Below are 144,179 nucleotides of genomic sequence, written 5' to 3'. Positions count from 1 at the left end.
TTACACATAGGGATTAACCACACTGCAATAACAAGGCTGAGTTTTCAGAGTTGATTTGGTAGGAATCTCAATTCGCATTTCTGGGAAAAAATAGACATTAAGTTTTTCAATAGCAGAGAAGTCTTAAAAAATATATTTGGAATAATATTGACTTGCAATACATCCATCCCATTTTCCTCCCCTCTGTTGCGAAGAGTTTTATAAAGATATTTATTTCTCCATCCCAGGAGCACTTCATTTAATGCTTTTATCATGAGCGTTTGCCTCTCCCAAGTGTTGTCTGTAGCATGACAACCAGGAAAGCTGAAAAAGGTCTTTCCAAACATTTCACTGCTACTCTTTCCCTCAGCTCACCCCTCCACACCAAGCTGAGCATTGCTGCACTTTTAAGAGCCCCTCTTCCTAGCTCTGGAGAGCATCAGACTCACGTGAAGTCTTGCAGAATAACTCTTGCAGGCTTAAACGGAACTTCAACATTCTTGTGTTGCACCACTTTCCAGTTGAGAATATTCTCAACATCTTCCTTCTTCACTAGGAACTCATCACAGTTACGAATTGCTGCTTCCAAGAGGACTCGAATAGAAAAGGGCAGGCGTGCTGCATGGGTAAGAGGCAAGAAACAAATTCAGTTTTTAACTTAGGGTATATGTCAGCAAGTGCAGAATTCCATACCTGGGGCAGACAGGTCCTCGAGTGCTGTCCTTGTATTCTCACAAGGCTTTATCACAAACTATCAGACAGCCTTGTCCAGTCCAGCTAACTGACCTGTTCCATTCATTTCTTCGAGCAGATTTATTATCTCGGTCCCTGTGAGACAGCAGACGTCTTTGCTGAAGGAACTCTTTTCCACAGCTCTTCCACCCTGCACAGCAATATTACTCTGAAAACACACTGTGCTCACCTTGTTTCCTCTCACTCTTGCCACTGAACACAGACATACAAATGCACTAGAAAACCATAATTTTCTACCTGACATGTTGGAAAGTATAGCTTCAGTGGTCTAGGCAGTCTCTTCTCCTCCAGGATCGGAGAATGAAACAGAACAGCAGTAAGATTGTGCATCTGCTAATATTCTTTTACTTCAAGACAGAAATACTTATAGAAGATGACACAAAATATTATTAGAGTAGTACTGACAACTTTATTACAAGCAATGGGTGCGAAGAAAAAAATAAAAGTTCCTCTATACTTCCTCCCCTGGTCCACTGTAATAATACCTGTTTCATTTCCTCTCAGAATATTTACAGTCAAGAATCTCTTGAGAAGTTTTTCCCAACCTTCTATACAGGGCTGCCAAGACACGAAAGTTGACTTAATCACAACAAGACCTGATTCCTGCTATCATAAAATAAACCCAAGTATTATTCAGGGGACAGTTATTCAGAACAATTTTGGGGTTTTCTGGTTAATTTTTATTGATTTTGGTGGTGGTTTCAGGTTTTCTTTAATATTCTCCCCCACACACACACCCTCCCCACCCCATTCTTCTGTTGCCAAGTTATTCCCTTTTTCTGCTGGATAGTGAGAATTGCATCCTTTTTTCTTTAAAGAATCTGGAGTTTATCACTCTTGGAATCCTGGAATGGATCAACTGGTAATACCATACATGTATTTATCTATTTCTTAAGACTCGTCTCTACTTTTCACACACGAAGTCTGGCATTAATTGATTTCACTGTCTGAGCCTGCAACAGATACGTGTTGCTGATGCTCAGAGAAAAAGTTCCTCCTCTTCCTTCCTGAATTCTTCTTAATCATCTGTTTCTTTTCCGAAAGAGGAAAAATATCTAACATAGATAGCTCTAAGTTATAGGTACTCGCTTTGTAAGTCAGTGGCATGGACTATAACATTTTTACCAGTGCCACATGGAGGATTCCCAAGTACATTCAGGAAGTGTCAGATGAACTACATAAAAAGCCTCCTCAGAAAGTATTTTCTAGCCGCCACTCTTCCTGGGTCATTCAGCCATATCAGTGTTAGGTTCTTTCCAGCCTGTCACAGTAGCACAGCGGCATATGAGAAAACTTGTGCTCTCAGTTTTGCCTAGTCATTCTCAACCACTCAAGAAAAACAAGACTGGTGTGTGCACAGCATGTTGAGAAAACAATACTGTGATCTTGCCAGTATTTCTGTAGTTCTAAATTTCCAGAATTAAGTTTTGCTAAAATTTTGTTTTCAAGGACCTTCTTATGAATTAATAGTTTTGTCTAGAGACCAAATATCATCCAATGCTGCAAAGTCTCTTCAGATTCTGTTCATTAGTGGTAATAAAATGCTTTCCTGATGTTGTCAACATACCATATCTTGCATCTTCCAATTTGCTCAGATTAAAGAACTTCTTCAGAGGTTGTTTAGGGTCCAGTGGCTCCACAATACGTACAAAAGGGTTGCTCATGGTTATGCAAAACCCTTAGTGTCCCTAAAACACAAAAGAAAAAATATCAAAGCCATTTTCACGACATCTGTCCCGCATGCAAAGCACACACCCCATAGTCCCACAATGTATCTGTCCCACATAGAAGGCCTGTACCAGGCAAAAAGGTACTGCACAGTCTGTGTTAGTCATGCCCTTTCCCCTACAAATCTACTTGTAACACATTATCAGAAATAAAAGGTCTTCAGGAAGATAAGAGCACTGTGAAAAATACAGATAAACCACGTGGTTTAAAAAGGAACTTCAACATCCGCGCTATTCTCTTCTTTATGCTGCTGTGATCCACGAACCACCATGTGACAATGTGGTCCCATTTCTTAAGTGGCATTGGTCTAAAGTTAAACAGACAGGCTTTTGCATTCAAAATTTAAAACAATTTACCTAAAACACAAAACTCCATAGTTTTACTTGAGCCAGAAAGTGCTACAGACTAAGATTACAAACCCTGACTATCAGAGACACAAGGAACCCTTCTGATTTCAGGAAGATTCATTAGGGTCACCACCAAAAAAAAAAAAGAAATATTAAAGTAGACTCTATTGTAAGCATCATTTTAGTTTGAGATCTTTTCTTTTTTTGTGGCTACCCTAATGGTTTACTGCAGAGAGTATTCCACTGGGACCTAGGACTTTCAGTGTTCACTTATATGAGTTAAGGTGCCCTGAGATATTCCAAGTATCAAGGACAACTAGCATAGAGGGGTCCAAATTCACTCTAGAAACATCTCAGTCCCAGGAAGTGTTAATTGCATGCAAACTGCCTAATGGAACAGTTCCTAGGACCTGAACTCTGCTCTTTTGTGAGCACTGGCTTAGGCCAACACATTCCAAGGAGCAAGCTAAAGATTTAACAGTAAGGGCAGTTCTCTTCCAGTGCCTGGCAGCATTCCCAGTCACGATTAAAATTTTTTTAGAAGAGAGAGAATCACAGGTCTGATTCCCAGATCTGCTGTTTTCCCACAGCACTGTTCCTGTCTTCACTGAAGTAACATTATATTCCCTTACCCCAGTTTTTCAAACAAAAAAAAGACCCAAAACCAACAAGGTATGAGACACGCATCCTTTGACAGATGTTGGAGACTGGTACAAAGGGATGCACAAAGTCCAGCATTTGTTAAAAACAGTTAATGCAAGGCCAAAGAGTGAATTAATTTATCTCACATGTCAGTTTCATTGGCTGTTCAGGGGATACTATGTGCAATACATTTGTGGGGGATTTTTAAAGTGTTCCAGCACAAATCTTATTTCATGTATTTTGAAGACAATAACCAAGTCAGAAGTTAGATTGAGATGAAGAGATAGCAAAAATGGTGACAAAGGAAGGCCAAAGGTATAAATCAGCAACATACTGTAAAAGAAAGGAAAAATTCCAGAATTCTGTCAAACAAAACAATGGAAGTTTCTTGTGAAAAAGTAGAATGCCCAGGGAAGGCAGAAAGGTAAGCAAATGATCAGGCTGCAAACATCACCCCCAAAACATATCACCTCTCACATTCCCATCTACAAGTTATTTTCTTAGATTCCCCTTCCCAGCTTTGCAGATAGCCATTCTGCACACAAGCCCAACAAGTTTTAGGTGTCGTCTTCTTTAACAACATTAACTACTCAGCTATTCCTCTTCTAAGCAAACTCTGTGCTTCTACGACTGAGCATGATCAAAATAAACTACTTCCTTCCTCTCCTTGGCAGCTATGCTCCTGATGAGCTTTATTTTCTGCCTTCCAAGCTGAGAACTTTATTTTATGCATATCCACTTCTCATGGGAAAGTGTAAGGGTAGCTGAGGATAGAAAATGCTGGGATATTCCCTGACACATAAAGCAGGAGATCATTACTTTGATAGGACCATAACAAGTCCACTGTACTCAGTTCACATATTCTCATATAAGTATAAATCACAGCTGTAACATTTCCCACCCAAGTCAGTGTCTTGGCAAACCACAGCAGCAATTCAGGATGCTATAACACATTATCTACTTGTTACCATTTCTTTGCCAGCCATCACCCTCTTCCCTGAACACAGGTTTTTTTAGTTCACGGTATGAGATACTTCAGTACGGACCTGCTTTCATCAGTGAGTTACACAAATATGCCAAACCCTGGGGTGACCAAAGCCTAAACACCTGCCTGGTCACACTGATATGACCAAGCCTGTTAGAACCTTGTAACCATTTAGAAATCCGCTGGCAAAGAGGTCAAGTATTTAGAAAAAATGCCAACTTGCATCACTGCGGTGGCAAATTTCACAGAGCCAGAGAAGCCTCTGTCATACCAACTATTTCCAGACAGTAAATTATAAACCAAGTGGTCACAGCACAGAGCTCAAGCTAACGATCTGTCGCAAAGATGCGAGTGAGCAATACTCGGCAGATTGAGTACACTGATTTTTTTTTTTAACTAATCACTGCAATAGATACAGATTAACTCATGATTGCAGCACAGAGTATTTATTGAAGTCTTGCAGGCAGCGAAATGTAAATATGCAGGCAGGCCAGCAGGCAGGGAAGCACACATCTGTCAGCCCGGGGCTGGCACAGGGCCACGTGCATTGACCATGGCCACTGCCATGCCACCATGCTAATCGCCCAGCACACCTACCAAAGAAACCACTCGATCTTTGAGCTAAAAACCTCAAAGCCGCTTGCCTGGAGGTCTTATCTGAAATGGGATTCCACACAGTGGCCCTCAAAAAGAGAGAAGTATACATTAGGAGGTTTCTAATGATAACGGCCACACACACAAGCTGTGGTCATCCTGGCCTTGGAAAATAGCAGCAACTCTAATCCAAACTATTCCCCCTCTGCAATGATCCAGACACACGTTCTTTGGTGTTTGTGCAATCCTGGACACAGCCCTAGGACTCCAGGGGTTTCAGCTGACTGAAATCTATGAAAATGGTTCAACTGGGGAGATTAGAAAAAAGAAACAACAAAACAGCAGAATCTCATTACTGGAACCTTCTCGGAGGGTTGCATGTCTTGTACTTGTTATGAAGTATACCAGACAAACAATAGCTTTATTTTAGCCCTTCCTGTGCCTACTAATACAGTTCTGTGAACACTGATAATTTGACTCATACCAGTGCTAATTGTCTTTAAACTATCTACACTTTTAAACTATCCATACTGTTCTCCACTCACCGTGTCACACCAATGCAGCTGCTTAGCACTGTGCCACCCAGCTCCATCTCTTAGCAGGGCATGCCTCCGGTTCACTCGCAGGCTGCCCACCAGCTCATCACAGGAAGTCTGACTGCTGGCTTTGCTCTCCCCCAGCTCCACTTCTCTCTCCCCCAGAGAAGCAAAAGTGCAGAAGGATTCTAACCACGAATACCAAGAGGGGCAAACTTATTTGGAGGAGGTCGTAACTTTCCAAATATAAAAAAAAAAGGGAAGCTGGTTTTTGTGCACGCGTTTGCCCTTCAGAGCAGAGAACGAAGCCTTGGCTGTAACAGCTGTTCCATACTGACTCTATCCCTAGATGTGACACAGGAGGCTTCAAATTCCTGTAGCAACAGAAGTTTTACATTGTGATATTCTTAACAAAGCATCTGCACTAGCAAAATCTGAGTACAACAACATTCCTCACTTCATCTGTACTGAGTGGGTGAGCGAACCCAGCTTTTACCGTGAAAGCTTAGATGTTTACTAGCAACAGGAGATCAGTGCAAAAATGCCTACTGGCTGTCCTCCATGTGTGGATCTGTGGCGGCCTGAAGACCACACCGTCTGATGATCATTACATAGGAAGCACGCACAAGCCCAGGGGGACAGAAGAAAAAGGTGTCTGTACCCTCCTCTTTCCTGGTCTTCTCTTATAAGTTAATCGACTAAATCAAACATACTCAGAGCACATTAAAGTCTCATGCGGATCTCCACAACAAGGATTGAAGCATGTAACTTAAAAAAACCACTTAAAAAACCCTTTTTTAAAAAAAAAAAAAGCACCACACCAACATTCATGGGAGATTTAAACATGGTGTTGATTTCAAATCTTAAGTTGATGTAACTTTTCTTGAGTATCCAACATAAACACAGTACTCGCATCACAACATCTCCTCTTGGAAAATGACTCAGTTCGATAATTGAGGTATTATTTAAAGCATGTTTTTGATTCACTTTGTGCCCTGGACTCTACTTCAGAACCCTTTAAAAGCAGCAGTGTGACTTGGAACAACTTCAACAAGTCGAAATTTTACTGAAATGAATGGAATTGAGAAAACATCTTGATATATCCTGTAGTTTTGCACTTGCAGAAATTATCTCATGCAGACCATAGAGAGGAAAAAGGTGTGCTGTTTAGCCTCCCACTGTACCTCTGAGAGAATCCAAAGACACCAGAGCTGTTCTAGACATCACTTTAATACATTATTCTGCTCTCTTCAGAGCTGCAGGAGAGCCTGAAGGCGAAAACGAGTACAGCTAATTAGGCTAAAAGCAATCATTTCTTTAACACAACTAAAAAAAATTATTTTTTAAAAACATAACTGCTCTTATCTTCATCTGTTGTACCAGATCAATACCAGCTACAATATTGTTTTGGGGTTTTTTAGAGATTTCAGGGGAGCCCACTCATCTCTCACCATCCAGAATAACTGAAAACATTATCACATGGAGTACTTTTCTGCTAAAATACATGCCAATAGTAAATCATGCTCTTTCTGTAGCACATACGTGTTGACAAAAGCCTCCTGATTAGTAACAAACACATTTATTACAGAAGTGCCTGAGGACAAACCAAGGACACAGATTTATTTTGTTTGACCTGAAGAATAGAAAAAAAAGGAAAAAAAGAGCCTCTGGATGAGACCACTTCTGTCTAAGCTTCAGGCCATAAACGAGGAACAGAACAGGCACAGTCATTCAGTGTTTTAGTACCGGCATATTAATCACACTCAGGGAAAGGGAACATCCCTCCACCACTGCCTTTTCTAATTAATCTTTGGTTTCTTAATTGTTGTCTTTCAAATTATGTGAGGGTGACTACATTATTAACAGGAAGAGTTTATTTTAAGCCTCTGCTCATAAAACTAAACACCTAATAGCTTGACTAAACCAGATTTCAAGTACTAAAAGCTCTTTTTCCTGGAGAGTGGCTAAAATCTTAGCCACCCCAGGGAAGCACACATTCAGCACAGGAGCAGTTTCATTTGAATGCTCTACCAGATCCTAGAAATGCTAGAAAAGGTTACACTCAGCCAAAGCAAAGATGGTATTTTATCAGCCATCAAGAAAAAGGGGAAGGCTCAGACTTGCCGGTACTTGCAGAAAATCTGTGAAGAAACTTGCAACTGAAAACGGGGAAAAGTAGAGGTGAGCTGGCAGGACTGCTATGATAAAAGCCCTCGCCTAGTGTTAAGCCAGAGGACATCAGGAACACTCATGGCCTTGCTTGGCAAATACAGCATTTTCCACCCATGCTGAATCTGATCTTACCACCTTCCATTGCGATTACCATTCCTCCTCCTGCTCCCTCAAGTTATTTCCCTTAGTTTCGTTCACTCAACTGATTGACATCGTGTGTGTGTATCCATACTTTGCTACCAAGTATGTGACAAGCACCTCTAAATAGCAAAAGCAAGTAACTAAAAAGAAAATATAAGGGAAGCTGAAGCAGAGCAGCAGGCTACTGAGTTGCAAATCCATGAAGACAATACTGAGCCTGCATATACTGATATTACTAAAATTACATATAGCTGAATGGCACTTAAACTGAGGGCTATTGCCCAGCTCCCCAACAGAAAACGAGTGTCTGCAACTTACATAGCTCTTGTCATGGTTTCACATTCTACTCCACAATGGGCTTTAATTAAAAATGTTGATGACTACTTCCAGTTTACCTAAGTTATAGATCGCTTAGCTATGAACAAAGATCTCTTAGTAGGTCCAGCATGTAGGAATGTCTGTCCTATTGGAATCGCAGCATGCTCTATTTATAAGCAAGGAAGGAAAATACCCATATTAAGCATGTTGCCAAAAGTCTGCATTTTTGATATGGAAAGACAACATCTCCCATCTTTGTCAGGTGCCCGCAGCAGTAAAACTTTGGTAAGTAAATCCATCCATAATTTAAGTCAGTTTAGGAAAGAAACTAATACAGGTATTTGTGTGGTAGAAAAAAAATTTAGTTTAAATATCCAAGTTGCCTAATAAAAATATTTTTGTTACCCTGGGAAAGACACCACCACCACAACAAAAACACACATACACACGTACAAAAAACTGGCAAGAAAAACCAAACAAAAAACCCCCACAAATGCCCCCAGCATTTGGATAGAGTTCAACACCACTACTAGAACAAGAAGAGTCTTGTTTTTTAATGTATCTAGCTATAATTACTTTTGGATGCACATAGAACAGACGAGTACAACTACTGTTGCAATAAACACAGGTCTCTTGTTTTAAGAGAAGCTCTTACCATTTAACACTTACTCTACCTGTGACAGATAAGGCCGCTGTATGAGAAATACACAGTGCTGCATTGCTGTAAACAGTCAGTGACAAGACTTCAGAGCTAACAGAGATTTGAGAAAGAATCTTCATGTTTCTTTGCTACACAGAGAGGTCCATCATTACATACAGAACCTTAAAGAGAAGTCCACTAACGATTTGATGACTGAGCAACTATTATGCTGGTATAAGCTATGCCACTATTGCACACTGGAAGAAAATGCACTAATACATAAAGGAGGGTTTTTTTAAACACTCTCTAAACAAAGTTTCAGGAAGCACCTTTCAACCTTAATGCTCAAGAGGAACTCTGTACTGAACACAAACAGGACTCTGGATTTCATACTTTACTGCTTTCTCCTAATTCCTAAAACCTTGACCACAATGTTAAAATATTTATTTATTCAGAGCTATAATGTGCTATACTTCCAGTGCACTGGACAGGTTACAATTATTCCTATAACCTATATATTTCACAGGCTGTCGTAAGCTTTCTGACCATTTCACTTTGTTAGCTGTGCTGTATTGCACATAAGGGAATTGAAGATGTAGTTCAGAGATCAAGCTTGTGAAATCAAACCTTCAGGTCTTAAAGTACCTCCAGCTCTAAGTGAGCTGCAAGTTTAGATGCATGCCCAGTTCCAACATGGATATTAAACTCCCGCAAGTCATCCCTCTGGAAAGCCAAATGCCACCTTCTCCCTCACTTCAGCACAGTTAGTTCACTTATTGCTTAAGGCACAGTCAAAGCACTTCTGTCGTATACATCTCACCAGCTTTTGGTGCGCCAGGCAAGCACACGTATCTAGTACCCTCAGCCAGCCTCTGGAATGCAATCTATCCTTACAGCTAACAAAATCCAGATCCTAATTAAGCAGGCATAAGTGTTAAGGGAATGCTGTGTCAGCAGACTCACCATTAAGTGTCCTACTTAAAAAGTAGACACTAATTTTCTTTTTGGTGCAGGAAAATGAGCAGTGTTATGCCTGAGAATACAGGGAAGTTTATTTGGAGGCTACAGAATGCTGAAAAATGAAGCCCTGGATATTTTTCCCCCCTGAAAAAGCAACTCTGAACTTTAACCTACTTCCTACCTCCATACAAACTTGCTGCTCATTTCCCCTATGTTAACAGTCTTAGACTGTTCATTAATGAATATGCACCACCGACCAATTTTAACAAAGAACCAGCTTTTGGTGCTAGGAAAAAAAAAAAAAAATTAAAAAAAATAATCCAGTGTAGCACACAGAAACACATTCCAACTGATAAGTTAATACGGAAGCACTGCAAGAAGTATGAAATACAGAGAGTGCCATCAGTGTGTACAAAGGTTTGGTCTGAAACTTGCTTTCAATTTCACTAGGCAGGATTAAGAGACATCTCAGCATTGGTCTGTTGGTTTCAAAAGGCTCATATGAAGGGGCTAAGGAATGCTGCAGAGGTGCAGGGGAAAGGGAAACAAAATGGGAGTATTGTGAATCAGCCCACTCACGCCATTACCCCAGCACCAGCTCTGTAAACTGATATTTCTGCACCCCCAAAATTCCTTTTGTGCAACTTGCCACCTGAACCGTTTCAAAGCTACCACAGATATGTAGGTGGAAGGAGTCCTTTCAGGATGAAGAATTGATGAGAGGATTACTACTGTTGTGAAATAAATCTGGCATTGTGGGGAAAGAGTCCTAACTTTTCATGCCATTTCAAGACAAATCCTGAATTTGTGGTCTGGAAACAATGAAAGATAATTTTCTCACAACAAAAATTGCTGCCTGCAACCTCAGCAGCTATTAAACTATTTGTGTAGATGAATCCAGCTTTCAAATGCCCCTGGCTTCAATCTTCGAGGAGAACATGTGTGTATCTGATAAGATTTCATCAATTCCAACTAGCTGTTACCAGAGTTTACTAGCCAAGCTCCCTGGGGAGGCAAACTAAGTATCCACAGAACATTTTTAATTCAACTGACTTTTTCAGAACAGTTTGCCACAAAAAGGCTGGGGAAGTGGGTGGGCCGGAGGGGAACCCAACAAAAAACCCAATCAAAACTAAACACCTTCTTTCACAAGCATCTAGAGTCCTGACCCTAGAATTATGGGATATCCCAATTCCTGTGAGGATGTGCCAAATACCTAGAGGAAATCTTCTGAACTAACCACTCCATGAGACAGTACTGAAGGCAAGAAACCTGAAAAATTCTTACCTCCTACTCACACAAACAGGGCAGACTGAAAATGAAGACTCCTCTCTGCCTTCTCTCTGTTTCAAAAGAAGGAAAGGGACCACACTTCAACTCCTGTCCTTCCAGTGATCTTAAATGGATCATTACTCCAAGTAGGGAGAAAATTTCCAGCTATTAGATAGTGAAATTCTACAGTGAGAGTCTACATTGGAAAACACCAGTGAAAGAGATTTGCTGCTACTCTTACTATTTAAATATTAATACTATTTCTTCTGTGGTTTTCTACAATTATTGTTTCAGCTCTTCCACCATTACTGTAAAAACTTCATTGAATAATATCAAAATGGGAGTGTATTATCCTCTGGCTAAAGGAAACCAGACCAAATTACAAATGTGATATGACAAAAAATGCAGTTTGGAAGCCCTACAGTCTTCAGTTCAGCAGTAGTCTGCGCAACATACTCTGCAAGGCACTGCTAAGGGATCAAACTCCCTCATACACCAAAAACCTCTACAGGAATTTCCTCTAGAAATCCAGGATGAGTAGAGTATTGACAATTTTCCAAATAGCTCCTCACACACACCACAGATCCTGGAGGGCACAAGAGTCAGCTGCACTTCCTACTCTATGCTCATTAAATTCCTCTTACTTTCTTTGAAGAAGTAACAATCCCCAGAAGTTTATTAGGACATTCTGATGCAGTACAATTGCTTTTAAGCAGAGCAATACTAAATAAACATTCCAGTGTTAATATTTCTCTAGGGTGGTCTTCCTTTACTTCGGTATAGTGGATTGATAATGAGCCAGTCTGAACAATAGCAACAGCACTCAGTGCTCAGAGATACTAATTCAATTCCAGTTGTTTGGAGAGAGAATCCTCTGTTTTAGACCAAGTTTCCTGCTGATACTAAAGAATAGTGAATTCCAGACCTCTCTGTCTTTTCCCCCCTCCCTCACACCTATGCTAGCTTTAGAGGTGGAAACCAAATATCAAAGTACAACTTCCAGTTAAAAAATAAGAGGGAACTGTGGTGGTGTTATGAAACACAGCGATGTGCTGAATAGACACACAGAGACTAATCTGAACTCATACCTAATCCAGATTCTGAAATCACAGCCCTCAGCCAGGTGGCTACAAGGCAAATACCTGTGCTACAACCTCCATGACTGTTACCGTGACGGAGCACGTGCACCTGCCATCCGTGCCGTGAATGCAACACAGAGGATTTTGTCACGCAAAACAAAGAAAAATATTAAAACCTGTCACTTCACCTTAATATAGGCTTTACCTTCTAATGCTTTTCTTCCATCCCTTCTCTGTCTTACCTACTCACGTTATGGTTTTATTGGGTTTTTTTGCAACACAGCAGGGTCACTGTGTGCTTGATATGTGCACTGTGCGCTACCCTCTGCTAGTTAGATATTACTGAAATACCAATAGACAAGGCTGGAGCTGTTTTCCAGGAGGAGAACTAATGGAAAAGCTCAGACAAGGATAGGGCAGCACAACTTCTCCTCCATTCTCGCTCTTCTCCTCGAGCTGAAGCTATTCTCCCTTCTCAGCGCTTCAGAAGCCGAGCCCTGTAACTGCTGTCAGGGGGTCCAACGCCGGCCCTCGCAGCCACCCGGCTTGGGCCACCCAGGGCCCACCCGGCCGCTCCGCTCCCTGCCCCCTTGCAGCCCCGAAGCTGTCACCGAGCCGCCCGCAGGGCCGCTTTGCGACAGCTGACTTCCTCCCGCCGCACCGAGCAGCTCCGATGGCCCCTCCCAGCCCCCCACCCCGGGAGCCGGGCCGCGCCGCCGGGCCGACCAGGCCTGGCCTTCCTTGCCGCCGATCCCCGCGCTCCGCCCGGGCCCGCACCCGCCTCCGCTCTCCCCCGCGGGGCGCCCCTCAGCCCCCCAGCTTCCCCCGCAGCCGGCAGGGCCCGGCGCCGCCGAGGCGAGGCGAGGGGCGGGAAGCGTCTTCAAGGCTCCCAAGCCGCCGCCACCGGGAAGGGGGGAAGCAGGGCGGCCAAGGCCCGCACTCACCGGGGAGCGAGGAGGAGGAACGGACAGCCGCCGCTGGCCGTCAGGAGCCGCCGGGCGCAGGGAGGGAAGGGGCGGGGGCGCGCTAGCTCCGCCCCGCCGCCCTCAAGGCCGGCCGCGGCGGCATGGCGGCCCGTAGCGGGGAGGCGGGAAGGGAGGGCAGGGCAGGCGGCCGGCGGGCCGGCCAGCGGGGGCGAGGAGGGGGCCGAGCTTCCCTTTCCTGCCCACAGGCCTGGCCGGGGCTCGCCCCTCCCGGATATTTCCCCGGGGGGAGGAGGGGGAAGGGGTGGAACGAGCCGAGGGATCGCTGGGCTGTATGTGGAGAGGTGGCCCCCGAGGGCAGGGGGTGGCCAGGGTGGCGACCACCGGCGCCGAGGCCAGATCGGTTCAGGCCTCTGCAGTGGGCTGGGCTGTGGCAGGGACAGGCACTGTAAAATGGCAGCGGGGCGTGGGCCGTGGACTGGTTTGCACATGCCGTGGGTGCTCCGTGGGTTCCCCACCTGCACGCTCACTTGGGCTTCCAAGGGGTTCACAGAGTCCCATCACTGGGGCCAAAGGGGTCTCACTGGGGACACTGCCCAGGTGCTGGGGACACCACCTGACTGGTGGGGACACAGCTTCCTCATGGCAGGGGGACGGGAGACAGACCTCGGGTCGCCTCTCAGGGCCCCGGAGGAGAGAGCCCCCTGGCCTGGCTGTCAGCGAAAACAGCTTGTTACTTATAAACTGGTCAAGATCAATATCATGACGCCAATAGTGAAGAACGATGTCAGAGTACAGGGTGTCCTAATTAATATCACCCCCACAGCTGAGTGCTGTGGGGTGTTTTTCAGTGCCCAGCGTGCCCGTGATAGAACAGTGTACGGCTTGGGCCTGAATAAAGTGAATTAAAAAGCATCTAATCTTAAGAAAAACGTCAGATAAATAGGAAGGGAGTCACGTGGAAAGAGCATAGACGTGTCCTACAAGTCTGGAGAAGGTCTTGGAGAGCAGTGGCTAGGAGATTTGCTACCACTGAGAGTCGGAGTTGGAAGAAAAGGCGATGTTTTTTCCTCCGAAAAAAAGCTCAGGCTAAGAGCAAACATTGCTGCTTGCTGGCTTTGCTGCAGAGGAGCGGGTCTCAGAGCAGCAAGCTGATGCAGAGAGTGAAAATGGAAGTGCTTTGCTCTGCGCGGAAAGAAGGATGAAACCTAGAAGATGCCCAAGATGGCTCTTCTGGTTCTTTGGGTATGGGATTCCTGCTCACCAGCCTGTGCTGGCAGATCCTCCTGCCTACACACTGTCCAGCTGTATCTTGCAGAGCAGGGAAAATCAGTGGCAGGATCTCAGGGTCTAGCAAACAAGGTATGTTGTGTAGGGTGGTTTGGTTTTTTTTTAGCTAAATACTGAAATCCTGAGTTTGGCGCACCTGTTACTGATTTCACTGGTACAGTTAAGACTTCCAGGGCCCTGCTGTAGTTAAACCTACTATTCTCTGGCTTGATAACTCTAAATGTCCTGTCATCTACAAAATACAGTACTTTTGAGTTATTGTTCAAAATCTTTCCCAGGTTGGCCTGTTTTCTGTTCAGCATAAATATCTCATGGAATATTTCACATGCACTAAGTTCTCTTTGTAGAATTGAATGAGTTTTTAGAACATATGATTTGCTTTAACAAATGGTTAATGTGGACATGAAACTGGACATTCATTAACAATATTTTTCAAACATTCGGCCAGAGAGGTTCACAAGACTGAGTTTGTTAGAATAAAGTAATACTTGTAGTCTGCCAGAGGAAGGAGAAGTCCCATGTTTTCTTCAGGACAGCACAAAATAGTAGATGACTCCGGTGGTTATCAGAAGCCCAAGAATTTCTAAAACCTCTTACTGCTTTACTTAGAGGTTTAGATGTTTCATTAATTGATAGAATTTTTTATTTTTGTATATGTTTAGTTACTGGTAATAAAAGCATTTCAGTATGTTCCTCTTGGTGAGATAAAGTTCTGCAGTAACTCTTGGGGTCACTTCCTTTAATAAAAAGGACTGTGATTTTTTTTTTTTCTGTTGTTTCTAACAGAACAGACTTCCAAGGCCCATGTGCCTCACTGAGTTCTGAACCGTGAATAAATCCTTCATACCTAGATACCAAAGCAATTGCTGCAAAATCTGGTTGACCTAAAATCTCTTGGGCAAGGAGCAAAGAGTAGTGAAATAGCAGGTCAGCAACAGAAATGGGAAATCGGACTTCTCCCAGCGAGTATTTGCAAGGTTTGTATTTTCTGTTCTGTGTGGAGGGGAGGCCCCAGAGGTTGGGGGGTGGGAGGGAAGATTTCTTACCACAGCAAGAGAGGGAGCAGTGCTGCAGGGCTGCTGGTTATATGGAAGGACACAGAGACCACGATGGGATTGAAAGACGGGCTCTTCATTCAAGGGTTTATGGTAATGCTGGCTGAAGGTTATCCCAGGCTGGTGCTTGCAGCAGGAGTATTTGAGGCTGTCATTCTTCTCAGCGAGGCCAAATTTACAATGATGTGGCTATTTAGTAGATGATTAAAAGTTTGTGGGTTTGTCTCTCTCCCAGTACTGCTGGGAGGTGAGCACTACATTAGATCCATTTTTTGTAAGGAAGATGTTTATTGAAATGGGTTCTTGGTTTTAATATCAGATTGCAAGGGCTTCCAATAGTTTTATTGGGCAATCATGCATTGTGCTGAATCATGGTTAAAGGAAATGACTTTCAGTTCTTGCACTAAGGATGGACACAAATAGGAGTAACAATGCCTTTCATGTTGCAGTCATGAGCATCCCAGTGCTTGTGATTTCCTGTTTTTTAGGGTTTTTCATTAAATTATTTCACAGCAGATGAGGAACTGTGTGACAGTCCTTTCTCCTTTCTGTTTTACTGGGAAATCCATTTACAAGAGGCTTGGCCTAACCTCAGATTCCTTCTAGAGTGTTCTTTGAGGTTATTCACCAAGCAGTGTCCTGGAAGTCCAGGGAGTGCATCGTGTCTCTTCAATCCCTAGCTGACTTCATTGTCGTGCCTCTATAAACATGTTCCACTCATTCTGATCCTACCAAGAAGTTACAAATACTTGGGGTTCCCAAGGGGCAGCTTTCAGCTCATTACAGCCATTAAAGCCTTAACGTTCAGCAGTTAGTAGACTTCTGTGTTGTGGTAATCCTCCATGCAGTCTTAGCTGGTCACTGGGGTTGCAGCAATCGCTGGATTGCTGCAATCGGTCTCAAACTGGGCTAGGACTGGGATGAGGGGGAGGCAATAAGCTAGAGCTGTCGGCCCAGAGGACCCAGAGCTGTTTGCCCTTTGAAGTAGCCATCCCAAAGAAGCATCCCTCAGTAGCACAACCTGCATGCATCCTCCTGCTTTTCCTAGCTATCTGCAGTATAATGAAATCGTGTAACGAGGTTTGCGCTGGAACGCTGTTTCCCCACAAGCAGCACCTTAGGGTACATCATATAACATACTATGTTCTGCAAAGCATGATATGAGTTAATATTTTCAAATGAAGTCAGCACTCAGTAAAAGTGTTTCACTCCAGGAAGCCATCTGTGAACGAGTTTGGGAAGGTGGTAGCTTGCAGGTCGTGGCCTACAGCTCGTCCTGGGTACAGGAAAATAAATTTGTTTGGCAGCTCACAAAGGAGTTCATGCTCACATTTCATCACTGGTCATATACACCCAGCTGTTTTAAGCTGTTAGAATTGTCACTGTGCAACAATAGTACAAGTCTGAAAAAAGAGAACATAGCATCTCTCAGAAGACTGGTTAGAAATACCAAAGTGGGTTCTGGTTATTTAAATGAGCGAGGGACTGCTGCTTCTGTATCTTTAATGAGATGATTGTGCATCCTCTGAAAGAAATTCTGCGGTCAGCATATTTTAAGAACTATATTATAAGTTGCTTCTGGTCTTAGCACTGATTTACTTAAATGCCTTTCTGTGAACGAGTCTTCAACTCAGGTAATTGCAGTAGTACTTCTTGAACTTCATAGTTTAGCCTCAGTGTCAAATCAGAGCTTTAAGGTCTGCCATCTGCTGGTTAGGTGGGGTTTAGTGGAGGCTCGGTGTCATTCGCTGCCAGTAAGAGGGCATTCATTGACTTGGGAGTTCAGATCCTGGTTTTGCTCCCGAGTCGAAACTCACAGAGGTGTACTGTCAAGGAACCACAGAGTTCTCTTGCAGAAGAAAAGCACTTCTTTGACTCCGCCACATGAACTGAAGAAAAAGGAGTTGAGAATGGGATTATTTACCCAAAATCAAAGCATAAATTGAGACTGAGACAAGTAAAACTGCTGTCACTTGACTGTCAGTGCTGCGCCTTCAACACCAGAACTACATAACGCTTTTGCAGAATTTCTTCAGAAGTGGGTAATCTCTGATCAGCTTATATAGCTGTTGTACTGAGCATCAGAAAGAAAAACTGTGCACCACAGAAGGAAGGGGGCGGGGGGTGGGCACACAGTTCCTATCCCTATTGAGAGTAATGATGTAACTTGCAGCAAATGCAGACGTCTTTGCTGGCCACCGGTGTATTTCCCTGCACAGCTGGAACAGTGTAGAGGACTTTAACCTGGACTAGATTCTTGGGCACGCTCACCCTAAACCAACCCATATTCAAAATATTGTTTAAATTGTTGGAGTATACGCAGCATACAGCACCCTTGCTCGCAGGATGGATCTCTGCTGTTCATAGTTTGCATCACAGTTGCACTAACACTCCCTGCTGAGCTCAGGACTCTGACAGAAAATGTTATTCATCGGATACAGCTGAATGGGGATGAAGCAAGGTGTGAACTAGTATGTGGGTTCAGTTACAGTTCACTCACACAGCTAAGATTTACGTGCATCTGGAGCAACAGTGTGTGCCAGTAGCGACCTTGAGAGCAGGGGAGGGTGAGAAACATAAGTTACACATCCTGAAGCTCATCCTGACCAAAACAGAATACAGTCTGGGAACTGAAACTTGTCCTGTTAGCAGAGTACCTGTTATTGTGATAAGCTCAGTAGAAGGTAGAAAATATTTTTGTAAGTCCATGATTGGATATTACGAGGGGAGTGGGTTTGTGTCTTAGTGTATATAAGTTTCTCAGTGTAGCAATAAAGATGGTTGAATTTGGATTCGCTTACTGCATGACCTACGAGTCCGTGATTTCTTCATACGCCACAAATGGCTCCCGAACAGGGTTAAAGATTCAACATGACGGTGATCAAGGATCGGTGGCGTACCCCTGTGAGCCGGACGGAAGACGTTGATCACCAAGGAGCTCCTATATACTCATCGCTGCACGATATAAGGTTAGCACAGCGAGAGGCTGGGGAAGGTATTATTATAATGGGGCAGTCTGCGACAAAAGTGCAGCAGATACATAAAGCACTTTTAATGAAAATCTTTAAGGAACAAGGATTAAAGTTACAGCCTCTTAAGCTTGTACAGCTTTTAGTATGGATTCGGGATCATTGTCCGTGGTATCCCCCCAACGGGTCTTATGATCCTTCTGACTGGCAGAAAGTGGGAGAATGCTTGCAAGTGTGAGTAATTATTGATCATGATGTTAATCCTGATAATATCGTAACGTGGCGTGTCATATATAAGCCATTAAGAACATTCCTCCCTACCGATAAAGTGTTTGCTAACTCAGACTTTCCGCCTCCGCCGGCTGATTTATTAACTTTAGAGGATACAGCTCTGGCTAGTTCAGACCCTGACACTGAGCCTGTCTGTGATTCAGCTCAGCAGCCGTAATTGCCAGTAGCTGCTACAGTAGAAGCAGCCGACGACTTAGACTCACAGATACCTGAAGATCCCTTCGATCCAAGTCCTATTGACTCTGACAAGAGCCTGATTTGTACCTGTCTTTAACTCCGGTTAAAGCTATGGTGGCTTCTGCACCAACCGTGGAACAGATCTTACAAAATACTAAACGAATGACTGTTAGTCGTGCCTCCGTTACACGTCCACCGCCTTATGCTCCTTCTCTAGACATGCCTCCTGATGATTCTCACAATAAGGCAAGAAGGGAGTTCGTGGAAGAGTGTAGAAAAAGGGCTTTGCAAGAGGGTGATGTTGAAATGCTTCAAGCTGTGCTGGTTATCTATAGACCCCAGCAGCTTCCTCACTATGAGACACTGACATATGAAGTTATCAAAGAGTTACGAAAATCCATTAAGGAAAATGGTTTACAATCCTCCTTTACTATTAATTTGCTGGAAGCGATATTGGAGTCGTATGTTATGGTTCCTGCAGATTGGAAAATGGTGTTAAAGTTGATGTTAACGGCAGGGCAATATTCCATTTGGTTAACAGAATATCGTGAGTTGGTTGCTGCCCAAGCATTAGAAAATTTGACAGCTGAGCATCCTATTGGGAATGATCACTTGATGGGAGAAGGGCAATATGTGACTTCAGCAGCGCAAGTTCAAATGAATAGATTAGCTTTCCAACAAGCATCTACGCTCGCCTTACGGGCTTTAAAGTGAGTTCCTGATGGTAAACGTACAGAACTGTCATTTGCGAGTATCCGACGGGGAGCACAAGAGCCTTACACAGAATTCATAGACCGCTTGCAAACAGCTATTTCTCAACAGATTGAACTTCCAGCAGCTGCTGAACTTTTATTAATACCATTAGCAGTGGAAAATGCTAACACTGAATGCCACAGGGCTTTAGACCCTATACGTGGCAAGGCCACCACTTTGAATGAACTTATTAAAGCGTGTCAGCATATAGGAACAGAAGAGCACAGGGCTGAGATGTTAGCAACGGCATTGGCTCAACAACTAACTGTGGCTCGTGCTGCTATTAAATGTTTTTCGTGTGGGCAGGATGGACACATGAGAAAGGATTGCCCAAAACGAAGGGGAGAAAGGGATAAGACTCCAAATGAATTATGTCCTCAGTGCCAGAAAGGATATCATTGGAGCAATCAATGTCACTCTAAATATGATAAAAATTATTTCCCTTACCTGCTCCACAGTCGGGAAACGCCAGGAGGGGCGTGCGGTCCGGTGCCCTATGCAATCCCAACAGGGCCCAAGGGCAGATGCTGCAATTAGCACCACAGCAGGGGAACGGACAAGCAATGAGGCATCATCCCGCGCCATGCCACCCCCAGAAGTGCCAGGCTGGACGTGGTAACTGCCGCCACAACAAACGTAAATGATACTTCTGTGCGCCTGATATCAACGGGACTGCAAGGGCCGCTGCCTTTTAAAGAACATGCTTTGTTACTGGGCCGGTCTCCTACTACAAAGATGGGTTTGTTTGTTTTACCTGGGATTATTGATAGTGACTATCGGGGAGAAATTAAAATCATGGTATGGACTCTGAATCCTCCCTGTACCATACCAGCAGGTGAACGCATTGCTCAATTAATACCTCTCCCTAGTTTGTCTCCCTTAACAGACGACACTGCTGCATCGGCACAGATCTGTGGAGCTGGAGGTTTCGGGAGTACAGGATCCCCACAGATTTATTGGACTCAGCAGATCACAACTCAACAACCTTTTCTTACTTGTCGACTTAATGGTAAAGATTTTTCAGGGTTGGTAGATACTGGAGCAGATATTTCTATCATCCGTAAGTCTGACTGGCCGTCTGAATGGCCTGTTGTGGACACAGCTGCTTTAATTACTGGAGTCGGAGGAACTCAGCTTCCTCAACAATCACTACAATTCCTGCTGGTTGAAGGACCGGATGGGAAAATAGCTAAATTGAAACCATACATTCTACCAGTACCCTGTACATTATGGGGCCGTGACTTGATGTTACAATGGGGTTTGCTTTTAACGACACATTTTTGACTGGGGTCGCTGATGTCCAGCTGTGGCTCAAACTTACGTGGTTAACCAATTCCCCTGTTTGAGTTGATCAGTGGCCCCTCAGAGGTGAGCGGTTGGAGTGAGCGCGAGAGCTGGTTGCAGAACAATTGCAGTTAGGACATATTGTCCCTTCTACAAGCCCATGGAATACTCCAATTTTTGTAATACCTAAGAAATCAGGCAAATGGCGATTATTGCAAGATTTAAGGGCAATTAATGCTGTTATAGCTCCAATGGGTGCACTGCAATGGGGACTGCCGAATCCTGCAATGATACCGCAATCTTGGAATCTTCTTGTCATTGATTTAAAGGATTGTTTCTTTACAATTTTTCTGCATCCTGATGATTGTCCACATTTTGCCTTTTCCGTACCTTCTATTAACAATGAAGGGCCTATGGAGAGATATCATTGGGTAGTGCTTCCTCAGGGCATGAAAAATAGTCCAACTATTTGTCAATTTGTTGTTTATTCTGCTTTGAAACCAGTGAAAACACAATTTCCTACTCTGTTGTTTTATCATTACATGGATGATATTTTAATCGCTGTGCCTGATGAGTTTCAGTTACAATCTGCATTTGCTGAGGTGAAATTGGCCATGGAACGCTACGGACTTCGGATTGCACCTGAGAAGGTACAGTCTATACCACCTTGGAAATATCTGGGTTGGCAAATCTTAGATAAAACCATTATTCCACAACCCATATGAATTGTCAATACAGTAACTACATTGAATGAGTTACAAAAATTATTGGGAACCATTAATTGGCTACGACCTTTATTGGGGATTTCTACAGAATTATTATCTCCCCTGTTTGACCTTTTGAAAGGCGATTTTGATTTGTCATCCCCAAGATCGATTACCGGGGAAGCTTCAGAAGCATTGCAGATTGTGGCAGAAAGGGTTAATACAGCCTTTGCATCCAGGTATGATTTAAATTTACCTGTTCGTCTATTTTTAATCCCTAATCCTTTCCAGCCATATGCGCTTATTGGCCAATGGGATGAAAAGGAACAACAGCTATTTGTACTAGAATGGATTTTCCTTCCTCATTCATTTTCAAAAACTGTAACTACTTTGCTTGAGATGTTTGTGAGATTAATTTCTACAGGTTGACTGCGATGCCAGCAACTTCGAGGAACTGATCTGGATTTCATTCATATGTACATCACGAAGGAAGATTTTACAGTAATGCTTCGTGAGAGTTTATCTCTACAGGCAGCCTTTGCGGACTACCTTGGCAAAATACTTTATACTCTGCCAAAGCACCGTCTGCTTAACTCCCTAAAAGATGTTCCTCTACAGCCTCTTTTTTTACAGCAATCTTCACCAATCCCTAATGCCCAAATGGCATTCATTGACGGCTCTGGAAGAATGGGCAAAGCTGCTGTTGTCTGGCAAGAGGCCACACGTGGGTGGCAACACTCTGTTGTTTTTCAGTCAGGTTCTACTCAATTGGTTGAGCTTGCAGCTGCCATCCACGCATTCAGTTTATTTGCTGATGAACCTCTTAATGTTGTCACTGACTCTGCCTATGTCTTTGGTATTATACGAAGATTAGAAAAATCCTTTTTAAAGGAAGTTGCAAATCAGGACCTGTTTCATCTCCTCTCCAGGTTGTATATATTGATTTCACGGAGAGCTCATTCTTATTTTGTGTCTCATTTACGTTCTCACACTACATTGCCTGGGCCTATGGTTGAAGGCAATGCTGTTGCCGATTCTTTTACTATGACTGTTGTGGTACCTAAGAAACTTCAACAGGCTCAACTCTCCCATGAATTTTATCATCATAATGCCAAGGCACTCTCCAAGGATTTCCAGCTTACACTGCAGCAGGCATGAGAAATTGTCTCTGCCTGTCCAGATTGCCAGCGTCTCCTGCCACTCCCTACACAGAGTGGATCTAATCCTCGTGGATTGCAGCCCAATGAACTATGGCAAACTGATGTTACTCATATTTCTGCGTTTGGAGTTTTTCGCTTTGTACATGTTACTGGTGACACCTTTTCTGGGTTTATTGTTGCTTCTGCACACAGGGGCGAAAAGGCTAAAGATGTCTGTCGCCATTGGCTTTGTGCAATTGCTGTTTTAGGTATTCCACAGAAAATTAAGACTGATAACGGGCCAGGCTATGTTGCCAGACAGATGAAAACCTTTTTAGCCGAGTGGGGTATCCTGCACATTACAGGTATTCCCCATTCTCCGACTGGTCAAGCAATTATAGAGCGTTCTCATCTTACTCTGAAAAATATGCTTCATAAACAAAAAAGGGGGAATTCCCTGGGTATCACACCTCAGGAACAATTAGATAAAGCCACTTATGTTCTAAATTTTTTGAATCTTACATGTGCTGACAATTTGACTGCTAATCGACGGTGATGTGGTTTGCCGGATCAGACAAATATGAAGCCTACTGTATTTTATAAAGACTTACAATCAGGACAATGGATGGGTCCAGTACCCTTGTTGTCATGGGGACGTGGTTATGGTTGTGTTTCTTTATCCACAGGACCATACTGGTTACCTGTGAAAAATATCAAGCCTGCCAAAACTATATAGAAAGACGCAGAATCTGTTGAAGACGTCTCTCAAGGCGAAGATAAAGAGGAAGATTCTAATCTTCCTCAGGTTTAATCATGTCGCATGTGTCTCGCATTATCATATGTATGTTATGTAGCTCAGTAACTAGAGTTTATGTCTATTGGGCGCATGTTTTAGACCTGCCTGTGTTTAGGCCTCTCACATGGTAGGATCTAGTGTCACCTTTAAGTAATAATGACACGAGATGGATGAGAGGAGTTTGATTACCACCATCTTGCAACGATGTTAACAATTCCTTTGAGACTAGCCAGATATTTTATAGTGACTTACATGTGTGTCACATGGGCCAATGTTACTAGCCCCGAGAATCAATTTCCTTATATAAATTTTACTACTCAGTTACATCTTATTGGATTAAAACTAAATGGCAAAACTAATTACACTATGGTCACTCTGCCAAGTCCAAGTAATACTGATGAGCAAGGTACTATCCCATATTTGTCTTCTTTTCTAGCATGCAACCTGCGAAATTGCAAGATCTACAACAATTGGCTTGGAGACCGTGTGTGAGGTTGTATCCTCAAAGACAAAATTTCTCACTTCGGTTTGTTATTGACTGGGGTCTGCATGACACCTTTTGGAATCAAAAATACAATTGTTTAGCATTATCTTTTAGTGAGGATAATGCAAGCCTAATTTGGCATGATGGGAAATGGCAGGACCTTTGATTCTAAGGACAATCATTCTAGCATTAAAACAGATCTATGGAGATTAGTTTTGCCAGATTTAACACGAACTGTACATGAGTTGTATATGCAGAAAAATATTACCTTAATCAATCTGATGGGTTTTGCATTGTGCTAACATAACTGTGTATACTACTCACCCATATGTATTCGCATTAGCTTGTAATCTTAATGTAACCTTTAATGATAGTTTGTATTCATTAGAAGCACAATTCTTTAAGAATTGTATTACATATGTTAATTTAGCATTAGGAAATTATATGACTATTGTTCTTTTAGAAGATGACCAGAAGTATGGATACTTGTTAATTTTACACGTGAATGGGAAGAGCAAGATGGTATAGGTTATTTAGTTAGACTTCTTAAGGATGAAGTTGAAAATACCAAAAAGAGGGTTAAGTGCTTTCTTGAGTGATTAACTTTTGCTATAGTACGTGATTACAGGCCTTTGAAGATGCTTTGCTCTTTTTGTTTAATTTTCTTTCTTTTTGGATTCCTAGATTCAGTTGTTAATTAGACGTGTGGTGTTCAGTGCCAGGTTGTCATGACCCTCGCTTTGATTTCTATTCTAACTAATAAAGGAGGGGGAGATGTGGGTTCAGTTAAAGTTCACTCACACAGCTAAGATTTACGTGCATCTGGAGCAACAGCGTGTGCCAGTAGTGACCTTGAGAGCAGGGGAGGATGAGAAACATAAGTTACACATCCTGAAGCTCATCCTGACAAAAACAGAATACAGTCTGGGAACCGAAACTTGTCCTGTTAGCAGAGTACCTGTTATTGTGATAAGCTCAGTAGAAGGTAGAAAATATTTTTGTAAGTCCATGATTGGATATTACGAGGGGAGTGGGTTTGTGTCTTAGTGTATATAAGTTTCTCAGTGTAGAAATAAAGATGGTTGAATTTGGATTCGCTTACTGCATGAGCTACGAGTCCGTGATTTCTTCATACGCCACACTAGTGCAGAAATTTGGTAGGAGAAGCAAACTCTGTAACCCAATCTAAGCTACCTGTTTTTACTTTGCAGTTGTAGCAGCCTGCGGAACTCGCACACGGCCACTAACCCCTACCTGAGAGGCATCCATCCGTTTCCTACTACGTGCTCGCTGTCATGCATTTGGTGATGGGTAAATGTACAGCCTTGAGTGTCATTCAGCACAGCACTGTCCTTCCCGTTCCCTGTACTGAGTCGTAATTATTTGTAGTTGCCCTGATGCCCAGAATTTGGTCTACCCACTTTCCCTAATCCAGTGAGTTCTCTCACTTCTAAGAAGTAAGGTGATGGTGAATAGCTTTTTCGTAGCTCACAGTTTAGCAGTTACTCCACTTAAATGAGATTTCTTAGAACAATAGGAAGGAGGAACAATAGGAAGGAGAAACAATAACACTGTCTTTGCTTTAATTTACATTTTTGCTGCAATGTGGGAACAAATTGACCTTCAAAATTCTGGACTTGATGTGTACATGCAGGCAAATTCTGCACTAGGACTAACTGGCATTTAAGAACAGCTTACAAGAGCTGCATAATTGTGCAGATTTAGCCAAAGTGATGTGCTGCTTTCACAAGTGAATAAAAGCATACAAATGTGAAAAATCCTGTGCCTTTTCCTCTTAAGGAACAGTGGTTTTCAAGTATTGGTTAATCCCAAAGTCAGGGAGAAGAGGAAACCTTTGTGACCTACCTAAATTTTTTGTATGGATTAAATATCACTGCTGCAGTGTTCTGAATCAACTGGGATGGAAGTTTTAAAGGTGTTGTTGGTAGAAATTATATAAAGGTAGTTTGACGTAAAGTATGAAGGTCTTACATAGAACATAAGGGTGATGTCAGAACAGTTGTGGTCATTTGCAGTCCAATTAAGATAATTTTGAAGTCAATTGCAATAAGATTGTTTAGAAAAATAAACATTATGTAATTATTCCACAAATGAAGATTGTGAGAACAAGTCATAAGGAATGCTTTGAGAATAAAAACAGATTAGAAAAAGAGGAAACTGGGCCAAAAAGAAAATGTGTTGAAATTCAAGATAGGCACTGTTAGTAAAATGAGTAGGGAACTATTCATAGAGTAAATAATACTATTATCATAAAAATATGGGTTAACTTCTGGATAGATTCTGCAAGGGTTAATATACTAGCCATAGATGATGGAAAAGACTCAGAGTAATTCATTCAGCAAATATTGAGCTACTTTTGCACTGGCTAAAAACTCAAAAGTTTGGAGTTTGACTTGATTGGAGCCACACTGCTGTAGCTGCTCAGCTTTCGGTGGAGCCGTTCTGACTTTACCAGGCAAGGCATACTGTCACATTTCACTTTTATAGACAGTGCAAACAGCACTTTGGCCCTGCAGTGAGGGACTTAATCTGCAAAATAATGTGCAAACTCTCGGAGGAGTACAGCGCCTGGGCTCTAAATCAGGAGGCAAAGTGCTGTTTTTCTCACTGCTTCCGCACACTAGCAGTGGTCAAACAGCACAGGACTTCACTAAGTAGAAAGGACGCTGTTCTTCTTCCTCTGTCCCTAGCTGCTAGTTTCTGAAGGGCAAAAAACATCTGGACATGTCTTACTATCTTAGTGAAGACTCTGCATTAACGTATGTCCTCTGCAGTCCCTGTGGATAATAATTGTACTTAAATGGAGCAGTTAAAGTCTTGCTCTGATAAGAAATAAAAGCTACTACATTACTAATAAAAGTTACAAGAACAGCAGCAGGGAATATTTTATTTTCCTTAGGTGTCATTCATCTATGTGCATATTTAATCCACCTGCTGAGATTAACTTAACTTCAGTGCTTATTTATGCCTTATTTGAAAAATACCTTTTTTTACCCTTGGACAACTCATGCAGTCATAGTAGAAAGTTGTGTCAAACTGTTTCTTACAGAACTGAGAGAAAAGCAGAGCCAGGTTCAGTGCAAAAGCTAAGAGCTGAGGATTGCTATTCTTCTCTGCTTCCTACTTATATAGATACAGAAGAGGAGGAGGAGCACAAGGAAGCATCTGGAAATAAATCTTACTAATCTCTCTAAAGAATGGGGGGGGAGGTGGTAGAAAAACTTGTTTTCAACCTGAAAGGTATCATTTTCCAGTCTCTCTTTCTCTCCTGTTATTTCCAATTTCCATATTAATGTCAGAAGAACATCTGATGTAAGTTCTAATAAGTTCTCCAAAGTGTGAAGATGGGAACATTCTTCTGTCACTTTGAAATTAACTGTTTGACACCCGTATCAGAAGGAAACACTTAATCATAGCTGTGAAGAACAGGTGGCACATTACAGAAGGCAATAGAGAATGTGCTCCTTGAGAAGAGGTCTGCATTTTATACTGCCCATACATGCTTGTTTTGTTCAAAGAGCATTAAAGACACAGAGAAAAGCAGTAGAAATTCCTCTGCTGCACCCTAATGGTAGGCTATGTTTGTCCATAACATTGCACTTATCTTTATGCCTGAACATGACTGACTAACTGTTCTTAAATACTTTTCAATGAAAACTTGAATGCTGTCTACTTTTCTCCAAAAAGCTTGTACTACTACTTTGCTTTTCGATTTCTCAATTTTCCTGCTGAAAGTTAGCATTCTGAATAAAAACGTTAGTCACAAGTCAAGAATCTTCCACTGATTTTCTTCCGAGGCTTCCTGACCAGACCAGGTCACTTACGTTATGGCACAGTCAGGCTGGATGTTCCTCTGACGTATTTTCCTGCCTCTGAGGGCAGAGGATAATGCATCATGAAGGATATACCCTGACCCCTAGCAAAAGTGAGAGCACGGAGCTAAGTTACATCTCACACCCAGCACTGCAATACTATTTCTGTTTGGAAAATTGTCTCTTTTGCCCCTTTGCAAGTGGTCCAGACCTTTGCATACAACTAAGATCTACCCACTGAACATAGCAGCTGAGGATAACAGAGTGAAGAAGACAGAGTTTGGTGTTTCTTTTTATCCTGTTCCTTGGCACAACATTTAGATGCCACAAGAGTGGGTAATCCTCTACTACTGCTCTGTGTGCAGATAGTACCTCCATTGTTGATATGCCTTTCAGTGAACAGACGGCCTCATTCACCATAGACCTTAATCAAAAGCTGTGGTTGTGCCAAGAGCAATCTACCCAATGGGACTTACTATGAAATGTTAATTTGAATGTTACCAGACTCTCAATGCTTCATTTGCATCAGTGAAATCCCATTCACCTTTTTTTTAATGCAGTATCTTAACTGACCACAGCCACTGAAAATCTATTTACTAAATGCTGATGAGATATTTCAGTCATGTTCCCCATTCAAGCAGTACCTGAACAGCCAGTTTTAATTCTGTGGTGCTTTCAATGTATACCAAGGCTAAGAACATCCACCTCCTAAAAAGCATTTGTATTGGCCTGATGCAGCTCTTGTCATTCTGTCTTTTAGAATATTTTGTAAATGTGTTATTTGGAGGGTGTTGACTCAAAAGGGCTATTCCACACTGAATTCCCATCTGGATGATCTTTTTGCACCCTAAAAATTACACTGGCAGTGCTTAGTTTAGTCCATTTGCAAAGAAAACTTTTTGAACCAGGCTGCAGAACCCTGGTTCTGGAGAAAGTGTTCACATGAAAATTAATCGAGGAGTATCTGCTGTGCTCTGCTGTGCTTTAACATTGCACCTTGTTATTTTACATTCTCTTTCCTCTGGCTACACCCCAGGCAAATGGCAAGCCATCCTAAAATCCCACCCTGAAGTCTGCCTTCTCAACCTGAACGTAGTGCTAACACACCAGAAGGAAGAGTTGAAGGCTGTTTTTTTCCATATGAAAATAAATTAGGATTATATTGCCAGACCTCATCAACTATTTGATGTGTCTTTAGTCTTTGAAGCTCTTGTTAATGAATAATTGCGATGATGCCTTCAATAATTCGTTGGTAAATTCAACCTCTTAAGCTTTCAGAAGCATATGTCTTTATATTCCAGTGTTCTGAGGGGGCATCTGGGAGAAGAGGAAGATGTAATATGCTGATTTAAAAAAAAAAAAGAAGACGACAAGACAGTGATTGTACTTCTTTAGTGAAGAATGGAGTGTAGCATGAGTGCTCTGGAATGCAATCATTTAAAAAAGGTTAGGAAAAAACCAGGACTTAATTTTCAAGAGAAACATTTTTCTCTTGTGTGTAGGTTAAACCTGTCTGTAGATACTCTTTATTTAGATTAAAGTAACTAAGCATACAGAGCAACCTAACAGTTACTGATGTTAGTAGGGCCTGATTTCCAACAAATCACAAATGCCTGCAAGTGCACTGTCTGGGGACTGAAGTATTTTTGAGGCTGAGTCCAACTTACAGGTATACTCAAGCAGAAGCGATTCTCTCATCAGCTGAGCAGTGCTCATGGGAGGGGAAGAGGCTGACATGAAGCCTGGGAGTCCACCACAGCCAGAGGTCTTGCCAGGAGCAGCACCTTGGGCCAATGTAGTGGTATCTGAGGAAATTCCTGGGCTGAAAGGCAATGCCTCTGTGTTGGTGGTCTCCCAGGGAAAGCCAAGCTGGACTCCAGTGCTTAGACTTTTATGATTCCAGTGGTCTGTAGTGAGAAACTGCAGGGTTCATGGCTTTTCTGTCCCATAACCGTCCTTGTGATGAATGACCCCTGTGGGTGGGTCCCTAGGATGGGGCTGTGTGGATGAGCTCTTGCCTTCTCTTCCAGGCCCGTTGCACCTTTGCTGCTGGAGGGGCTGGTGCCTCTCCCCACGCTGCGATGCCCAGGGGCAGGATCCCTGTTAACTTAGCTGTGGACTGCGTTTTGGTGTTGGGTGCTCCTTTCCTCAGGCCTGGGAATTTAAGGACATCAGCCTCTTCAGGGGTAAGTGCCACTGCCTGGCCCTCCAGGATGTCATGCTGTTGCCCGAGCCATTGGCTGCCCCGCACACCTTGAAAGTTTCTGTTTTACATCCATGACCGCCTTCTAGTCTGTTCCAGTTGTGTCAGAGAGCACACAAACAGGTGTTCAATTGTTATACTTGCAGCATGGATTGGAAAAGTCACACTGTTCCCAAAATCTGGAACTGAGTTACACACTGTAAAGTTTTGCCTGGATGACAAGGCGATGGAGCAGGTCAGCAGCCCTGCTGGGAGGAAGCAAAGGACTGCTTTAACACCAAAGTTATATCTGACTTTGAGGTTGCCCTGCTCTGAGCTCCAGAGACCCCTCCTATCCTGCATTATTCAATGAAATAAACACCTACAAAAACAGTTCTTGCAGCATTCACAGTGTGTATCTTTCCGTGAACCAACCCTGGACTGCGCTCAGCAGAGCCCGTTTTACTTACAGACTTACTCTGTTAATGGAGTAGAAGAATGAAATTTAATGGTAACCAGAGGGAGCAAGGAGGGACTTTGCACTTAGCAGACCAGTTTTTTTATTGTTCACAGATAAAGATAGGCTTCTGGTCCTGCTCATGTTTTGCACATGATGGATCACAACTGCTCCAGGTCAGTGGTTTCCTGGTCGGGGGGTGTTTGAGCCTGTTCAGCTGGACCAGAGGAGAGCAGTGATCAGGCTTCTGGCCTTCAGCAAAGCAGTAGCACAGCAGGGGACACTGAGAGGGCACAGAAATACTGCACTCCTGCATATACACCAAAAGCAGTGTTGACTGTGAGTCCACCACTTTCCTCTAGAGGTATCCGTAGCCCCCCAGGTCTGTTGAGCTCTCCTGTACAGCAGCAGGCTGCACTGCTGTGATCTCCCTTTGAGCAGGGACGCTTCTCAAGGTTACTCTTTGAGGGTGAGAGAGCCCTTACCGAGTATCTGGTATCTATAACAAGGTAAGTGACATTTTAGATTAGGCCTAAAAGTATATTGTATGCTAGCGACATTTATATATCCAGCTATAGCTTAATTATTAGAAACGTAGTAAGTAGTAGAGTGTTTGACCACTGACTGACCACCATTTAAATCATCTTTTAAATAATCTTTTAAATCATTGTCACTTGATTTAAATCATTGACAAATCATTTAAATCATTGTCATCATCAAACCATTGTTTAATGACCATTTAATTATTGCTCGATCCCCATTTGATTACTAATTGTCATTCAATCATTGATTAATTATTATTTGATCATTGCTTAATCATCAATAAAACCCTTTTATTTAATCCCAAAATGATGTCTTATCTCAATAATTCACCCACGACAGCTGTGTTAAAGGTGGGACAGCTAAAGCCTATGCTTGACTTTGTAGCAGGTTGGGAGCTGGTGGCTTCTGGTAGCCGGAGAATGGCTCCTTCTGCTCATGCAGTTGTGAACTGAGGGCACTCAGGTGGAACACCATGAGAACAGGAAAGGCATCTGAGCTTGAAACATGTCCTCATGAGGACAGGATGAGTGATGGTGGCTGGAGGCTCTACTTCTGCTGACCAGACTTACTGTCTCAGGAGGTTTGCTGCTTGCCAGGACGATAGATCTGGGATGCTTTTATCCAGCCCTGGTACCATCACCCCCTGTCATCCATGTGGACGCCAGAGACATTGCCAAAGGAGAGTCTCACATGTGACCACATTGCTCTGGAGTCTGGGATGAAGGGCATGGGACTGCAGGTGGTGTTTACTTATGCTCTTGCTGGTGCAGGGGTGGATCGTCCTGTGGGCCGACAGGCTCAATCAGACATAAAGAGAAATATGGTTTTATTAAATGGTGTCTGATACAGGATTAGACTGTACAAACAATCAGCAATCTGTTTTTCTGTACATGGATGTTGCTGCCTATTTTGCCGTTCAGAATGCACTGAGTTAGCTACTCCACTCATAAGAATTGCTTATGTGTTCCCTAGGTCCAGGAAAAAAACCCCATGATTAAATAAACTAACAATCCTTTACAATAAATACACTAAACCTTAGCTGGTTTTTGGTTTGGTTTGGTTTCTGTTGGTTTTGCTGTTTTTTTTCCCCCCAGATAAGAGATTCCTTAACTCTGGGAAAATTCCTTACGTTCTGTGTGAGTGAGTTACTTGTACTAAAATGCAAGAACTGGAAATAAGCTATTAAATGTTAAAAATCAGGATATTCGGAGCAAAAATGGCTTGCCTGTCATATCATGGTATGTGCTAGCTGACTGGACATAAAGCTAGTTATTAACTAATACTTTTTTTGTAGTGTAAGTATGAGAAGTTGCATTTCTCTTTTGCTTTCTGTTGCAGGCCATAGAGTGCACAAGTGTGATCTAATATTTTCCTTGTCTCTTCAGGTGTGAGACTTTTGCAAAGAAAATGGTATCCCATTTAAATGAACATCAAGATTTCCTTTTGGTTCAGCCATCACCAACTTAAATTCTGGAGAGGTGAAAAAGCTGCAAATCTGAGGGGTCACTTATCCCACCCTCTGCTCAAAGCAGGGTCACCTAGAGCAGGTGACTCAGGGGCTGTGCCCAGTTGGGTTTTGAGTATTTCCAAGGATGGAGAGTCCACAACCTCTCTGGACAGCCTGTTCCAGTGTTTGACCACGCTTACAGTAAAAAAGGCTTTTTCTTAAATGTAAATGGATTTTGCTCTATTTCAGTTTGTGCCCATTGCCTCTCATCATTTCACGGGGCACCTCTGAGAACCCTGTGCTTTCCACCCTCTGCTTTCCACTCTCTAATCCCAAATTTATATACCCTTATGAAATCCTCCCTGTGCCTGGATCTGACTTGATTATTTACTGTCAGGTTTTTGCAGCTTGCTTATAAATAAATTGCTTCATGAAAGAGATGAGTAACTGGATTTCATCGTACTGAGTGTCAAGAAAGCACTGGTACAATTTACTGTATTACTTAAAGGATAAAAATATGATGTGATACTGACAGCACATAAAACTCATTTAATCCTGTACATAAACTGGGGGTAATGTACCAGAGCTTGCACTTCTCAGTTGTATCAAAGGCTTTCTATCTGTCACAGCATGTTCTCTCCCTGGATATAAGAGTACAAGAATGTTACAAAAGGTTAAGAAGATCCAAGGTGTAAAGTTTCCTGGATTTATAAAATACACCTCTACTAAGGCAGGGAACTTGTAAAATGAGGATTTTCCAGTATTGCCTGCCCTAGAGTTGTATCACTTGAGTTTAATGAGGCTATAGCATACCAAGTACTGCAAAATATTTATTTGAGTTTAAAACTTAGTAAATTATCTTTTCAGAGGCGTTACATTTTGACCCTTTTTACTAATCTTGTCAAAACATAGAAAATGGATGCTTTTAGAATTTTTCCTGTTTTCATCATGTAGCTCTTCTTTATTAGGGAAAAAAAAAAAAAGTGTATTTAAGAAGTGGTAGTTGTTCCTGTTGGTTCCATCTTTCAGTTATCAGTAGAGCAACAATTCCTGCGTAAACAAAAAAATCTTCATATTACTGCAGCTTGAAGATTATGCAGAACTTTTCAAACAGTCCACTGAGACATGATGGATGTCTCATCATTTTACATATACATATATATGTATGTAAAGACTGGAAGAGCCACCGAGCAGTATTTAACAAAGGCAATCCTTTGATCTCTGTCAGCTCTAGATTTTATGATTAAAGCATAAAGGTAGAAATAGCTTCTTCACCTATTCATGGGTATCTGTAGTATATGCTAGAGTATGTTTAAATAATGGCTCTGAATCGAAGGCTTGCTGGAATTCCACAAAATCTTGTAAACTGAAAATGCTCCGGGATACTCATCTGTGAGAATATATGATTTTTTAGCTTTAACCAAGATGTTCAAGGTCAGGACGGGGCTCTGAGCAACCTGATCTAGTTGAAGATGTCCCTGCTCTTTGCAGGGTGGGTTGGACTAGATGACATTTAAAGGTCCCTTCCAACCCAAACTATTCTATGATTCTATGTTTTTTCCCCAAAATATGCTTTAACTGTTGATGACACTGAAATGAGTTCCAAAACAGATCTGAATATAAAGTTGAGTAATAACTACAGTGTCTGGACGATCATCCCCCTCAGATAGCCTGACCCAGACAACCAAGCACAACTTGACCAGAATAAGCTGACAACCAAGAACACACTGCTGTTTAATACAGGTGGTAATTCTGTCCCAGCAGAACTGTTGGAGACAAATAGTACTTGCCCAACCTGACATAAATATGTTCCAGCTTCACATTACTAGAACTGCGACTGTAACTGTGACCCTGACCAGCGGTGGCCCTTTTGCATGCTTTGCTGTGATCCAGCCACCTCAAACTGCTTCTTTAGTCTGGCTGGTTTTCTGGTTTGACGTTTCTGAAACAGGTAGCTGCTTTTATTCTTTTATTCTTATTGGCAGCACAGCTTCCTGCCATTGTGAGAATGGAGACAGTTACACTAGTTGCACGTAACTCCATCCTCTTTGGCCCACGCAAACTGCTGTTTCTTCTTCAAAAAGACTTTAACTGTCACTTTTTTATAAAGATTAGTATATGCCCTCCTTATAAAGAACACCATGATAGCAAAAAAAAATAAAAATAAATCAACAACAAAAAAGGCAAACAAAAAAAAACCCACCTGGAATTGCTTCCAGCTATCTTATCATTCTTCTGGTTTTGGATGAGTATCCTGAGTGCAGGCACAAAGGCAGCCAAAACCTTGCAGTTCAGATGATCAGCTCTGAGTCAGGAATTAATATCAAATCCCTCTAGTGAGCTATTACATTTATGAATGTGACAGCTCTGATAATAATTCTTTACCTCACTCTTTCCCACTGGCAAGGACCACATTCCTGTTACCCAGAGATAAAACTCAAGGAACTCTGTCAGCTCATACCAACTGACAACACAGACAGATCTCTGAAAGAGATGGTATTTGTGTGGGTGTTGTGGTCCATTCACACTTGAGATGGCTGAATGTAACATTTTGAATCATAGTATCACGGGATAATTGAGGGTGGAAGGGACCTCAGGAGGTCACCTAGTCTAATTTTCCTGCTTAAAGCCTGGACACCCATGAGGTCACGCCATGTTGGTCATGGTTTATCCAGTCATGTCTTGAAAATTTCCAAGGACGGAGATGGCATGAGCTCTCCAGGTAACCTGCTCCTCTGCTTGGCTGCCTTTAGGGTGGAAAGGTTTCTCCTTATATCCAGTCTGAATGCCTTGTTTGAAGCTCTGCCCTTTGTCTTTTGTCCTCCCAGCACACACCACTGTAAAAAACCTTCTCTATCTCCTTGAAAACCCCTGTGTGGGTACCAGGGGGCTGCTACGAGGTCCCCATGAAGCTGTCTCTTCTTCAGGCTGAGTAAGTCCTTCTCCCTCAACCTCTCCTCACAGCGTAAGTGCTCCAGCCCCTGACCATCCTGCTGGCCCTCCACTGAACTTGCTCCAGTTTGTCAACGTGCTTCCTGTATTGGGGGCCAAAACTGGATACAATACTCTAATGAGCACTGAGGAGACAGGGATCATCCCTTCTCAGTCTACTGGCTGTGCTCCTGAAGGGCCTGGTCGTTGCTCGTATTAGCTCATCGTCAACCAAGACACCCAGGACCTTTTCCACAGCACTGCCCCCCCTGCCTGTCTGCTCATTTCTCCTGCCTGTCAAGGTCCCTCTGGATGGCAGTGTCATGACTGCTCCCCTCAGCTTGGTGTCATGTGCAAACGTGACAATACTGCTGTCATCTTCTCCATGTTGTTGATAAAGATGCTAAATGCTGCAGGTCCCAGGAGAGACCCCTGCAGCACTCCTCCCATTAGTGGCCTCCAGCAGACTTCAAGTATGACCCATTAACCGCTACTCACTAAGCCCAACTATCCAACCAGGTTTTTTACCCGTCTAGTTGTCCACTCATGCTGGACCACCACATTCCAGCTTGGACAGCTGAATATTGTGGGAGACCATGTCATAAACCTTGCTGCAGTAAAGGTTGCACTAGTCTCCCTTCCTACACAGATCTACCCATTTTGACAGGAAAGGCAATCAGGTTGATCAGCCAGCGCTGACTCTTGGCAAATCCATACTGTCTATTCCTAATTATTGTCTTCTCCTCTACGTGCCCAAAAATGTGTTCCAAGAGGCCTTGCTCTATGATCTTCCCAACAACCAATGTGAGGCTGAGTTTGTGGAAGATGGTACCTGTCATTATGGACTTTGTATTCACTGTATTCAGCGGCACATGTCTTCAAGGGGAAGGGTTCCACACTGCTTCCCTCTTCCCCATCCTCTTGTGTATTTGAGACTCCATAAAGCTCTATAGCGTTTTAGGTATGTTTCCTAAACCACATTTGTAGGAGCAATTAGAAGTGTTTCAAAGCTTTTGTATCTAACTTCTCACTTTTTCTCCAACCATAAAAAGATATACCATGCTTTCTTTAGTCTCTAAGTTATTTCTACTGTTTGTCTTTGAGCTGGTCAAATCCTTCTTGTTCTTGATCATAATATATTCATATTAACAACACAGAAGGGAGATGTAAAATAAGAACAGTAGAAACCAGAAGACACTAAGAAATTTTAGAAGGACTTCAGTGTTGGTCTACAGGACAACAGGGTGGTTTATTAAAACTTTCACCAAAATACAAATAAATCAGAACCAGGGATGAAAATCTATAGTCTTTTTCTTGTCTCTCATGGCTTAATGAAGGTACCTTGATGTTGCTTCAGACAGTTCAGTGGAGATTCTCACTTAATACAAAGCCAAGATCTAGGACCCAATCAAACAAGTGGAGACGTGGACAGGATCCACCTATATACACAAAATCCAAAGGCATAGCCTCCTTTCTTGTCCCAACCTACTCCAGCCACGATACTTTGCCTAATCATAGAATCATAGAATCATCCAGGTTGGAAGAGACCCTTGGGATCATCGAGTCCAACCATCTACCTACTCTACAAACTTCTTCCCTATATCATATCCCCCAACACCACATCTAAACGTCTCTTAAACACATCCAGGGATGGTGACTCAACCACCTCCCTGGGCAGCCCATTCCAATGCCCGACCACTCTTTCTGTGAAAAATTATTTCCTAATGTTCAGTCTAAACCTACCCTGTTGGAGCTTGAAGCCATTCCCTCTCGTTCTGTCATTAATTACCTGTGCGAAGAGACCAGCACCAACCTCTCTACAGTGTCCTTTCAAGTAGTTGTAGAGAGTGATGAGGTCTCCCCTCAGCCTCCTCTTCCTCATACTAAACAGTCCCAGCTCCTTCAACCGCTCTTCATATGATTTATTTTCCAGGCCCTTCACCAGCTTCGTTGCCCTCCTCTGCACTTGCTCCAGCACCTCGATATCTCTCTTGTATTGAGGTGCCCAAAACTGGACACAATACTCGAGGTGTGGCCTCACCAGTGCTGAGTACAGGGGCACAATCATGATGTAGTAACATTCAAAGAAACAGAGGCATTTCAGAGGCAGAGGAGCAGACTAGCAACGTGGAAACATCCCAGTGTGCAAATGCTGAAACTAGTAACAAGAAGGTGAACACAAGGGAAAAAAACCCAACAAAAACCCAAACAAAAAAACTCCCAGGTGCTATAGAGGAGAGAGACTATTAGGCAGAACCCTTTATCTTTTCTCATAAAGGCAGAGAGTGTTGAGGGCAGAAGACAAAATCTATGGCAAACCATCTTCTCCTAATGCCTTGTCAGAAAACTTCTTGAGACAGAGCTTTGTGCGCTCCAGAATCACACGAGGCTGGGGTAGCCACGCTACCCAGTTCCATGCCATGGTAAGGAGGTAAGGGGGTCCTTTCAACCCTCACAGTTATAAGTTGCAAAGTGAACCTGCTGCTCATTTGTGACGAGACCTTCTAAGGAGCAGGCCTGTCTTCCCTCCCTCCACGTTTCTTCCCGCGGCTTTGTCAGTACGGGGCCCTGAAGCGTTGCCCACCTCTCTGATGCGTCCTTACTACCTACACCGTGGTGTAGGAGCTCCTCCAACGCCCTTCCACCTGCCTCTCCACCGCTCACCTGAACCCAGGTGCGCAATTCGCCCCTGACAGGAGCGGGGACACCTCGCGACAAGCCCGGACCTCACCGGCAAGGCCTGGAGCGGGGCGGAACGGCGGCTGCCCTGAGGGAGGGCCTGCGGTGTCCCCGGGCTGGGGCGCCGCCGGCGGGGCGGCCGCGGCCTCCCCTCTGGGCGGGCTGCGCGGGGCCGGGACAGCGGCGCGGCCGGCAGGGGGCAGCGCGGCGCCGCCCGCCCAGGCCCCGCCGGGGTACCGCCCCCGCCCGCCCCCCGCCGCCGCCGCCGCCGCCGCCGCCGCCTCGGGCGGAAGCGAGGGAGAAGCGGCGGCGGGCGCCGCGCCGCGGGGAGCGGGCATGGCGGAGGGGACGCGCTCGCTGCGCGGCGGCGGCAGCAGCAGCCCGGCCTCCAGCCCGGTGCTGGGCGGGCGCGGCCGCGCCGCGGCGGCGGCGGCGGCGGGGGGGAGCAGCCCGCCGGGCCACGGCTTCCGCAGGGTGACCCTCACCAAGCCCACCTTCTGCCACTACTGCACCGACTTCATCTGGGGGCTGGCCGGCTACCAGTGCGAGGGTAAGGGCGGACGGGGGGCGGCCGGACGGGGCCGCCGGGGAGCGGGAGGGGGAGAGCCGGCCGGCCCCGCGCCGCCCTGCTGGCCCGGGGCGGGGGGCGGTGGTGTGGGACCGGCGGGGAACGACCGGGGTGGGATGGGGGGTGCCGAGATATACTACTGCTGAAAAAACATAATATAATAATTAGTGATAATACAATTCTAATACTAATTTAAAAGTCTAGTAATAAAAATAATACGTTCTCCTGAAAAAAAAAAGTCTAATGATAGTAATAATAAAAATTCAAGTGGTAATAATGATTCCTAGTCATAAAGTCTAGTGACAACAATAATACTAAAAATTCCAGTAATAATAAAAAATTCTAGAATAAAGAAGTCCAAAACCAGTGATAGTACTGAAAATTCTACTATTAATAGCAATAAATTCTAATAATCAATCCTAACAATAATAATTGCAGCAATAAATTATAACAACAGTCACAATAAAAATTCTGGTAGTAAAATTTCTAACAATAATAATAAAGAATCGGCAGTGCAGCACTGCCTGCTTCTAGAATCTTAGATGGGTAGAGGACTTTGGGTTAGAAAGGGCCCTTAAAGGTCCTCTAGTCCAAGCCCCAAGAAGACTGCAAGAACCAGTGTGGTGACAGGGGTGTTTGCCATGGTCCAGTACTGCCCTTGCCCGTCCAGGGATGGATCCAGTGCAGAGCCATCCCGGGGGTGCCGTTATCTATTGAAATGCCCGATGGCATGGAGGAGCCCCAACCTGTGCAGAATTTGAACCTTCTAAACCTGGGCTGATGCCAAGGAGAGGAGAAGGAATGTCCGGGTCTCCTTGCCGGTCCCCACGGCAGCTGAGATTCCTGGAGGTGACAAAATGATGGCTTGTTCTGATGCAGAGAAACCAAATGGTGTCAGAGAGAAAAGAGGAGTTCTCCGTGTCCTGTTTTAAGAAAAAAACCCAAACCAAACCAACACCTTCATGTCTTCTTGAGACTGCGCAGCCCAACCGGCTTGGGTTGCATCTCCAGGACCGCATCTGCAGGAGTCGGGTGGTAAAGGGCCTCATTGTTCGGGTGGTATCAAACAGGGCCGTGGGTGTAGAGCCAGCACCCTGCAGCTCTTGAAATAGCTCCTGCCTTTTGTCATTGTCCTGGGTGAGGAGGGTGTGGGATTAAGTTGGGTGGAAGTCAAGTTCCTGTGTGGTGCAAAAAAAAGTCTTTTGAGAACCGTTTTATATTTGCTTACTTAAAACTTTGCTGAGAGGTGTGTCATTCTGTCTGCTGAATGGAAAGTCACTGCCTACCCTAACAGCGAAAAAGCCCCAAATTTGAGTGAAAATTTTGTAAGCTGTGAAAATGCACAAAGCTAGTCTTTTATACTTAATTTTATTATGTAACTGCCTTAAAAGAAAAGGCCAATTATTGGCATCACAAAAGTGGACATTCCAGTGCCGGTTTTGTTACTTGAAGAGCTGAGCGGTTTTGGTATGTTAACAGGTAAGAAAACGTGAAAGGTTTTTGTCCAGGGTGTCTCACTTTTTTTCCCATTCACGTGCTACGTACATAAAGGTAGTGCGTAGCTGTAACTTGAATTTAGGGTCTTTTCCTAGTTTGAAAACTGCACTGACAGTTTGTAGTCTGGAATTGTTTTTCCCCTTTCCCCAGGCTTTTCAGGCTGAATTTTGGGTAAGACTAGTTAACACCACTGTCTAATGACCCCGTGCTAATGAGGCACTTTCAAACTGCACTGTTAAGATACCTCTTTTAAACTTACATCTGAAACCTTCCCCCCAAACAAGTTGTGTGTGAGAGGGGTAAGGAGGGAGAGAAAAATACTATTTAGTCTTCAATAGCTGAAACATTTCCTGCTTGGAGTGTGGGGGGAAAACCTTGCAGTGTCGCCTGGCACATCAGTCTCCTCTGGGTGAAGAATTGATTTTTTTGGTTCATTTGTCTGTTTTCCACCAGCTATGCTTGGTGTCATATCTGTCTTTTCCAGCAACTTACTGCTAAACAACAAATGTCACAAATACCTGTTGGGTCATTTGCTGGTGGTGGCTGCTGTTTCCAGCCATGCTTACACCCTTGGACCTTCTTGAATGTCTTGGCAGCTCATTCTGAGTTATTTAATAAATGCTAGTATGATTTCTTGAATGATAATTTAAGTAAATTCCGCTTAATGATTACCTCCTTGCCACATTTGCATTTAACTAATGGAGTTTGATCATTGTTCTTTAGAAAGTAATAAAAGGGTGATCTCTAGGAGTGCCAGGATGATTAAAAATAAAAAAAATAACCCATGCAGCTTTTAGTGAAGGAAGTGTTTGCAGCAGACACGAAAAACTTGGTAGCTAATGGCTATCTCCTTTTTCTTCTCCCCAGAGAGACTAGGATTGTGGGTGTAATTGCAGCTGAGCTGATGTTGTCCTTGTTTGGACTCCTTCAGATAAACCACCTACGGGCTTCAAAATGAAGCCGTTGAGTGTCCCTTTTCTAGGTGAATTTGCAGTGGTTTCAGTCCCGATCTGTGGGTTCAAGGTGGTCAGTCTCCTGATGCTGTTTGTGTTGACGTTCCCTGGAGCTGGTCTGATCAAAACAGAAAGTTTCCAGACTTTGAAGGGAACTGAGGAGCATGCTGATGGTTAAGACTCCGTCAGTTAAAGAAAGGAGGTAGGAAAAGAAAAAAGTTCTTGCCTGTCATTATTGGGAGTGGTGGTGTGGCCTAAATGACCCAGATTTGAGTTTTAATTGTGATTGTGCTTTTGACCCCTGGAAAATGGCATCTTCTAAAAGTGAATGATCAGTCTATGGAGCGTGTCAGTAAACTTACATCAACTACTCGGCAGACAGCCATTACATGGCTGTGTAGCAAAAACGCAAGAAGGTACAACAGATTCTTACCACATTTCTGCCAGTGCAGCCCGAGGTGAGTGGTCCTTCCCTTTTCTTCTTGTGGACTGAACAATGCGTAGCAGAGACATACTGATGCTCTCCGTACAAGGCACAAAGTGTCCTGCATCTAATCCCTCTGTTTTAAAGTAAAATACTGCCTCCCTCCCCAGTTCAGGGCCAGTGCTGATGCTGCCAGCACTTTGTACGGGACGGGAGGTACTCCTGGGGGGAATTGCAGCTCTTTTGCTAGATTGGCAAGGTATTCTGGAAATTTTACAGGAAAGGCAGTTTTTTGCAAATTTGTTTTCCGTAAACCCTTGGTAAAAGACTTTATTTTTCTTGCCACTTTACTCTTTGTAGCTGTCACTTCCTTTGATAACTGTGTGTGTGTAAGAATAAGTGATGTTTGGATTGTAACATGAACAATTACTCTCTTATATTGCTCTTGCTTTCCAAAGCCAAGTCATTTCAGTTTTGAGTGGGTTTAAATTTCCTCAGGCTTGGCAAGGAAGAGCCAGTATAAGTGACTGGGTTTCTCTGCATGTGTGTGTGCACCTTAAAAGTGCAAAATATTAAATATATGAAGTCTGCATAAGAAATAAAGAGAGCTCAGTTCTCATTGGTAGTGCAGAGAGGAACCAATGTCATACACTAAAAAGATAGCTAGCAGATATTTTAATTTGGAGTTTGGAATTTATTTTAGCCCTCAATAAATATATTTTCTTTTCACAGTGCTTTTTCTTCCTCCATAAAAGGCTTAAAAATGTAAGAAGAATTGTAAATCTGTACATTTTAGGGGCTACAAATACTTCCAGTGTTATAAATTTTTCTAACGTGAACTCAGTTTAGTTTATTTTAGCCAAAGGTAAAAGTAATAAGCAAGTTGGTTAGCAAATGTAACAGAATTGTTTAGCCATTTTTAGCTGAGATATATATATTTCATTAGAACACTTACTGGAAGCTATTGTCAGGAACTTTTTGGTGTGTTTTGTGTCTGCTTCTACTAGGGAAATGTCATTTGAGCAGGTAGGGTACTTGTTTTAATATGGAAGCACTAAGTGAAATAATACTTTGGGAGATAGCATCCTTGTTTTCTGTTTTTGTATTTGGGGGTGGGGAGTGTTTTTGTTTGGTTTTTAGACTTTGTATTCTAAGGAGAACCTCCAAACTTATTCCAAGATGCAGAAATCCTTGTTTCTTCTAACCTGGTTTAGATGTTGGCTGACAATACTGCAACCTTTCCAGAATAAAATGCAAATGGTGAATTGGAGTGGCGTTTATGCCATTAACCTCTGTCTCAGAAGGACAGCCATAAAGCTGCTGTGATTTGTACAGGCATGTCCCAGGCATGGGCAAGCCACCTTGTGCCTGGCTGGTGTAGGAGACAGCAGCAGTCTGGGGATACGCATTCTGGACACGTTTTGAATGGAGTCTCCTCCGTTTAAAGACTGTTTTAAGTAACTGGGGTCATGTAGGGAAGGTGTGTTTTAGTTTAAAGCTAGGAGTTAGACCAACAGGGAGTTTGTAGGGGTATGGAAATAGTAGTAGGGCATAAAGGGATGAGGGGCAATCCCCTGGAGCTCTCATCCTTTCTGTTTAGTTGGGACAGGCAGCTGGGACATCCTTGACCCTGCTGGTTCCGTTCAGCTCAGTTTTGAAGGAAGTGAATGATGTACGAGATTCCCCAGAAGGTGATAATGCTTGCAGTTCAAAAGGAAAAGAAATTCTTCCTTCTTCTGACAAGCTTAGCTTGCTTTTGGTGCATTTTGAACTAAAAATGAAAGCTGCAAGAAGGTAACACTGCAGTAAAATCTTGCTTCTCTCCCACAATCAGTTTGAATTTTCAAGACTTGCTCACTTTGTTTTCTAGTGGGTTCCTTGTCAGTGGTGGGGCCTTTCCGTGAAACAATAAGATGTTTGATTTTGAGATGCAGCGTGAGTTTGTGGTTGAGATGATGTTGAGCGGATGTGACTTTGCTGCATTTAAAACTTAGATTGAGCCATGTGACTCTGAATCCATCTTGGGGACAAACACAAAGACTGTCAAAAAAAAAAAAAAAACACCAAAAAACACTCCACAAAAGAAACCCTGACACAGAAACTTAGTTCAGTTCTGGTCAGACTGAAATATATGTTGTGAAGAATGTTTGGAGGATTGACTGGCACACTGAAAAATGCAACTTACTTACTGGCCTGGATTTGAAGGATAATCCATTTTGTGCTGGAGAATTTATGCTCCTCTTCTGGCCTGCCTTCCTCTTACAGTGCTTTGGAGGACAGTATCACTGTCACCATCAATGATGCAGAGGAAAGGACAGGGAGCTTTGCTAGGACACACACAGCTTTTGCAGCTGGAAGCTATATTTTGTGTTGACAGTGTTATCCCAGATTTCAGTCCAGAAACTCAATTATGTAGGAAATAACTTGCCACAGAAAGTGCTAAAGCCAGTAAACCAATACCAGGCTTTGCTCAGCACTTTCATATCTCATCTGTGTTACTGCTTCAGTCTGACTCGGTGATAAATGACAAAAGCAATAAAGAAGGTGGTTCATCAATCCATCATGGTCTGGAGATGCTGCGGCTCGCTCTCTGCAGGTTTCCTTTCTAGATGATCTTTCATCTAATATTGTTTAGACTTAATATGCTCAGGTGTTCCTCAGCCATCATCTAGGCTAATATCCTCTGCTTCTTTCCATCTCGATGCAAAATTTTTCAGCCTTCCTCTGCGGACCGTAGTTCTTGCACTGCTGTGCTAAGTATCTAAAAAAGCCCTTTGTTCTTTCTTGCAGTTGTGTGGGAGATAAATGCCTGACTAGTTATTTCTTTCTGATAAACAAAGGACATTGAACTCTAAGGCTTTCACTGTAGAACATTTTCTATGCACGGTACTGAGCCATTTAATGGTGTTTTCTTTAAAACTTGGGTAGAGTTTCTGTCAGTGAAACTGTCAGTACAGAGGTGACCTCAGTACTTCATGGGTGCAGAAGTACCTGCTCTTGTACCTTGCCTGCTCTGTTTTCTGTGGTGTTTGCCTGCACGACCTGTGTGCTTCCCCCTGGTTCAAGTGTGGTTTCGTTTTGGTAACACTGCCCCTTTCTCTAGAGGTGGTAGGTGGTGTGCATTCCTTCTTTATAGATGTAGACGTTTGTATTAAAATAGGATGTAGGACATCTTACTCAGCAGCGCACATCTCTGTGTGCTATTACTCTGTCCTTCAGTTTTAGTCATCAGCATTTTTTTTTAGTAGTGATGTTACTTTTATTTCAGCACAATACCTGATACCATTAGACAGTATCCTGGGGTTTTCCATGCGGAAAAAAAAACACAACAAAACCACAACCCAACCATTAAGCAGTCATTTTGCATGGACAATTGCTTTACAACAAGGGACGTGTTATGTACAATGAGCATTTATTACCCAAGTGTAGATGTTGATCTTCAGGTGCAGCCTACTGCTTATGGTGCCCTGGAGGACGACATGCAAAGTTTTTAGTTTTCATTCTGCTCTTGGCAGTTTGTAACGGATGTTTCTGTTGATTTCCCCACATACCTCCCCACATTCCCTCACCCCTTGTTCTGAATTCCAAGTCTAGGGATGAGGAATTTTGCTGTATGTTTTCCAGTGGGTTCCCTCTGGGCAGGGTCCCTGTTGCTTGTCTGTTTTCTCTTCCTTGATTATGTGTTTTTGCTAACTCATCCCTAATATTGCTTTTCTGCTTACTGCCCCATAGAAACCTGGTTCTCTTCCTGATTTTAGAGCTCTTCTCTAAGGTGGCAGCTTTGAATTATCTTTGAATCAGGCTGTGCCCAGATGACCTTTGCTTTTCAGTTGTGTCGCTAGTTTCTTCCAGAGTTGTTCCTAACACTGCATTTCATCAGCTCAAACTGTCTTTCTTCTGGGCCCCTTGTTGCTCATTAGGGCCATCCTGAGCTGGCTCAGGAAAATCCCTTCAGCAAAACGGCTTTTGCAACACCTATTGAAAACAGGTGACTAATGTGCATTCATGTATTTAATTTGACTCAGTTCCAGTGGGGAAAGAACAGGATGTATGCATAGCATATAGCACTTTATAAATGGTCAAACAGTACGTGCTGATCACCACTTTTTTTTTTTTTTTTTTTTTTTTTGCCAGTCAATTTGTTTAGTAGCACCTTTCGGTTTTGAGAGAAGACTGCTAGGAAACATTCCCAAGCAGAGAGCAAAAACTAACATTTGTATATCACAATGTGATAAGGAACTAAATGGAAGTGTACTTTTTTTTCTGAATGTGCCACCACAGTATTCTTCCTTTTAAACCGTATTGTTGTCTAGTGTTTTCTCACTTGTGGAAGTTTGTTATTCACTAGAGTAGTCAACCCCTAATTTCACTTCCTGTTTTTATTTTAATATTTTTGTTTACTTGGCTCTGGAAGAATGTGGGTGTGTCCGTGTGTGTATATATATTCATACGTGTATTCACATATATAAATACATGTGAAGAACACATGTATTTTTATGTATGTTTGTTGCCTTTTATCTGTTTAAAGTTGAATATGAGTGATTTACTTGGAAGTGTGTTCAGGATTATGAGTGTAATATGCTGATATTGCTCACCTGCTTGGTTTCTTTTTAAATACCTCTTGTATGATATGAATGCTGTGCCATTTGCTATGTAAAAAGACCTAACGCAACTAAAAGTGTGAATAAAAATTGCTGTATTTCACCGCATTTTAATCCATCCCTGGAGGTTTTACATACAGAAGACTGCTAGAGACATTCTGAATACTGCGCTAAACAGATGTGCTTGGGAGAAACTGAATGATTTGAACTTCAGGTGTTAATACAGGAGCAGTGTGGTATTAGATTACAGTGGTTAGGAAATAGGACTTCCAGTTTAAGTTGAACTAACTTAACTTGACCAGTTTAAGTGCAAGAATATGTAGCAAAAGTAAAATCTCTGTTCCTTATTGCATTTCTCTCTCCTCGGCAGAATGTGTCATATTTTAATGTCTTGCTTTGTTATGATGTAATTCAGGAAATGAGTTTGTCCTTTTTCTGCATTACTTTCTCTATAGCGCATGGAGATAAGAACTGGTGCACCTTGTTAACCAGCGAGCGTAGGAGTACTCCACTAACCAGTTCCTTAAGTGTTTCAAACAAAAATACGTCCTCAGTGCTGAAATCCTTGTGTGGTTGGGAGCTTCAAAAGAAGGCAGAAGAATACAAGGAAATTGCTAAGATTCCTCTAAGCATGAGGAGGGCATGAGGGAAGGAGCTGAACATAAAGTGAAAAGGCTAGTCCTGTTTGAGTCTGTGGATGCTCTCTTTCAGAACAAAAAATGGCTTTTGTGAGATGAAATATTTTCTTCAGAATCTAGTTAGGATGCCAGAATGAGTATAAATCATCATACATACATTCCAGGATTGCTAATCCTAATCAGTTTCCCATGCAAATTTGTATGTGCTGTAGAAAGAAGCCCTTTGACTTGAAACAAAGGTGTGGGCTGAGTAGCATGACCTGGGAAAAACTGCTTTTTCACATTAAATCTCATCTCAAAACAGTGGTGGTACAGAAGACTGGAAAAACTGATTTCAAACCTCATGGACATGCACAAAATATTTAGGGAATTTTCAAGACACATCTACAAGTTGATGCACGAGTTTTGGGTGGCCACAGGTGCCGTTGGATATACTGGTGGCATAGTACCATAGTGGGCTGTGAGCAGTGTCTCTGCGCTCACTGGTGGAGAGTTGTCACTGGTGGTAATGGCAGACCTTCCAAAAATGATCACAACCCTTTTATCCTAGAAGGGGCTGGAACTGGAGGAAAATAGTGCTTACCATTATGTTTGATGCTCCGACCCTGTGTCTGGATGCTGGGGAGACTTAACTCTGCAAACAGAAGATGCTGAGTGAGAAAGCAAGTGTGTGGGCCCAAAATGAAGAGGTTTGAAAGCAGAAATGTAACCTTAAAAACAAAAATAAGTAGAAAAGGTTCCTGCTTTGGTTTCTGTGCCATTGACTTGCATGCTTGTAGTTTTTCTTATGAAGAAGTTAAATCAGTGCTGCCTATTCTCAACAGCACCTGGGACTATTAGACCTCCCCAGTCAAACTCTTTTTCAGAAACAGGCCGAAGTAGGAGGTAAAAATACCATAAAGTTAAAAAAGCCCTTTAAAACAGCAAAGTATTGTTGTGTCCGTTCTGGTTTTGACCTCTCTTATTCTGTTCCTTTTATCTTCTCTTTGCTCCAGAATAGCTCCTGTCTGGCAAATGCCTTGAGATATCTTGAGGCTGTTGTATTTTTCATTCAAGTGCTTATTCGTCATGAAGAGCAAATAGATTTAAAAAATAAATCCTCCTCCCCCTCCTTTTCCCAAGTCTGGAAAGATAATAGAGTTATAGTATACTTATTCTCTCCTTTTGCTTAGTGTAACTTTGTTGCAAATATGGTCTCATGGGAAGCTTTAAGAACCTTTCACTGTGCATTGGTATAAATTAATAGCTGATTATGTTGCATAATAAATTAAGAGGACGTGCTACAAGAACTTACCCTGCTAGTCTGATTAAAGAAAAACACACCAAACAACAACAAATCAAAATAAACAAAACCTTGAGATCATTTGGTCCCTCTTTAGGAACGATTTGTAGTTTCTTGGGGGTAGATTTTGACTTCTACTGTTTTGTAAGCAGAGCTATTGCACCTTGGAAGTTCTAGTGTACTCGTAAGTGGTGTATATAACTTGACAATGCAGGATTCTGCTCTCCAGATAGATATAAATGCTCAGCTTCTATGAATTATATATGATCTTACTTATGTGAAAGAGACTGACTGTTCTTTAAATTCAAGATAAGTATAGTCCTGAGTCTCATCAGTGACTCAAGCCTAAGTGGTGGAAGTGAATTCCTCACTCTTTCTTATCAGGAGTCTTTTAAAAATGCTTGAAATTCATAATAAATTTAAGAATGGTAACTCAAAAAACAACAAAAGAAGTAGCTCAGAGATAGCACCTTCAGTTTGCTAGCTTTTCTGGAAATAGCGCCTTGTGAGTGTTTTCTTTTTCTCTGATTCACCACTGTATGAATCATTTGCCTTTAGTTTCCTGACCTTGTCAATACCCTCGTAGCAACCATGCTGAAGAAAATACTGAATGTACTTACCCAGCTGGCACAGGACCCCGTTTCTTTGCTTTTTTGCCCATTTTGGTTTGTTTTTTTTTTTTCCCCGTCTTCTTTCTGGCTCTGGTTTTCACTCAAATCCTCCAGTTTTCTACACTTCTGTCTGTGATGAAGCTTGGAAATTAAGTCCTATAGGAATGAGAGGTTGAGGTTGCCATGGCAACTGGGGGTGTTACTGTTGGGGTTTTTTCCTTCACTTGTAGTGACAGGAAGTGTTGAGGTGGCCTAGATAATGCTGAGATGACCCAAGTTAAAAGAGGAAGAACACTTATCTTGGGGTTACATATATTAATGTCTTGGCCTAGACTGTAATTGTACTCAGTGTTTCTTTTAAAATGGTAACTGTGCTGTGGAGGTAGCTCTTGGTAGCTAAGATTAGCAGATTAGATTGCTTTTTATTCTAGTCGCTTCAGGATTTTTTATTACAATTTTTATGTTCTGTGTTCAGTTTTTAAGAGGTATGGTGGAAGAAAGCGCACCTTCTAGGGACTGCAACCCTCCCACGCTGAGCAGAGGAGGCTGGTTTTGCGTAAAAAGTTGTCTGTCTCTCCTTCTTTGGTCCATTCAAAGGCTTACGTGTGTTTTGGAGGGAGTTCTTGGGCATTTACCCCCCCCTTAGAGGACTGAGCAAAGTCATCGGGGCGCTGCGTGCATGGGATGCATGTGCAGTGTATGTTGTGTGCCCCTGGAGATACACCCCATAGGTCGGGACTACACTGTGGCTGCTCTGAATGCTGTAGTGTTGAAAACGTCTCCAGGTCTTTGAGTATGGTGAGGGATTCCAGGCAACCGTGTCAACATCACAGTTTTCTGCCAAAATGCCATCATGGCGTATTAAGTCCTACTGTGCATTAAATTCTGCTATCATCCACCCCGCTTGTTTAAGCGTAACTCAAATTCTTCCCTTTCAAAGCTGAAGACGTTCTACTGTTGTTTCCTTTTTATGAGTGGGGAGGCGTTTTGGTTTGAATACGTCTAAAATTGCAGAAGTGTTAACAGGACTGATTTTTGTAGGAGACATCTGTGTTGTCCACCTGGGCTTTCAGAAACTAGTTGTTGAAGTGTGAGGTTGACATCGTGGTGTGTGAAGTTACAGGTGCTGCGCGTGGCAACCAGAGACAGTGGTGCAGGAGGCCACGCTTGTGGGGCCGGAAACCTGCACGCTTTATGTAGGTTCCATAAACGTGGTGAAGTTTCAGTTACAAGGATGTTTGCAGTAAATGTCAAATTGTTTTAGTGGATTTTCCTTAAAATTGAGGGCTGGGTCAGACTGCCTTGTGGTTTTTGTTGTGTTATTCTGTTCTGAATACTGTAAGCTATAGCTCTTTGTTTTGACCAGTAGCTGTGAGTCAGCTGGAGACTGCTGATAAACAATTGACAAAGTTTCCCTTTGTAAAGCATCACCCTGGAAGCAGTGAATTGGAGAAGCTGTTGCAGGCAGCAGCTGTGGGGAGTTCAATACCACGTCCTCAGCATTCATGACACTGGTGTGTGCATGTTCTGCAGTAGGTGGTTCTGTGGTCCAGCTGGGTCTTCCTTGTCACTCTCCTGATTTTAACCATTACACGTTTTTTCTGCTCCTGCTGTCCCATTTCACTTACAGATGCTGCAGAGCAGAGAGCTGTAGCCACTGTTTTTGATCTGTGGTTCAGTTCGTCACATCAGCAGCAGGAGACAGAAGAGGCTCCAGCTTAAGACAGAGCCAAGGGAAAAGGCTGATGTTTAGGTGGTCTTCAAAAGGGTCATCTGTAGTGGTATGTGGTACTTGATTTTTCTTCTTACCCCTGTGGCACCTTGCTGAAATTTTGAGTTGGGTGTCATTGGGAGATGTCTCTTCTCCCTTCAAAGGTGTTAGGAGCCATAGCCTTTCACTGCAGGTGCAGTGAGGGTGATCAGAGGTTTTTCTGTCAGCTTTCTAGCTGTGTAAAGGCTGCAGACTGGAAGACCTGGCAAAAAACCGTGACTGTTATGTGGGCTGGCATCTTCTTTGTATGGGCAACCTTCGTCCTGTAGCCTGGAGTGCTTAATTGTCTGCTCGCAGATAGACAGACTTTTGTGGCTGAGAGACAGTGTCTTTTCAGGATCCCTGTCTTCAGCATGACTGAGTACCACTGCTAGCCCCCTAAGATTGGGAGCTTCTGTTTCTTCCTCGCTGGAAGGAGAGTCACAGCCATCCCAGTGGTCTGTGGCTGTTGCATGGTGGGTGCAACTTCCCGTAGTGTGTTACCATTCTAGAACCATGCAGTGGGAAGACAAATTCAGTGTGTCCTTCCAGGCTCCCTGTCAACTCCACATTGTGAGTGGGTTGCCTCTTCCTCTGGAGGATCTTTTTGGGGGAACTGTCAGGAGATGAGCTGCTGAGTTCTCTCCTGATGTTGCAGCCCTCTTGGAGATTTCTGGTTTTCCATCAGTAAACGAGTGCCTTGTCCCAGGGCACTGTCCTGTCTTTGGCCTAAACCGCAAGAAAAGAGAAGGTGTTGGTGCTCTCTGGATCTGAATGCAAGTTTGGCACTAGCCATCTTCCATCTGTCTGAAGAAGAAAAAGCTCTTAGCATTGGGGACCTGTTCCATGCTAAAATCACACACGTTTGAAATTCTGTGCCCACTTTTATTTTACAGGTGGGAAGTCTCATCTAGCTGTCTTTCAAGAGGGAGAAAGTAAAGTCTACGTAGAACTTGCCTTTCTCACAGCATTTCATGGAGTCATAGAGTAGATCTTAACAAGATTGGGTTGCTCAGAGCCCCATCCAGCCTGACCTTGAATGTTTCCAGGGATGGGGCATCTACCACCTCTCTGGGCAATCTGTTCCAGTGTTTTGTCACTGTCATCATAAAAAATACCTTGATTATATAGATTAACCTCTATGTCCATTTGTTTGTATGTTTTGATTTAGGAAACTGTTGTAAGTCTCAAGTTTGTGTGTGAGTACTTTTATTCGGGAAACTGTCTCATAAGTTTCAGGTGAACCTTGCCATTTTTGAATCTTTAACTAAGTTGCTGTGTTAATTATGGAAAATTTTGTTAAACCGCTTTGATCATTGGCTGATAAGTATTGTTAAAAATCGTACCACCTAATCCCTTGTTAATGAATCTTAAATTGATGCTACCTCAAAGTTGTGCAGGATCCTAAATTAATATTTTGCGACACAGCCACACCACTCAGCATGGTCTTACCTGCAAACTTGCTGAGGGTGCACTCAATCCCACTGTCTCCATCATTGATGAAGATATTGAACAGTACTGGTCCCAGTACGGCCCCCTGAAGGACACCATTTGTCAACCTATCTCCATCTGGACATTGTGCTGTTGACCACTACCCTTTTGATGCCACCATCCAACCAGTTTGTTTCATTGAAGCCTGTATTCAGCCAGGCCGTATCGCTGTTGGCCACACTGTACAACGTGGAAGGAGAGTGGACTGCAGCATGTTAAGTGGAGAGGGTGGACCCCTCTTTGTATAGGCGCAGATGGTAGGATGTCTACATATTCTGCTGGCTGTGGTTATGGCCTAGAGAAGCCTCTTGACCAAATGGAGATGGCTACTTTTGCTACAGTGGTATAGCTTGCTTGGTTATTTGCTTCTTGGAGTGCGAAGCCCTGATGGAACTGAGCAGGCAGTGTCTTTGTCGTCTCTCCAGCTGTAGGTGCTCTGGCTTTGCCTGCTTAGCAGGATTTAGGAAGCCAGCTCCATGTGAAGTCAGGAGATGGGAGGATGGGGAGGGTGCTTATCTGACAGGTGAAGTTCTTCTGTTAGTGCATTTGTCAGTACTGGGCCTACTATACCAGGGAAGATGGAGGAGCAAGATAGCATTTGTTGTTAGGCTTCAGAATACTTACAGCCTTACTGGTGAGAGAGAGAGGTCCTGAGGGTAGCCCAGGTGCTTTGCAAGGCTACCACCATTCCAGCAAACCTGCTATAACCAAATTGGTGCTTTTATGATTGATGGTTCAAGTGTATCATTGAACTCATTTGACTGTTCCGTTATTCAGTAGCTGGTCTTGTTTTCACTTGACTTGTTGCTATGTTATTTCCTAACAGCATATATGAAATACAAATGAATAGCAATTCAAATGTGCTGCCTTGAAATTACAGAGCTCAGATGCTACAAAAACATTTCTTTTGGGTATCTACACCTATAAATAGGGCTTGCTCTTGTGTAGACAGTTCTGGAAATACAAAGTACAACACAATCCACATTGTGCAGAGGGAGGGAACTGCATTTTTATCAGACAGGGTATGTGCTGGTATCTCCACTGAAAGCAGAGGCAGCTCTGGCTGGCTAGTTGGTAAGACCAGAGGGACCTGCAGAGAGAAAGGACCTGGCAAGTACCAGTGATCTGTAAGGATGCTCAGTAAATAATTGGAAAACCTTAGCAGGTTTCTCATTTCTTTGGGATTTTCAGGGGAAGCTGATCCACAATGTGCTCTCATTGAACTGTAAGACGAAGGCCCAAGGTCTCTCACTGCACTGAGACAGGAGGGTGTTTTTAACACCAGACTTCTTACAGCTTTCAGAGATTTGTCCGTTCCTGTCTTGCTATTGTTTGAAATGTTCTGGGAAGAGACAAAAGCTCCTAGTGACAACTTTCCTGGTGACATTTAGCAAGCATCGCACAACAGACTTCTAGACTTAAACTAGGTTGTGGTTTTGTCTGAGAGAGCACACCACTATTGCATGCAGGTCTTTGCATGTTTCTGCTGAATTGGGAAATAAGCTGGCGAGGTCCACGTACTGCATCCAGCATTCCTTTCAGTGAATAGTCACAGTATTCAGGCTGGCCTGTGGTCATGGTCCTAAACAAAAAAGCTAAATGTGTCTGTGTTGGCAAGCTGCTACAATGGAAAAGGAGCTCAAAGCTGTGTAACAAATGTAAAAGTTAAGTCCCACAAACTTCCAGTGAAAAGAGAGCATTGCTTTTTAAGTTACTCATGCAAATAGCGTCTTCTCCATCAGCTTGAAATGTCCTGTCTGCATAAGCAGCCTGATAGCAGTGTGTTTTACATAATAATTTTAAAAGATTTAAAAATTTTTTTTCTTTAAACTTTTTCTCCAATCTGTGGCTACTTAGCCTGTGGGCATTTATTTAAAGCTATTGTCTTCTAATTATCAGTGGGTCCCTTCAGTGAAGGCAAAGGCAGTCCTACTGAACAAAACAGCCTGCTTGTAGGATCAGACTACTTTAGAAGCGAGTGAAAAAGCCCTTAAAGGGCATAGGCACTGTAGGATTAAGTCTGTATTTTGGCTTATGTCATGTCAGGCACGCACTGTGGAAGAGCAGGAAGAGAGGAGGAAATAACGTACTTAGTTTTGACCAAAATAAAACTTTGTTTTGATAGTTTTGATAGACTGACTTGGCCTGAATTGTTTTGGTGCTGATATGCCCTTTAAGTCACACTGATTCATTGTTTGGAAAGTAGGGACTGTTATTGTTGTCTTGCATAGCAGCTTTGAAGCTTTGTTTTACTCCCGGGCTTTGCTTGATTTCTTGTTCGTTTTGCTCTGTCCATCTATAGGCAGTTGTCCTTCCTCCTTCCCTGTTTTAAGTACGGCACAGTAGCTGTACCCTCTGCACTGGGCATCCTTGCTGTACTTTTATTAAACTAATTTGAGCAAGCTGATTCTTCCATGTTCAACTTTTCTGTGCCCGTTTTCCTTCCCCAAGCACTCGTAACCAGCCTCTTTATAAACCAGTGCTTCTGTTTCATTACTGAGAGTCCTGGCAGAACCAAGGTGGAAGCTAAGACGTCTCTACAAATCCTGGCAAACACAATGGGAATTTGGGAAGCCTTTCCAGGTCCTGGACTAGAGCAGTTTGGTTTGGTGATCCACCAGAAGGCACAGGGCCCTGCTGTGATTCAGGGTAACCCTGGGGAAAGTGGCTGGACTGAACAAATGTTTGCATTCCCTTCCTTAGTAAGAGGGGTAATAAGAGAACATCTTGTTTTCTCTTATTCTAGCAGTAATTGCCAGTGCGTTTAAAAAGAGCCGTTTTTTTCACTTGCTGACCCCTACCTTTTCTTTTCTTTTTTCTTTTTTTTTTTTTTTTTTTTGGTGAGGGGAGACTAGGTAAGCTTTGCCACCTTACAGGTTTTTTGCTGTCAGCAAGTGCCCAAAATAAGCCTCTTTGACTTGTTAAAATAGCCAGCACCTTGCCTTGCTAAGGTACCTAGCTGCAGAAATAGTTGCAAAGAGAAAGGAAAATAAGCAGCTCTTCATGGCTGTAGTACAACAGGGCAAGAAATGCTAGGTATAATTGTAATAAGGGAGGTTTGGTTTAGACATCAAGCACCAGGCTCCTAGCTGTCAGGACTTTGGAGGACATGGAGTGGGCTGTGCGGGGAGGATGTGGGTTGTCTCTTCTAGGTGGGTTTTTGGAGCAGGTTTGGCAGACCCTTGTCAGTAGCACAGAAGGACAGAATAGCTGAGCTCTTGAGGTTCCTGCTGCCCAGTTTTCTATAAAAATTAATGTGTTAACTACATGCTTTCGCTACCTTTTGCCTCTGGGACATACTGAGATTCATGCCCAAAGCAGTAAATAAATTGTAGAACTTATTTTGATGGTGTAGGTACATGGCACAGAAGTAATACAGTGTCTAAACTATAATGTGTGAATGTTTGCAATCAGCTGAGCAGCATTGTTACTACTCTTCTATCTTTCTTCTTGGAATGAGTGTTGGTTTGCAGATCTAAGAAGAAAAGGATGGAATCCCAATGCTTTCCTCATCCTTTGGGCTCTGGAATGTCCTCATGTCTTCCTTCCCAGCAGGTGTCTTCTCAGGAGCAAATCATGCAAGACCTCTGAATTCCCACAGTCATTTGTTTTGATAAATGCTGAGAGTTTTCTGATAATTGCTGAAATTGTAGCATTCTCAGGCTTGGCATCTGGAGTAGAACATTTTGTAATTCTGAGGAGCATTCCTCAGAAGAATCTGAAGAATAGCTCTGACTTTGGGGAGAGGAAATGCCTCTAATTGGAGAATAGGTTGCAATAATGGCTTGATGTAGCATAGGCAAATTCAAATACTCCTCCTTCTTCTGGATTGTTGATGCCTTATATGAGTTGGTGACGTAAGGAACCAAGATTTGTAATAATTGTGTCTGTTTAAGAGAAATATTTATGTTGCTAGAAGTACTGATGGATATCTCTTCTAATCAGTAAACTTTACAGGAAGCCTGGGAATGTTTTTGAGGGTATAATTTACCCCTAATTCATTCTCTCATCTTGATGAAAACAAGATATATGTTGCACGATCTAATTTATAATCTGGTGTATTGACTTGAAGCAAAAGAATCTTGGCTTCTGTAAATTGTTGTGCTTTAGCAAGCTGAAAGGAGTCGTGCTGATTTACAGCATGTGAGAGTCTGACCTTAATTCTTCAGGCTACGTAGTTAGATGTACGGCTCTCTTAACGGTAATGCTCTCTACTGGAGTTAATAAAAATGAAAATTACTGGAAGTATTGAAAAGGAATTGAAAAGTTCACCCTCCTAGAGTGAATTACCCCTCGGGAGTAAATGACATGAGCTGTTATTCTTTCTGTGGTACCTGTTCCATTTAAAACACGGTCACCTTCGCTGTGAAGCCCAAGGCTTGAAGCTGCACTGCATGCCCTCAGTGCTGCTGGACTTGATGGCTCTGATTTCTCACTGACGTTGGTGATCTGTTGCGCCAGGCATGTGGTAGTATAAAAAGTGTGTGCTCTGTCACTTTCCCAAGGAGTCTACCTAACCCCAGCAGTTCCATGGAGAAACACCAGCAGAGTCGCATTCATGGTGCTTATCACCCTGGAGTTTGCAGCCATCAGGCAGGTGGTTCTTGGACCCATCTGCTAGCAATGCAGGCTCTGACCAAAGTTATCACAAGGTACATATCTGTGAACTTACCCTTTTGCCACCTGTAAGAAGCTGGACTTTTTGTGTACCCCTTCTCTTCAAACAGTTGCCCCTCTCTTGGGGCACAAATTCTGGGGCAGTGGTGGCCTGTTGCAGTCTTCCCATTGCTAAGTCCAGAAACGTGTGGTGGGAAGCGTTAAGGGGCATTGTCCTGGTTTTTCAGAGACCTGCCCACCTTCAGTTGGCAGAAAGTGTTGCTCCTTGCTGCTGCTGGGATTTGTTCAGATGGAAAAAGAAAAAATTTGATTATAGGAAGGTTTTATTTGATGTACAGAATACAGTAATGAGTTGAAGGTTGTCATGTGAAAAAGGAGGAAAGAGAATCTCGGGATGGGGGGGTTTATGATACAGAGTGGAAGTTACTATAAAGCTGAGATTAGGAGAACATAATTGTACCACCTGCATCTGGTCCAGGAAGCTATTTATAAATGTGTTTGATTTTTAAAATTAATACTTCAAATTGTTAAGCCTAAAATACATGTGAGTACAGAGACACGTTCCAGTTCAGGGTAGGAGGAGTAGAGTTGCACTGTAGATGCCTGATGAGGACTTTGGACTTTGTCCATGTTTCTCCATCTACTATGTTTCTTTTTATTTTTTAAGATAATTTTTTAATGATGGCATATTTGGATAGGGATCATCTATAACAACTGCAGACACCTGTTGTTAAAAAAAAAAAAAGCTGCCCAGTATTTAATCTGGTAGAAGCTTTTTTTTTTTTTTTTTTTTTTTTTACAATTTCCATGTGTTCAAGAAAATGTGGACAACATTCCCCTGGCCACCCAAAGGGTGGTCTAGTGTCAGAGTCAGTTGCTAGCCGTAACTACAGCCTTTTCTTGTCTTGTTTTCCTGAGCATCTTCGCAGAAGACAGATATAACTGAGGGTACCGTGCATGGAAGGTTCCCTCTGGAAGGGAAAGTTGGCATTCATGACCTGAAATGCTAAAATAAAACCACACTGGCTGCAGGCCTGGGTTTGAGAGGCAAAAAGCAATAGAGGGAAGCAATGAACTTGAACTAGGTTACAGGTGGATTCATGGCAGCGATGGCTTAGTAGTGTGTATCCTACTACTCAACTCTCTTGTTAACAGCCCACCACCCTGTCTACAAAGGCCAGTAGAGAGCTGAGAGTTCATTAGACACCAGCTGCTGAGGATTGCAGAAGAATCTTTTAAGTGAATTAATTTTAATCTACTTTTTATTGCCTGGGGTGGATGAATGCAAAGTGATGTGTATGAAGTGGGGAAAGTTGACGAGCCTTGAGTCAGCTTTTACATGTCAGGCAAGAAATGAAGTTAAAGTTGTAATGACGCGTCCAGGAAAGTATGTGCCCAGTGTGTAATTGTCAAAAAAAGGCAAATCGAATGCTAGATGTTATTAGGAAAGGAATGGGGGCGAGTGGCACAAAAGCCACCTCTGTGCCACAATATAAACTTCCAGTGCGCGTGTACTGTCTATACAATGGCTGAGCTGCTGGCAAGTCCATAGGAGGTTCATGAAGCATTAGATTGTCAAGAAAGCATTTTTGAGTGTTTTTGTTTTGTGCTGTTTGTTTGTTTGTTTTTTTAATCCCCCTTGTAATTCTTTCAGGTAATCTATGTATATTTATAGGGCTTCTTGTAGAGGATTGTAGAGAGTTTTCATTTATGTAATACTCCTACATATATCAGGCCATCCGGTCAAGTAAACTTTCTAAGACAGGGACTTCTTCCAAGTCTTACATTTAACAAAATGCCCCAGAGAATTACTGCTTTTCATTTAGTTTTATTTATGTTCACGTTAATGAGCTGAGTAAGTTCTTTAATGCATTGCACTTAAGTTCTTCCAGAAATGAAAAATTTATTGTGCACTGATAGCTGGGAAAACAATCCCGAGTTACTAGGCCATTCCTGGCTGAGCTAATGGTTTGTTGTAAAAGCAAGAATAAGCCCCTTAGTCAGCTAGGACATTCAGTAATCTGTAATCATTTTTGAAAGATTAGGAGAAACGTTGGCAGGCACTTGCTGGGAGTTACAATTTGTGCAGGTGAATAAAATGCAAGTGAGTGAGTTACGGCACTCACAGATAACCCCGAACAAAATGAAGTTGTTACTTGCCAGGTCACGCAGACAATACCGAGGAGTTGTGGTCTTGCCACTTCGTGCCAGGCTATGAAGTTTTCCCTGCGCTGTCTGCGTGACAGGCAGCTGGCCAAAACACTGTGGTGTTTCTTGCGAGTTCCTGGAGTTTGCTGTGGGTCTGCCCTGCGCCGGTGGCATGGAGAGAGTGCTCGGCTGCAGCAACCCGCTCTGTCTTCGGGTGCAGGAGCTCTCTTTTCTTGAGAATCCTCAACGTCACCCATGGCAGCAAGAAGGGTGATGGCTCCTCCTTCAGTACCAGACCACCTCCTCCAAAACCCGTGGCACCCTGCAGTGAAGACAACAGGAGTGAATTGTTGGAAGAAGGAGAGCGCATTGCTGCTGCTTGTGGTACTGCTGCAAGTTAACGGAGAAGTAAGGACCAGAGACAGAGGGTCAGGAGGCGACCGGCAGGACAGCAAATCCAGAACAACAGAGGGCTGGAGGAGGAATTGCAATTTACTTTGCAGGTGCTTCTTTTAAGCCCAAAATAAGCACTCACGGAAATGAGAGAAGGGTTCTTGGTTTAAGAATGCATATGTGAATAGGTCCACAGTAAGTCCTGTCTTAAACTGATCACACTTCCAAGAGAGAACCAAATCCATTTTGGTCTTTATGTTAACGTTCCTTGATCCTCTTTGGAGAGCAATTTGGTAGCTCTACTTTTAAAAGTGTTTAGCAACTGTAAAATTAGATTTATAAATACAATTGTTAAAAATAAAGATTAAGTAGAACAACATGTTAAAATACAAACTTACAAATAAATCTATGTTTGAAAAACTGCTAAATGTTTCCTCAAAGAGCACAGAAGTAATTTTCAACACCTTCTATGATTTTGCTTGGGACTGGGCAGTCTTTTCAAAAGTGGGAGAAGATTATGTGTTAAATTTGGTATTTCATAAGCAATTCTCACCCAGCCATCATTTGCATGGGACACTGATAGGTTTCTAGAGTCTGTATAGGACATAATCCACCTTTTTCTTCTTCCCAATTCTGGAGTCTGCTTTAAAGTCTGTCTTGAGGACAGAGACAAGAGGGTTATATGGGAAAAGTGTGGCATGTTGGAGAGTGTACATAGCCCTTGCCTTGCTAGCAAGTGTTAACACAGCTCCCGAGTTATAGCGATGCCCAGCTTTTATCTCCTGCCTTCCTAGGGAGGGCTGGAGAGAGATGTTTTCTGTTTCCTTGCAAGTCTATGTTGGAGAGCTACTAGTTGTATGTTCACTGGGTGTTGCTGTGCATACATACTGCCTTTTTCTTTATTAAATCACCAAGTCAAACTGTGATAGGGAAAGTGGCTCTGGGAAGTGAAGGTTGTAAAGCTACATCTCGTGCTCCATGTGGGCAGGGAGCAGTCCTGTGGTGCCTGATGGCCCCCTGGCTTCTTGCTGTGCGTTGGGAATATCTAATTTTTCATATGAACAAAGTCATTTTTAATTGAGTAGAGGAGGGGAGCAAGGGAAAGGTGCTAAATGCGGTTGCTGCTGTGAGCCTGACCGTATAGTTAGGTGCTCAGAGAGATGACATTAAGTCTCCCAAACCTGCAAGTGAACAGTTTTGTGAATTCTGTCAATGTCTCTTGAAGTCCCATCTGTTCATCTTCCTCAGTGTTGTATACCTTCATGCTGCTTAAACCTGGGTATAGGTGCCTTGTATTCAAGGTCTAGTTTGAAGGTTGCAGGCACTGTTTTCTTCAAATGTATGTCATGTGTTTTTTCTCTCCCTTCATCCGTGCTGTTAGGTACCTTTGGCAGTGCTTAAAATGCTTAGCTAAAGGATCCACTGAGTGCTCCAGCCTTTCAAGCCTGCTGAAACCAGCAGTTTTGTGTACAGTATCTGAAAGCTGTAATTGAAATTACTTTGTTTTGACATAGACGATCCGTAGATGTGTCTGCTGGTAGCTCATCACTGAGTTTGTATGTATGAAGAAATCCTCTTCCTAGAAGTAGAACAGCCTGTCCTCTTTCGTTTCCTTTAAAAGCCTTTCCCTCAAAATTTTGTGTTTCATCTCTTGAAAGTTCACACAGTGTCTTCTGGCTTGTTTATTCTGGTGAAAGATCACCTCTTTAAAAACATCAAATTACTCCTGGCTGTCCAGACCTCAGGCTTAATTGTGTTGCCTCTCTGGGGCTACTGATACAAACTTAGGATTCCTCCCCAGATATTGCTCATGCTTCAGTTTGGCTTGTTGCCATTTTAATTTTTTTTTTTTTCTTTCTTTGGGGAATGTGGAAGAGAAAAACAAAATGATGACTTGTAAGAGTTAGCTCACTCCCTGGGGAATTTATTGGGACAGGACAAAGACACTCAGCCAGAGTGCATCTTTCCCAGCTAGATTTGAGGCATATGACAAGCAGAGGAGGGGTGTGTGAGTACCTCCTGAAAAATGTGTGAAAATCCTTCATTGGGAAAGTTACAACCTCTGGGCACCACTGATATCCTGCTGTTTGTCTCCTGATACTCCTTAATTTGATTCTTTGCAAATGCTTCATTTTTTCCCTTGGGATTTTAGGAAATTAATTATTTTGCATGCTGTCTTTTTCTGTATGCATTTAGTCAAACATTTAAAACCTTTGTGCACCTCCCTATTTTACTCCTTGTCTGAAACTTCCATTCATCTTTCTTATTTTACTGCTTGTCTGAAGTTGTCGGTTTGAATTCTTCTGTAGTATATTTTTCTATTCCATGAGAAGTTTCCTCAGCTGAGCCATGAGATGCTGTCTTTATGCAGGATCATGTTTTGCTGCTTCTGTGACCACAAAGAGAAAATTGAGCGGTATTGTGTAGTGACTTGAGTTGTGTGAATAGATGGAGAACATCTCTCAAGGTCCATGCTCACAGAAGGAGCCTCACTTCTGTCAGCTGGTTCAGAGCTGCCTTTTCTGAATTCTCTGAGGTGTTTGCTTAGGGCTTGGGTAACTTGTGTATTGAGGTATTTTGTGTGTGCTTAAAATAAAGCTAGTAGCCACTTGGAGATACTGGTCTTGCTTGGGCTTGGTGGGCTGTATCCTCCTTCCTCCATAGTGACCACTTCCAAATGTGTTGGGCATCTGCATTTTCAGCTCTGAGGACCTGCTTAATCATCCCTTCGTGCTGTTTCCACCCCTTATCTGCTCTATGTAGTCAGGAATGCTGTCAACCTTAAAGATGCACGTAACACTTCATGGCACGCAGCAGAAGGTTTGGATCTGCTCTGTTCCCACTTTCTTTCATTGGTGCTGTAATTGTTCTGTGTGATACGGGGTTGGAAGGGACCTCTGGAGATCATCTAGTCCAACCCCCCTGCCAAAGCAGGTCCACCTAGAGCAGGTTGCACAGGAACATGTCCAGGTGGGTTTTGAATGTCTCCAGAGGCAGAGACTCCACCACCTCCCTGGGCAGCCTGTTCCAGTGCTCTGCCACCCTCAGAGTAAAGAAGATGGAACTTCTTATGTTCAAGTTTGTGTCCATTTCCTCTTGTCCTGAGACTGGACACCACTGAAAAAAGACTTGCCCCATCCTCTTGACAACTTCCCTTTAAGTATTTGTAGGTGTTGATCAGATCCCCCCCTCAGCCTTCTCTTCTCCAGACTAAAAAGACCCAAGTCCCTCAGCCTTTCATCACATGAGAGATGCTCTAGACCCCTAATCATCTTTGTGGTCCTCTGCTGTACCCTCTCCAGCAGTTCCCTGTCCTTCTTGAACTGGGGAGCCCAGAACTGGACACAGTCCTCCAGATGGGACCTCACCAGGGCAGAGTAGAGGGGGAGGATGACCTCTCTCGACCTGCTGGTCACACTCTTCCTGATGCACCCTGGGATGCCATTGGCCATCTTGGCTACAAGGGCACGTTGCTGGCTCACAGTCATCCTGTTGTCCACCAGGACTGCCACGTCTTTCTCCTCAGAGCTGCTCTCCAGCAGGTCAGCCCCCAACGCGTACTGCTGCATGGGGTTATTCCTCCCCAGGTGCAGCACCCTGCACTTGCCTTTGTTGAAGTTCATCAGGTTCCTCTCTGCCCAGCTCTACAGTCTATCCAGGTCTCGCTGTATGGTGGCACAGCCTTCTGGTGTGTCAGCCACCCCTCCCAGTTTTGTATCATCAGCAAACTTTCTTTTTCTGACTTGCAGACTAATGAAAACCAAATGTCTGCCTACTGCTCCCATTAAAATGAGCACCAGTGTGAAAGGGGTCATCCTTCTTTTTGTGCCACCCAAAGGAGAGGTTACTTTGCATGGCCTGGCAGTAGGCCGCATAGAGAAGCAGACCTGGATTTTAATGGTTGAGTCGGCATGGGAGAAAGGAATGTTGTGAAGCCAGGAGTAAATGAGCTGGAGAAGGGGGAGGAAAGGAAAATTGTCTGCGTTTGGTGGCACTAGCTCATAAAACCAGTTAACGGCAGTGGGCTGCAGATGGGAAGCTTGGAGTGCATGGGGTTTTTTTTCAGTTGCTGGGGAAACTTAGGAAGTGGTACAGCATGTTTCTGAAAAGCAGGGATGTGCAAAAACCTCCTGTGTACAGCGACAGTTGCCACTGGCAAGTGGTCTTCTGCCCGGGTACTGGGAGAGTCTGTCCTTCTACTGGAGAGGTCAGGGCCTGAGCATCAGAATTACTCGCTGCCCGTTCAGGCATGAAGCCCAAACTGGCAGAGAGTAATTCTGAAAGGAGGAGGACTCTAAAGCCATAGACGCCTGGCTTATTAGCTCCTAATTAATGCGAGGTGGTAGGAATGAAATAAAGAATCCCTTGTGCTCTTTGCACAGATTAATATAATGTAAATCCATGGTAAGAAGCTGTGGAAAATATCACCCCCGTGAGAAATGATTTTTTTCAAACACTGTCTTGCTTTGAAAGCATGCTTTGTGGAGCTCGGGTGGAATTCGAAACCTGTTGTTTCCACAGTTAAAGAAATAATTAGTTGTTCTTGACTTTTAAAGCCGCATGCAACTGGTGACCTTTAATTTTGTCTCCTTCATCCATTACACTCAGTGTGTAACAATGCTGTGTTTTCTCCCATTTATGCCTGTCACGTGCACTGGCTTGTAGAATAATTCAAACGTGTCCATCTGCTTTGGCTACATCAAAGAGCTATTTTAGACTTCAGACTGTTTAAAATCTTTTTTGAAATGTAAGAGCTCATTTTGGTGCTTTTGGAGAGAGTGGGAGGACATGACTTGCTGTAGGCCTGTAATGCATTGGGATAAACTCTCCTTCCTTTTCCATGGCCAACATCTTAGTAACAAAACGAGCTGGAGTTCATCCACTGCAAGAAGTGTGACAGTCATGTACCTTCTCAAACCTAAGGGAGGGCAAATGTGATTAAAAAGATGTGTTCCTAAGTGTATTTGACTCACTGTGATTTTTTTGTTTGTTTTTCTCAAAGTCCCATGTTTGTAGAAACTTGCTCATGGTTCTTATTTTATTTCTACAGTTTGCAACTTCATGTCTCATGAAAAGTGCCTCAAGAATGTCAAGATACCATGCTCATGTATTGCTCCCAGCCTTGTAAGGGTGAGTAAGCGCACACTGCCTTGTCTCCTTCTTGGGATAATAGCACAAATTTATCACTAATGAACATGGTGTAGTACAGTGGTGGCTTGTTAATATAGTAATGCTTAAATCAATTGTGTTAGTCATCACTAAGGGTTTTGTAGCTGCTCAAAGGCAAAGATACATTTCCTTTGAAAAGTCCCTCTATGGCCAACTGTGGATAGTCTGTCTTTGAAGAGCAGTTATTTGCATTCTTCAAATGTTACTAGATGTTCTTACTTGTGTGTCATTACCTGGAAGCCTTGCAGTAATGGAGTGGAGTGACTGATTGATATCAGTGCTCTCAGAAAACCCTACTGTGTGTCATACTGAAGAAAAACTCTGTACACCACCAAATTTTTTACAGCAATTACATTGTACTGAGAAAATACTTAAAGCTTCTCTGCCTAGCGTAGGGGCTGTGTTTGACTTCTGGTGATTGCTGCATCTTAAAAATTTGCTTGTTGGTAACAAATGAAATTTATTTATTTTCACAATTAATGAAGTACTTGCTTTCAGGTGCCCTGTGACTTTTTCTCCCACCAGACTTTGTGCTTAAGAGGTTGGTTTTAAAGGATGTGAAAGATGAATCAGCTTTAAAGAAGATAGCAGGATGCCCTGAAGTTATTAAGAAGCTAAATTGAGGAAAAACAAAGTGTAATAACCACTTGGGAAAGGATGACAGAAAAGGAAAAAAAAGGGAAGAAGCAGATGAGAAACTTATTAGAGAAATAGTAAAATACTACAAATACCTTAAGGAGGTATATGCAAAAATCAAATGAGACATGGCTGTAAAATCACAAGCATGTGCATTACAGACCTTGCTGACTAAAAGCACATTTATGGGAACACATTGTGTAGGCCAGGAAATCTGTGAAGGGAAACCAGTTCCCTTCTTTGTACCCTAAAAAGCTTTACAAGTTCCTTTACATTGTGGAAACCTATGTAGGGGGTGAGATGGGAAAGTTTAAAACAGTATATGTAACTTGACTTACAGGAATTGCATAGAGAGAAATTATCCACTTGTTTTTTCTAAATTTGCTTTGTTTAGATGATAATGCTGTTAGGCTTTGCTACATACTTCTTCCCCCCACATACTTTTCATCTTGAGAGGTATAACTCAGGTGGCAAACTGGTGTCTGATACATAGAAAGTTGCTAGGGAAATAGTTAGAAATACTGTTCTGAGAAACCACAGTAAAGGGACATGTAGATAGTGAGGAATGTTGTTACTAAGAATTAGCATCTACTACTGTTTCAGCTGGAGATCAGTCATGGTAGCATAGGGAAAGGAACGGTAAGTCAGATGATAGGAGGTATCTTTGCAGGGGCCTTTTGGGGAATGGTACAAATCAACATTCATTTAATTCAGAGTGTCAGAGCTGTAAACATTTGTGACTGCTTCTTTTGTGAATTTGCTCTACATTTAATTCATTGTTCAAAATACTATTTGTTCCTTTGCTTTTGCGTGGTAAAAATTCTGCATTTAACCTTAATAATGTTTCCACTTGCATCAGTCATGGATGTCAGTATAGTATTTTTGTTCTTTTCCCAGTCCCCATTTTCTACGTGCTCCCTAATGTGAATTTTATATAATTGTTTATTGTTTACACATAAAATCTAACTATCTTTGCCATGCAGTAGAGCTTGTTTTGTCTGAGTGGTGTTGTCAGCCCTCAGAGCTGTTTGCGGTTCAGTGTTGCTGTATTTAGCTGCAGTGAGTCTTGTGTGTTATCTGTGTTGAACGATAATGATTGTGTTTTGAAAATACTGAATTGTGCTATTATTTCTGGACAGTCTTGCCCTCCTTGACGTGGTCGTCCAAGTTGCATTAATCCTTGTCTGCTGTGCAAGTGAAGTCTGCCATATGGGAGACATCGTTGTGCGTGCAGGCTCTGTCGAAGTAAATATTGAACTTGGCATCTGCTTAAGAAACATAACAGAGCAAAAAACAAATTATAATTGTTTATAGAGTGTGTGGAAAGTTTTCTTAATCTCCCTGCTCTCCTTTCAGATTATTTATTATTTATTTATGAAAAGGTTCGACGTAGGAGGGAACACTGGTGGAATTTTTTTCCTGATAGTTCCTTCTAGTATGTCAATATTCAGTGTACTACAGGGATGAGATTTTTTTTTTTTTTTTTTAATCCCCTGGATTTCATCTAGAGAAGATGGCAATTGTTAAAGCTCATCAGAGTGTGTGTCATTTGATACTAAGTCAAACTGTCAGAGAATAATTTTTCAGCAGACATTTCATGGAAACTTCTATTCCTGAGAGTAGGGTTCACTTCCCAGGGTCAAGTAAAGACCCACAGAGTCACAAGTGTGCCATGACTGCTCCAGCCTCAGATCAGTCTTGATGAGTTCACTCTTAAGGCTGCCCTTACAATTTTTTATTTTTTTTTTCACTATTGTTAATCATTATCACCTGCATTCAGTATTCCAGACTGGATCCTGGTCACGATGGATGTTTCAAAACAAGACTTCACGGATGAGTCTTCTGAACAAGTTTGTGTTTTTATGGTTTGCAGGGAATATGATTTGTTTCACTGGTAAGGTCTCGGCAATTTTTCCAAATTCAAACCCTCTCTTCCCTACATTGCCATAAGTATTTGCCTACTCCAAGGTATGGTTAAAAAAAAACAACCAAAAAAACCCCCAAAAAACAAAACCCCAAACAAAAACAAAAAACCCCCAACAAAAACTGAAATAACAGTGAAACAAACCCTCTTTGATCGTGTGTGAAATGTGAAGTTTTATTTTCCCTTGTTAGTTTGGAATTGAAGCTGTATTACAAGTTTTTTACCCCTTAGATTTGCCGTAGAAGTGCATGTGTGTTTCCTGTATAACTGTTCTTCAAAAACTAAATGGAAATGAGCGTATATTAAAAGTGGATTTTGGGAAGTTTGGCATTTGCTCTGCTTGTTTTTCCTTGTTGTTGTTTTGTTGGTGCATTGCTGTGGTGGTTTCTAAACTTTTTCACTTCAAGAAGGGTTGATAGGCTTCTCATGAAACTTTCTTGCATGCTTTTGTTCATAAAGCCAGGTTGTCTAGAAGGGAAAAATGCTGGTTTAGGTCATCCCCTTCTCTTGAAGCTTCCTGTGCTAAAAATAAAACTTGGCTGTGTGGTACAGATCATGGGTAACCGCTGGGCTCACGGGCTGCGATAGCGAATGGGAAGGTTGTGGCGCTCACAGAGGTCTCTGCTCAGGCAAGCAGGTGTTGCCCTTGCCTGCTGACCTAAATCTCTTCCTCTGGCTGCTGGATTCCGCTGTGTGCAGGTGGTTCTTTGGGTCGGTTCCTCATGCACTGAAAGCAGAAGAGAGGAAAAAAGGATACTTGCATTAGGGTAGATCCCACTATCCCCCGTTCTGATAATCTGTTCTGTATTGGACTCTTCATACTTTCTATACACAACAGCAGCACCTCATTTTTCTGAAGGACTCGTTTTCAGCTGAAGGACTTCGGTACTGGGACACAACCTCTTCTTTGTTTACTTTCTCTCCCGACGTCTCTTCCATGCCCAAGAAGTAATGGGAAGCTCCAACAAAGTGTGAGACAAAAGACTATGAAGGTTTGGTTGCTGCTTCGCTTGCCTTGGAATAATAAATCCCCCTCCATCTCTTTCAGCTGTCAGGAATGTCTGATGGATTTTTGTGTGAGTGCCCTCGAAGAATTAGCTTTTAAGGAATGCTGTTGCAAGTGGTTCATAGACATTTTAACAAATGGGAAAAAGCTTGGCAAGCTGGGAAGGAGAATTTGATGTGGTTGGGTTGAGTGGGAGTTCTGGAGAGTATAGGGGGAAAAAAATCAGAGCTGGAAAATCATTCCTTGGTGGTAGTTAGAGGTGTTGGAGGTTTTATATCAACATGGGTTAAAAAATGCTGCAGTGAATGCTTGCTGAACTTTTACTGGTTCTCCCAGCAGACTGTCATAGAAGACAGGCTGAAATGCAATGTTTTGAATAAGCTGGTGGGCATATTATTGTTACATCTCATCTTCAAATTACTGTATATTTGGCATGCATCAATCAAGGGAGTTTTTATCCTGCCCCTTTTGTATATTTTTTGGTGATGGTGGTTCTTAGATTGGTAACATGAGCTTGACTTGCAAAATACATGCTTAATATTTTTCATCTTTTGTATTATGTATTATAAAACAGGTTTGGGAAATTTCTTTCTTCTCTCTATTCTTCTCCTTTTATTTATTTGTGACAAAGAGGCTTTTCTGGTGTGAGGGTTTTTTTTCACAGGGTGTCCTAACAATGGTTGGAATCCAATCTTTTTAGCAGGGCCTGTTGCAATAGGACAAGGGTTAATGGTTTTAAACTTAAAGAGGGTAGATTCAGACTGGAGATAAGGAAGATGTTTTTTATGATGAGGCTGGTGAAACACTGGAACAGGTTGCCCAGAGAGGCAGTAGGTGCCCCATCCCTGGTAACAGGTTGGGCAGGGCTCTGAGCAACCGGATCGAGTTGAAGATGTCCCTGCTCGTTGCAGAGGGGTTGGACTAGTTGACAGTTAAAGGTCCCTTTCAACCCAAACCATTCCATGATTTTACATGGACACTTTCTGGATAAATCATTCCATGATTTTACCTGACCGCTTTCACTGGGAAGGTCCATCTCTAGTTCTTCAACACTTGACCCATACTTGTGTTGTTCTGGCAAGGCAGTTTCTTGGAGTGTGGCAGCCACATGGCATAATTGAGAAGCCAAATGAGGTGTAAAACTGCTTGCAGGTAGTCTTGGCACTGCCCCAAAGTTTCCTCCTTTTCCTCCCCAAAGCAATCGTCCCTTTAACCCTGAGGTTAAAGGGAAGGGCTACCACCCCCTAGTTCATGAAGTCAAGGGAGTTTGTTATGCTCTGTTGAAACTTGGTGCAAGCTGCCTCGTAGCCTGTGAACTCCCAGATGAACCCTGTAGGTGTATCAATGACTCTTCAGGTTCAGAGGTGGTATGGGATGTCACTGTGTTTATTTCTTTTAATTCTTAATCTTTATCTTGATAAAGGGAGATTGACATTGCTTTCCTCTGTGGTAATAAAGGCAAGGAGTGACTGTCTTTTGCATATCGTTTTCTCTTTCCAGAACAAAAAATGCCAGTCCAAGCAACTCTTAATTGCAATGGAAAGCTCTTATACAAGTCTCATTTTCTATTAAAAACATAATATATTCCTGATTTGAAAAGGTATGGAATTCACTGTGTGGTTCCTATCACAAAGGGTCTTTGAGAGCCTGGAGGTAAGATCTCTATCCTGTCACAGAGATCTGTAGGATGGAGAAAAAAAATTCTGGATGTGGTTAAGTTGCATATGCATGTATGCATTATTCCCTGCCATTAGCCCCAGTTAAAATTTTTACAACTACATATTTGATTTTCTCGTTCTCTCCTGTCCTATGATAGATTGAGACACCATTTAACTTTGTATTTCTTATCTGATTTCAGAATTTCTATATGGAATTTTTAACACCAACTGATAATAGCAAGTGCTCAGAGGAAGAATGCCAATTTGGACACAGCTGACAAGTAATTAACAGGCATTGTCCCTAAAAGGAAAACGTAGAAATGGAGTGCATTCAAATGTATTTAAGTTGCACTTTTGCTACTAAAGCAGACAGGTTTCAAGCAAATGAGAGGGCTCTTTGTGATTACTGAGTAATAAGTAAGTAATAGAAAAGATGTCAAAACTGGGAAAAGTTGAATCACACGGTTGTTAGCTTCTCTCAGAGAGGGTGTGGTCTAGACACTTAATTAGCCGGGACGGAATAATCATGGGGTGTACTCACGTGTGATCAGCATACCTACCTCTCTAGAGCAAAGGTTTCTTTGGTGTCAGAGTCAACCTTAGGAGCATTAGATAAGGAAGAACTTCTGCACCTGAAACATCGGAATCCATAGAAGTAGTTCTTGCTTCAGGAACACCATTTTAATTTGTATCAGCAGGATTTTTGTGACTAATGTTGAGAGCAGTTTTGTGAAAGAGCCTGTGTGACTACCCTTGTGGGCATTTGAGAAGATGGTTGCTTCCAGGCTGGTTGTGCTTATCCTTAAAATGCCACAGTGTTTTCAGACTGAAAACTAGTGACCTTAAGTTAAATGCCTTTTGCTCAACCTTTGGAGGCTATTGTGTTTCTATCCTTATTTCTATATCCCCTTTCCTACTTGTAAGCTGATCGGCCCCACACTACTGTAGGTCCTTCAGCCCTGCTTTCTCAGTCTCTCCAGTGTGTTTTACAAAGTCCTGCCAAGTGCGATGTGATGGGGATGGAGATGCGTGGGCACAATAATATTTAGACACAGGCCTAAGAACAGTTTCTAGTAGGTTATTCTTTTTTAAGACTGCCAAAGACAGCAGCTGTCACTCTGGCATTTGGTATATCTGTATTTCTTTCGTTCCCCTTTGAGCTTGGAAGTCTTTGGCTCAGGATTCAGGTCAAAGACTTTCTTCTGCCTGACTTGGTAGAAAAGCAGCTGCAGCTGGGTGAAGAACAAGCTTTCCCCGAGCTGTATTTTTCTCTGCTGAGGTATCCAGAAGGTTGTGGACTAGTAAGACTTGACCTGACTTGACTTTATCTGCGAACCAGAGGGTTTGGGTGGTATCTGGGCTGCTCTGTACATAGTCATTCCAAGAGCACTTAAATTCATGATCTGCTCTTGGCCACACTCTTGATACCCTGTGGCATTTCAGGGTGACGAACAATTTTGAAAGGCACTATGGAAAGAAAACAACTCTATCCTTTCTTTTTCTTCCAAAGCGTGGAAGTTAAGAGCAGTTTATTGCTGTTCTTGATGATGCAGAACTGCTGTGCGTTTGCACAGATTGCACTAAAGGGGTTAGAATCTAAGTTCTACGTTTCTACAGGATCAAATTTTATTACAGGCTAATATGAACTTTTACAGAAATGTGTGATGTTCTGTAATGCTTCAGATTGCTTAAGAGATGGCAGGAAACAAAATAGAAACTAGGACTATCTTGTCCATGAGTGCAAAGTCATTCTGGAGCTTACACTGGAGTATTACCAATATACTTTCTGTCGACAGGCTTCTGATCAATACTGTAAGGGCAATTAGATGTTGTTTAATGCTATTACTAGCAGAAATTTTCTATATTTTTCTGCGGAAATTGATTTTAGTGGTTTCCATAAAGTCATTTAAGTAGTTGTATTGGAAAAGCAGTTTTAGACTCTCATCAATTATTAACTTTCTCTCTGCAGGCCGTGTTATATATCAGTACTTTGCTGTACTTATACAGTGGATATAAATTAAAGAACAATACACAACATTTCATATTCTGACATGTTGCCTCCCTGGCTTTCCCAGTCTGAGTTTTGATTTTATTTATTTTTTTTAATGTATTGGATGCTTGGAACTTGTTCAGCATCAGAAGAAATGTAGGGAGCTGCTGGGAGGAACATGATGTGGTTGATGAGTTTGTTATGTTGTACTTGCTCTTTTACCTTTTCTCTTTTTCCACCTTATTCCCATCCCATTTCCCAGCGGGCTCAGCAGTGGTTTTATACCTGTCACTTCTAAAGCAAGCTAGAAAGACCAGTCATAATAAACAAAGTTTCTTTGGCTTGTTTCAGAAGGAAAGAAGTTGAAGGAACCAGATTATTATTTTTTTTTCCACCCAACATTTCAATCAGCCAGTTGTTCCCTTCCCTTCTTTTTGGCAGTGACTTAAGACAATCAGAGGATTGTCACCAGGGTCCTGAAGAGCTGAAAAATATAGACTTAGTCTGCTTCCCTTGAGTCTTCTAGATAAGTAGACAGACCCTGAATGTTTGACTCTTGTCAAAGCTCTTTCTCATAATCTTTCCCAAAATAAACACTGTTTTTCACAAAACTCTAGTTTGATCCTTTAGTCTACAGTGTCCTTTTTCTTCAGGAGAACCCTTTCTGTGACAGTAACGAAAAGCCTGCATTTTTATGGAAGGTGTAAGATAAAATAGCCAAGCTCGAGACCAGGAAAGGAAGAGTTCTCTGTGTTTCAACCACGGGTTGCTGAGGGGATCGGATGCTCATCCTGGGTGTCCGTTATTCACCCTGGGAACACTGTTGCCTTGGGGACGGCTGGCTCCACCGTGCCTGGGGCTGTGGCAGGAGTGGGGTGGGCAGGTGCCTTGAAGGTGATGCTTGAAACCTGAAGACAGGTTGAGGATGCGCAGACAAGCTTTCCTGAAAAAAAATCCCACCAGGGCTTTTCAGTACTCCTCGCAGTTGCTGTGTCTGGCTGGGATTGTGCTCACCTAGCCATTCTTACCTTGGCCTGCGCTTGAACTCATTGTGTAGGATGAAATTTGGGAAAGTTGCCTGCTCCCACCAAACTGGGATTGGACATTCATTTTTGGAGTGGCTAGGGCGAGAATGCAGCTCTGGCACTTCACCTGCAGAATAGCTGAGCCAGAATAACTTCTGTGTTACTGGACAAGGAGGTTTGGTGTTTTCGTTACCCCTGAGGCAATAGATGAAAGAAGGGCAAGAAGAGTGGGCAGGGATTATGAGCCTTGAATTCATCTTGAGATAGTTTGATTAAGGTTCCTGAGGCTCTCCAGCATTTTTTTTTCCCCAAGGATATATATTCTTTTTATAAACATGCATTATATGACTAGAATACTCTGATATAAAAAAAAAATAAAATAAAATAGTGCAAGCCAACCATGATATTTGTCTCATTTAGAGCTGGAGGGCTGCAGAGAATTAAATTTCTGTTTGAGTTGATGGGAGTAGGAGACAGACCCCAAAGCATGGTTTGTTTGTATTTTTAAATCCTGAACTTGTACATAAAGTAAAAATTTGAAGCTTTTGGAGGCAAGGATGTTTTGTAATATATCATGTTGGAGCTACTGATAGGAAATCCTTCCAGTAGGCTGGCTGGCAGCCCAGTGTGATGGGGAGCCTGCAATCTGGGCAGGCAGTTTCCTGGTCAGTCGGGGACCAAGGATTCCTCCAGACAACATGGTCTGCTGGGGCAATGAGCTGGTGACTCTGCTTGACCGCTCAAGTGGTGTGCATGAGCTTGATCGTGTCTGGTAACACATGCATGTTTTGTACCTCTCTTCATCCTCCTTTACCCCCTGAAAAGATTCTAAGGAGAACTGGAGGAACCACATGCTTTGCAGTTTGGGGTTCAGTGATTTTTCTTGATTAAACATCCAGCAGCGTTCCTTTCTCCTTGTGTTGCATCTGACAAAACTTTATCTCATTTATTTCATTGTGCATGCTCGAGGTACGGGATTGTTTAGTATAACTGTCCCACACTTTCAGAGGCTGGTGCAAATCAGACGTTTATAACCAGAAGTGACTTGTGGGTCATCAAATTCTGTGTTCCCAGTATACATCAGATTTGCTGCTAGTGGTTCCCAGGAAAACCCTAATACACAAGGAAAAAAATTAAAATCCTGCTCGATATCTTTGGAAGATTGTTTACTGGGAGGAAAAGAAGCTATCGGTGACTATGTGTATCTTAAGTCATTATTTCCAACTTTTTACTGGAAATCGTTAATTTCATTTCACACCTAAATAACCATTTGTCAGCCGTTACTGTCAATACATTTTTTCTGTGATGCAAGAACCGGAAGATAAATCTGATGTATTTGTCATACCAGGAAGGGCGTGTGAAATGCATAAAACTATATACCTAAGTCACGGTAAACTTTTGTGGAAGTCATTTGATAATAAATTTTAAAGACGCAATTATGCTTCTTCCTTCTAATGTGAATGTCAATTTAACAAAGGTGTGTGTCTTGTGGAAGAATGGTCTCTAGAACAAGTATAAAGCTCAAGTATGTTCCTTATTCTTCATTTTTTGTCTTTTCTTTTGTTGTTCTTTTGGTAAGATCACTTCCAGTCTTCGTTGTTAACCACTAAACAAGAAAAATACTCTGCCTTTTTAGGATAAGTGAATACTATACTAGAAATGTATTTGCTAAAACTGTTGGTACAGCTCTTGGCAAGACGATATTGAAATGTATCGTCTTCCACCTGAAATCAACAGGAACCTCGGTGTGGATGTGCTTCAAGAACTGGGTCTCTGTACCATCCAGGCTTGGAAGCTTTGGGTGTGCGGAGGGAGACCAGTGCCTTTGTCCTGACCAACCAGTTGGTTGGGCTCTATTCGGAGAAGAGGTGAAAGGCACGTGGAGGGTGTGTCTTTAGGGTTTGTTGTATACATGTGCAAAACTATTAATCAACCTTGATTCAATGAAGGTTGATTAGGAGAGAAACTGTGATTCCAGGTAGGTTGCATGGTGCTGAACCCAAAATAAAGCTTTGGATTCATGGCACTGTGAATCATCAAGAAGCTGAGTGGCACTTAAAAATACGTACATTACATATTAAAACCCAAGAATTAAAAATAAAAAATAAAAAAATATTTAAAATAAAGTATTTTAAATATTTTTTTAAGTATGAATTCTTTTTTAAAAGGATGATTTGCCTCTACATTTTGTTCACAGGCTTAGTTAAGTCTATGTTGTATGTACCTGTCTTGCATGATAAAGCAGTTTCTGTGAATTGTAAGTGGCACTTTGAAAGTTGTGGCTGATCATGTGTTATGCATTCTTTGTTGGCAGGTTCCAGTTGCACACTGTTTTGGGCCTCCAGGACATTACAAAAGAAAGTTTTGCACTGTGTGCAGAAAGTCACTAGAGTCACCTGCCTTTCGATGTGAAGGTAACTTAAACCCTACTTGTATATCCATCTGTGTGTTATCCAGTAGCCTACACGTGGCTTACATTACGTACCTTTGAGGTTACATACGTGTACACATACACGCACATACAGACACGCTTACTGTGTTTGAGAGATTTTTGGGTTGTTTATCATCCTCTCACTGATCATGGAAACATGTACTTCAAATTAAGGAATAATAAACCAATAAATTTGAATTAACCACAGGCTTTGTCAAACGTGTGCTCTTTCATCTTTCCTCCAATTTACTTTGAGCAAGTCTGTGGTGTAAATGGTGTGCAATAACTTCAAGCCTGGGATGTATAAAGAATGAGAAGCTATTATGGCAAAAGAAACACTTCTCCTGTTGAGGTAATTTATTTCTGTTTCCAATGGAAGCTTTTGATGCAGGGAATCATCAGGTATTCATGTTTCTAAAACCTCTGCCTTTCTGCAGAAGAATGGAATATAACTTTCCTGTGTTACCGGTCTCAGCTATCTGTTGCTTGTAATGGGGATGACGTGCCTTCAACGGAAAGATATTTGAAAATATTATTTGTCAAAATAGTACTGCTCTGAGTGTTCTGACACAGATTCTCTGAAAAAACAGTAATTAAAGAAATCACCCAAACACCAGAATTTTTCGTTGAAACACATGTTGGTGTGAGTACTTGACTGATTTTGATGTGGGGCAACTCCTTAATTCTCTCTTGTCTCCCACCTTGAATGTCTAGTAGTTGTTGTACATTTGATGTTGTGAGGTTGAATAGAATTTAGTATTTTAAAGGAATATTACCTGTGAACTGTTTAAAAATAAATAAATAAATAGAGTCTCCTGAGGGAAGAACAAATTCTGTAGGGATTTGAGATGCTTTCAAAATTGTTATGCTAAATATAATGTCTTATTTAATATGGTCACCTACGTGTAGGGGAAACACTTCTCTTTGATCAGGGCATTTAGACTTATAATGGTGCAGTGGTTGTGTTTCTGCTTTTGTCTGGTGAGTTGCATAATAAATCTAAACTATGTTCTTCTGACTAGTGGGAATCTGTCACTTTATTAAGTTACTGTGTGAGTTGGATGGTTTGGTGGGATGGTCAGAGAGCTGCAGATACCACACAGTCTTTTCTGATGACCTGTCTTCATAAGCTTCAAAACTTGTGTGGCATGAGACAAACATAGAGAATTTGAAAATAATATTTTCACTAGCTATGTCCTTTTAACTCTTGAAAATACCTTTAGTGATCTATTTTAGTTAAAGCTTTCTAGGTTTTGCTTTCATGTTCTCACTTTCTTAACTCTACTGTATTAGCGTTTTACCCGTTGCAAGGGAATATTTATTTTTTTAGACGTTTCCATTTAAGTCTTCTTTAACAAGAAACACGTGAAATCCCATGTTACATTTAGGTATTACAAGTGCCCAAACATATTTTTTTTTTCTGGTTCAGTGAAGGTTCTGAATTGTGTGCCTTGCATGGATTAAACAGTTTTCTTGTTTTGTGTGACTTGTTTGCTATCCCGTTTTCTGAATACCAATAAGCCTGCAACTTGCTTCTCTGATACTTTCCCAAAATGTAGCTTTAAGAGGGCAGTTGAGGTTCATCAAGATGCACAAGATTCTTCCTTTACTCTTCAAAAATACTTCGGAATTTGCCTTAGAAGTCAGCTGTTTTAACTGTAGAGCTTTTAAATCCAGATGGAGATGTTGAACTTTTCTTCTTTTTTTTTTCTTACTTCCAATGACTTAGCTTACTTAGTAGTACAAGCCTACTGTTGGGTATGATGTTCTCTTCTGGTACTGGAATTTAAAGAACTTTTCCTGGAATCTTTGCTGTAATTGAGAGAGAAAAGAGGGTTAAGATGAAGTTACCTTTTCTAAACAAATGATTGACATAATTAGATGTACTTTTAAAATAATATAAATAACTTGTTTTGGACTCTATATCTTACAATAAGATAAATTTTCTTGAAAGGAAGCTGAAAATTTTCAGAAAAGTATTAAACTCTGTGGGTGCATGGTGGGGCATCTGTTCTCAGAAAGGAGCACGCATGTGTATTAACCCCTGGTGAGATATGTACGTACACTTCGTTGGCAAAAATTACAATATTTGGACTCCAAATTTTGCTGAAAGTTGCTTTGGATAGCTATTTTTGCTGTAGAATTCACTGGTAACAGTTGAACCTCGGCTCGTGATGGTGAGAGTTGCTCTCCCTTTTCTTTCCAGGAAGAAGGGCTGGAAAGAAAAAAAAAAAAAAAGAGGAAAGGGAGTAACCCAAACACATTTTTTTTAGTGTTGGATCCTTTACAAAAGTTTACTATTAAGCATCAAATTTGGGGGCAGCAAATTTACTCGGGAGGGAGGCAGTTAACATTTTAAAGGTTATTCTGCCAAGCTTAGGTATCTGAAATTAACCAACTTTTTTTTTTTTTGGCAACTATGAAGGAGTTTACAGCACTTTCATGACGAGCTTGAACAGAAAACTGTCATCCTGTTACGAGTTAAAAAGTTGCGTAGATTATGGAAGGGCTGTTAAAGATGAAACTTTTTTGTAAGCCTTCTGATTTGACTTGATCTTTACATGCTTCTGCTATCTGCAAGGTAGCTGTCTTAAGGGTTTAACTCCCGCGACACTCCTGCCCTTCTCATGCACATGTTTTCATACTAATTCTGAGTTGGGGGTGATATTAGAAGCAGCAGACCTGAATCAGACCAAGGGGAGAAAAACCCACAACCTTGGTTCTCTACAAAGTATAGCAGAGAGCAGTGTGTGCCTGCGTTAGCAGAAGTAACGATAAAATACCCAACACTTTTGTTAATTCCTTGAAGCTATAATTCGGTCTACAGAAACCAGATCACTCAAAGCATCTAGCTTGCCTGGTAGCCGAATTGGCAAAACTGTAAAATATTCCTGTTATATCTATAAACATGGAGAAATGTGAGCGGTGAAGGGACTGTGTCACACCTTGTATGAAAGCGGTTGACTTAGTAAGCCCTGTTAAAAGACACTTTGCTTTTGTGTGGTGGTAGGTCATGGTCTTCTGTGGGGTTAGAATAAGATGGTGTTAGTGCTGATCGCCGGTCCAGAGAGCGATTTCAAATAAGCTATTATTCTCTGTGTAATTTAATACTGTTTTCAAGATTCTTTCAGATAACGTGGCTAACGCACAGTTGCCAGCTTCCAGTCTTCAGGTTACAGTTTTCAGATTTTTGTGATGTGCTTGGAGCAATAACCTGTTTGAGCAGAACAGAAAAATATTTGAAGAATTTGACGCTTGCCTCTCTACTTTCATTTACTCAACAGAAAATCGAAAGCCTTCCCAGAGTGCTTGTATATGCAAGTCTTTAAAAAGCAGCTAGAGGAGGATCTATTTCATCCATCTCTGTCTATGAGGCTCATAGAGAACTTCCCTAATTCTTGCAGTAATGAAGTTAGGTATTGAGGTCTTTTAGTTGTAATGTTTTTTTGCGGCACAGCACTTTAGCTGGAGTTTTTTTGGGGTAGATTCTGTTTTTCTTTCACATCTGATACTTCAAGTCAGCTTTTAAATAATGAAAGTACTTTATCCAAACCCAAAATTGCCTAGAACTTTATAGGCTTCACTAAAACTTATTCCAGTTACTGTACATAACAGGTATTTTGGAAGACAATGTTAAGCTTACTTAGGAGAGTGTGCTGAAAAAATGATTATTTTCCTGGCAATGAAACGGTAATTTACCCTATGTAGACCTCGCTTGGACCGGTATTCCCTGAGTTTAGCATACCAGTGTATTCTGGTCAGGTTTGAAATTAAGTCCATTGAGTGTCTCTCTGTTAATGCTTCTAACATTCAGCTTTTTTTTTTAGATTTGGTTAAATCAAAGTAGACTTCAGGCACAATTATGTTGGAGTACGCAGCGGTTCCTGTCAAACTGTGGGACAAAGCTATAATAACCCAAACAGTTGTTACAAATTTAACTTGCTGTGTTGGAAGAAACAAAGGCAAGAGCGTGTGAAGCAAAATTAGCTCAGCCATTTCTTAGACTTGCTGCATCAGTTTAACACAAAGGATATGGAGCAACACACAGGACAACACTGATAAACTTATTTTGTTGCCTAGCTCTGCCCAACAGAAAAGAGCAGGAAGGCAAGAAAGCATGCTGCAAAGAGGTGGTGGAGGGGGAACGGGAAAGGGAGGGAGGGGGAAGCTGCAAAAACCCCGGGGGTTTCCAGCTTACAGCAGTTTTCTTGTTTTCACGCTTTTAGTTTGTGAGCTACATGTGCACACAGACTGTATCCTGTTTGCTTGCAGTGACTGCCGGCAGTGTCACCAGGACGGGCACCAGGACCACGTAAGTGCCGATGCCTCTCCAGCAGAAAGTGGTCCTGCGTTTTGGGTTTTGGGTAGAGGAGAGGGAGGGGTATGGGACTTCTCTTTTGCATGCTGCCCATTATCAAAGCACTTCTGTTGCTTCTTGGCGGGCAAAGGAAACATGTGGCTGCAGAATGTGTCGCAGATAGCGAGGTGAACTTAAATTCCGACACATTCACGATGCTTGTTGAAGCTGAAAGGTCTGGGCAATGTATACAACATCCCAGTTAAAGAGGGGAAAAAAAAATAAAATAAAGCATCTTACATAAAAATTTGAGTTGCAGAAGCTGTCCTGGAACTCTTGTTTTTTTCTATATGTTGGCTGCATTGCATCCCTGGCAAACATTATTATGCTCCTCAGGCTTCCTGAGGTCTGTCTGAGGCGGAGCTGCCCAGCTTCTCACTGTAAAATACATTCATCATACTGACCTTTCAGGATTATCTTTTTTTGTAAAAAGAATGCTGGTTTTGGTGGACTGTGAAGAAAAAGCACTAGGTGATAAATTTTTTTTATAGTTTTAAACTTCTTTAAGCTTCTTTTGGTGAAATATAAGATTGTTCAGATGCACAGTGAGAAAATACTTTCTGTCCTAGCCTGTGTTGCTGTTCCCTCAGAGCTGTTTGAATTGCTGATTTTGAAGTTAGGTTGAAGATGCTTCTGTATCTGTTTTCTGCGATGCTGAGTTGTGATGTGTTCCCCCAGGATACTTACCACCACCACTGGAGGGAGGGAAACCTTTCTTCCAGTGCTCGTTGCGAAGTTTGCAAAAAAACCTGTGGCTCTTCAGAGGTGCTCTCTGGCATGAGATGTGAATGGTGTGGCATCCTGGTATGTTGTGCTGTTGCATGTAGTTGTGGGAACCATATATATATATATATGCACATGCTTATTTAAACTTTATATCAGTATACTTTATTTGTACACTTTAGAAACATACACTTCATAAATACATGTCATTTATGCCCTTATTTATATAAATATATATATTTATGTTAGATGGAAAATGTGAATTTTTTACTCCCCCATTAGTCATTTAAATGATAAATTCTCAAAATTATAGTTAAAGTTTATGTAAATCCAATGGAATTAAAATTTATCAGGGACTAGTTATTATAGATTTCTGCTTGGAAGGCTGCAGTTACTTTTCCTGTATGAAATCGGAATTTCTTTCAAATCATATGAATTCTGCAAGGTCAAAGACTTTACCATTCTAGTATGCTTATTCCTCTTTCACTGTAGAATAGTTCTTAACCTGTGTGGTTGGTGGTTTTTTTAAGCTATCGCTATTGGTTTCTGTGTTTTTCCGTTCACATGACACATGTTTAATTCCTGTGCAATGCAATGGTACCCTTCAATAATCCTCATGAAAGCCACAGCTTTTCATGTCCTGATGCACAGTCTGCTGTGTAGATAACAATTGATCCATCCACTTAATGCTTCCTCTTTCTGAAATATGATGAAAGTGCAAAGTAGCGCCAGATGGGGTAGGATCTGAAAAGTATAAATCATTCGTTTGCTATTTCATGCAAGATGAGGTGTTCTGTGTAATAATAATTTAAAATGAAACCTGAGTATTTCAGGTATGATTTGAATAATTATTTTTTTTTAAATGTTGTGGGTTTTGTGTTTTTAATCAGATTCATAATTGCTGAGGTGGGACGAGCTGTCTTTAAGAACAGTCTAACAAATATAACAGGCCATATGGCCATGCATACAAAGATATGTGTATTCAATAATGGCATAAGATCTCGCACAAGTATCAAGGCAGAAGCCAGCCAGTTGTGTTTTGGAATAAAACTCCAAACTGTATTATCTCTGAATCTGCAAGTGGGTACAGCTGTGCAAGAGGATATTGCTATTTGCAAGCTATTCAGTATAACCTGCCTACCTTTCCCAGTAAATAGCTGTAAAGTATGGAAGATCCAGGGTTTGAGACCAAAACTTTAAATCTCTCCACACAACTGTATAAAAACCTTTAGTTTTTAATAGAGCAGGTTTGTAGTACTTGGGGAGTTTCTTCACATTAAGACTTCCCATGATTGGTTATATAAAAACCGAATCAAACAAATGAAAATCTGGGGTCAAAAATGAGTCACTCATTTCATGAAAGTGGTTTACCAAAGGTCTATATATGTCCTAGCCTGAGTTTTGCAATTCCAGTGCATGTTTTGCTATAAACAAATCTACTTTCTTTGTGTCTCACTAAGTTCTTAATTGATGCTTCTATTTATAGGCTCATGCTGCTTGCTACATAATTGTCACACCAGAATGTACTTTTGGAAGATTAAGGAATATGATTCTTCCTCCAAGCTGTGTGCAGTTATTTTCTCGCAACTTCAGCAAACTGCATTGTTTTCGAATATCAGAAAACTTGCAAACAGAATCAGGTAAAAACTTTTGACATTGAATGCAATTAATTGATGAGCTCGCTTAACCTAATGTTGTAACTAACTGAAGCATAAGATTGCTAATTTTCAATGCCTTTTTTGGCAATACTGTAACTTCTTGGTCTTTCCTGGGGCAGGATAGACATTTTTAAATGCAGACTGTGTGCAAAATGCTGAAAATTCTGTTTACTGATGGAGGGCAAGTTGAAAACCTTTCTTTAAATAGTAAGCATGCAGAAAGTGAAGACCTAAAAACCAAAATTTGCTTAGCAGATTAGTGTTATCATTGCTAAAAACACTTGCTGATACACATGCTGGTTTTTATTTGGCATATCATGTATGCAGATATTCTTATTTGCCTCTTTGATTAAGCATCTGCCCTTTTAAGATTTCTGTGCTGGAAGGAAATAATGAATTGAGCAGGGTAATGTTCTGCTGCCATCTAGAGTGTAGGTTTGTTTAACAGCTCTTTAGGAATGAGGGGTTTTTTTTAAGCCACTGAAGTACTTTCTAATTTAAATTTTGATTATTATGTTCTTGTGGTGCTTGAATACAATAGGAAAACAAATAAAAGGTAGGCAAAATATAGGTCGTGGAAGTTAAACGTTTGCAACTGCACGTTTCTCAACCTGACAAGTTGTTCTTGAACTTTCCACTTTGAACGTGCAGGTTGGGTTTTGGTGAAGGCAGTTGTTCACTAGCAGGAGTCAGGCATTCTCATGGGCAGAAGCTGTAGCAGGGGCCCTGCTGCTGCACAGACTGCATTGACCCTAAGTCTGCATAACCTGAACACACTGAAGTGACCTATGGAAGTCTGAAGGGGGAGAGGAGGCGTTACGTTGCTTTTGTTGGTTGGCCTGTTTTTTTCAGTGAGTTATTTTTCCTTTTAATGAATTTGCTTGTGAGTGGGGGAAGGTGAAGTACAGCACATACTTAAAAGTCATAGTTTTCAATGCTTTCAATGTAAGAAATACCAGAAATAAACAATCTAGATGAGCTTGGTTTTGCTGGAAGACTCATTATGAGCCTTGATTCAGGTCTAGTGTTAGAATTCTGCAAGTGTCCCAAAGGCTTAAGTGAAGATGAAGTTGTATTATTATTAACAGGAGTTAATCACAAACGTTTTAAATAGCCTCTTTGAGTGTGCCTTTTCTGATGTTAGCTGTTTGTCTTCTAAACAGTGGTGTGTTCTTTTAATATGTCAGACTTAAACTTCTTCCGTTTTTAATTTTTAAATCACCCTTAAGTAAAAATTGAACACGGAGCACCTTGAGTGAAAAAATCCAAGGTTGTAGCTGCACCCTGTATTCTCTTCCTTCATTATTTTACATAATAGAAGTGAAGGTTTTCCATTTCAGGACTTGGGCTATATGTGAAGGATATGAGTTTGTGTTAATGCATATTCAAGTTTTTTCAAAGTAATAATGCTTTTTGCATTCCTTTAATTAAAATATGTCTTGTACTTTGAATTGAGAGAATGCAATGCAGATCAGTCATTAGCTGATGGTCAGAAACAGATGCATAGGCAAGGGGAAATACTCAGTAACTTAATTTGGACCACTTACAGTGCTTTAATGTGATACGGGGGAAAAAAAAAAAACAAAAAACAAAAAAACCCAAAGGAAACCCACCATGCTTGGGAAGCCAGAATGCATTTTTGTGGTGCTCAGCCTGCACATACCCAGATAAAATACAGCAACACCCTGAAAAAATCTCTTTTTCTAACACCCGGTCTCTTTCATACCAGTTTCTGCTCCTGGTGCTCAGCTCCCTGTGGTGCGGGGGGCAGTGGCCTCTCAGGGTTGAGGGGCTGCTGACACCCAGGGGAGCAGGGGATGAGCCATGGGGATGCTCCCCTTTCCTCCTGCTGCTGGTCCCAGGCCTGCCTCTGAGCTTGGTGGCTACCCCCAGCACTTGACATCTTCCTTTTTTCATGGTTGATGGGCCACAGTTGTGGCTCAGCACAAGTCATGGAGAATAATATTTGTGATGTGGTACCTGCCTTGCAGTCTGCTGTGCGTAAGGCATTTTGTTGCGCCTTTTCTTAGCTGATGATGGGGTGTGACACATAGAATCACAGAAGGGTTAGAGTTTGAAGGGACCTTAAAGATCATTGAGTTCCAACCCCCCTGCCATGGGCAGGGACACCTCCCACTAGAGCAGGTTGCTCAAAGCCCCGTCCAGCCTGGCTTTGAACACTTCCAGGGATGGGGCATCCACAGCTTCCCTGGGCAACCTGTTCCAGCACCTCACCACCCTCACAGTAAAGAATTTCTTCCCAATATCCAATCTAAATCTCCCCTCTTTCAGTTTAAAACCATTACCCCTCATCCTATTGCTACACTTCCTGACAGAGAGTGCCTCGCCAGCTCTCCTGTAGGCTCCCTTCAGCTATTGGAAGGCTGCTATGAGGTCTCCCCGGAGCCTTCTCTTCTCCTGGCTGAACAACCCTAGCTCTCTCAGCCTGTCTTCATAGGAGAGGTGCTCCAGCTCTCTGATCATTTTTGTGGCCCTCCGCTGGACCCGTTCCAGCAGGTCCATGTCCTTCCTGTGTTGAGGACTCCAAAGCTGGACACACTTGTTTTAGCACTTAGGTCCCTGATGTTCATGTACAAGTCCTGTGTTGTCAGGCGTGGCTCCTCATTACACCATTCACATCCTGTTGAGGCTTGCTTTAAGAGCTGTTTGCCTCTCTCAGTGATCTACTGGAGACCAGCTCTCTGCAGGTCCCGGCCAAAGGCACCAAATACCGTCACTACGCAGCTCTTTCCTTCTGCCCAGATTCTTCCTTAAAGACAGAGTTGGGAATTGCCTTAAACTAATTTGCACATCATCCCGCATTGAGGGAGCTCAGTGCTGTGGCGTGGTAGACCCTCTTCTTACCTGTTCTCATAGAGCAGACCTCCATTTTCTTTCAAAAACCCACTAGATTCTGGCATGTGCTGAAAGTTACCAAGACATGTGACAGGTCCAGCAGCTCCCTAACACTCTTCAGGTTGTATTTGAAGCTCCTCTGACGACGGAGAAGCTTGAGACAGCTGCCCTGGGAGCTGCTGCTGCTTTTCCAGAGGAAAGCATAGGCTCCAGGTTGGCAGATCTCAAAGACTGCATGCACTTTAGGGATATTTCCAGGGAGCAAGGAACACTTCAGCTTAGTTGGAGGATAATTAGCACTTCTGTCCTCACTTCTGTGGAATGCGTCATGCAAGCACGCTCGTTCAGAAGTCCTCACACCGTGGCATGCATGGGTGGTGCTCATCTGTTGCTGCAGCTGATGAAGGGCATCACTTAGAAGGTTGTGAAAAGACCAGTCTGCGCTGCCAAAGAGGTGTTGGCAGTTGCCTGGATGAGTGAACTGCTGCAGCACAGATCTTCCCAAGCTGATGGTTGGGAAGCGCCAGCTACTTGTCCTAGACAGAGAAGGAGCACATCATCGTTGACCTGCTGGGGAGCATTTGTCCAGATTAGCTTTTGCCACTGAGTAAACGCTGGGCTTCATGGCCAATGTTCTGTGAACATCTCTTGTGCTAAAAGTGGCTTTGCAAAACTCTTGGGCTACAGGGGGAAGCAGTGGTGGAACAGTTATCTCCCCTTCCTCCAAGTGACTCCTATCTCTGCATATTTCGTAAGAAGAACTTCATTGGAATAATTTCAAGATGCTGTTAGTGTAGATTTGCCTACTATCCAGACTGAGGGAGAAAGAGTAATAAAGATGTCAACTTCTTCCCATCTAAACTAAAAAAGGGGAGAATGGGGAGCAACCAGGATACCTTTAATTTCTTATTGTTGTATTTACTTATTCTTTATTTAATTTGATTTTGTCTGAAGTGAAATTCAAGAAGGCGTTCAGCTACCATTTATTTCAGGGACTTTCAAGACTATATTGTCTAAATTTCTCTCCAATTTTAAACTTAATCTGTCTGTCAACTATAACAGGAAAGTATTTCAGCCCTTCTTTTATATTTTAAAACCCCCCACCCAGAAACATTACTGTTGGTCTTTCTCGTAGTCACATGAGGCGTTACCCAAATATTCAGTAAGTTGCAGGGTCTCCAGTTTAGGACTCCTGCTAAGTACCCTTCTTGACATGCTGTGATTCTGCCTCTGGGAAGGTTTTCCTGCGTTAGGATTCTGACTTCCTTGGTACCTTTTTTTGCTCTGAAGATCTGTCTTTACTGATTTTGTTTTATTTTTTTCTCTGGTTTTTTTTTTTCCTTGTGCTTTGATTTCCTACATTCTCCCTCAACTGCAAGGCATAGTTTTTATAAAGGTGTTGCCTTTTTATAAAAGGTGTTTATAGTTTTATAAAGGATGCCAATTGACTGCATCCCAGTGAAGACTGACTCTGAGTTTCAACGCGTGGGAGTATGAATACCATGATATGATCAGCATGCTGGGTTCTTACATTGCACAGTACTGCTACCCTTAGAGAAGAAAAATTTTTCATGTTTGGATTTTCACCATTCTTCCTGTGTGGACCTGAGTGTCAGGAATGAGAATGTAGTCGGGATGTTATCTTCACAGAAGCAAATGTAAATGTTAGTGGCTTTTATTTTAATATTTTCTAAGTATTTTATGTGTGATTTTACAGGCTGAGTTATCTAACGAGTTCACTCCTGGCTTTTAGTGAGAGCGTTGAGCTGCTGTCAAAGTCCTCTTCTGAAGTGCAGTAATTTCTTTGTCTTTGAGTGTCAGCAAATCTATTTTTCAGTTATGGAAGTAATTTATATAATACCCATACTTCTGACTGGAAAGCTGTTACTGCAATTCCTGCTCTGATTTGTTGGTTTAAAACTTAATGGAAACCATATATAATTTGGCCACATGCAAACAGCTTGAGAAAGGGATGAAATGCAGTAGTTGCAATGTTAAAGCTAATAGTAGAAGGACTTCAGGTATGCCTTCACTGTAGTAACATGACAATGCAGGTTTGGGGTTTTTTATGCTGTTTTTATAGTATGGATTATTATCGTAAAATAAGCAGCAGAAGAAAGCGTGCTTTTCTGACTGGATTCTTTTCTGTTAGCTTCTTTGAGGGAAACCATCCTTAAATGACAAATGCTTTATTTTTTTTTCCCCTAGTTCAAATTAACAAGAATCCTTTCTTAAAATGTTTCTGTTTTCACAGATGAAGATGATGATGTTGATGGCTCAACACAGGGATCAGCAAAAGATGTCCAAATTTCAGCAGATTCAAGTAAGCAGAGTTTTAGTAAGTGGTGAATAGTCACCCATACCAGTCTTTATTCATGTAATCTTAATTTGCTTTGCCTTATGAAAAAATATTAAATAGCTGGATCCAAACCTTACTGAAGATACCAGGTAATTTATTTATTTTTTCTTTTTTTTTTTTTTTTTTTTTTTGCTTGGATATGTTGCAGTAGAAGTATATGTATTCCTCTGCATCAGGATTGGGCTTGGCTGGTTGCTTCTTATGCAGTTAAATTCTTATGCGTGTGGAGCTTTCTGGTGTTGGAATTAGCCCAACTCCTACTTCTCAGAAGATGAAGCCAAACACAATTTAAGGTCATCCCACCTCCTATATCCATCATAGTAACTAGAAAAACATAGTACTTGCTACCTAATGTAGCTGCATGGATTGTTGTAAAAAATGAAATTTCCAATCAATAAATATGATTTTTTTTTTTGTTTAGTCTAAGGTTCTTACAAAATCAATGGCATAATTGTGCAAATGCTGTTTGGATTTTAAAGAAATCCAGCTCAGTAGACAATTAACTCAGTTATGGAAGTGATCTCAGGCATGCTTTTATTTCACTTCTTAAGATTTGACACTGATGTCTCTTTAATGACTAAGTTATGATCCACGAGCATTCTCCCTTATTATTGGAGAAGGCTGTGACTAACTGAAGTTTATCTAAGAAACTTTCACTTTTTTCAGTATTATAAGTGACATAAGTCATTGACTTTTATACTTCATAAACTAGGGCTACTTCCCTTACTCATAACTGTCAAAGAGAGCAAATTGAGGATCCAGATATTTCAACTGGATTGGTTGAAAGTACTAGTACAGGACAGTTCAGCTTTAGACAGCCTTCACAAAAGAAGGAAAAAAGATAGGAAAACTTGGGGCAGGATGCAAACTTTACTGTGTCTTTCGTTCATATAGTGTCCATCTATGGAGTGGAGGAAGCAGCAGCAGTAAACGATACATTTTCAAGGCTCATGTAAAGAAGTGTTACTTGTGTTTTAAATAGAGCAGTGGCATTAAAAGAAATTACTTCCTCTTAATACATTTTCACAAAACAGAAGTCAATGTAGAGCCCAGTTACTTTGCTATGATTTAGAAAGTTTAATAGGTAGGGAGTGATTCTAATGTCTCTAAACCCAAAGCACTCACAAAAAAAATTGCTGAGATGTTTGAAAGCTTTAGTTTAATGATGTTAGGGGTCTCCAAATCCGGTACCCCAGTAGAGGTGAAGCTGCTGCAGCATCCTGTCCCCTCTGGCTGAGCAGGATGAAGGTCTGTTAGTTGGGAGTATGTGTGTGTATACATATATGTATTCTGATACATATATATATGTATATACATATACGTGTGTGTGGCTGTGTGCATGCATGTGTGCATACATATATGCACACAGCCCCCTTCCCCTTCTAGGTCTCTTGGTGGACCCCCAGCGCCCACAATCTCTCCAGCAGTCATCCTGGACCTCATGGTCCCTCCGGTAGCCATCTCCGCCAGGTGCCTCGTTCATAGAGATGCACGCACATGTGGCTTCCAGGCCACTTAACGTTGCGTGCCAGCGAGACACACAACATCTGCCACTCTGGTTGCTGCACCATGGACATGTGGTCACAGTGACCTGCAGTCCTGCTTCAGTTGCTGCACTGACGAACCCGTATGCACACATGCAGAAGAGTGGAAACGACACCCACAAAGAAAATTAGAAATAGCATTTAATAAGAGGACAGGACAGACTGTGTTGATCAGGTGCAGGGCATGGCCAGGCAGGCACAACAACCAGCAACCTCTTTGCCTGTGACCAGCTTCTTTTGTCTCCTTATCCCTCTATTTTTCCATGCTTGTTCCTCCCCATACTGGCTTGTTCCCTCCCTTTCCCTGCCTTTGGTTCCTCCCCTAAACATCCCCTAACAGCTCTTGTACAAATCCAGAATGCTCTTCCCATGTATCTCATAGAGCCCCACACCCTCCTTAGTGGCCTCATCAGCTGCTGAGGTGACCCACAGAGTTTCTCCTGTGGACTGACAGGGTGGGTGCAACACCCAGCCCATGGGGCTGATGCCTTTGCATCAGGATAGGGCATGGCTTCTCTGATAACTTCTCTGACAAAGTTATTGGGGTTCACCTGCCAGCCGTTGTGCTTCTGTGCCTCTCTGTGTGTGTGGAGTCATAACCCACACACGGCACGGTTATAGCCTGCTGGACCTCTTCCACCAGTATCTAGATAATACCATTTGTGTAATATGGGTCAGGAGTGAGCTGCTCATTAAGTTCTGTGTGTTGACTCAGTACATCTGCCACATCTTTTGGGATGTTACCATGCTCTCCCTCAGGCGTGTCTGAATTGAATTATATTCCAGAATATTGTATCTTTTCTTAATCCCAGCTCTCCACATTTTACAGATACATATTTTTAAAAACAGTGAAAATAAGTCAGAACAAATGAAATAATACTGACTTGTAAAGACACAGTTTTCCACAGGAAAGAAGCCAGTAGAAAAGGCTGCAAGATCTGTAGATTAATAGTGGAAGAAAATTTGAATCAGTGGTGTGCATTCTCTTTTGTTTCTTTGTTATTGCTTGTTGAGTGAACTGCAAAGTTAGAAAATTTAAATCTTAGTTTTGGAAGCTAAAATACGTTAAAGCAACCATGGAATTTAGCCTACCAAGATACTGAGGCCAAAAGCGTAAAATGACCATAAAAACAACCCTACACTTTCTGAAATGATAGATTTAACAGATTTACAGAGCAGGCTTGGAAAAGGACTATAAATCCTTGTGTGTGAGAACATAAGCCAGCTTTTAAGGACTTGTCTGGGCACCGGACAGTTAACCTAAGGAGAACTGAATGTTACGGGGATGGTAGGATAAACATCAGGTGGATGCTGTCGTTAGTGTAGTGGGGAAATAGTTGAGTCCCAATGCCCGTTTTCATACTAAAATAATTCTTGGTCATTCTGGGAATATAGAAGTAATAAAACTGCTCTGTGCTGGCAGACCTCAGATAGCTGGTGGTGGAGGTAAAGAAGGGGATTAAAAGGGCTCCTTAGGGGTGCCTTTCAGGAGTGTGCATTGACTGTCCTTTCTGAGATGCGATGTTGAACTAGGTTTCAGCCAGCAGAGATTATTCTAGTTTTCCTGGAGGCAGAATTCATTGGTGTCGGCCGAGATGCAACCACAGATGTAATCTGTGAAGCTTGAGACGTCAACGGCAAACTTCTGAAAATCATTCCTATTATTTCATGGCAATATGAAAGGGAAGTGGAGGGGAAAAAATAAATTTGGTTTGTTGTATACATACAACAAATGAATCGTAGAGGAGCCATCTCAGTAATTCCTGAAATAAAAAAATGAGTTAAGAGCTCTTATTTGTGTGTCAGCTTGGAGGGGTCTGAGAACATGAAAAGACATTAGATTCTGCCCTAATTGTTTGCCAGGAATCATAAAAGCTGAAGGTACTTGATTATTGTATAGTGAGGCCTAGGCTGCTTTTATTTATTTTGAAGCTTATCCATAGATAGTAGTTGAGCTTTGTTGAGGGCATGGAGAAGCAAGTTATTTTCTCACAAAAGCTTCTGTTCAGTGGTACTTCAAGAGATACTCATTTATAGGTTGAATTGCTGTACCTGGTGTCATGCTGAAAACAGTTTTTGCCCCAAGACAGTTTGCTTCACCTGCATTTGAAGATACTTTGAAAAAGAGGATTATGCTCAACTGTGTTGAATGAACTAGTGGCTTAAGTGCTGGAAGAGGTTGTGTGCTTCCTTCTCTTGGTGTAATTGCCTGTAATACTGGAAAAAGAAAAACAAGTGTTCTGAAAAATCAGGTTACTTTTCTTTTGCTTCATTTTTCCCAATCTTCGTATCTTCTTTCCTCTCCTCCCATCAGCCCCCATCATCTGCCTTTTCTGACACTTAATGTCGCCTGTTATTGTACTTGCTTCTCACCAGGTTGTGTTTTGTGCTCTTCCCCAACTTGTCTCTCCCAGTTCCCCTCCTTCCCCAAGCACAATGTGTTGCTCCACAGTGTTGCTGCCCCTTTGGCTCAGTTCCCTTTCAGTCTGCCTGTCCCTCTCTTGTTCCCTGAATCCCTTTCTCCCTCATCCTTGGATGTCTCATATTAGTTGGTAGTCAAAATGTTGGCTGCTCTAGATGTCTGTTTCAGGGATGGCAAGCACTTCTTCCTAACTGCTTCCTGAAAAAGTAAAGAGGTTCTATGGAAAATCTCTTCAATCTGGTAGACAGCAAAATGACAATGAGCAAGCAATGTGCTCTTGTGGCCAGGAAGGCCAACGGAATCCTGGGCTGCATAGGGAAGAGTGTGGCTAGTAGGTCGAGGGAAGTCATTCTCCCCCTCTACTCTGCACTGGTGAGGCCACAACTGGAGCATTGCATCCAGTTCTGGGCTCCCCAATTCAAGAGGGATAGGGAACTACTGGAAAGAGTCCAGCGAAGGGCAACAAAGATGATTAAGGGATTGGAGCATCTCCCTTATGAAGAAAGGCTAAGAGAGCTGGGACTCTTTAGTCTGGAGAAGAGAAGGCTGAGGGGAGACCTTATTAATGCCTATAAGTATCTCAAGGGTGGGTTGAAGGAGGAGGGAGCCAGACTCTTTTCAGTGGTTCCCAGTGACAGGACGAGGGGCAACGGGCACAAGTTGGAACATAGGAGGTTCCATTCGAATATGAGAAGGAATTTCTTCACAGTGAGGGTGACAGAGCCCTGGAACAGGCTGCCCAGGGAGGTTGTGGAGTCCCCTTCTTTGGAGATTTTCAAGACCCGCCTGGATGCAGTCCTGAGTAGCATTCTCTAAGCAATCCTGCTTCGGCAGGGGAGTTGGACTAGATGATCTATATGGTCCCTTCCAACTCTAAAAAAATTCAGTGAAATTCAGTGAAGAAAGATTGAAAAAATCTCCCTGTAGTTCTGTAGCATGATTGCCAGAAGGCTATGGAGAGATATTCGCAAATGTTATTAGCTAGTGTTAATTTATTCCCTGCCTTAGAGGTCCTTATGACAAGGCTTATCAAATTAAAAATTAAACGGTAGATACTTAAGAATGACATGATGATCCATGCTTTTTGGGTTGTTTCTGTGATTATGCATTCTCTTTGCTTTAAGATCCTGCTAGTCTTCATCCTTAGGTACAGTTTCTCCATAGCAGCCCACTGGAAACGTGTAGAGGCACGTTTTGGGAGGTGTGTTGAGGGCTCAAGAGACTTTCTGGCCATGTGTGGCAACCCATTTGTCAGACAGGGATGCGTAAAGAGCAAAGGGCACGGTCCTGACCTGGGAGTCTCTGCCCCATGAGTGTCTCTCGTCACTTGCTGGCTGTGTGTGAACTCTGCTTCAGCATGTGCCCATCTTCCGCAGGAGAAAGTGCAGCCGTCAAGAGAAAACCCTCTTTGAAGCAGTTTTTAGGGGAACCTGACTGAGGAGAGGAATGAGGGCTGCAGTGCTGTCAGCAGACATCCTTTCCACAGTGTGTCCTTTCACGGCCCATTTCTTGCCAGGCAGTGTGCTGCTCATGTGCTGACTAAGGGAGATGGCTTATGGCTCACTTATGTCCACTCCCAAACCTGCTGACAGTGTGGAGGAGAATCTTCACTGTAATTCTGCAAGCAGGAACAAAATGTTTTCAGAAAGAAGAAAAGGCGACGTGTGTGGATTTGAAGGATTTTTCCTCTAAAGATACTTATGAAAATGTTCAGCCTTCATAAAAAGGGTCATTGTACTCTGCTAAAACCGCTTACAGATAGCTAAGCATGTCACATGTTCCTCTGAAATATGAATGAAATGGATTTAGAGCCCTAAAGCTAGAGGGAGAAGCAGGTGAAACCAGGTGAAGTGGTGATACATATAGCAGATGCTTGGAGAAGGGTGAAGAGGTGGCTACCAGTATGGGAGGATGGCTGTTAACACAGCTTTGTCCTTCAAAACTGTCTTGGAACTAGAGGGGTTTGAGCTGGTCACAAAAAGTAGTTCAGAGGAGTGACACACCTGCAAATGGCTTGCCTGGAGGAGGAACAGCTGGAGAAAGGAAGAACCTGGGATTCTGAAAGACTCTTCAAGACCAATAAAAGAAAAAAATGCACAATTCTTACTTGCATTATTGCTGCGGTTTAGGTTATGAATGGTAATACTGAAATACACCAAAATTTACCAGTCCACACTGTTGTAATTTGAAGTAGCAGTGACTAGAGAAGGAGAGCAGAAATCATGTGGAGGGCACAAGTTTTGTTGGGCAGAACGGTTCTTGGTAAATGGCATTGCTAGAATTTAGCCTTTTAAGAGTAAATTCCACTAAAATGCTTGGTGTAGGCCTCTAGCTTTCTTCCGTGGCAAAAGCATTCAGGACTACATAATTTTCCTATCTCTGCCACAAACCACACAGAAGTCTTTTCAGAACCTATGTCCTCCTGTCTATGGGGATTTGGAAGTCACAAGGACATGCACTTTGGACTCATCAAATGCTCTTTAGCCTTTTCCCAGGAAAACTTGGTATCTTAGCCTCTGAAATCAAGTTCTGTAGTTCGGTAGATTATGCCTGGAGTGGACCTTTTTGTAGTCGTTTTTCCCTTGAATAGCATAAGCCTGAAGAACAGCTTTTTTTCAACTCAGTATCCCATGATAAGAAAAAAAGTAATGTGTTTTTCAGGAGAAAGTCCTGATACTGTGTAGTCTGATCCAGCAGGAAAAGATAAAAGACGTTTGGCAGTAAAGTGTCAGTCTTTTAAAACAGGCAGTAACTCCTTTAAATACCAGAATTTTTATGTGCATCTGTTGCATATTAGCAAGGGTTTTTTTAATACTAAGAAGTGGTATGTAGACTTCACTTCTTTAATTAGGTCATTTTCTAATTTTTAAAAACTGGAACAAGAGGGAGAAAGAGCTTTATCTAACTTCAAAAGTGGTTATAGTTGAGCTTCTTTCCAAGGCTAGTTAGACAAACTAGGCTGGCATGAGACACCCCTTAATTTCATGTTGTGGATGTGCACTTGAATTAGTTGATAAGTGTTTTTCTGGATGACTAGTTGTGGTCCAATAAGTAGCTGTTTTTTCTTTTGTTAATGCATCTCCAGAAGCTCATGTGCAAGAAAAAACATCTTCCATCAGGCTGCAGTAAAAGTGACCCCTGTGAGGACGACAGTGACAAAGTTACACATGATTTTCCGCTGATAAATTGAGCTTGTTTGGTGTGACGGATAACCAGATTACCTTAAGGAAAGCAGGGCTGAGCATACTGTGTATTTAGCTAAGGAATGTACTTGAGTTTAGGATGTTACTACTGGTTTGTAGATCTAAACTCCTCCTTGCGATATTTTAAGAGTCAAGCCAACTTTTTGCAACATTTGGCTGGTCTTAAGTGGAGAGCTCATAAAAAAAAAAAAAAATCTCCAGTTAAAATTGCTAGCGATTCTCTCAGGCCAGCTAGTATCTAACAAGAACAGACTACAAAGGCAATTCAAATGAAAACAAGTACTAAAACTTGGATGAATGTTTTTGTTCTCAGATGGTTGTCTACCCTCTGGATTGCAAGAGAAAACAGAGATGTTGATAATGTTATGAAAGTTCATACTCAGAACATTGGCTGTGCTGTCAGTAACCAGTGTTTGCTGTGTTTTCTGAAGTTGTGTTAACCCTAAAGAAAGTCACCCAGGACACTGTGTGTCTTTTGGTTAAAATTTGGCTATGCTAAAGTCACCATGGAGATCACTCTGACAGAAATCTGTTTCTAAAAAAAATTTTCACTTTTTCTGGTATTAATCTAGCAGAGTTTAAAAGTTGAATCACTTTCTAACGTGTTATAATCTCAATGCAATGGCAGTGGAGTTTCAAGGATACTTTTAAAGTGAGAGTTGATATTTAAAAGTTTCTTATACTGTGACTGAAAAAAAAAAAATTGACAACAGACATAAACCACTAAGTTGATAGTTAGAAAAAAAGGGAAAACTGAAAAGCCAACTCCACCTGGTAAAACTACTCTTCATATAAAAAAAATACTTTAAAAGTCATAGAATGGTTAGAGTTGGAAGGGACCTTAAAGATCATCCAGTTCCAACCCCCCTGCCATGGGCAGGGACACCTCCCACTAGAGCAGGTTGCTCAAAGCCCCATCCAGCCTGGCCTTAAACACTTCCAGGGATGGGGCAGCCACAGCTTCCCTGGGCAACCTGTTCCAGTGCCTCACCACCCTCACAGTAAAGAATTCCTTTCTGGTATCTCATTTGAATCTCCCCTCTTTCAGTTTAAAACCATTACCCCTTGTCCTATCCCTGCACTCCCTGATAAAGAGTCCCTCCCCATCTCTCCTGTGGGCTCCCTTCAGATATTGGAAGGCTGCTATGAGGTCTCCCTGGAGCCTTCTGTTCTCCAGGCTGAACAACCCCAACTCTCTCAGCCTGTCTTCAGAGGTACTTTAAGGACTTTCTTTGGAAGGGTGCTCTCAGAACTGGCACTGCTTTGGGAGCTGTTCTGAAGGTGGTGGCACTCTGTCTCGGTTTTCATGTTGTTGAACTCGCCAGTAAGAAGTGCAGCCTTGAATGGTGAGGATGAAGAAGTTGTAACATAAACCGTATAGTTAGATATAAACAGTTATATCAAAAGCCAGGATAAAACTATGATTACCTGAAATACTTTTCCCACTTTTCTCCATGAATGTACCTTTGTTTTAAATGAACAGTAACAAAATAAAAATGACAAGATTTGGCCTCAAAGCTTGTGGTAAAGAATCAGTTCAGTGGGTTAAAAGCAGATTTTTACAAGTTCCGTTATTTGCTTCCTGTTCAGGTAGCTTTATGATTTGAGGGGTGTGTTATTGAAATACAACAATTGTTTTCATTCAGGTAAACAAACATTAAAGATATTTGATGGGAATGATGCAGTGAAACGCAATCAATTTCGACTGATTTCAGTTCCAAGGATTGCAAAAAATGAAGAAGTTGTGGTAAGATACTCGGTGAAGGTCAATATTCCAGTGTGATAAAGGGGTGTATGATTGTATATTGCAATAGTCAAAAGCTGATAGTTCTACAAATGTGACTCAACAACAACAAAATCTCTAAATAGACTATAATACTACAACGTAATTTGTCTTCTTTGTGTAGTGCTCTTACTTCAGAGCAGCTGAAGAAGCGGTGGCCTACATATCTATCGCATAACGGGGACCACAGCATATCACATGTTAAGCAGTCATTCTCCTTCCCTGTGTGACACTGAAGTCTGATTTTACTGATTGAGCAGTACTGGATAATCAGCTCATTAGATCTTGCTCCCCTTCTATAATATTTAGTGGTTTGATGTTTCTCTTGGACAGCCACCGCTATTGCACTTCCATTAATCGGCTTTGAATCAAAGATTGAAGCATGACATAGTTACCTCCACTCCTTGGCTGTGAAAGTAATGAATTATCCATCCCATAGTGGCCACTCCCTGGCTTTTCCAGTGCTCTATCTGGGGTGGAAGCATGACTCAGTACTAAATCAAACCTTCTGTACAGATCTTAGTTTACTGAGCTGGGCAGAGACCACCTGCTGTGCAGAAACCAAGCCCAGAGGGAGCACGGCGTGGTGCACAGTAGAATTGAGCTTGGTGAGGCCTCAGAGTCATAAAGGACTTGGCACAGGGGTCTGGAGAATTTATTATGTCAGAATTTTGACAGTTTAAACCTATGGCTCATTAAGGTTTTTACCTTGATATTGTGCTCAAAATCAACAGGAGTTTTGAAAATGGTTTGTAGTGTTCTGCTTGTCAAAGATCTTCAAGGAAAATTGTGTACAGTGCTGAAAACGCTTTTATTTAAGAGTGCTACCTGCCTTTCATGCACATTTTATCACTCTGCTTCTTAACATATTGGGGCAGATTAATACCAGTTCTCGAAAGTGACTTACTGGGCTTTATTCACTACAGCATCTGTGTGAGTAGAGGTGCTGCAGACAAGGGTCAGTGATGGATGTAAAATTCCTGTCACTGCTTGCATCTTCCAAGGACAGCCCTTACCTTTCCTCTTCACAGGTGTGTGGTTCAGGGCAGCCTTGTGGCTGAGAAGCTCAGTGATTTTCAGCATCTCCGTAGTGCAAAGTTGGGCACAATCAATCAAGTGTAGTTTTACCATTTTCCTTGTGGAGTGAATTTTGCATGCAGTGAGTGTAGCTGTATTGGTGCTGAATTTTTACACGTGATCTATGGAGTTAAAATGACTATCACTTGACAAAAATACTGTGGGCTGTGTTCAAATCCATTGATATCTCAGGCTTTGTTTTTGTATCTTCTACTAAAATTTCTTTTCAAAGCTTGGCTCTTGTTTTGGTTTTTGCCATTGCTATTTACCCACCGTTCTGCACTTAAAGCATGCGTTAAAGGTTGGTTCCATAAGTAAGATATTCGTAAATGTCTATGGCTACACAGCTATTAACGATGCCTTTTCAAGAAAACGTTAATTTATCTTGCTGTGTTGTAGGAGGCTGCTTTGAGGGCATACTACATAAACGACGACCAGCAGGAGTATGAGCTTCAGACTTTTACACAGCAGGCGCTGCTGTCTGATGATTTTATCAACAGGAACGATGCTGCAGAGGACAGCAACTTGGGCTCGGTATTCCGAGAATCCGTTCCTGAAGCTTGGATCATCAGAGCCAAACCAAAGGATGAGGAAGTGATCAGAATTTATCCTGCCTGGCTGAAGTGAGTGGTCTCCTTTATCCCAAGGTTGTCCTGTTTTGCTACATTTGTCCTCTCTAGTCTAGCCTGGTGTGTTTCAGTTATTGAAGCTGCACAAGTGTAACAGAGAATGTAGTTTCATCTTCTGTGTTTCAGGATTCTTCCATTTATTTTTCTGAATGAGTAGTATACTTATTATTCATCCCCGTGCCTGGAAATGCGCTTGTGGGTTTCTTTATGAGTGTGGGACGTACTGTGCAACTTGTTCAGTTCTATTATTGTGCGTTTGGTAAGGAAGATAAAACCTTACATTAACTGCATCTGTAAACAAATGATGACATACACACGTCACTTGAAAGATTGATGGGTTTTTTTGAAGAAATATTAAGTGGGAAGAATTCAGTGTAACTTCTAATGTGAAAATAGGAGGAAAAAATAAAGAAAAAATATGTTCCATTTACTACCACTGAGACAATATATATTTTAAGGATATTTAGCAGTGGAAACCAGACTGGCTGGTGACCTATTCATTTCTTAAGAGCAATGGGCTAAAATTTAAACATTTTTTAATTTTACTAATGCAACTACATTGCTGAATTTTATGAAGGACTTGTAGGTAGTTCTGTATATAGAAAAAAACTAATTTGCAGTGCTGGAATTGTAATGACCAGTTCCTTGAGATGAAAGTCTTTGCTTGTCTGTGGGGCTAATACTGCATCTGCCATGACCCTCATTGAAGAACTTTCTTCAATTAATAAAAATTTCTGCCTACCCCCATGGAAAATTTGCTGCTTGGGTAAGAAAAGTACACACAGGATAGGTCAAATGATTGTCTTAAAATAAGCATTTTTTTTTCTTTTTAGGGTGGGAATGGCATATGTTTCTCTACGAGTAAATAAAGATAGCACTACGCAGACTGTGATCAAAGAAGTGCTTCCATTACTTGGAAGGCAGGTAAGTGAAAGATCATAGACATGTTTATATACAGCCTGAGTGATTCTGAGGTGTGTGTTTTTCTCTTCAAAAAAATTATAATCAGTCCATTAGCTGTTAATGTGAATGTTGTTAATGTTTGGTAGGTGATCTCTTGTGGCTGGTATGATGCTCGAAACTCTCTGCAGTCTTGAAGGTAGACCTGGTTGCTCTGCACTGGAAGTTACCATCAGTCTTTCTGGGTCAAGCACATTTACTTGTGTGAACACAGTGGTTGTTGGTGTGCAGAATATTTTTTTTCTGGTTGTTTATCTCTTGATATATTTAAAATACACTTGTGTGTAACTACACTGTAACTACACAATCTTACCTTGTTGGGAAGCTGGCACTCACTGTTAGGATGGTTATGCTTGCCTCCTACTTCTTTGTGCTGCTCTGCAAAGGAAATCATAGGATATCTCAAGTTGGAAGGGACCCATAAGGATCATTGGGTCCAACTCCCTGCTTCTTGTAGGACTACCTAAAACTAAACCATATCACTAAGAGTGTTGTCCAGATGCTCCTTGAAGTCTGACCAGCTTGGTGGTGTGACCACTTCTGTGGAGAGCCTGTTCCAGTGACCAATCCATCCTCTCAGTGAAGAACCTTTTTCTACTGTACAATCTGACCTTCCCCATTTCCTCGTTGTCCCGTCACTGGTCACCAGAGAGAGGAGATCAACACCTCCCCCTCCACACCTGACTTGAGGAGGTTGTGGACTGCAAATTGGGGTCACCCCTCAGCTTTCTCTTCTTCAAGCTGAACAAACCAAGTGACCTCATCTGCTCCTCCTAAGTCTTGCCCTCGAGGCCTTTCACCGTCTTGGTTGCCCTGCCCTGGTCACACTCTAATAGTCTGATGTCCTTCTTACATTGAAGTGCCCAAAACTGCACACAGGACTCAAGGTGGGGCTGCAGCAATGCAGTGTCAAGTGGGACAGTCATCGCCCTCGAGCAGCTAGGTCTGCTGTGCTTGGTGCACCCCAGGACACAGCTGGCCCATTTGGCTGCCAGGGCACACTGTCAACTCATATGCAACTTGCCATCCTGTGTCCAGATCATCTATAAAATCATTAAAGATCACTGGCCCTAAAATAAAGCCCTGCGGAACCCCACTGGTGACTGGCCACCAGCCTGATGTAACCCCATTTACTATAACTCTTTGAGCTCGACCTGTCAGCCAACGTTGCTCACCCAATATATTATGAACTCGTCTAGCTGTGTGCTGGACAGTTTATCCAGAAGGATTCTGTGAGAGACAGTATCAAAAGCTTTGCTAAAATCCAAAACCACCACATCCACTGGCTTCCCTTGGTCAACTAGGTGGGTGCCTTTGTCATAAAGGGAAATTAAGTTGGTTAAGCAGGACTCTCCCCTTGTGAACCTGTGCTAGCTATGACCAATGACTGTGTTGTCTCAAATGTTTTTCAATAGCTCCCAGAATAACCTTCTCCATAACTGTGCCAGGCGCTGAAGTGGGACTGACAGGCTTGTAGTTGCCAGTAGTCAACTGGCAGTTGTCTTCCTTCTTACCCTTCTTGAAAAATGGGACCTCCCTTCTTGAAAAATGGGACCTCTCCAGACTCCCAGGACCATTGAAAAATAATGGAGAGAGCTCATGCAATGATACAGGCCAGTTCTTTCAGTTCTCTGGGATGAATCCCATTGGGCCCCATAGATTACACGTGCATCCAGCTGGAGCAGCAAGTCTTGAACAAGCTCAGGTTTGGCTGGAAGTTGATCATCCCCACAGTCACGGTCTTCCAGTGCAGGGCTTCAGGGTCCCAGGGCCCATCACCAGCGTTGAAGATGGAGGCGAAGGCGGCACTAAATGTCTCCACTCTGGCTACTTCCGTATTTGTGAGGTGACCAACTTCATCAAGTAACAGACCGGTGTTATCTCTAATCCTTCTTTTGCTGCTGACATATTTTAAAAAGACATTTTTGTTGTCCTTCACAGTGCTGGCCAGCTTGAACTCTAATCAAGCTTTGGCCACATGAATTTTCTCCCTACAGTGGCGAACAGCATCTCTGTAGTCCTTAAGGACTACAAGGAAGGACTCAAAGCTGAATGGCGCCCATGTTCTTTACCATCTGCATTTCTTCCCACCTCACTGGAAATGATTAGATACATCTTGTAATCTTGCAGATGCACATGTTTTCCTTGGAAGATGATCTCTTTTCAGTCTGCCTGTTTTTCTTACAGTTGGTGCCAAGATAGCCTGACTTTTAGGAAGTGTGTTAGTAGAACTTGCAGGTGTGCCACGGTGCTGGCAGTCTCGGTCAGACACACAGATGTGGAGGTGTGAAGCTACAGCATGCACATCTCATTCAGCAGTTGGGGCTTCTGCTGCTCCAGGCTTCTGCTATGCTCACAGAGGGTGACCAACGCCTTTTGTGGTTATTTACAGGGTGTATAGGAACATACAGAATCACAGAATCTTAGTGGTTGGAAGGGACCTTTGAGATCATCGAGTCCAACCACATTAAAAAAAAAAAAAAAAAAGAAAAAAAAAAACACACACACAAACCCACACAAAAACAAAACAAAAAAAAAAACCCAACAACAACAACAAAAAAAAAACCCCACACCAGAAAAAAAAAAAAAAAAAAGCACCCACCAACTAAACCCCACACCCATAATCTCACACCCAACACCCCACCACAAACCAACAATCCTGGGCACTAGAGCATGCCCTGAAGTGCCATGTCTACACGTTTCTTAAATACCTCCAGGGATGGTGACTCCACCACCTCCCTGGGCAGGCCGTTCCAGTGCTTGACCACTCTTTCAGTAAAGTAATTCTTCCTAATATGTAATCTAAACCTCCCTTGCCGCAGCTTCATACCATTTCCTCTGGTCCTGTCATTATTCCCTTGGGAGAAGAGGCCAACCCCTGCCTCTCTACAGTTTCCTTTCAGGTAGTTGTAGAGGGCAATGAGGTCCCCCCTTAGCCTCCTCTTTTCCAAACTAAACATGCCCAGTTCCCTCAGCCTCTCCTCATAGGACTTGTTCTCTAGAGCCCTCACCAGCTTGGTGGCTCTCCTCTGGACACGCTCCAGCACTTCAATGTCTTTCCTGTAGTGAGGGGCCCAAAACTGAACACAGTACTCGAGGTGAGGCCTCACCAGTGCCGAGTACAGAGGCACGATGACTTCCTTGCTCCTGCTGGCCACGCTATTCCTGATACAAGCCAGGATGCCGTTGGCCTTCTTGGCCACCTGGGCACACTGCTGGCTCATGTTAAGCCGGCTGTCCACTAACACTCCCAGGTCCTTTTCTGCCGGGCAGCTTTCCAGCCACTCAGCCCCAAGCCTGTAGCGTTGCTTGGGGTTGTTGTGACCAAAATGCAGGACCCGGCACTTGGCCTTATTATATACACGTGGCTGGCTACCTGCAGTAGGTGATGATTGTAGCTCTCTGTCTAGGTGCGCACAGCTCTGTAGTGCATGCAGCTCCTTTTGTGCCATAGGATGGTTCTAGGATTTGATTTCAGTCCTTTTCCTCAAGTGCTGTGGATCTTTTAATAAAACTTGGAAAATCTCGTCTGAGGTCTTGTCTCATCTGAAAAAAGCCACTGTCAAACGAGATAGTTGGGTACTCTGTTTGGGAAAGATCCTCACATCTTTCTGCTTGGGAGAGATCCTCACATCTCTGTTTGGGAAGCTAGTTTTATGTTACAAGAGACTTAATTTCTTCGCTCAATTGTAATTTCTCTGATATTAATATATCATTCTCTTGTGTATGAAGATGCACATACAGGAAATATCTTTTTAGTATCCAGATTTTGCCTGTGCTGAAGATCCTCTCCAAGTCGCTCTCTTCAAATTTCAGGCAAATCAAATGTAGGCAGTTGAGGCTTTTCACACCCCTGTTCATGACATGTAAAGCAATTGTCCTCTGAGTCTCTAGGCCAAAAATTAAGACACTTCCTCAGTCCTGAGTGTCAGGTTCCCAGGGTTCCAGTAATCCTAGTAAATGGTTCAACTCTTGGCTGTGCCAGCTTTTCTCGTCCAGCCGTGAGGGACTTGGCTGGTCCCTGGCAGTAGAGTTTGGAGAAGTGACTGTGGCAAGTGTGAAGAGGGTTTTGTTCCACCAGTGCCAGTGGCGTGCCCCAGGAAATGGGGACCGGTCAGCCTGCTTTTGCCAAGCCTGGTTCCTGGGCCATCTTCTTGAAGAGCAGGTCCATTCCCAGCAGGCTTTCTCTGGAAGGACACTCTGGAAATATCCTAGCTGAGCTGCTGGTCACTGAAGGGAGGTAGAGTGCTTTCAAGGTGCCCCTTCACTGTGGGGCTGCGAGGATGCCAACATAGTTGGAGGACATAGAAGCCCGACGCCAGATTTGGGAGGCTGAGTGTGCAAAATGAAGATTATTCCTTGCTCAGGAGGAGTGGGTTAGGGTGAAGAAATCAACATCGTGGTTAATTTAAAAATGTTTAATTTTCCACACTGTGTGTGTTCAGTGTATAACATAACTTCAACATGAACATCTGGAAAAATTATGTTTCATTCAGAAACTCCATTTACGTGTTCTGTCTTTCGGCAGATGGATTGCCTCCAGAATTTCAAGTTGGTGGAAGTGCTTATGGGCAGTAAGCAAGGTAAGTGAAGGAGCATTGGCCAAAGGCACATCTATAACTGATCTTCTAGCTTTTTTTTCTTTTTTCCTCCCCTTTTTAACACAGTCACGGTTAATTTTTTTACAGTAAATGCCTTCACAAATAAAACTTCACCATCACGTTGAAATACTTAATCAGAAGTGATATTGGTTCTTTTTGGTCTTGTGTGTCCTGTGGGAATGTGGTTCCCTTCTCTTTCTTCATCACTACATAAAGGTTTATTAGTGGTTCCTGATTGACAATTGCCAATTGACACTTTAGCAAAGAGGCCTGTTTTGGGAGCTGCCTTTAGCTGACATTTTCTTAACTGCAGTTATTTAGTAAAGATCAATTGTAAAGTTCAGTTGGCTCCCTTCCTTCTCTCCTCTTTCCCCCTGACACTGCCCCCAAACAAGACCAAATTCGAGTCGTGAGGTAGTCCAAGGAGTACGTGTGTGCGTTATGAAGTGCAGAAATACACAGTCCTAGCATTGCTTGACAGGCTTGTGATCCTGCAGGAGCTGAGCTGGTGATCTTCAAGTTCACATCCCCTTTGTGCTTCATTATTTGTAAGGCTGCATGGAGAGAGCTAAATAAAGCCACTGAAGTAGCCTGATGATGCCCTGGCCGCACCCCAGTAAATATCTTTTTAGTTCAAATACCAGCCTAATACTTTGCCTTCTTTCTGAACATCATCAGTAAGTTGTTTTATAAGGTTATTGTAGCCTTGTGAATGTCTTACCTTGGTTGGTTTCTGGCGCTCTGTTTTAAAGCATCATTTACAACCTTGCTTTAGCTAGAAGTTTCTACAATTGTTTTAATATCACAGAATCACAGAATATTTTTGGTTGGATGGGACCTTTGAGATCATCGAGTCCAACCAACAAAAAAAACAACAAAAAACCAAAACCACAAAAAACAAACAAAAAAAAACAACCCAAAAAAATTGCAGAACACCAAACACCAAAACCAAACCAAACGCCCACAACCACACACCACCCCACCCACAAACAGACACAAACCAACAATCTCGGGCACTAGAGCATGCCCTGAAGTGCCATGTCTACACGTTCCTTAAATACCTCCAGGGATGGTGACTCCACCACCTCCCTGGGCAGGCTGTTCCAGTGCTTGACCACTCTCTCAGTAAAGTAATTCTTCCTAATGTCTAATCTAAACCTCCCCTGCCCCAACTTTACACCATTTCCTCTGGTCCTGTTGTTATTCCCTTGGGAGAAGAGGCCAACACCCACCTCTCTACAGTTTCCTTTCAGGTAGTTGTAGAGGGCAATGAGGTCTCCCCTCAGCCTCCTCTTCTCCAAACCAAACACACCCAGTTCCCTCAGCCTCTCCTCATAGGACTTGTTCTCTAGAGCCCTCACCAGCTTGGTGGCTCTCCTCTGGATACGCTTCAGCAGCTCAATGTCCTTCCTGTAGTGAGGGGCCCAAAACTGAACACAGTACTCGAGGTGAGGCCTCACCAGGGCCGAGTATAGTGGCAATATTTTAATAAAATACTGAAGTTGGTTATTACTGTAATCGTCAGGGAATGTAGTTTTAAAGTCTCCTGTCAAACAGCTTGTTACCAAAGCACTGCTTGTCTTTTGAGTGGCTTCAAGCTGTCTCTGCCTTTTTTTAAAGGAGGGTCATGTTTAAGACCCAAGAATAAAATCAGACTGTTCAAAGCACCTACATTGTGTTTCTGTAGAATAATGAGTAGTTCAGGTCTGCGTGGTACTTTGTGTACAGCTAACAGTAACATAAAGTTGTGAGTTTTCCCTAAAATTTTTGTATTGCTTTTGTTTAATTGAGCCTGATTAAAAACTTTCAGTGTTTTCCAATGCGATTTATGTTTTTGCTGCCTCTAGTTCAGCGCATGGTCTTGGACAACCAGGAGCTGATTCTTAACAGACTCAAGGACATAAGAAAGGTAAATCTGAAAAAAGAAAAACACGATCCTTTACTATAGCAAGTAAGGAGTCCCCTTTCTTACAGAAAAATTAAGTAATCAGTTACCCCCCCCAAGCTGGCTCCTCTGTAGAGAAGCTAAGTGCTTGGACTGAAGTTTGTTTCTGTTTGTGATACTCCGTAGGCGTAGAGGACTTGATCGCTAAGTTCAGAACTATTTGGGATTTTGTTTCAGAATATCTTTTTGCCAAATGTCATGTCATTTATTTTTCTTTCTTTTGGTAGACTTCAATACGTCAGATGAATCAAACAAGATTTTACATTGTGGAAAACAGTAAATCCATTGTACGAGTAAATTTATTTGTTGGTGGCCTTCCACCTCAGCTGTCCCCTGAAGAATACACAAATATTCTCAAGGATGAATTAGCTATCAAAAGTAAGTAAATGGGTGCATTTTAAGATACATTCACTTGCACAGAATAAAATGTAGTAGCATCTATTGCTCCTTTCTATTATTTTTTTTTCTTAGCATTTTCTGACCTTCTTTGAAAAATCAGTCTGTCTTGTACTCTCACGGGTGGCTTTTTTATTAATTTTAACGTGTTCTTGGTTCCATGAGAGATGTAACAGCTCATTATTCATAGAATTATTATTACATTACTTGAGTTATATGTGACCACACCTTTATTTTTTTTTTTAGTGAAAAAGCATCACTTTTTAGAACTGAACCTTACATACCTTACACCACGCAAATTATGGCAGTGCGGTTTAATTCCCTGTACGTGAATGTTCCTCGCCTTTGTTAACCTGTGATGTTTTCTGCGTGGGCTCTCCTCCGTATTGTTCATTAGCTCTGTGCCTCATCACAGAGAAGTATGAGCAGTGTGTGCACACACATATGGACAAGTGCCCAGTTCAATGAGTTTATTTTTCTTTTTCAAAGAAGTGTAATTGATTTTTCATAATATTCTCTCAACCAGTGTGTTCTATAAACAGTGTCAGGAATGTGTCATGCTTTTTGTTTCAGGAAACAAAGCATTTTTCCCAATCTTTTATGCAACTTCAAGAGGTATTAAACTTCAAATGCCAGGAAGAATTCATAGTCACCTTTTATGAAAATCAGTTTAGCTTTTCTAACTTGCAAAGTGAACTTAGGAGAGGGGAAGTGTTAGCTGGAGGTTCTCCCTGTATTTGTATAACTTTTAATATTTATTTATATTATATTTATGTAACTTTTGAAAATATTTTAAATATTTACTCTAAATGTACCCAAGGTTTTATGTGTTTATATTTTTTCCCTTTGCAGCAAATGTAGTATCTGTGACTCATGTTTATCAAGCACAAGGTAAGCATCAAGATTTTTAGTCTGGCAGATAATATCTATTTTCAAAACTGCAGCCTAATACTAGAGGCTCTAAGCTCAGAGCGTGTTAGTCTTATTGCATAAGCAAAAAAGCCCTTCAGATAAAATGTAACACATCTTTATGAAGAGCAGTGGATTAGTATTACCTTATTTAAAAAAGTAAAAAGGTTGGCTTCAAGCCTTGTGTACCAGAAAGTGGTAATATTTCATCACAAATATCACAAAAAAGACTTTTGAACTTGCACCTCAACTGAACAGTCTAACACCACTGACCTGTTAAAAGCCCTTCAAGTCCTCTCTCTTTATTTTGACTTCTGAAATAATTTTGGTACTGCTTTTGAACTAGATGGGGTTGTTTCACAGTCAGTGTTTCCTAGCACAGTGTTCAGTAGGGGTTTGGTGGCTGGAAGTCTGAAGAAAATCAGTACACTTACCTCTGTGTTCGTCCTGTGAGCTGCTGCTTGGCTTTTGCTGTGGGAATTTCTTTTCAGCCAGGTGGGAGAAGCCATGAGGCTTCTGAGAGCCGGAGCAGCTGGTGTTAGTGCTGTGGTCAGGTGGAGAGCTGCCTTTGGTAAAACTTAAAAGCGTAGAACTTATGGACACCTAAACGTACAAGATATATCCTGGATGTTCCACGTCCTTTGACAGGCTTAACTTTCGCATGACTGCTAAATGAATCTTTCTGTAGCATGGTTTTGAAGACTGACCCGTGCTTCCTTCATGTATTTGCGGTCTCCACGGGGCTGGTTAATACTGACTTTTCATAAGGAAAACCATAAAGCTTTCAGATGTGCCCTCTCTTTTTCATATTTGTCAGTGGAGAATAGGGTTGCTTGGGATAGTCTTCTCAGGTCACAGCTTCATTTAACCAAGTTTACCTGCATGTGCTTTTTAGATGTTTCTGCTTGTATGTGATTCTTACTGTTCTTTGGATTTTTTCCCTTGCTGAGTGTTTTTATGTTTCTCCAACTTCTTGGGTCTCACTTTTGGTTGCAGCCAGGTTGTGTTACCAGCTTACATCTCATACGCTGTCCATTATGCACTTCAGTCTTTTCCTGCCCTGTTGTCCTTCTCACCAAGTATCCTACTTTAAATTAACCTGACAGTATTTTGTTTTCTTTAATTTTTCCTTTTTGTCTTCCCTTCTTCCCCAGCTTCCCCATACAGGACCTAAGCTGACATAAAGGTCTTAAATTGATTCTCAAACCAAATCTTTGCTTGTAGTAATTCTTACTGAGATATTGTCGACAAATAGAACCACTGGGTTTTTAATAATGAGATACAAAATAAAACCTGATACCTTTGTCACTTTTACATGATGAGAACAGCCTATTAGTTATGATAAAGAGTATGGAAATAGGCCATGCTTCTGAAGCCCAAATGAAGTCTTTAAATATGCATCAGTTCTGTGCTGCAGTTCTTCATGTCCTCAAACTGCTTTGCTGTAACAAAATTCTGGGATGTATTTGGGCGTATGAAGGAAGGCTTAAAAAGCAAAACAGCCCAATTTACTGGCAACCAACAACCAGAGTGTCACAGGGTAACTTTTACTGAATAATGTCCTGAGTAAACTCAGTAGGCTATTGCTGTGGTATAATGGTACTGATTTCTTAATAATAACAGAATATATGAAAAATAGGTCTCATGCCTCTTTACAGGTGCTGTTGTACTCGAAATTTCATGCTTTTCTGAAGCTGAAAGAATATATATGCTAGTTAAAGATACAACTGTCAATGACAAGCCTCTGAATGCCGTGGTGATTCCTGAAGTTATGGTAAGAGATGGGTTTGAATTAAAAATACGTCTTTAAAAGAAAAACAACTACCTTGAGACTTTTTCTGCTGCAAGTAAATGAAAATGCATTTTGTTCAAAGGAGCCATATGGGGAGTTTCTGTAAGTAGTGTGATAAAAAAAAGTTCTTGAGAGCCTGTACTTCATGTATATGATACACTTCTGTGAGTTAAGTCACTTGTACTGTTACTGTTGGGGTGTCAGGAATAACTATAACATTGCATAACTATAGAATTATAAAGGGTAGAAAAACAAATCTTTTTTTCCTCTTTATTTCTTTCAATGATCATAAAGTTAGGTCAGGTTTTAGTTTTAGCTGGCATGTATTAAAATGCTTACAATGACTTTGTTTTGGGGACTAAACCTGTTTTCTCACTAACCATGAGGTAAGGTAGTACTGCTAATGGTCACATTTACAGTATCTTAATTTCCCTCATTCTGTAGCAGAGGGAGTTTGAGCTTGTTTAAAGGCTGCACTGTGGATTTTTGTGCAAGAGGCCTTTCACAAATTCAGACCTGATTCTGATTTATTAAGTTTTATGGTTACAAATCACTTTCCCATGAATCAGTTGGTTTAATAATAGATTTCATGTCAGCAAATGAGATTCAGGGTGAAAAGAGGGAAATGGTTCACTGAAAAAAGTGATTTTTAACCAGGATGATGTAGGCTCTGGCCAAAAGAGAGCGTAGGCAGTTACTTTCTGCTGAACTGTTGTGTATCTTGCAGTTACTGTCTTCCTGGAGCTGCATTATGGCAAGTGAAGGTCTTAGTTTGACTTCTTAGAACTTCACAGAAGGTTGAAAACTTAAAAAAAAAAAAATACATAATTAGTGGGAAGTATGAAACAACTTTAGATAGGAGGGTCTCAAGTTCAATAGCCATAATTGCATACTTAGACTCCTGCTTTATTTAAAGAGTCCTGTGCTTTGTCAAGGCTTTCTGAAGATGAAATTATTTTTTTATATGAGCAGATACTTGTGTCAGTGCTTACATGAAATTGGCAAGATTAAAAACTATCCCCCCCTTCAAGAAAAGTGAGAGACTTGTTCTTATGCATCCATAGGCATTTTTTGTGAGATCCTTAGAAACCAAGGTCGCTCCTTGTCCAAACACGGTTATCAGAAACAGAAGGCAGCATGAAGATAGGACTGCTCTGGGATGCTTGGTTTTGGTGGTTTTTAGGCAAATGCGTTATGAGCCTAGATTTGGTGCATGGTGTGTGAAGTTGAACATGCTCTGCTCTGTTGATTACATGTGTCTGTTTTTTCTGACACTAGATAGGTTTGAAGTGAATTTTTTGGTGCCAGGAAAATAGGGATAATGCTCTCTGTTATCTGATGCAAGGTCTTTCAGAAAGTCCAGTACAGGGGACTGCTAGGGATGACAGGCTTGGGGAAATGTGGCTGGAAAGCTGCCTGGAAGAAAGAGACCTGGGGGTTCTAATTGACAAGCAGCTGAATATGAGCCGGCAGTGTGCCCAGGTGGCCAAGAAAGCCAATGGCATCCTGGCTTGTATTAGAAATAGCGTGACCAGCAGAAGTAGGGAGGTGATTGTGCCCCTGTACTCAGCACTGGTGAGGCCACACCTCGAGTATTGTGTCCAGTTTTGGGCACCTCAACACAAGAGAGATATCGAGGTGCTGGAGCGGGTACAGAGGAGGGCAACGAAGCTGGTGAAGGGTCTGGAGAATAAGTCGTATGAATAGCGGTTGAAGGAGCTGGGACTGTTTAGTATGAGGAAGAGGAGGCTGAGGGGAGACCTCATCACTCTCTACAGCTACTTGAAAGGACACTGTAGAGAGGTTGGTGCTGGTCTCTTCGCACAGGTAATTAATGACAGAACGAGAGGGAATGGCTTCAAGCTCCAACAGGGTGGGTTTAGACTGAACATTAGGAAAGAATTTTTCACAGAAAGAGTGGTCGGGCATTGGAATGGGCTGCCCAGGGAAGTGGTTGAGTCACCATCCCTGGATGTGTTTAAGAGACGTTTAGATGTGGTGTTGGGGGATATGATATAGGGAAGAACTTTGTAGTGTAGCGTAGATGGTTGGACTCGATGATCCCAAGGGTCTCTTCCAACCTGGATGATTCTATGATTCTATGAATTTCTAATAGGTAAGAAGGAGAAAGGGGCTGTACATGTGCACATATGTTTTGTTATCATTTCAGTGTGTATTGCTTATATTTGGTCGTCTCACTGAGATGAGCCAAGAGTTAATCTAAATAATATTTCGAATGTTGTTCATATGTTCTTTGGCCACCCAGCTTACACCGTTCACTAATTATCCAGGGTAAGCTGATGAGTGATTGTTGACCCTACTTTGGTAAGCAATTGGACTAGATGACCTCCTGAGGTATTTTCCAACCTAGATTATCCTTTTATCCTATGATACTGTTATCCTATGTTTATACTTTATATATGTGACCATTTAAATACAGCACGAGGAAATACTTAGCACAGGAACTGAGCACAATATTACAATTATGCTGTGTTTGACATTCCTCTTGTGGGTGAAATACAAAGAATTAGGGAATGAAGGGCTAATGCATATTCTCAGAAGAAGAATGGGTATTAAAACAAAGGCCACAGTGTTATGGTTAATGAATGATTTTTCCAAATTACAACTTAAATAAACTGAAACAAACAAACAAAACAAACGTTCTTAAAAGTCAGTAAAAACAGAGAAGTAAAATGGTGGTTAGCAGGTTGCTAGTCCTTCATTTTCCCGAGTGAGATCCACATACTGTGTGTCGGATACACCTTCTGTGGAGGAGACCCAGTTCTACTCTGGCATGGTCAGATCTGCCAGAAGAAATTACAGAATCACAGAATCTTAGTGGTTGGAAGGGACCTTTGAGATCATCGAGTCCAACCACATTAAAAAAAAAAAAACAAACACACAAACAAAAAAACACAACACACAAAACCAAACAAACAACAACCCCCCCCCCAAAAAAAGAAAAAAAAAAAAAAAAAAAAGCACCCACCAACTAAACCCCACACCCACAACCTCACACACAACACCCCACCACAAACCAACAATCCCAGGCACTAGAGCATGCCCTGAAGAGCCACGTCTACACGTTTCTTAAATACCTCCAGGGATGGTGACTCCACCACCTCCCTGGGCAGGCTGTTCCAGTGCTTGACCACTCTTTCAGTAAAGTAATTCTTCCTAATATCTAATCTAAACCTCCCTTGCCGCAGCTTCATACCATTTCCTCTGGTCCTGTCGTTATTCCCTTGGGAGAAGAGGCCAACACCCACCTCTCTACAGTTTCCTTTCAGGTAGTTGTAGAGGGCAATGAGGTCTCCCCTCAGCCTTCTCTTTTCCAAACTAAACATGCCCAGTTCCCTCAGCCTCTCCTCATAGGACTTGTTCTCCAGACCCCTCACCAGCTTGGTGGCTCTCCTCTGGACACGCTCCAGCAGCTCAATGTCTTTCCTGTAGTGAGGGGCCCAAAACTGAACACAGTACTCGAGGTGAGGCCTCACCAGTGCCGAGTACAGAGGCACGATGACTTCCCTGCTCCTGCTGGCCACGCTATTCCTGATACAAGCCAGGATGCCGTTGGCCTTCTTGGCTGCCTGGGCACACTGCTGGCTCATGTTAAGCCGGCTGTCCACCAATACCCCCAGGTCCTTTTCTGCCGGGCAGCTTTCCAGCCACTCTTCCCCAAGCCTGTAGCATTGCCTGGGGTTGTTGTGACCGAAATGCAGGACCTGGCACTTGGCCTTATTAAACCTCATCCCATTGGCCTTGGCCCATTGGTCCAACCTGTCCAGGTCCCTCTGTAGAGCCTGCCGACCCTCAAGCAGATCAACACTCCCACCTAGCTTGGTGTCATCCGCAAACTTACTGAGGGTGCACTCAATCCCCTTATCTAGATCATCAATGAAGATATTGAACAAGACTGGCCCCAAAACTGAGCCCTGAGGGACACCACTGATGACCGGCCGCCAACCAGATTTTGCTCCATTAATCACAACTCGCTGGGCACGGCCATCCAGCCAGTTTTTTATCCAGCGGAGGGTACACTTGTCTATGCCATGATTCTCCAGTTTCTCCAGGAGAATGCCGTGAGGGACGGTGTCGAAGGCCTTACCAAAGTCCAGGTAGACAACATCCACAGCCTTCCCCTCATCGAGAAAGCGGGTCACATGGTCATAGAAAGAGATCGAGTTGGTCAGGCAGGACCTCCCTCTCATAAACCCATGCTGGCTGGCCCTGATCCCTTGGCTGCCCTGCACGTGCCTTGAGAGCTCACTCAGGATGATCCTCTCCATGATCTTTCCCGGTACAGGCTGACAGGCCTGTAGTTTCCAGGATCCTCCTTCCGGCCCTTCTTGTAGATGGGCGTCACATTGGCCACCCTCCAGTCATCTGGCACCTCTCCTGTTGACCAGGATTGTTGATAAATAATGGAGAGAGGCTTGGTGAGCTCTCCTGCCAGCTCCCTGAGAACCTTTGGGTGAATGCCATCCGGCCCCATAGACTTATGCGTGTCCAGGTGCATAAGCAAATCATTAACTACTTCCTCCTGGATTACAGGGGAGTTGTTCTGTTCTCCATTCTTATCTTCCAGCCCAAGAAGCTGAACACCCTGGGGGTAGCTGGTCTGACTATTAAAGACAGAGGTAAAGAAGGCATTAAGTATCTCAGCCTTCTCCTCATCCTTCGTTGCAAGGTTTCCCCCCACATCCAGTAAGGGATGGACATTCTCTGTCACTCTCTTTTTGTTGATGTATTTATAAAAACTTTTTTTGTTGTCCCTTATATTAATGGCCAGGTTGAGTTCCAGCTGGGCTTTTGCCTTCCTGATTTTTTCTCTGTATGACCTAACACAATCTCTGTACTCCTCCCGAGTTGCCTGTCCCCTCTTCCAAAGGTGGTAAACCTTCCTTTTTTCTTTAAGTCCCATCAAGAGCTCTTTGTTCATCCAGGCCGGCCATTTTCCCCGCCCTTTAATTTTGCGCCTCATGGGGACAGCCTGCTCCTGGGCCTTTAGGATTTCCCTCTTGAAGAGCGTCCAGCCTTCCTGGGCTCCTTTGTCTCTCAGGACTACCTCCCACAGGACTCTCCCAACCAGGGTTCTGAACAGGTTAAAGTCTGCCCACCGGAAGTCCAAGATGGAGGTTTTGTTAATCCCCTTCCTTACCTCACTATGAATGGAAAACTTAACCATTTCATGATCACTAAGCCCAAGACTGTCTCCGACCTCCACGTCCCCAACTAGCCCTTCTTTATTTGTGAACAGTAGGTCTAGCAAGGCACCTCCCCTGGTAGGCTCACCTACCATTTGTGTCAGGAAGTTATCCTCCATACACTCGAGGAACCTCCTAGCCTGCCTGCTCTCTGCTGTGTTATATTTCCAGCAGATGTCTGGTAAGTTGAAGTCCCCAACTAGAACAAGGGCTGGCGTTTGCGAGACTGCAGCCAGCCACTTATAGAATACCTCATCAACCTGCTCATCCTGGTTGGGTGGTCTATAGCAGACTCCCAGCACAAAATCACCTTTGTTAGCCTTCCCTTTCACCCTTACCCATAAACACTCCACTTCTTCATCACTGGAGTCTATCTCTATAGAGTCAAACAACTCCCTAATGTACAGAGCCACACACCCCCCCCCTCCTTCCTTGCCTATTCCTTCTGAAGAGCTTATAGCCACTTATTGCAGCATTCCAGTCATGACCATCGTCCCACCACGTTTCCGTGATGGCAACTATGTCGTAGTTGTCCTGCCGCACCATGGCTTCCAGCTCATCCTGTTTGTTGCCCATGCTACGTGCATTAGCGTAGATGCACTTGACCTGGGCTACTGATTTCACCCCCATCTTTGGCCCTTGACACTCAGGTTCATTACCAGCGGGCCTGGTTTTATCCCCATCCCCCTTAACTTTCGGCTTAAAGCTCTGTCTGTGAGCTTTGTTAACTCTTAGCCTAGTACCCTTTTCCCCTTCTAGGAAAGGGTTTTCCCATTGTTCTCTAGCAGTAATTTCTAAACGTCTATCACCTTTCTCTGATGAAACGTCAGAGTGTGAGTCCTCACTAATGTGGCCTCCTTCAAACCGTGGCATGCTTTCCTCAGGTTTAATCTTGACAGGCCCAGTTATCTCCCCTTCCCCCCTCATATCTAGTTTAAAGACCGGTCAATGAGCCCTGCTAACTCCTGCCCCAAAATTCTTTTCCCCCTCTGGGACAGCTGTGTCTCACCTGACAATGGCATGCCAGGTGTCTCATATAGCCACCTATGTTCGAAAAACCCAAAGCCCTGCCTGTAACACCAGTCCTGGAGCCACAAGTTGATCTGTTGCCTCTTCCTATCAATTTCTTTATTCACAGTTGCCACTGGTGGGATAGAAGAGAAGACCACTTGTGTTCCTGACCCCTTGAGCTGCTGCCCTAAGGCTCTAAAATCTCTTTTAATTGATTTCAGCCTCCTCCTACCCATTTCATCACTACCCACCTGAAATACTAACAGGGGGTAATAATCAGAGGGGTTTACTAGGTCTGGGAGTTTGTTTGTCACATCCCTGACCCGAGCCCCAGGGAGGCAACAGACTTCCCTGTGTAGCGGGTCAGGGCGGTATATTGGTCCCTCTGCCCCCCTCAACAGAGAGTCACCCACAACTATGACCTTTCTCCTTTTCCTTTTGGAGCTAGTGGTGAAGTTGGGTCCGCTGTGACGTGTACTTTCTGTCTTCTCTAGTCTTGGTGTGCCATCCTCCTCTCCATCGGCCAGTTCCTCCTGCAGGACTCCATACCTGTTCTGCAGGGGTAACTGGGAAGCTGGGAGAGGTTGGGAGGGGACTCGCCTGCTTCCCCGAGCAGGGACCTGTTTCCATTCCTCCTCTTCTCTGAGATCCTCTCCTGTTGCTTGATGAGAAGAGGGGAGAGGGTCCTCCGATTTACACAGGGCCTCAACCTGTTCCCCTACTCTCAGGGAGTGCACCCACCAGTCAATTTCTCTTTCACACTCCCTGATGCTCCTCAGCCTCTCCACTTCATCCTTCAGCTGGGCCACCAGGTAGAGCAGATCATTCACCTGTTCACATCTTATACAGGTGGTGTCTCCGCTACCCTCCATTGCCAGCGCCAGGCTCCGGCACTCTCTGCACCCAGAGGCCTGCACACCCATATGTTTGCGTGGGGCCTCGCTCTGGGTACCCACAGCTTTCCCAAACATAGCCTTCCATCTGGTAGCAACCATAGCTGAGTCCCCAGGAGCGACTGACCTTACTGTGTACGCCAGTAGAAGCACTGGGCCTGGCCGGTACACACACCGGCTCTGGTTGCTCCCTCTGTGCTCTGTGGGCAGGGACTAGTCCCTGCCCTCCCTGACACCTTTTATCCCCTGGAGGTGGGATAAACCGGGGGTGGTGGCGGCTCCGCCCAGGCTCGCTCAGCAGCACCGCCCCCCCAGCTGACAGCCCCCAGGACAAGCAGGGGCCTTGTCCCGGCTTCAAAAAAAGCCCTAAAAAGAGCTTCTCGTTGGCCTTTTCCGCTACAGAACCCTTCCCCAGCGCAGTCTTACCTGCCCTGAAGCTGGTCTCTATGGCAGTTGATCCTCTTGTTATCATTACTGAAGAGTTTGAATGCAGAATCAGTTTGCACTAATTGCTTATTAGAAAGTCGGGCAATTAGTGTGATCAGGTGCATTGATCTGTTCTGCTGTTTCACGATCTCATGAATTTAATCAAAGACTTTTTCATTTTGCAATATTCAAATGAAGGAATTCATTTGAAGAATTCTTCTTTGTTGGGGTGTGACAAAAATAATACAGTTTCTTACAAAGCTGTTTGGCTGCTGTGTAGGGACTGCAGGGGCAGTTTAGTGTCATTCTTTGGCAGCCTGTCAAGGTGGGAGACATTGCAGGGCTGAATCTTTGAATTGAAAGCTCATTTACCAGAACTCCTTCTGCAGTGCTGGCAAACAAGGAGATCAGCAGAGAGTTGTGCAAGGCCTATGTCAGCACGAAGATGACAAGTTTTTGTGGCTTTTTCCCTAATGGCACTTACCAGCGTACTGCCCTCTGATGTACTGTGCTTAGCTTCCTTAAGAGTAGTAGAAAAAGATGCAGGAGTTTGCCAAATGGGTAAAACTTTCCATTTCCATTCCACTAATTCCTCACACAAATGTGTCCCGTTTAAATGAGAGTTTAATGGCCCTCTTAGCCAGAACACCTTGAAAGGTCACTTTCCACCCTTCTTCCACTGCCGCAATTGCCCCAAAAGCAAAGAAAAGGCTCGAGCTCCTGCTGTGTTGACCCAGCTGCTGCTCCGGGTGCACTGGGACACCTTGCACATCATTCCTCATGGGATACAATGGCTCCTTTCTGGCCAGGATGGGGGAAGTTTGTGCTTGGGGCATCGTGAGTCCTCGCACATGGTGGATGCTTGCAAATGTTGAATTCTACCTATCACTTGGAGGTATCTGTGGTTCCTGGAGACTGCTCACCACCCTGGAAGATGGGCCATGTTTGTCATGCCATGTCAGGCCTGTGGCACAGAACAACTTGTTCTGCTTCGTCATGAGATGTGATTACACAGTACGGTCAACAAAAAGGGGATTAGCCTGGATAATAATAAATATCTTACCCCAGCCTGAAGCCACGTTGTGCTAATCCTGACAAATTAAGCAATTCACAGTGACTGTCAGAGTGTCTAAATCACACGGCCTCCCTCGGCTGCCTCTGAGAAACGAGCAATAAATCCCTTCCTGAATGCCGGCCAACCCAAAACCCCTCTATAGATTTCACTCCTCTGGCGGAGCACTGAAGCCAGGGCTAAAGGGGGAAGGGAGTCCTCGGGCTGTGAGTCACACATCCCCTTCTGCCCAGAAACAAACTCATTCGCCCGTCCCCACTGGGGCTTTATTAAGGTATATTAAAGAATTCTGCAGCGTAAGAGTGGCCGTCCATAGTTGTAACGGAGCGTGTACTTTCCAGAAGGCAGGGCAGCAGCCTTCCTCTGCTGTGCAAACTGCCAAAGAGTTTTTAAACCCTGCTGAAAAACAATTGTTTTCTTAGAAGCTGGCCTTTATCTAGGGATTTAGTAGTGTTTCTTACATCTTTAAGCTTAATGAAGAGTGATGATGGGAAGCAAGTTAACCGTAAGTCTAAGCACTTCCTAGAATATTTCTGTTCATTCTACATAGGAGCGTTTTGTCCTAAATAGGTATAGTTAGGGATTTACAATAGAAGATGCTTGAACAAAGATGAGTTTGAGTGGTAGGACTGCTCAGGCATTCTCCACAGCTCCTTGTGTCTCAGTAGGATGCAGGGTAAATGTTTCACTTTCTTTTTTTTTTTGGTGCAATATTGACACTTGACAAATTAGGAAATTTAGATGACAGTTTTGTAGAAACTGTAAATACATATTTGCAAGAATATATATTTACTTGGGTAAGACCTCAGATGATTTCCAAAACACAGCTGTGCTTTTGAGTGCCTTGGAGCTTACCATGCTTCAAAAATCATTGTGATTCCCTGAAGTTCCTCGTGAATTATTTTAGTTACTTGGTTTTAAACCCAGTGTGTTAGAACTTGCCTGTAAAAGCAAGTAATGTAAAACATGTGTTCAACATGTCACTTCTAAATGTCCAAAACCAGTATTTTTAGAAACTGATTTCCTGAAGAGGAGAAGGTAATCAAATGCTCTTGTCCACATTCAAGGTATTTGTTTGACTTGAATGTTGGGATGGTTTCTTTTCTCTCATTCTTTTTTGAAAAAGTGTTTATTTTCTCTGAGCTGCAGAAGTGAATATTTTTTTCTTTCTGTTATCACTTTACTGCCCCTTTTTTAAAACCCCACAAATTTCCAGGTGTTGAACCAAGCCTGAGGTTTCAGATAGCCTGTGTTGTTCAGAAAGTTGAAATGACTGGAGGTGAAATTTAAGCAGCAAAAAATCTTTGAAGAGGAATAAGTGGGAAGTGGTCAGGCAGGAAGGTAGGGAAGAGTAGACTCTGGAACAGGGAGCGCAGGAAGGGAACAGTTTGCCCTGTTACCCTGTGGGACGTGGTGTTTCCTTTCAGAGCTGCTCTGCCTTTTGTTGCTTGTGGGTTTTTCAAAGGACCATTTATAATGGGATATGGCAAGGGATGGTGCAGAAACTGGTGGAGTAATGAGAAGGGCTTTGCTTCTGGAAAACCCAGAGCTCTGCTTATTGTTGTTATTAATGCCTGTGGTGGCTCGAGGAGAGGAAATCCACTTCTCTCGTTGGGATGTGTGGATCCTTGAGCTGTTGACCTTCCAGCTCGTGAAGTCCTTCCCTTTTGTGACAGTGGCATGCATTGTTTTCCTTAGACTTCCTTTGCTGGCTGCAGATATCCTTTCCACACGCTTAACAGAAATAAATCTATTACTCTTGTGTGTTGGGCATGCTTTCAGTAATTGCTTCCCCTTTTCCAATAATGCCTGAATATGGAGGCAAGAGGTGTTTTGACGCGGCAGTCATCACAGTACAGCGTGACGGTGGCTCCTCTGGAGAAAGCGGTGTGGACAGCTTCGCAGCCCCTGTCTTGCCAGCCCAGGTGTTTTGCCAGCAGTGAAACCTTTCCAGTAAAACTAAATTTTAAGGCTCTTCTGGCTCTTTGTCAGCCAAAATAGCCCATGTTTGGCTAATTTTTTTTTAGAAAACATACATGTTTTCAAATTGAGTGTCTGTGGTAGAATCTAAGGAAGGAAGGAAGGGGCAAGAGAAGTGTGTGCCTGCTCCACCAACCTTCTTACCCTGCTTGGTGTTCCTTTTCCCAGTGTGTTTTCTCTTTGAGCCCGCGAGTCACGCTGGATGGCAGAGGGCATTTCTGATGCAGGCAGTGACACAGAGGAGAAGGATTTTTATGTGCTTGCAGGTATCTTGACACATCTGGCAGGGTGTGACTTGCAAAGGATTAGCACACAGCTCTTTTAGGAAATCTCTCAAATACTGGGAAGCCCCAAAGGATCGTTTGTTTTTAAGTGTCCAGATCAGCCCACAGATAGACAGTGGTCTGGGGTATCCCAACATCAGACTCCAGTTTGCTTCCCCACAAAGTTACTTATTAATTTGTCCTGATTTCTCCATTCTTTGCCTTAGTTCACACTCTGGTGGTCACTCCTGGACAGCAGCCGACGGGCTCTCTGGGTGCCGTCTCCTCCCCTCCGGAGCTGTTGGTGTCTCTCCGCATGTTTGCACGCTGCGGTCATGCCGCTGCTTCACCGCCCCCCTGAATCATTCTTGTCTAAATTGACTTATATTTAGCACTGTTGTTCTGTTCCCTGAATCCATCCTGTCAGCTGCGTGACAAATTGCTGTTCCCTGAATGCCGTCCAATTTGTACATACAAATTACCACGACTTGGGGACTGTGGCAAACATTTCTGCTCTGAAGCCTGCTCATTAAAGTGCCCAGCGGGATTTCCTGGTGCATACTTGCCCCGCAGCCCTGTGGCAGGATGGATGAAAGGTGTGCTGGCACTTTCTGATCTTTCTAGAACCATTTACGAATCGTTTTATGGAGTGATTTATGGGCTGGCTGGCTGAAAACCTGTCCCAAGGGTGTGCTTCTGTGGCTGGGAGTTTTGATCTCCAGTGAGGCTGCAGGTACCATTTCTGCATAGTCCGTGGAGTACCCCAGGAAATCCCTCCTCTCCCATGTGCTGTGGGTTCTTTTGGGGTGGTTTCTGGATGGGCACCAGGCTCCCCCACAGCATGGCCAAGCTTTGAGAGCCCTTTCAGCAGCGGCGGCTTCTGTAGAGGTGTGAGGACCATAAGATACTGGCACCAAATACTCCTGATTAAAAGTTTTAAATATCTTTTTTAAAAGAAGCTTTCAGCCTCTTATTCTGTGGGAAGGGACGTGCCAGAGTCTGCCCTGAACACCCTCGTTCTGAAGTGTTTTGTCCTTCTAAATTAACATGTATTCTAAGACGACCACAAAACTAAAGACAAATGTTTCCGTTGTTTTGGGGAGAAGTTCTCTCTTTGTAAGGGAAGTGTTTGAATTGTACATGACTCTGGAAGGTACCTTATCCCCTCACACTGTTCTTTGGCATAGACTGTTTACGGAAAATGCGTAGGAAGGACTTACAGTGCCTTTGTTTTTAGCATTAGGCTCAACTGTGTAGTTGGAGTGGGTTAAGGAAACTTCAGTTCCCAGAAAAACAAGATCAGCAGCTAAGCTGTCCATTGGCACTGGAACAGCCTGCCCAGGGAAGTGGTTGAGTCACCATCTCTGGAGGTATTTAAGAAGCGTGTAGATGAGGCACTTCAGGTCATGCTCTAGTGGCCGAGATTGTGGGGGTCTTTTGAGTCTGTGGGGGTGGTTGGACTCGGTGATCTCAGAAGTCCTTTCCAACTATGAAAATTCTGTGATTGTTGGGACGTTGAATCTTTCCATTTATCAAATCTGCATTTTTCTTACTAAGTATCAAGGAAGCATCAGGAAACATGTCTGAGATGCAGTAGTAATTTTCCTGCCTGGCCAGATTTTGACTAATCCTCTTTCTTGTCTTCTTTCAGGCTTCCAAGATACCACGGAACTGCTGCCCACTTCTTGTATTTGTGAATCCAAAAAGTGGTGGTCTAAAAGGTCGGGATCTGCTGTACAGTTTTAGAAAGCTGCTAAACCCACATCAGGTCTTTGAGCTTACCAATGGTGGCCCACTGCCTGGGTAAGTCATCAGATCTTTTAATTTTTTTAGTTACCTTTTTCTGTTATTTTTTGAAAGGATAGATCACAAGATTCACCTGTTGTGAAGATCTAAATTGCTTCTGTTCTGTGCCTGAAAACCGGAGCAGTGGATCACTCCTTCTGTCTGGTTCTCTCTCACTGCGAAAATAGATCCAAACTTTGAGGTTCTCTGAAGAAAAGAGAATATAGTAGTTCCTGCTGTATATGCATGTGTCAAGTCTAATAGAGTCCAGTCCTGGGAAAGTCATATCCACTTTACAGTGACACAGATTTAATAATTATTGAAGATAAAAAAAAGATTTTATAATTGAAGGGGGATGGAAAGAGAAACGTCACATTGCCCAACAAGGGCTCATTTTTGCTTTTGTTTCCTCTGATGTTTCATGGGAACTAATAGGAAAGTATAATAAAATTTTCTTTCTTCAACTCTTGAAACTTGGCCACAGTTACAGAATTAACAGGGCCTGCCTGGTCACAGCTGCAACATTTCTAAATACAAGGAACAGAACATAATGTGCTTGTAGGGAGGCAGGAACCCATTACTTGATTTAATCAACACGACTTTGTTACCAGCTTCATAAAACTGAAAGTGACGGTTGTGGCTTACTCAGAGTAGGCTCATTCCTTCAGGACTGCTCTAATAAAGAGCTGTCATGACAGGCTCTTCAGAACAAAAGTTTTCATGGGAGAAATGCAGCTTATGCAGAAGACAAGAAAAACAAGCTGCGCAAACCAAGCCATTTGTCAGAACTGTGTAATTCTTTTGTCTTTCTAATGCAGTTCAAGCTGCAACTTCAGTAATTAGTTCACATTGTTTTGTCCATGGAGTCTTTCTGTAGTTTTGTGGCAAACGCTTCCACTTGTTCATTGCTTCTTCTGCAATGGAAAATAAAAATTCCCTTGCAGGATATCTTGATATTTAGGATGAAAAGCCACAAAAGGTAAGAGCGACCAGGTAAATAGTACTATGAGGAAGAAAACGTACTGTGAGTCCTATGACTAATTGAAAACAAACAAACAAACAAACAAAACCCCACTAATCGACATCTCCACTAGGCTCGAGAGCTATAGATGTTCACATTGAAATTATGAATAGTTAGATCTCTGTGTCTCTGGTGAAAAAGGAAGTGATTAACAATTTAACTCTAGCTGTGAAGAATCTTAGAAGAATGTGGTTTTCACTCTTCTTAAACAGCTTTATCTAAAAGTTCCTATTTTTCCATTCACTTGGAAGTTGATCCTGGAACTGATGGTGAATGGGAGGGATGGGGGTGGGGGAGAAATCTAATAATAATGTGTTATCTTAAACAGCCTGTCAGGAGGCTTTGCTTTTCCTGCACTACGTTGTAACATTTATTTTCCTCTTCGCTTTGTTTCTCAACGGAGGTTTCACACATTCTCTAAAGTCCCCTCCTTCCGCGTGCTGGTGTGCGGAGGGGACGGGACCGTCGGCTGGGTCCTTGGTGCGCTGGAGGAGATCAGGCACAAGCTGGTGTGCTCAGAGCCCTCGGTAGCCATCTTACCGTTAGGAACAGGTGAGAATCACAGCGAGCACCCTTCTGAGGGCAGAAGTCCTCCAGAATACTTACCTTTGTTTACTCATCTGACAAACAACTCAGATTTGCAGTAAAGGTGCCATGATTCAGTTCTGGCCAGTGTTGGAGACCAAATGCAATATCAGGTTTTCAAGGAAACATCAGTGATGCTTCCTGAATGAAAAGCAGGGTTGGTGTGGGTGTGTCTTCAGTGGGCAGGAGTTGGAGAGGGCAAAATATTCTCCTCCTGATAACCACAGGTGCATCAGCCCTTGCTGTAAACCAGTGAACTCAGCTGCTCCCTGACTTCTCAACTCTATAATAGGTTTTTTTGTCACTTTTTGTGAAAACTTTTCAGATGAGGCAGTGCCTCTTTATGTGACACCAAGCACATGTGCAACCACAACAACGCTTAGGTATTTTTTTCTGCTTGTTAACTTTTCACTCCAGTCCAACTACTTCCATGACTTGTTTGGAGCACGGTGATGCAATTTGATTTGTAGAACAGGGCTGATGCACTCTTTTGTGCTTTTAGCTAACTTTGGAATTGCAGTCATATTTTGGGGTTCTTCCTTGTTGCCCAGGTAATGACTTAGGGAGGGTCTTGCGCTGGGGAGCTGGCTACAGTGGGGAGGACCCCTACTCGATTTTGGTTTCCGTGGATGAGGCAGATGACGTTCTCATGGATCGCTGGACTATCCTTTTGGATGCAGAGGAACCAGCTGAAGGCGCAGAGAATGGGGTTGCAGAACCTGAGCCTCCAAAGGTGAGCTGAGCACTGGTTTGGGTTTGGTTCTTAGGAACTGTTGTTCCAGCAAAAATCACAAAGAAGATAGATTATAAATGCAGTTTAATCTTTTATTGCTCACCTGTCTTTGACCTTGGGCCTTCCTGAGCTATTCCTTAGTGAACACAGCATAGGTTTGGATATAGTGCTTCAGTTTTGGTAGAACTGCAGGTTGGCTGCAGAACACACCTCGTAGCTGTTTGGCAAAAAGTATCTGATAGGGGATTAACAAGAAGATTCAAGTGACAATGGCGTATCTATTTGCTTCAGTGAGAAAGAAATTTATTTCTCAAATAGAAGAGCTTTTTGAAGGAACGCCAAACACTTTCCACAAGACTAGTGAAACTGGAGTGTCGACCAAAAAATACCCATATGCCCCCACCCCCCAAAGCACTCTCATCTTTCCTTTAACCGTTTAAAAAATGACTACAAGTTGCTAGCATATACAAGAAGTTAATCCCTCTGTCATCTTACTGCCATCGTATGTCTGTATATGTGGCATCTGTTTTATTTTTTTGGAGTGAAAGTCCCTGTCCCTTGGTTTGTATTACTTATTTCTGTTTAGGAAGATAAAAATGTTGATTGTAGACAGTGACTTCAGAGCTTTTTGTGAGTCCTGGTTCTGTTTATCTTCAGACAAAGAAATTGGAGAAGGGGGTGGCAAAGAGAAAGTAGGAAATTGTAATAATGGTAGCAGTTGTCTAAGATTTTAGTCCAGTCACTGGAAAATCCTGGGCATTACATGTTGATTGGAGGATTTAAGATGCTCAGGTTCCAACTGTTTTTCGCTTGGTGAAGGCAGGGGTTGATTGGCCCTGCGTGCCTGATCTGCTTGTTTAAAAGTGAAGGGTGGGAGAGTCGAAGACTAGGATAGAAAAGCTATGTAGTGAACTGGCATGCAAAGGAAGAATTAATCAGAGAAATGGTTGAAATCTGTAGAAACTTGAGATTGGCTTATAGGGAGCTATTTAAAATGCAGCTGAGTAGGTGAAGTGAGTTCCTCTCTCATCTGCTGTGAGCTGGTCACCTTCCAACGTGAGGAAAAGCGTCTTCCCAGTGATGTCATGATAAATCCATGGCTGATGCCAAAAATAATAGTGGTGTTAGATTTCAGCAACTTTTGTAGTTACTGCATAGAATCACTTTGAGAAGTTGAGTTTGTTTTATTTCTGCATTTGTTTGTATTTCTGCCTTATTATGCTTGTTACTTGCAATTAAGATTAAATTTAGAAGTTTTTGATACTTTGGAAATAATGACTACACTTGTCAACAATTGTCTGTACAGCTTTATTTTTAGTGCAGTGTTTCTGGAAAATGTTTTCCAGAATCTGTCAAGATGCAAGTGACTTGGAAGGATCATCTGCAAAGCTTACTTTTGTTGAAAAACTTTGGAACCTCTTCATTTATAAACGTAAGGAGGAAATAATACAATTTTTTTTTTTTTGACAGATTGTACAGATGAACAATTACTGTGGTCTTGGCATTGATGCAGAGTTGAGCTTGGACTTCCATCATGCTAGAGAAGAAGAACCAGGGAAATTTAATAGCAGGTAATCCTGGGGAAACCAGGGGTGAAGGGCAAACTCTGTGCTATTGCATAACTTCCAATTTACGCTATGGCTGATAATCTTGAAATGCTACAGGTATCCACAAAAAATACTGCTTGAGGCAGAGCTGGCACAGGGAGGAATTAAGTTAGCCAGGAACTCGAAGACACAGAATTTGGGGGTTTTGTTTGGTTTTCTTTTTTTTCCTTTTTTTTTTTTATTATTTTCCTTTACCGAGGGAGAGAACCAAAGCAGTTTTCAGGAGGCCTATCACTGTTATTCATAGAATCATAGAATGGTTAGAGTTGGAGGGGACCTTAAAGATCATCGAGTTCCAACCCCCCTGCCATGGGCAGGGACACCTCCCGCTAGAGCAGGTTGCTCAAAGCCCCATCCAGCCTGGACTTGAACACTTCCAGGGATGGGGCAGCCACAGCTTCCCTGGGCAACCTGTTCCAGTGCCTCACCACCCTCACAGTAAAGAACTTCTTCCTAATATCTAACCTAAGTCTCCCCTCTTTCAGTTTAAAACTGTTACCACTCATCCTATCCCTGCACTCCCTGATAAAGAGTCCCTCCCCATTTCTCCTGTAGCCCCCCTTTAAATACTGAAAGGCTGCTATAAAGTATCCCCAGAGCCTTTTCTTCTCCTGGCTGAACAACCCCAACTCTTCCAGCCTGTCCTCATTGGAGAGGTGCTTCAGCCCTCTGATCATCTATCATGGCCCTCCGCTGGACCCATTCCAACAGGTCCATGTAAGACTATGAGATTAAAAAGGTGTGGAGAGAGAACTTCCTCCTTTCTGGCATGTAGATCAATCAATAATAGTACTTTTTCTTCTTCCCGTAATCACTGATACTGTTAAAAAAAAAAAAAGAAATCACATTTTTGTAATTAATCAGTAATTCCTTGTAGAAACTGTTTTTGTCTACTTTCCCCTTTTTGAGTAATTGTCCTCTCTGGCAATCGGGAGACAATTTAGGGAGTTACAGCCAGTTACAACTATGCAGTGCTCAAATCTGAGTGTAAAGTTGTGTAATCCCACTTATCTTGCAGCGTTTTGTCTGTGATTACAGGCATTGCTTGTGGTTTTTTCTTAAAAATGGAATAATACATGGACATTGTTCGTGGCACATAAATTACTATTGGCACTGGTTTGTATTTTCAATCCACTGGATTAAAAACATCCTAGGCAGTAAAATCAGGCAATAAGTTTGCATATAGCATTGTAGAACTGTTCTAGGTTTACTTGTGCGATTATTCTAATGTAAGAGTTAGGTTCATTCTTCCTGTAAAATAGACCACTCCGACTTTGCAAAGCTGCAGCACTTTAAAAAATGGTGTCCTCTTCTTATTGCCACTGTATTTAAGGGTTATACTTCGACTTTTATTGCCCTGTGTGCTTTTCATCTCTTGAATCTTTATCTCAGTTCGCAGTGTGCAGCACCTGCAGTGCTGTGAGCAGTGACTCGGTAGCGTTCTTGCAGACCTTTCACATGTGCACTTGCACACTGCGCAGGCTGGGAATCTTGAAGGGTGCATGGGAAAGGAGATATGTTTTTTTATTTTTTATTTTTTTTTGTAAATCTGGAGGGCTGTATATTTCTGTGATTCAAGATCTGGAAAAGAAACATGAAATAATGAATTGATACTGAGGTATGGTTTTGCAGGAGACAAACAGCTAATGTTCGGGCTAATAGTGCTGACGCATGATCGCTGCCTTTCACTGCCCATGATGAGGACTGTTAAAATCGCTGCATTTGCCCTTCCCCAGGATATGCAACTGCATGCTCTTGCCAGCAAGATTAGCGGGTTTTTAATTATTTTTTTTCAGTAAATTAACTAAGAAGAGTGGCTACTTAATGCCAGGTGCAATAGCTCCTGGCACATGAACTGGCTGCTTGGTCTTGAGTGCAGAACAGGAAGTTTCAGGTTGTGGCAACAGAAACTGCAGGCAGTCCTTGGAATGAAAATGAGCTTTAATGCTCTTCCGAATGAAGACCTGAAGCTGGTAAATGCCCTAAAAGCTGTGTGCTCTCTGGCCTGGCGCTGCAGAGTCTCTCTGTGCCCTCAGGACTCCTCACCTTTGGCTGGCAGCTCACAGCGCGGTGGGGACTTCCCCGCGGGGAATTTAGTGCTGGACTTGCACGGCAGGGCAGCAGCAGTAGGGCGTGCTGTGGCAGTGATGGGTTTCACGCTGCTGACTGCCAAGCTATGCGAGTTGTTTTTCACAGTGTAAAAATTAGGGATCAGGGCATCTGATTCTTCATTCCCCCGTTCCCATGGGGTCCTGGAGCAGTCTTTAGGGCTGCACATTTAAGACACGACATCTTGTCTGTGCCATCCAAAATTGGCAGGAGGCTGCTGTGGCGGGCAGTCTCCTGGAGGTGAGGCTAGGCAGAGATAATACTGTAATCCAAGTTGGGAATTGTTGTACAAGGGTACAGAACTATTCTCTCTCTTGTTGGGGGGAAGGTTTGAAAGTATTCGTTGTTTGATTTGTCAGTTGTGGGTTTTTTAAATGCTGCAACGGCTACTGTCTGAAGTCAGTTTTTCCATCTTGGGTCCTCTGTATGTGAACCTATTAAAGGTCTTTTCCAGTCAGTAAGATCACTCTAATGAAAGCGCCCAAGTGGACGCTAATTATTGGTCAGAGCTCTTAGCTTTTGCAGTGGTGGTTTCCCACCCAGTGGTGGGCTTGTTGAATTGCAGGACTAGATAAAAAGTGGTCATTTTTTTTTGCTTGATAGCTTTCCATGCTGTGTGTTGCAGTTCTGAGAGGTTTGCTTCTGAGAGATGTTACCATTGCTATTTATCGGTGGCCATGGGAAATTGCAGTTAATTTAAAAAGGCCTGGCACACAGACTTTTTTTATCCATCACCTTTAAAAAAGAGTTCCATAAATCTACTCTTCTGGGTGTGCAGCAGTTGGGAGGACTGGCTTTCTGCATCCGCTCACTGCGCTGCTTTGTGATTCCTGAGGACTGGGTGCTTTGTTTTGTTTCCGTGAAAGCTTGGGAAGCAGTTACTGAGGGTCTTACTTCCTCTGGCCACCAGAGGTGCTTGCTGCTTGCGCAACAACCACAGAGGTCATTAAACTGACAGCGTAAGATGATGCTGTGGTGTCTCCCTGAGTCTATGGAAACCTGTTCAAGGGACTTTTAAGAGTAAAGGGTGAGGGTGTTTTTCAGTTTGGTCTATCAAGGGTAAGTATAGGATTGCAATACTTAAAAAACCACTTGTTTTCTTTCATAATCCATGAAACTGGTCCTATATAGGATCACCTTTTAACTTTATCTATTCTGAGATATACAGTTGGCTGAATTGAAGATCAGTCCAACCTTCTGAATGTCCCTCAGGAAGGGTGTATGTAGCTATGGTGTAGCCAGTGGGGCATCAGGTAGTGTGCGGATGTTGGCTATACTTGTAGTGCATCTTTTGTAGAAAAACAAACAAAAGGATGATTCCTGAGCTGTGTGGGTTAAATCCCCAAAATCTTCTGAGCAGTAGGATGTTAGTTCAATATCTGTACTCTAGAGAGCTGTCGTGGTTTAGCCATGACACTAGGACCCCACAGCCGCTCGCTTACTCCCCCTGGTTGGGATGGGGAAGAGAATTGGAAAAGTAGAAGTGAGAAAACTCAGGCATTGGGATAAAGACAGTTTAATAGGCAAAGGAAAAGCCATATGCACAAGCAAAGCAAAAGAAGGAATTCATCCACCACTTCCCACGGGCAGGCAGGGGTTCCACCATCTCCAGGAAAGCTGGGCTCCATCACACGTTAGCAGTTGTTTGGGAAGACAAACACCATAATTCTGAACGTACTCCCCTTCATTCTTCTTCCCCCAGCTTTATTTACTAAGCATGATGTCATATGGTGTGGGATTTCCCTTTGGTCAGTTGGGGTCAGCTGTCCCAGCTGTGTCCCCTCCCAGCTTTTGTGCACCCCCAGCCCGCTTGCTGGTGGGGTGGTGTGAGGAACAGGAACTCCACTGCTTAGCAACAACCAAAAACATTAGTGCACTATAATCACTGTTTCTCATCCCAAATCCAAAACACCGCACTACACCAGCTGCTAGCAAGAAAGTTCGCTCCATCCCAGCTGAAACCATGACAAGAGCCTTCCAAATAATTCTGGGATGACATAATGATGCATCAGCCAAGCTGATGCAAGGACTCACTGGCTCCATGGAGAGGGATGTCCTGCCTGTAACTCCCTGCCCTCCTCTCTCGTCCCCATCAGTGTCATTTACAGCAGTGACTGCAATGTGAGTCTCACCTAATACAAACCATTATTTCCTTTGGAGACTGCTCCAAGGAGAGCTTCCTCCTTCCTGCCTTGCTCATTAACTGTGGTGAAACCACTGTCTGCAAAATGGATTCAGCCAAGGGTTCGCTTTAGGAGATGCTCCTTCTTTCTACCCAGGTGGGCAAGCTAATATGTTATCGGCTAGTGCTAGCTGTAGACTGCCAGCTTCCACTGGCACTTTCTCCCCAAATGATGTCCCACATGTGGATGTGCAAAGAAGGGTGGTGATTCTCTCCAGCAGTGGATGTGCAAAGGTCACCCTTCTGAGCTTGGCTGGCCATTTTCATCATAAAATCTCTCAGGCACCTTTAAAACCACTGGGTAGGAATTGGCGTGGTAACGTTACAGAAATCAGTTTGTTCAGTCTTTTTGGTCTCAGTGTCCTAACAAGATACATAAATGGAATGGAATTTTGTTTCAAGAGTGGAGTGATAGGATTTAGTCTGTGACAGATTTTCCCTTAGTTGTGTGTCACAGGGTGCTGTATCCAATGTCTCCTGTGGACCTCAGTGGTCCATAAGAGTTTCTTACAGGTCACGTAATTCAGGACTGTGTCTGCAGTTATGGCACTGTTGTATCCTTTCACTTTCTGCAGGCTTCCTTCTTCATGCAACAAAAGTTAGTACTTCTTGGGGATATTTAAAGTATTGCGTTTCCTACCGATATTCTGTTATTTTTCAGTTATATCCAAATCAGACAAAGCCTGTCTTAGCATAGACACATCTTACGGTCTGGAGTAGAAGCATATGTTAAGCATATGTTAAATGGTGTTACATCAGGTACCTTTAATTCAATGCTGTTTAAAACTGTTAGCATGTAGGACTAATCTTATCCAATGTAATAATTTTAAAAGAGCTGAACAGTCTCATTCTGAAGAGTTTACTTTAACCCACACGCTAAACTGTCTGCCTTCCCCACTTGAACACCTACGGCATTTAGATGGGATGCTAGAGAGATTCTGCAGAGTTGAATTCCACCAACACCCATGTGCTAGCCGGGTCAAACAATGGAAATTTATGCTTTTTATTTTAAGGTTGCCCTGAAGGCCATGTATCCAAAGGTTTCCACTATAGAAGAAAATACTGTGTGTGTTTAACTAAAATGTATTTATGTTATTCTTAAAATATTTTGACATTTCTAGGGTTGCCATAGAATCTTCCTCATCTTTTTTTACTCTAAAATGAGAGATGTTAGAGCTCTGTCACACATTAACATTGCTAAGCATGTTTTAAGTTTCTAAGCATAGTACATTTCAAATTAATTAGCAAATGTAAAGCAAAGACTTGCAAAGGTTTTTGTGCCTTAATTATTCTAGCATTGCATGAAAAAACATTCAAAAATGTTTCATGAAGACCCCTAGGTCTTAATTAAAAATACAGTTTTTCAGCCCAGAAGTTTACATTGCAAAGAGGCATTGCATTCAGGCAGCGCTTTAAGAAGGGATGATTTTTCTGTAGTAATATTTCATAGATCTCTGCATGCCTTGACAGCACAAATCATCCCTTAAGTAAAAGTTTCTTATATATATATATATATATATATGAAGCAGTTTGTGGCTTGTGCTTTGTTTCTGCAGTAAAGCTAGAACAATTTGGAGAGGGTTTTCACTGAAAAACTCAGTTTGAGGACAGTACTTGGTATGCAGTACAAGGAAGAGTCCTATGCTGGGCCTTACTTTTTAGTTACAGGATGCTTCTCTGCTCCCAGGTTTCACAACAAAGGAGTTTACGTGAAAGTTGGGCTGCAGAAGATAAGTCACACCAGAAACCTTCACAAAGACATAAAGCTTCAAGTGGACCAGCACGAGGTGGAGTTGCCAAGCATAGAAGGACTCATTTTTATTAATATACCCAGGTAAAAGGGAGAGGAGGGATCCTGTGTGGATGCATGTCTGGCTGTACGTGTGGAAATGCTGCCTGGTATTTGAACATGAAACGTGAAATGATTAGATAAAATGTTAAATGCTGTAGATTAATAGAGGGTTGTTACTGATTATTGCCTGACTCACTGGCTTTGTGACCGTGACTAAAGAGCTAGCTCTTAATACCATTTTGACATAGTTTTTCTGATCCTTTGAAGGTCACAATCTCACTCTGTGAATCTTAAGCCACATAAAGGTGGTACTGACTTGATTTCCCTGTGCAAACTCCCATACATTTGCTATTTCTTCTGTAATTCTTCTACAGTAACTTGGAATTATTGCCTCGCCAAAGGTCTTCAAACTTCTTTTGGAGGAGTTCTGTAGTAAAACATGACTTTTTAGGCTTGGTTGTAGCTGTGTGGCTTCTGCCCATTACCATTTTCCCCCTCCCCCAAACTGTTTGGACGGTCCACCACATTTCATCGTGACTTCTAGAAAGATCAAAGATGATCAACTTGGTCGCCCTTTGTGGCATGCCAGAGACCCGGTGCCTAAGCAGTTCCTGCAGAGAAGACCAGCCAGGACTCACCTGTCAAACACTGTCCAGGTCCTACAGCCAGCTGGTCAGTGTACGTGGAGTCAGTGATGCTCCCTGGGTAGCTGTGGAAAACCCACAGAAAACCACTGGGTTGTGACACCTGCACAGGGAGCAGAGTTACTGCTGTGGAAGAAAGGAAGGCAATTCCGCAGCAAATCTGGCTTCCTTAGGTGTTGGTAGAGGCAGGTTTTTTGTTTGCACAAAACTGACAGGTAATTAGTGCTGCCATACTATTTATTTTTTTTTCAAGTACAGTCTTATCTCAAACTATCTGTATCTCTTTCCATTTTAGTCTGAAAATGTTTCAACTTTTTATTCAAATATATATATTTACATATACACACACATAGCTGCACATGCCCGTGCACGTGCCCATACACACAAGTATACGTTGCACATGAGAACTGTGGAGAAGAAAAAAATCACGATTAGTACTGAGCAGTCAGTGCAGTAAAACAATGAGTGATTTGAGTAAGGAGGGTTAATGCTGCACAAAAAGCAACACGGAGTTATTAAATTGTCAGAAGCATTTTGGAAGGCTGAAGTGCAGGAATTCCTGCCTAACTACAAGTGAGTTTGGCTAGGTACAAAAATAAAAACTTGCTGCTTGATTTAGCAGTAGTTTCAGTTCAGTAGCTTCCCTGAACACTGCCAAGACCACTAAGTTATATGTTAAGTTCTTAAGTCTTGGAAGTACAGGGTTAGTGTAGTTGCAACCTGTATTTCCCAGCAAACTAAAACTCTTTGGAGTTACTTCCTTCTTACCTATTCTTTTTCACTGAAATGGAAACTACTTACTTCACTCCTCCTTCTATTCCTAAAAGATCCGGTCAGATGTCTTCCAAATTTTAGGAAAGCACTTCCTCCTTTTGCAGTGCGGGAAGGCCATGTTGTCTCCTCCAGCTGCTTCTCCGGCTTTTGAAGCCTGGAGAACCAACCACCCCTGGCAGGGTCTGTGGCAGGGGGCAGGCCCACGGGCGGTCACTGAGGTGTGCTCTCTACGCAGCTGGGGGTCTGGAGCCGATCTCTGGGGGTCTGACAGCGATAACCGCTTTGAGAAACCACGCATTGATGATGGCCTGCTAGAAGTTGTTGGTGTGACTGGCGTCGTGCACATGGTAAGTTGGCGTCCTGGTAAGAACGGAGGAAACATACGTTTTCTCAGACTGGTTAATTTTTGTAACAAACAGTGCATTGCAAGTGCGTAGTCCTAAAAAGTATGCATCTACGTTAGGTTATACCATCATTTGTTCAGGTTCTTGTTACATCACGCAGAAGTGGTTATAGACTATAAACAGAATTCACGGGCAGCGTGGGTTGTCTGTGAACAAAGCATTCCAATGTCGGGATTTTGGCTGCAGCTGGAATACCTCTTCATGGACTGCACTGCCCCCTCACTGCCTGTTTGTTGGCCTGCCCTGAAGATCCATATTTAGGGGCCGGATTACAACAGATGGAGCGGAAACTAAGGAAACCTGTGGATGGATAAGAAGTAGTAATGAGAGTGTGAAGCACTTGTTAAAAGAGCATTGGGAAATGCTTAGTGACTTAAATAGGCTTTGAACCAAGGCCAGAAATATACATGTATACATATATATGAAATGCAAATATGTGTATATATATGTATTATGGAATGTATTAGCTTTCTTTTACAGATGTCAAAATACCTCATATCATGGTGTCAAAACCAAACCGTTCATGGGATGAAAACAAGATTTTATTTTAATATTACAAAAATACCCACTCTTCACTTAGTGTATTTGCGAAAAATCTTGTCATACCTCATCACATTCAGGACAGAGATTCCTCCTAGACAGGTGGCTTTATAATTATCTCCCATAGGCTTTCCAACACCTGTTTCTGGGAATCTGATGCTAGCTGCTCTTGATCCAAATGCTACATGGAGCGGGTGGTACGCCAGTTCTGCAAAGGGTATTATAACTCAATTTGTGCAACTTTAATTCTTCCATGTATTATGTATTTTTACAATAGTCTGCTGTTAGCAATGCTGTCCTGTGGGATAGCAGGTTATTTTTGTCTTCTCATCATATTTCTTTCACTATCTTAAGAACTCTGCTGCTGAAGAAGTACAAGTGGTCAGGTGACTAGAGAGAGCTAATCAATACAACCACCAAAAATGGAAAAGTGGGTGCTTAAAATTGTTAGTGCAGCTCCATCTTTGGTGCTGGCCAACTTTACTGTTTTGCATTGTACCATCTTATAAGGAAGACAAATATAAGGCATTCCATTAGAAGAAGTGGTTTGATAGAGACCCTTAAAATTTTTGTGAAGTTAGAAGCAACAAGGAGCATACCTGTTGCTTTGGAATATAAATGTTAACAAACCCATGCTGTGTTTTTTTTCTTTTACCCCCATGTTTTGTGTCTGTACACATTACCCAAGAGAATGTGTAGCAGCAAACTTCATTTTGCTTCACTTTTTACAGTTAACACTCAGCTGTTTGTTGTAGTTGAGTGTATGTATGTATGTATATGGAGTTGAGTTTGGCAAAACTCTCTCTCCCTGTTTGATAAAGTGCTTTTAAAAGACTTTTGTGTTTCACATGTGCATAGTTAGGTGTTTTGAAAATGTTTTTTCTACATTATGGAGGAGGGAAGTAAAAGCAAATGACCTTGCATGCTCCTTGGCCAACCTGAGTGCACAAATGACTTCACTGTGTGAAGTATTTTGCCTCCGGCAGCCTGCAGGGGTATCTGAGGTTGTCTTCATGCACTAATTTAAGTAATTAATGTGTCAGTAAAGGCAACCTATGCAGATTTTGCCTAAGCAGTTCTTTTACTTGAAATGTATTTTGTCAGATGAGAGTAAAATTCTACCCATCCAGTTTAAATGCAGCTAATATTTGTGCGTCTTGTTTATTGGGGTGACTGATATCCTGGCTTTCGCTTCCTAACAGGGTCAAGTCCAAGGTGGTTTTCGATCAGGAATCCGCATAGCCCAAGGCTCGTATTTTCGTGTAACACTCCTAAAGCCAATTCCAGTTCAAGTTGATGGAGAGCCCTGGATTCAGGCCCCTGGCCAGATTATTATTTCTGCTGCAGGACCAAAGGTACTGGCTGTAGGTTTGTCTTAGCAAGCTGACTTTGTTTCTCCAGGGGGTATGACCAGATTACCTTGCTTGTCTGTTGTGTTCTGATGCTTAAGTTCAAAGGAGCTTGTTGGCACAGTGTGGTAACTGTTGGATATATTCATAGTAGTTCTACAGAGGATGGTTTGAGAGCCCTCTCCACTGGTTGAAATGAGGCTTGTGTTTGAAAAGAAGCAGTCCCCGAGCTTCAGCCTAGTGACTTTACTTTTTTCCCCATGTATTGAGCTCTCTCTGCTTGCCCTGAAGCAGATTACAGCTATGAGGGCCATGGTAGTACTGCAATGTGTGGGGCAGGAAGCAGTCTGATGGTGGTGCTGGTGGAGGGAAGGTCTGTCAGAGAGCAGCAGCACAGAAAACTGAATAATGGAGGAGGAGGGTCTGAGAAGAAGATTCTTTGGAGTAATCAGTGTCTGTTTTTCTTTGATATCTCAACATATATATGTAGAAGGAAAAGAGCATCAGCTACTTAAGGATTTAACTTCGCCATTGACATTGAAACTGTGAAATAAACATTTTGCAGTAGTTGACTCTGGTGCACACCAGTCTACACGTTTGCCTGCTACCTTAAGGATGCCCCGTTAACTCACAGAAATTTGTTGCTACAGGCAATCTCGGAGAATATGTAGCCCTACCGGGAGGGCTACCAGAACAATGGCCCTTGCAGAGGAAAAATGGGTGAAAAAGAGGGTCATACCTCAGATGTTTTGGAATATATTAAACTTTGTTCTTTTCCTGAGAGAAAAGGGGGAAAAGAGAAAGAGAGAGACAACAAACCTAACTTGTCCTTCCAGTGAGAAATATTTCTATTTTTCTATCAGGTTAGTGACTAATAGTGTTATCTGTATATATGTGTAAGTGTGTACGTGAATATATATGCACACACATACATATCCTTACACATCTATATACATATACATACCTGTGTATATATGTTTATGTAAAGAAAGCACTTAATCTTACAGCTTTATAAGGGTAGGTGCTTCAGATAGTTGTGTATTTAAATGTTCTTCTGTTGCAGTTCCAACATTTTACTTGTTTATTAGTTAGCTGCCTTAGATCTGCTTATTTTAATACTCACTTTCTTTTAAAACTTTCTATTTTAGGTTCATATGTTGAAAAAATCCAAGCAGAAGCAGAAAAAAACTGGAAGCCTGAAAGAGATGAGAGTGGATAGTATGTCAGGCTCTGAAGGAGGACGCTAAGCAGAGACCCGTGCTCAGAAGCGATGCCGCACACCTGCTGTAGATGCCAAGATGGTTCAGTACAATCGAGTGCAGACAGCCAGTGGAGAGGGTTGCTTATGAGCGTGCCTTTCATTATATTGTGAGAGTACTGGGTTCTCCTTCGTCTTTCAGAGATAGTGCCTCGTTGTTAAAAATAACTGTTAGGTACCATTTGTCTCATCTGAAATGTTTGCTTTGGGTTGCTTTTCCATAAGCTATTTCCCAGTTTTTCATGTATACAGAAACTGAAGCCAAACAGAGATTCCAAGATGCTGAGATTTCTCCATTTACCTTCACAAAGACTTTTCCCCTCCTCACAGCTTTTTCTTAAAGAAAATCATTCCATAGACAAATTTTGATGTATTGTTCCAAAAATGAAAATGTGTTCCTTTAAATTAATGCTCACAGTAGCCTCCCAACCAAAAAAAGGCAAAGACATGAACTGCTGAGAACTCCTTGGATCAGTCCAAATAGCACAGCTGAAACAGTACTACCGTAAAGAGAAAAATACAAAACACAGGAGAGGTTATTTCTATAAAAGGAGCCCTGTGCACTGGGAAGAGAGAAAGTACTAGAACAGTTGACTCAAAATATTTCAGAGAGTTTACTTCAGCAGTATTTGGACACAGTATGAATGACGGGCAAACAGCTTGTAGGGCAAGTTTTCAGCTGCAGCTTAGTTTCTCTTATATTATTCAGCCAAAGCCTGTTTTAAAAGACATTTGAATTTCAGCAGCTACCACTCTAACATAAAAAAGGAACAAAATACCCGAGGCAGTATTACATTATACGGATTTTTGTCTATCATTGAAACCATTATCTTTGACACCAGACTTTTCTGCTTGTCTTTACTTGTGCTGTTTCATTTTCGTTAATTTGTCATAGTTGGACTGTTGTTTAACAGCAAGCTCAAAGACTAAAAGAACTACCACTAATTAGGATAAAAGAAGTACCATTTAGTGTCCATTTAAGTAAATTAGCACAGTCATACATTAGAGCTGAGCTGAAGTCCAGTGTAGCGTTGCTGAGGAGCCATAGGAGGTATTGAAGCCTGTTGTGTGCATATAACATGCTGTAGGCTTCAGGTGACTGGGAATGCGATAGCTGTCATGAAAACTCCCTTACCTGGTCTGCCTTCTCAAGTCCTTGGTGGGTGTTGTTATCAGGTCTGGGCCCAGGGACAGAGTGACTGTCTTTTCTCACTTGGATGAGCTCTTCAGAGGCTGTTCTTCTGTCAGCTCCTGTGAGACTGAGATCATGTCTCTGTGCTTACCCATCTGCTGAAGTGGGGAAGACTGAAGAAGTGGGGATCCAGTACTTCTCTTGCAGCTTCCTGCTAGAGACTGGCGCTAGAGCAGACGTGCTGGTCCTGTCATACATTACTTGTATCTGCTGTCCATGGCTGTAGTCGTGTTAGTCTTCACTCAGTTCTCTGCTGGTCTCATCTTTCCATGGTCCTCAAGTGAACTTTCACTTCAGGTCAGCATCATACTCAAGGAGCCCTCTGAGCCAGCTGTGGTGCAGGCGGCCTGCATGGTTTTGCCTCTTGTATGCACCTGCTGCTTGGAGCTCCTTGAGCCATGTTGGCCAGAGCCCACGCAGCTAGCCAGTGGGCTTGCTTGTCCTCTTTTGCACTGTAATAGGTTATTCAGCTATGGATGGCACGAATTCTTCACTCAAGTGGCAGCTTTAGGAGCGTTTCTCTTGCCCGTGTGCCTACAAAAACATCTCCAGCTGCTTCAGAGGACTTCAGTGTAGCTTTGAAATATGCAAAAGCTGTTTTGTGTTGAAGCCAGTTAGGTGCTGAGGGGGTTCTTACTGGGTCTTGTTGATCAGTCTGTACTTGAAGCACGGTTCTTCAGCAACACCTGATCATCACCTGTGCTTTCTGCTTTCCAGTCGTGGTGCAGATGAGCATGTGAACATGGGTGGTGCGAGACAGTCATCTGTAGCCACAGAATGATACAGCTAAAGCTATAAATAGAGACAAAACAGCCATGCAAAAATGGCAGCCCTCTGTGGCCTCTTCTTCCTGTCCAGTGGTTCCTTCTGTTCTTAGTGTTCTGGTAGAGATGCATTTGGAGGACTGACTCCTGTTTTCAGTGAGGCTTGTTATTAATTGTTCAAATTGTTAATTTAATTTTAGGGATGTTCTTGAGTTGCCACCGTGTGGACTACAGTTTCTCTTTTTAATCCACATGCAAGCGGGACTCATGCTATGAAGGAGATAGTGTGGATAGTACAGAGCTAAAATCCTCATCTCCTGATCTTTAAACACAGGGTTGTCTCCGCTTCAGAACTTGGGCGTGAAGGGTCCGCTCTTCTGGCATCCTGCTTCCAGCATTACAAGTAGGAAGGGTGAAGTCTTGTATTTCAGGGTATGCCCTCTCAGATGGAGCTCACAAATTAGAGAGGAAATCTGAAATAGATTGCTGCTTATGACTGTCCAGAAAGCCAGAGAAACTGCTTTGTGCCCTCAGGGCAGCAGAGGGAATGCATGGTCTTCTTTCCAATTGCCGATTCAGTAACGGAGGGGAAAATTTGACTTTTTGTTAGAGAAAGCATGTGTAAGCTTTAAGCTTGCTGATACTGACCATCTTCTGCAGCCCAAGTAAAGAAACCTGTCTTGCTATTTTTCCAGACATAAATAATCCTGCAGCATGTAGCTGACAGTGCTTCATGTTCTTGGCTCATTAAGGGCCTGGCTGGCTGTCCCTGTTGCTTAGTATCTGTTATCTGAAATAACATGAAACTCTCGGGTCCAGGTATTGTATCAGAGGGCCCCTTGGTGCAGCACATCCTTCTCTGGGGATTTTCCAATCCCGGAACAGTGCATGAGCCTGTCTCGGGGCAGCGTTGTGGTAAAAGGCGACACAGAAACGCAAACGTGTTCTCCTCGCAGCTGCCAGAGGGGATCCTGGTGGAGGACAGGAAGGCTTTGAGTTTTCTTTTTTCTTTCCCTTTTCTTTTTTTTTTTTTCAGAAACCGGCTCCCACATGTTGTTTGAGCAGATGAGTGCCTCACTGGAATGAAAATGTATTTTAAGAAAAACACACTTAGCATTTAAGGTCTCTGTGCATCATAAAATGAGGCTTATTGTGTTTTGAAGACAAAACAGATTCCTTGGCAGTTGAGACAGGAAAGCTCCTGTAATCTTTTAAAAGGAGAAACTCATTATTTAACCCCTCTATTAAGATGTTGCAGTTTCAGGTACTGTAGAGGCCAGTATATCAATATTTTTTTTATTTTTATTTTTTTGAGATTTTCATGACGGAGAGTATGTGAGAAGGCCTAGTGTTTTCTCCCATAGTATGTAAGACTTCCTAGAAGAGAGGAAATAGCTCTTTGCAGTTAATACAAAACATTTTGACTTAGCCTTTACATTGAACAAACAATGCAGTATAACTTATGTGACAGTAGGCAGAAACATTATTCTCAGCACTGAGTCTTCAAGTAACATTGTGCGAGAACCTAGTGGTTGCATGGCCAAGGCAAGTAAATAATGCAATAACAAAAGCGCTGGGGTAGAGTCTCGGTTCTTTCAAGACAGGTGGTAATCAGCATGCAGGACACAGGATGAGGAAGCATAATCCATAGAGAGGGAGGAGATGCAGGCTCGTTGCTATCCTGAGCACACTCCTCCATCCTCGCTCCACTGCCCAGCCCTTTCACCGTACCCATAACCCATGGCAGGCACTGACAGCACAGCCAGTATCTCCTGCTGAGGTACCCGCTCCTGGCCCTTTACTAGTGTCCTTACGAGGCTATGCCAGCGAAGGGCCCCAAAAATCATGGTGCGCTTCAAATACCCCACTATTGCAGACAAGAGAAGGTGGCCAGTTGGTTGAAATCTGGTTTAATAGGTGAACACATTACCTCTGTCTTCAATTAGGAGAACTGAAATTCAAATGGTCGTCCCAGAGATACAGGTGCTACTTCAGAAAATTTTCTGCTTTTTACCCCCATGGCTTTTACACTTGATCTGTATAGTTTAAATTGCTGCTGTTTTCATTGCATTGATTTTTGAATGAAAGAGTGTTATTTTGCCAAAACGTTTTGTTTACTTATATATGTGTATATATGTGTGTGTGTAGATGTATGTGTATACATACATATGCACATACCCTTTGGCCTTACTGTTTCCTTTCACGGTGCCTCCTTGTGCAGCTTCTGCTGTGTTGCAGCATTCTGACAGCACTCACTTCTGGATCTTTCTCTTACCAGTTTCAGGCAGGCGGCAGAGCTTGCTTTCTTACTGGTCCCACTGAGGTTCCCAGCACATATTTCTAATGGACTTGTGCTTTCCAGAAAGACACAAAGGCAATATAGTGAAAGCACAACTGCGTTTATAGTACAGTCTCTGCACGCATACAATTTGAACTCCTCTTGCTCTTTCTAGATTTTAATGAGGTCTGTGTGTGTCTAAAATCAATGGCAATAGCTGTTGTAGCATTTTAAAAACTAGAAGCTGTAGCATAGTCCACTGCAAGACTTAAATAAGGAACAAAGCTAAATGAACTGTTATATACAATTGTTCATTAATCTTCATGGTTACCCTCTTAAAAGTATTGTACAGATTACATTTCTTTAAAGAGCAAATAATGTACTTGTTATGAGTATCAGTTCTTTGGAATCGTGAAGCATTTATGCGCGCACATCACTCTGCAGCAGTCTGTTGGCATGCGATGTGTCATTATCAAATGAAGCCTCATCTTGTGGGAGGAGAAGGTAAGAGGAGCTGTTGAGACACTTAAGAAGGACTTAATGTTGAAGACGCAACAGATTTAGCTGCGTAGGTGTTTTATAACGTACTGCCCATGTGAGCAGGCATGCCCTGTGCTGCACAGGCGCCAGTCCGAGCTCCAGCACTGAGACTGGGGGAGCGCTTGGAGTTGCGCATCCAGGGACCTGGCAGTAGATGTTCTTTCAGTCTGTGCCTCATACCTCTTCCATACAACCTTCACAGTAACTGCATTTTCCTGTTCTGCCAGGCTGCCTTCCTGCCCTTTGGGCCCAGCCTTGTACTGGAACTGGTAACAAAGGCACGAGCACGTGGTGGTGAATCTGTGTGGAGAGCCGGGGAACGGAGACCCTGCTCTCAAACACCGCTCTGGCTATTGGGCTTAGACTGGTCATTAATTTCTACTTAATTCAGCCATTTAACATCTGTGCAGCCAAGACTCGGCGACTACTGAACTACCTTGGATTCATGGTGACAGCATTGCCTCATTTTCAGGCTTTGATCTTATATGCACCACTGCATGTATCACTTCATGTACTTTTTGCACTTAACAGAAAATGCAGGTTAGATAGGCTTAAGAGTGTGGCAAAATTGCAATGTTTTTACTTTTTTGTAAATATGGGGATGATTCTACAGATACAAAGATGCACTTTCAGGTAACAATGGAAACAAGTTTGTTGTAGACTGCAACTGTTGAGGAGTTTCTCTGACTGCAGCATTCCTTTGTCCCCATCCATCTCGTAATACTGTGTTCTCCTTGAAAGCCTGTTGGGGATGAGAGATGGTATCTTCCTTCCATCGCAGTATGTATTTATAGCTGACTGATTGAAAGGTCACATGTATTTTTAAACAATTACAAATTGGCTGCTATTCTAAGGTTTAGGTTTATTAGGCTGATTTTATAATGCATAGAAGTAATGTTGAAGTTTTATTTATAATGTCAACATTTACTGATTTGACACTTGGCTTGTAGGAGAGATTCAGCTCAAAGCCTTCGTTCGTTTTGCTATTTAATGTTGGCTTTTTTTTTTTAACAGTGTAGCCATTTTATGTGTGGAATGCAGTGAAATGAATGCAAATTACTTATCTTAACTTGCAGTTAGACCAGCAGTTTCAGTGTTTACAGGACAGTGACTATTGATTGTAAACCCATACACGTCGGTTGAAACAGTGCACTCTTTCTATGTTTTGGAAGCATTGATTCTGCTTCCTGTGACAATAAATGAAATAGTTGCCTTCTGGTTTAGATTCCTGGTTATGCCCCTTTGGAGAGATTTAAATGTGGATTATGACTTTTCTGCCATGGAATCATAGGACAGAATTTCTACTGATAGAAGTGTTGTATTGAACATGTTTTCCGAAAGATTGACTTTATTTTTTGTGAAGATAATTTATGAGAAAGTTTTATAAGCAGATCTGTATTGTTGAAAAAGTTGGTCTGAATTCTTGAAATAAATGTGTGTAGATATTAAGATGTACCCCAAAGCAAAGTATTTTTTAACAGGGCAATGTTACTGGTGTATTGACTCCTCCGAGCTCTCCTAGCAACGCACCCATTTAACATGTCACTCTGCACAGCTCAAGTGTGTTATTTAGGAGACAACTTGATTTCAGAAGAAGTGGCTTCATTTATATTGTGCGTGTCCCGTACGACACCTCTGGCAGCAACTCCTAATGTAAACATCAGCTGTAGGAGGCAGAACTCTTCCCCCATACGAATTACTGCAGGCTGAAGAGCAGAGAGCCCGCCCTTGTGCCTGACTGCAGGAATGTGACAAGTCCAGTGACTGCCTGGCACTTAACAGTCCTCTCTCACTGTCCCGGGGGGGTGCCGCACATCAGTCCTTTTGCTTTCAGGAGGAAGGCAGGCGCAAATCGACATGGGCCTGTGTCCAACAGTTAACAGCTTGCCTTGCCGTGGCATCCCTTTCTTTGTGCTGCTGATCTTGCCAAATTGGGTAGCAAGAGGTGCTTGAAGAATTACTGAGTATTTATTGTGTAATTTTAGGTGCTTATAAAGCCTTCACTGCTATTTTAAAGCAGATTCTGGGGATCTGTAGCATAGCAATAGCTGTATAACTCCAGCTTTCTGAACATGCCAAAAGCAAGTTATTCTTGGGATAGTTTAATTAGCAATGGTGTAGATAGTAGCAATCAATACCTTGAAGCTGCAAGTTCTGATTATTGGAAGGAACCATCTCTGCTTTCAATGCAAAGCATCACAGAGTTTGTAATTCACTATAGATTTCTACATATGCTATAGCGTCCCTCCTATTAAGAACCACCCACGACATCTTAACTCTTCTCAAACTATGGCTTAACTATTGCTTAAATAACTGTGTTTTTCACCTCTGGTTATTTACATCATCCAACTTCAAGCAGTTTTATGAATGCCATTTTAATATCAAGATACTCTAAGATGTCTTATAGCATTTCTTGTGAATGTTCCAATACATTGGTAATAAATTATCTTGGGCCAACAAGCTAAGGCAAGATGATCATTGAACAGTTTAGTTATTGTCTAGTGCTTATTCTTTGTGCATCTGCCTAATAATTCTCAGAAAAAAAAAAGCCTAAGTAAGCATTAAAGTGGTTGAAAATTGTTTCCACATTGTGTGCCTCAAACCAGTAATGCTTTATCACATGTTTACTTGTGAATTGGTCTCAGAAACAGGCTTTTAATGATGTAACGTGTTTCTCAGTGTCTGCCTTGCAAATGAGACACGTCACTATGCTGTGGTAACTTGTCTACAAATAACATACCTAGTGTACTAATTGGTTTTAAAAAAGTAATTTATAAAAGATGGACTTTTCTCTTATATTTAAACATCTGTTTGTCCTTTGGTTATGTTCCTAGAACAATTCTGTATATATTTTGCAATATGTGTTTTGTGTTTAATTCAACTGTACATTTTGCACTGATTTGAAGTTCTGTATTCTAAGTATTATTTACAAGTTCCAGAGATCTGTAACTAGAATTTGTCTGTGAAAAAATACAACATCTCTTCTACCCTGGATATTTGTGGAGTAGTGGTGCTTTAAAAATAGCAAAATAGACTTCTGCAGAGATAAACATACTTTGTTTCAAGTGGGCATTACTTCTACAGGTATTCTGTAGCCTTTCTGTTTGAGATCGGGTGGTGGTCTGTGAGAGGGTAGCTCTGTTTGTACAGTGTTACTTCCTAGGTTTTAGTTCCCAAGTGTAACTTGCACAGTAGGTTTGCCCCCCTGCAACATTCAACTACTTGTAGAACCCTTATTTCTGTGGGTAGCACTTACTGTAACTGGCAAAATCTTTCTGTGATAGCACCATAGCATGTTAAGCATTTTTATGTGAGTTACTTTAATGATGACACAGATTTTCCAAAGTAGTTTTGTACAAACAGTTGCCCTGTTTTGCGTTCCTTTGGAAAAAACATGTCCTGGTGTTTTCGGGCTGTGGGGAACAGGCCCATGCGTAGCCCCATTGTGCTTGGCTCAGGTGAGCAGTGGTGGACCTAGGCTGCCCAACCCAAGGGCCAGACCCCATGCACCTTGGCTTGGAGGGAGTCAGCTGGGGCAAAGGGAAGCAGAGCCCACATGGAAAAACTCTGTCCCACTGTGGGTGGACAACACACCCCTGCGTGGAGGTCAGGACCCTTCTAGCTCCTGGCCTGCCTGTCATGGCTGATGGGGTCCATCAGC

The 144,179-nt window shown here is 42.5% G+C and overlaps 2 protein-coding genes across 2 annotated transcripts in view; one reads left to right on the top strand and one right to left on the bottom strand.

Annotated features, from left to right (window-relative positions):
- Positions 1–2,420, bottom strand: part of ACO1 (aconitase 1) — a 25,538-nt gene extending 23,118 nt beyond the window's left edge. The window contains exons 1-2 of the mRNA XM_074165830.1: positions 2,300–2,420; positions 429–597 (exon numbers count right to left, since the gene is read on the bottom strand). Of these exons, the coding sequence (XP_074021931.1) occupies positions 429–597; positions 2,300–2,396 (266 nt within the window). The 5' untranslated portion in view covers positions 2,397–2,420. The remainder of the gene's footprint in view (positions 1–428; positions 598–2,299) is intronic.
- Positions 2,421–38,419: 35,999 nt separating this feature from the next.
- On the top strand, positions 38,420–136,249 carry DGKQ (diacylglycerol kinase theta). The gene is made up of 23 exons (XM_074166571.1): positions 38,420–38,633; positions 64,107–64,186; positions 74,779–74,878; positions 79,122–79,207; positions 79,931–80,056; positions 81,462–81,615; positions 86,744–86,812; positions 95,664–95,764; positions 97,277–97,500; positions 98,340–98,430; positions 102,995–103,049; positions 104,915–104,976; positions 105,240–105,390; positions 106,261–106,299; positions 107,976–108,091; positions 120,613–120,764; positions 122,171–122,319; positions 122,904–123,085; positions 124,556–124,656; positions 130,671–130,817; positions 132,429–132,540; positions 134,340–134,492; positions 135,635–136,249. The coding sequence occupies exons 1-23, from the start codon at positions 38,420–38,422 to the stop codon at positions 135,731–135,733; spliced, it is 2,763 nt and encodes a 920-aa protein (XP_074022672.1). The 3' UTR covers positions 135,734–136,249.
- The last annotated feature ends 7,930 nt before the right edge of the window (positions 136,250–144,179 follow it).

This window comes from Numenius arquata, chromosome Z (assembly GCF_964106895.1).
Source record: "Numenius arquata chromosome Z, bNumArq3.hap1.1, whole genome shotgun sequence".
NCBI classification, from domain to species: Eukaryota; Metazoa; Chordata; class Aves; order Charadriiformes; family Scolopacidae; genus Numenius; species Numenius arquata.
The sequence above is the reverse complement of the archived record's forward strand: the minus strand, read 5'-3'. Positions and strand labels throughout refer to the sequence as shown.

What these genes read in the sequence shown, in the direction of transcription:
- DGKQ (XM_074166571.1), top strand. Translation starts at nt 38,420, where the DNA reads ATGGCGGAGGGGACGCGCTCGCTGCGCGGCGGCGGCAGCAGCAGCCCG. An exon ending in CCAAATTTCAGCAGATTCAA is followed by an intron (nt 86,813 to 95,663) that starts GTAAGCAGAGTT and finishes GTTTTCATTCAG; the next exon opens with GTAAACAAACATTAAAGATA. An exon ending in CATCTTACCGTTAGGAACAG is followed by an intron (nt 122,320 to 122,903) that starts GTGAGAATCACA and finishes CTTGTTGCCCAG; the next exon opens with GTAATGACTTAGGGAGGGTC.